This window comes from Schistocerca serialis, chromosome 1 (assembly GCF_023864345.2).
Source record: "Schistocerca serialis cubense isolate TAMUIC-IGC-003099 chromosome 1, iqSchSeri2.2, whole genome shotgun sequence".
NCBI classification, from domain to species: domain Eukaryota; kingdom Metazoa; phylum Arthropoda; class Insecta; order Orthoptera; family Acrididae; genus Schistocerca; species Schistocerca serialis.
In genome coordinates this window covers 292,020,516-292,164,694 of record NC_064638.1, presented here as the reverse complement: position 1 = coordinate 292,164,694, position 144,179 = coordinate 292,020,516, and the positions used below count along the sequence as shown (strand labels likewise).

Below are 144,179 nucleotides of genomic sequence, written 5' to 3'. Positions count from 1 at the left end.
TTTAATGATCTTGATTCGTCCCATCACATCACATAAATGTATTCAGTTCTCAAATGTGCTGTGTGCAGATGAGTGTATATAGGATTAACATATGTTTCACAGACCTAGTCAGTGTTACTCCAGTGCCGTGTGCAGTGCTACGTTCCACCAGAGCCAACAGTGTCTCCAGCATCCACTCACAGTGTTCGTTCTTCGCATGTGTGGGTGGTTCTCGTCGATGTTGTTTTTAAATCTACAGCTTATACTCATCTATTTTTTGTTATTGTTTTTTTCATCACTTTATACCATTCTCTGTTATGTGTTCTTTTCTCATTTGACTATGTTGTCTTCTGTACCACTCTTGGCTAATGAGCGGCGTATTGTGCCGCTGCCAGCCCACTCCATTTTGGGGAGTGAAATAACAATAAAGAAAAATAAAAAATTGACAGACCTAGAACCTTGAACAGTACTGGTTGCTGCTTTCGCCCATCCCCACACACATATATTTCTTCATGGTGAATTTTGCAAGCATAGTACCTTTACCTATTTTTTTGTAGGCTGTGAAAAAAGTTGTTTCGTACATTTTTGATTAGACGGTTTATCAACATAATATTACATGCAGCTGAGGGTGATAGGACAAGAAATAGTGAACCTAGTACCTGAACCTATTTGTTTCAGCCCCTGGGCCACTCCAATTCTTATCCCATGAGCACGAATATTCATCTGTGATTTTTTTAATAAATTTCCCTGCAGAATGTATTTATGGACTATAGGTGATTTTAAATGTACCTGAATTTTAATTTCCCCCACCATTTCTCAATCTGGGTTAAAGCATAAATGTGTTTCTGTATTTTCGAAGTTCCCTGCCATTTTAATTTCGGTCATGTGGGCTATGACTTTGGCGTCATCACAAACAGCATTCTAGCCATGAGAACCAGAACTACTATTCTGAATTTAGTACTAGGCTATCAAATTGGTAATATGTGTGTGGTGACCCTGGGGGGTGAGACGTCCCCAGCCAATGACGGTGTGACTCCTGGCTACCTGGCTGGTTTTGTGCTAGATTCGTTTACCTGCTGTGGGCTGTGGGGTGATAGCAGTAGCACCGTGGGATCTCACCAATGGCCCTCTTCAACTGCAAGTGATGGCGCAAACCTGACCCTGTGACAGTTTGGCATGAAAACTATACTGTCAATAATATGGGTGAGTCAGCTGCACTTGACATGGTGTGAGACCTGGGAGCTTGTTTGGGTGGTATGGAAAAGGCTCCCCCATGCGGTGTTTGTTTAAATGATAAACACATAATTGCTCATCTCCCACTATGCACAGTAGTGACAAGTGTTAACAACCATATGCATTGCACAGTTTTGAAGTTAGGATATGTCTGCTCTTGGGTTTCCAATGTAGGGTGACAATTGTTTTGACTACAACATCAGAGGGAGGGAGGGTTGTTCAAATATAGCACAAGCAGACTGAAATTTAATTAATAGCCTTGCAAGTCCTTACACATATCAGTGAATAATCCTTTCTGCCTGAGTGGAGAAAACAGGTTTACATCTGCTGAGTTGTTTTTCATACTGCTATGTTATCCCACCTGTGGTGGTAGTTATTTAAGCATAGCACAAGTGGAGTTAAACTCAAGGCAAGGGAACTGTTATGTGATATGAGTGGGAGAAACTGTCGATTTTCTTAATTTTGCAGCATTTTATACTTAGCACCAGTAACCTGGCAACTATGCAGACTGTGTTGGTGTATTGAGGTCAGTCATTTGGGAATGTGACATAATAGGATTGGGGAAAACATAGGAAATATCTGTGCGGCTGGTCGCGGCAGAGGTTCGGGTCCTCCCTCGGGCATGGGTGTGTGTGTTTGTCCTTAGGATACTTTAGGTTAAGTAGTGTGTAAGCTTAGGGACTGATGACCTTAGCAGTTAAGTCCCATAAGATTACACACACACACACACATAGAAAATCTGACAACATGCGGCCTGTGTGCGTACTCCCATGTCTGCCACCTGGGATTGCCATCATGAATTCTGACAACATAGAGGCTGTTCTCCACATTCCCAGATCAGCCCAGCCATCTTGAATTGTAGGGTACTATGGCTGAAGTTCCAGGTCAGACATATGGATTTCCAACCATCAGGAGAATGCACCATGTTAGATTTCCCACCCATTTATGCCTAGGATAACTGAGCTCTAAATCATGATGTCATAGGAGTGGGGGAAAGTGCACGATTACAATTTGGCTATTTTGAATTTACCACCCATTTTTGACTCTCTTGGTAATTTATGAATTTCCCACCATATTATACATGGGGCAATTGGCCTACGTCAGAGCTGCGGGGCGATACTGGCAACTGTAGTTGATGTTATGGACGTCATCATATGGGAAGGGGGACATCTGGCAACACTGTAAGCTGTGTTCCAACTGCCACTGCTATACCACTTATTTGTATGTATTAAACATTAAAGCATGCATAAAAGCTTTATATAAAAGTATTCAAACAAGGTAGACAGACATGCTATAAATATACACTGTATTTTGACTAAAAATTTGTGAAAGGAATGTAAATGAGGAAGTAAGCTAAATTGTTTCTCACCTTTAAGTCAAACGAAGAGCTGTCAGATATTAGGAGTTTTCTGGTTGTCTCACTGTCCCACAGCTTGTCGCATTTCATGCGAGAGTGTATCAACAAGCGAAATCTGCCGAACGTAGCTAATGTAAAGCAAATAATCTTTGCCATCTTTGATGTGGCACAAGTTCATTGTAATGTACAGCAGACCATAGCGGAACAGAGCAAGTAAATACAACTGTTTACCATTTTGTAGCAAGTAAAATATAGAATAATGGAAGAGTGCTTAATCAAATGGATTATACTCGTATATCAAATGGATATATATATATATATATATATATATATATATATATATATATATATATATATATACTACCGGCCATTAAAATTGCTACACCACGAAGATGACGTGCTACAGACGCGAAATTTAACCGACAGGAAGAAGATGCTGTGATATGCAAATGATTAGCTTTTCAGAGCATTCACACAAGGTTGGCACCGGTGGCGGCACCTACAACCGATTTCTCATACACAAACAGCAGTTGACCGACGTTTCCAGGTGAAACATTGTTGTGATGCCCCGTGTAAGGAGGAGAAATGCGTACCATCACGTTTCCGACTTTGATAAAAGTCGGATTATAGTCTATCGCGATTGCGGTTTATCGTATCGCGACATTGTCGCTCGCGTTGGTCGAGATCCAATGACTGTTGGCAGAATATGGAATCGGTGGGTTCAGGAGCGTAATACGGAACGCCGTGCTGGATCCCAATGGCCTCGTATCACTAGCAGTCGAGATGACAGGCATCTTATCCCCATGGCTGTAACTGATTGTGCAGCCACGTCTCGATCCCTGAGTCAACAGATGGGGGCGTTTGCAAGACAACAACCATCTGCACGAACAGTTCGACGACGTTTGCAGCAGCATCGACTATCAGCTCGGAGACCATGGCTGTGGTTACCCTTGACGCTTCATCACAGACAGTAGCGCCTGCGATGGTGTACTCAATGACGAACCTGGGTGCACGAATGGCAAAACGTCATTTTTTTCGGATGAATTCAGGTTCTTTTTACAGCATCATGATGGTTGCATCCGTGTTTGGCGACATCGCGGTGAACGCACATTGGAAGCGTGTATTTGTCATCGCCATACTGGCGTATCACCAGGCGTGATGGTATGGGGTGCCATTGGTTACACGCCTCGGTCACCTCTTGTTCGCACTGACGGCACTTTGAACAGTGGACGTTACATTTCAGATGTGTTACGACCCGTGGCTCTCCCCTTCATTCGATCCCTGCGAAACCCTACATTTCAGCACGATAATGCACGACCGCATGTTGCAGGTCCTATACGGGCCTTTCTGGATACAGAAAATGTTCTACTGCTGCCCTGGTCAGCACATTCTCCAGATCTCTCACCAATTGGAAACGTCTGATCAATGGTGGCCGAGCAACTGGCTCATTACAATACGCCAGTGACTACTCTTGATGAACTGTGGTATTGTGTTGAAGCTGCATGGGCAGCTGTACTTGTACACGCCATCCAAGCTCTGTTTGACTCAATGCCCAGGCATATCAAGGCCATTATTACGGCCAGAGGTGGTTGTTCTGGGTACTGATTTCTCAGGATCTATGCACCGAAACTGCGTGAAAATATAATCACATGTCAGTTCTAGTATAATGTATTTGTCCAATGAATACCCGTTTATCATCTGCATTTCTTCTTGGTGTAGCAATTTTAATGGGCAGTAGTATATGTATACGACGGTTGAATGAAAAGTAATGCCTCCATCTTCGTTAATTGGGTTTGGATGGGAATATTTTAATTAATCATACGCAGAAATAATTCTTAGAATGTGATCTTTAATTACCAATATTCACTTTTCCACATAGTCACCAGCCAATTGGATACATTTCTGCCAACGATGAACAAATTTTCTGAAGTTGTCACGGAAGAAGTCGACACACTGTTTCCGCAATCAGTCTCACAATTCGCTCAACGTCTTCATCAGAAGCATAATGATGTACCCGCAGATCGTCTTTCATTATCGGGAACAGATGGAAGTCACATGGTGATTAAATCTGGACTGTATGGAGGATGCCGTACGGTGGTGAGATTCAGTCTCTGAAGTTCTGCAGTGGTGGCACGTGAAGTATGTGGTTTGGCAATGTCATGCTACAGGGAAACATTTCCCTTTTCCTTTCGGACACTTGTTAGCCGTCCTTTCAGAGTTCGCACCGTTGTGATGTAACGCTCTGAATTTAATGTTGTTTCACGATCAAGGAAGTCAACATGGGTAACACCATCTGCGTCCCATAACACTGTGACCATGGTTTTTTCCAGCTGAGAGCTGTGTCTTGAATTTCTTTTTCTGGGGTGAGTCTTTGTGTCGATATTCCGTAGACTGACGTTTCGTCTCCGGGTCGTAATGGTGTAGCCACGTTTCGTCTCTTGCCACAATTGAATGGAGAAAGGCGTCACCTTCATTCTCGTAACGCGAGAAGAGTCCCTGGCAATTTCAAGTCTGTGCAGTTTCATTTCAGGAGTCAGTATCCGGGGTACCCATAGTGCCCATATCTTCCGATAGCCAAGCAAAGCAATAATGTGACCCACACATTCTTTTGAAATGCCGATTGTGCTTGTAATTTCTCTCTGAGTGATACGACGATCGTCCCGAATCGATCTGTCGAAATGTTGCTGTCACAGGACGTCCAACTATTTGTTTGTCACGCAGGTCAGATGTTCCCGCCTCAACATCTTTAAACTTACTCGCCCAATGACGCACAGTACTCGCATCACCACACTCACCACAAACTGCTTTCATTCTCTGATGAATCTCCTTTGGAGTGACGTCTTCTGTTGTCAAGAATTCAATAATTGCACGTTGCTTACATCGCATTGACCGGCCGTCTGCGCAGGGTTCCATACTTAACACTGCAACAACACATCCGTTCAATGCTAAGGCTTCCCACCAACTGGAGCTGTAGAGCAGAGGATACGGAACAAGCCAGTACCTGCCGCATGCCAATGACGCCTGATGCCAAAGTTTCACTGCATAAATATCGAAATCGTAGTAAACGTTAAACTTTTTTCCTTTCATCGTTTTGTGGGGGGGTGTCAGCGAGAAAAAGTTTCGTAAATGTTTGTGATTATGTGTAAAGTGCGTTGGAAGCCGCTAACTGGTTTCATTCTTAAATACTGGATAATTTGCTCGTAGTGTTCTAAGCTGACTCAAGACATATACGCAGTATCTGACAGTATTATTGTAAAACGTGAGGTCCAAACTTAAAGCGTGGATTATAGCTGCATTTTAAATTTTTAAATTTACCAAATAATTATGCGAAATACGAAAAATCAAATTTTTGTGGCCCCTGGAAGCCATTTAGTAACTCCAGTTGAAAAATAGGCGAATATGCTCCTCATTAAAAGATTTCGACAGAAAAGTGGGGAACCACCTGTGTCTCAATCCTCATTCCGCTTTTTTCACCAAAAATTTTGGCATGGAAAGATATTCGCCCTCTTTTGACAAAGAGACAATCAGTCTCCCTTTGTAGTGAAAACTTCATACAAAGCATCTACCTCTCATAGCAAATGGCTCTGAGCACTATGGGACTTAACATCTGAGGTCATCAGTCCCCTAGACTTAGAACTAGTTAAACCTAACTAACCTAACGACATCACACATCCATGCCCGAGGCAGGTTTCGAACCTGCGAACGTAGCAGCAGCGCGGTTCCGGACTGAAGCGCCTAGAACCGCTCGATCACAAAGGCCGGCTATCTGCCTCTCACTGCCACTACCTATACATGGTCTCTCTCCCACTGTCTCCTTTTCTCCCATTGACACTTCCTTCAGCCTGTCTCTCCCTCTGTCTCTGTCTTCAGCCCTTTTCTTGCTTTTCCTTACCACTGTCTGCTTCTCTCCCATTTTCACTGTCTCTATGTCCAACTGCCATTGTCTCTGTCCGATTCTTTTTCTCTCCCATTGCCACTGTCTGTTTCTTTCCGACTGACAGTCTGTCATCTTCTTCTTTAACCACCAGTGTCTCCTCTCCACATATGTGTTTGGGGATGATTTGCTCAGGATTTGGAACTCAAGACCGGGGAACTTTAACATGTGGGTATATGCGATGGGGGAAAGAGGGCAATTGTTATCATGTTAAAGTTCGCTGGTCTGGGAGGGGGGGTCTAGATACCTCCCTCCTCCGACCCTCTACCAGAGTATGTATGGCCTCCACTCATCTCCCTTTTTCATTTTCACTGTCTCCTCTCTGTTTGATCCCAATGTATCTCTACGCATTACTCTTTCTCTTTTATTGCTATGTCTCTCGCTGACCATCTGTATTTCCTCTCTCTTTGGGTCCTACTGCTATTGTCTTCATCCATCTATCTTTTTTCTTTCGCTGCCACCTTCTCTCTTCCTCCATCACTATTTCCTGTCTCTTTCTCTCTCACTGGCTCTGTCTCTTCTCTCTTCTACTGTCACTCTCTCTCTCTGCTATTCTCTTCATCACTATTTCCTCTTTCTTTGGGTCCCACTGCTATTGTCTTCATCCAACTATCTTTTTTCTTCCGCTGCCATCTGCTCTCTTCCTTTGTACGCTCTTTGGGCATAAAACGTTTCATCTTCAAATCAAGGACTGAATAATTTATTCGCACCTCAGCAGAGGGGTAAAAAGAAAGACAATGTCATATTTATTATTGTTCCTCGTGTAATTGTATGATAGTGTTTTTGAACGACCAGTATCAATACACTTATATTGCCGTCAGTGCAGAGACTAGTATGATGCAGTTCTCCATGATAATCTATCCTGTATAAGTCTCTTCATCTCTGTATAACTGCTGCTACCTACATCTATTTCAACTTGCTAACAGTATTCAAGCCTTGGTTTTCCTCTACAATTTTTAATTCCCTTCCACCATTATCAGATTCACAATTCCTTGATTCCTCAGGTACGTCCTATCAGCTGTTCTATTTTTTCAATCATGTTGACCACAAATTTCTCTTTTCCCCATGTCGATTCATTTCCTGGTTATTCTCTCATTGACTCGGCAGTTTATCATCCACGTTTCACTTCCGTCCAAGATTCCACTCCACACAAAAGTCTTCGGAGGAGATTCCACGTCAACAACTTGCTCTTTTTCAGAAATAATTTTCTTGCTATTGCCAGTCTGCATTCTATATCCTTCCTATTTCGGTTATTCGTTATGTTACTGCCCAAACAGTAACATTCATCCATTGCTTTTATTGTTTCATTTCCTAATCAGTACCACCTGATTTAATTCGATTACATCCCATTACCTTTGTTTTACTGTTGTTGACCAAGATGTTATAAGGAGTCTTCAATAAGTAATGCAGCACTTTTTTTCTGAAAGCACATTTTTTTCAGAATTTCTATACACCATCTTATTCCCCTATCTTTTGGCTACAAAACTCTGTTTTTCAACGGAATCTCCGCTCACGGCCTTATGCCAGCTTACTGGGGGCCTATATGCTGACATGGTACCAGTCTGCTGGTCGAAGTCGGAACCCATGTCTTGCCGCATCAGTAATCTCCCCATCAGCCACGTTCTGCTTCACACGGAGTGCACCCTTTTTTTGGGCCAAACAGACGGAAGCCAGAAGGTGCGAGATCCGGGCTATAGGATGGATGAGGAAGAATAGTCCAATGAAGTTTTGTGAGCTTATCTCTGATGCGCAGACTTGTGTGAGGCCTTGCATTGTCATGGAGAAGCGGAAGTTCGTTTGCATTTTTGTGGCGACGAACAAACTGAAGTCGTTTCTTCAATTTCATGATGGCAGTACAATACATTTCTGAGTTGATCGTTGCACCATGATGGAGGACGTCAAACAGAATAACACCTTCGGAGTCCCACAAGACTGTCGCCATGATTTTACCGGCTTAGGATGCGACCCTGAACGTTTTCTTCCGAGGAGTGGTGGTGTGGGGCCACTCCACTGATTGCTGTTTTGTTTCCGTTCGAAGTTATGAATCCATGTTTTATCGCCTGTGATGACGTTCGACAAAAATTTGTTACGATCAGCATCGTAATACGCAAGCAACTCCGCACAGATGGTCCTTCGTGGTCTTCTGTTAGGCGGCAAGGAAACCAGCGGGGCCGCGCGGAGTGACCGCGTGGTTTAAGGCGTCATGTTGTAAGTAGGCTGTTTATGTTTTCTTATTGGCAACGTTACGTAGCGCTCTGTATGAAAATCATTGGCTGTGCTGTGTGCAGTCTGTGGCTAGTTTGCATTGTTGTCTGCCATTGTAGTGTTGGGCAGCTGCATGTGAACAGTGCGTAGCGTTGCGCAGTTGGAGGTGAGCCGCCAGCAGTGGTGGATGTGGGGAGAGAAATGGCGGAGTTTTGAAATTTGTAAGACTGGATGTCATGAACTGCTATGTATATTATGATTTTTCAACACTATTAAGGTAAATACATTGTTTGTTCTCTATTAAAATCTTTCATTTGCTAACTATGCCTATCAGTAGTTAGCGCCTTCCGTAGTTTGCATCTTTTATTTAGCTGGCAGTAGTGGCGCTCGCTGTATTGCAGTAGTTCGAGTAACGAAGATTTTTGTGAGGTAAGTGATTTGTGAAAGGTATAGGTTAATGTTAGTCAGGGCCACTCTTTTGTAGGGATTATTGAAAGTCAGATTACGTTGCGCTGAAAATATTGTGTGTCAGTTTAGGGACAGTCATGTATAATTGTTCAAAGGGGACGTTTCAATGTCACGGACTGCGCGGCCCCTCCCACAGGAGGTTCGAATCCTCCCTCGGGCGTGTGTGTGTGTATTGTTCTTAGCGTAGGTTAGTTTAAGTTAATTTAAGTAGTGTGTAAGTCTAGGGATCGATGACCTGGCCGAGCCGTTCTAGGCGCTTCAGTCCAGAAACGCTCTACTGCTATGGTCGCAGGTTCGAATCCTGCCTCGGGCACTAATGTGTGTGATGTCCTTAGGTTGGTTAGGTTTAAGTAGTTCTAGGGGACTGATGACCTCAGATGTTAAGTCCCATAGTGCTCAGAGCCATTTGAACCGATGAGTTAAGCAGTTTGGTCCCTTAGAAATTCACATACATTTGAACATTTTGAAATCAGAGGGCGCACACCTTCGATTGCCCGAACTGGTGTGTCAGCAGTACCAACAGAAACGTCCAGTTGAGCAGCGAGGTGTTGATTGTGATACGTCGAATGAGAGTGTCCGCACGTTCCAACACGGTCACAGCTCCGTGAGGCTGGGCGGCACGCGAGAAATCGGGCAGGTTTACGCGACCTTGTTGCGTGACAGACGCCTCGCCCAGCGACTCACCGTGCTTTTGTTCACTGCCAGGTCTCCGTAGACATTCTGCAAGCGCCGGTGAATATCTGCGACGCTCTGGTTTTCTGCCAAAAGAAACTCAACGGCAGCTCTCTGCTTGGAACGCACCGCCATTGCAGACGCCATTACCTATCCACCAACCGAAACTTCATGAAACTGTGGGGGCCGAAGCCGGAATATTCCTTGATGTTTCACAACAAATTTCGCATTTTTTCAACCGGTATTGGCCGCGAAAAGAATTGTGGCATTACCTTTTCAACGCCCCTCGTATAACTGTTTACGAGACACTGTCCATTCCTTTTAAGTTTTCTTCCAAGTCCTTTGCTGTCTCTGGCAGAATTACAATGTAGTCGGTAAACTTCATGGTTTTTATTTCCTCTTCCTGAACTTTAATTCCATTTCCCAGTTTCTCCTTGGTTTCCTTCACACCTTGCTCTATGTACAGATTAACTACTGCGCGGGATAGCCATGCGGTCTCAGGCGCTTGACGCGGTTCGCGCGTCTCCTCCCGTCGGAGGTTCGAGTTCTCCCTCGGGCGTGGGTGTGTGTGTTGTCCTTAGCGTAAGTTAGTTTAAGTTAGATTAAGTAGTATGTAAGCCTAGGTGACTGATGACCTCAGCAGTTTGTCCCGTAGGAACTTAACCACCACCAGATTAACTAACATTGGGGGTAGGCTACAACCCTTCCTCACTCCCTTTACAATTACTGCTTCCCTTTCATGTTTTTCGACTCTTATAAAAGCAGTCTGGTTTCTGTGCATATTGTAGAAACATTTCGTTCCATGAATTTTATTCCTTCTGCCTTTTGAATTTCAAAGGGTGTGTTCTATTCAACACTGTCAAAAGTTTCCTCTACACCTACAAATGCTACAAATGTAGGTCTTTCTTTCTTCAACCTTTTTCCAAGAAAAATCGTAGGGGTAGCATTGCCTTGCTTTTATCTAAATTCCACCAGTACTCAAACTAATCTTCCACGAGGTCGGGTCTTTCACGTTTTTCTGTTCATTTGTAGATAATTTGTGTCTTTTTTCTGTAACCACGAGTTGTTAAACTAATTAACTTCTCATAACTGGGATTCACAGTCATATGAAATTTCTTGAAAGACATCATGTTTACACCAGTGACTGTTAAACTTTTTTATTTCCACTATTGCAATTTCGGCCTTAGGCCATTATCAAGTGCAGATGCTTTGGCTTTAAGCCATGTCTACTTTATACAGGCTGACACATTTATATGTCGTTGTCATTTGCTGTTATACACTACATTACATTACACTTAGCAACGTTACGAATGTATATAACAGCAAATGACAACGACATATAAATGTGTCAGCTTGTATAAAGGAGACATGGCTTAAAGCCAAAACATCTGCACTTGATAATGGCCTAAGGCAGAAACTGCAATAGTGGAAATAAAAAGTTTAACATTCACTGGCGTAAACATGATGTCTTTCAAGAGACTTGTTAAACTGATAGTTCGATAATATTCACACCTCTCAGCATGTAGCTCGTTTGGAACTGGACTTCTTCTTGAAGTATGAGAATATTATTTCCTCTTATATCTTGAACATTTGATGGAATAGTTTTGTCATGGCTGGCTCTCCTAAGGATTTCAATAATTCTGAGGGAATGTCTAGTCCGCAGGCCTTGTTTCGACTTCAGTGTTAAATGAAAGACCAACCGCATCTGATCAGTATCTACAGGGTGACAATTATTGAACTATATGAGATAAAATCGTCATAACTCCTGAACGGTTTGCGTTAGGACGTTCAAAATGCACGATTGGCCGCGGGGCATGATGGGAATTAGTATGGTTTGGTTTAGCGTCGAAGTTCATTTTCATTTGGATGGGTTCGTCAAAAAGCGAAATCGGCGCATTTGGGGGACTGAGAATCCGCATTTCGCGATAGAGAAGTCTCTTCGACTTTAGGACGACTGTGTGGTGTGCAAGGTCCAGACACAGAAAAATCGGTGCGATATTCCTACTACCGAACTGTACGTGAGTTACTTAAGTGTTCCTCTGATCAATCTCACGCTTTTGGAAGATGATTTTATCCCCATTATCCAACGTGACCTTGATTTCGACAAGATGTGGTTCATGCAAGGCGGAGCTCGAGCCCAATCGATCAATTGAGTGTTTGATGTCCTGAGGGAGCATTCTGGCTCCGGGGTACCCAGAGGCAACTGACATGGGCCTTTATTGGCCGACAAATTCTCCGGATCTGGACAAAAGCGACTCCTTTTTGTGAGGCTATATTAAAGACAAGGCGTACAGCAATAACACTAAAACCATTACTGAGCTGAAAACAGCCATTCAGGAGGTCGTCGACCGCATCGATATTCCGACACTTCAGTGGGTCATGCAGAATTTCGCTATTCATCTGCGTCGCACCATCGCCAATGATGGCAGGCATATCGAACATGTCATAACCTAAATTTGAATATCTGTAATGACGTTTACATGTTGAATGAAGTGTGTGCATACGGTAGGTAGTTTGTAACTAATTTACGTTTTTTTTCATATAGTTCAATAAACGTCACCCTACGTATCATTATAGTCCATTATTGATGACGATTACGCTGTTCGCCAGATTTTTAACCTTACTTGTGGGGCGAAATACTATTACCTTCCACACAAAATTTCATATAATCCGACGCTTCACGTGACTGGGCCATTCTACAATAAAAAAACTTTGAATGAAATACTACGTTAGAGAAAAACTAACGTTTACTGCATTGGCACCTGCAACCAGTATCCACCATTCATCTGATGGTGATGTTGGTATCAATGTAATGTCGTCATGCGCTATCTCCTCTATTGTTTGCGACAAAAGCTTGCTATAAGCCGCGTGCGCTGCAGACGTACCATGTGTACGTATTTTGTCGGTATGAGACGACAAAGTATCTATCGCCAATAAATAGCAATTCCAGTGAAAATATTGTGCCACGAAATTAATTAATAAAAGCGGAGAATTAAATTCCGTCGTGTCGGAAGTGGCTTATCCATTATTATTTCATACACTTATCGAGATGACACGCTCGAAAATGGCGGGTTTCAGATTCCGACATGTGGAGCCAACTTTGCGTTATACATTTCGCCTTTATTCGTATTCCTTTTTGTTCATACTTTTGATAAAAGGAACCCATCCAGCATTCATACTAGAAACATCGATCGAATCGGGTAGTACTTAACATTAGAAAGCTACACTTGTGTCTTTCTTCTCGTATTTTGTGCATTCTTATTACTTGTGGAGGAGTTCGTCAGAGGGGGGCAGGGGGGGGGGGGAGGAGAGAGGGGCACTTACATGGATCTTTCTTGCCCACATGGGGTATGTTTATACAACTGAGTTCACCACCTACCGTCATCTAATATAGTCAGCAATTGGTCTTATTTAGTTCTTGAACAGAAACATTGTTTAGCCTCTCCTCTCTCTCCCCCCCGGTCTACTCATCGTTTAATCTCATCATATTTATGTATTACGTTTAACATATTGTCAACGTTTGTATCCGGTGTAAACGGAAATCCAAACAGACTAGCATAGTGTAATTCCAGATGTACCATACAGCACTTGGTCCACATGAAACTAGTGTATTCTCATCAGGGTAGGTTCCTCACCGAACTTCTTATGAGATGAAGCAGTTCCAGTAACGTCGATTAATGGAAAGTGTTGCAATGGCTTGCCTTCTCCGCTTGCCAGTGTTCTCACTCACATATTAAAATATGTCTTCTGTCTCCAAAGGTTACCTAGGTTTGGATCTCGTCTTTCTTAATCTGCACACTTGGTTACTAACAGCCACTGTGAGAAAGTTTGTTACTGGCAAGGGCTTAGTCTCACTATACTGAGTGTCTCTTTTAGCGTTTGATCATTAGCTTGCACTTCTGGAGAACAGCTATTATCTGCTTGTAAAACAAGGATTTCCTCATACTGTATACAGCATTTTGTTAAGTAAAGAACATTAGCAGTCAGGAATAAGGAAGCTTCGGGTCCAACGTCCCATACGCGACCAAATCGGTATAAACAACGAAAAGACTCGGATTTTGGAAGAAAATCTGACGTGCCCCTTTCTAAGGAACCATCACTGCATTTGCCTTCAGCGATTTATGAAGCCATGGGAAACTTAAATCTGAATGACCAGATGAGAATTTGAACTCCGGGCCTTCCGAATGTAAGACCAGTGTCTTAACATTGATATTCAGACAAGTATACAATGTCACCATAAGAAAAAAGATTACTGTTTATAAAAGAAAGTTAACAAATTCCTTCAACTAGCACGCCAGCGTGACTAACTCGTGCGTTTTAAAACTTGTAACGGATCTGACCTGTATTTAAAACTGATTTTTATTTTTTCAACTACATTTATGCACACTAAGCACCTGGGCAAGAAACGTTTCTGCCTGAAATTCGCCAGCGTTACTATCATGGTCATAACGTGAGAAGTTATACAGGAATTTTAGAGGTAAGGCAATGCCAGTTAACACTAATGGTTAGCAACTCCTGACGTCACCAAATAGACAGACGTCAAGGATTTCAGCTCTGACATGCTAGATGTTGTTGCCAGGTGTATTTTTCGCACCAGTCATGTCCAATTATTGTTTTCCTTCTGGTACATTTATAACCATTAGCTGTTGTAACTGGTCAGTCTGAGAGCTCTACATGCATAGCTACAGACCGAAAGTGGTACACTCTAAAAGCCCCTACCACTCGAGGGTAGTGCCTTTTTAATGTTGTTTAGCTGTTCAGTTCGAAGATTGATTTGGTTCACCTCTTAACGCTAGTCTGTCCCATGCAAGCCTGTTACTCGCTGCACAAAGCCAAGTTTCCACACTCATGAATAGGGTGATCAAATTTCCCGTATTTCCCGGAACGTACCGTGTTATGGCAAATTTTTAAAAAAATCCTACCATCTCCCTTATTGACCGCTTGTTATCCCGTACATTTCGGCAGTGATCATCATTATAAATATGAATCCCGCGAATTAGTATCGATAGTTCAAATTCTCTGACAGATCTCGAAATGGCTTCGTATGATAGCCGGTACTCTAGTCGGCATATAATCTTTTTCTGTTTGTGCTTCTATGGAAACAAGACGGTTTGCCTTAACGGAATGCGAGAAGCAGAGAAAAAATGTCATAGCGTACGCGTGTATAGGGATGGTGAGAGGAGATATTCCCTTTCTCTCAGTCAGTACTGGCAACCCACGGATGCTCTCTCCGCATACCGATCAGCAGTACTGATAGATAGCTTAAGTTGATAGCAATAGAAAACAGGTGGCGGTCAACACGAAGTGTTCCAATATGTGTAGCCTTCTTTCCGTAACTGTACCTGCTGTACTGAACTGTACTATACTAAGCTTTGGCGAATATAGCATAGTTTTTTTTGGGGGGGGGGGGGGGGGGGAGGGGGGGGCAAGATTAATGTGAAGGTAAGTTAAGTAATTCTAAGTAGACATCCTATGTTATTTTGTATCAGTTTTGTTGCTCGTATTCAGAGGATAATTTGCACTGAAGACCCTTTAATTCTACCGAGATCAAGCTTTTTTATTGTTGACATTAAATTATAAAAAAATTAGCTATTTTTTTAAAAAAAAGTTGAAAAGTTCTCAGTTATTATTGTCTCGCTTTGATGGTTGTGCAGCGGCACGCTATGTTTCCTCTACGCTTTTCTAATTACAAGATGCCGACCAACGCGACAATGTCGAATTCAATAATGTACCGTACATTGTCACGGTAGTCGGTATCTTGTGATTATAGCAGCATCGAGGAAACAAGGCGAGTCGCTGGAGAACCAACATAGCGAGGCAATAATGCTATTCAGGGTGAATCACTAACTACTGCCACCCACAATAACTCCGAAAGTATGATAGGAGCTGAAAATGTTTGTGGGACAAAAGTTGCGTGGGACAACGGGGGCCATCATATGACGGTTTTTTGTTGCTAGGTGGGGTCGCTTCAGAGACATGGTCACTTTTGTTTTTTTAGATGGGATGCTATAGTTTGGTACTTATTTTCTGATAGCGGCTATCGAGATGAATCCGGTGATGTGTAACAGTAAGGTCTTAGAAGGTAAACTAAGGTTAAGGTGGATTGAGTGGTATTCTTTATTACATCGGCACTTATCGAAGCACATGCTTGAAAATTCTCTCTCGTATATCGTGCAAATAGTAAATATTCGCCTAATACGGCGTATCCATCTAACGTGTCATTGACATGCAAACACCATTCTACGGTTTCGCAATACAACACTGGTAGGAATCAAGCGAATGTGAATGATGTATTCCTTCGAAGAACAAGTCGATATGCTTCTCATTTACGGAGAATGCCAACGAAATTCAGTGAGAGCTAAAGACATACGTTGAGATATCCTCAACGTATTCACCGTACACGTCGTGCATTTTAATATGTGTATGATAAACTGAGAACAATTAGATCTTTAAGGCATCGGAAACATATCCAGCAAAGGAAAGTTACTAACGAGGAAATGGAAATTCGTACTTTCGCCGCTGTGGTTCGTGATCCTTGTGTTAATCCACGTCAGATCGCAAGGGAATCTGGCAGGCATGAGCCAGAGTAGTGTTGCTCATATCTGCACAGCATAGTCCGCAGCTCATGGTCGTGTGGTAGCGTTCTCGCTTCCCGCGCACGGGTTCCCGGGTTCGATTCCGGGCGGGGTCAGGGATTTTCTCTGCCTCGTGATGACTGGGTGTTGTGTGGTGTCCTTAGGTTAGTTAGGTTTAAGTAGTTCTAGGGGACTGATGACCATAGATGTTAAGTCCCATAGTGGTCAGAGCCATTTTTTTCTGCACGGCATAAATATCATCTTTACCATATCACTCTCCACCACGAATTAACTGGTACGGACTGCATGCGTCGCACTGAATTCTGCCGATGGGCTCAACTTCAGATTCAGAGGGATGACACATTTATTAATTTGATTTTGTTTACTGAAGAGGCTATATTCACGAATCACGGAAATGTTAATTTGCATAAGATGCATTATTGGGCAAGTGAAAATCCATGTTGGCTGCGGCAAGTTGCACACCAAAAACCGTGGTCAGTGAATGTATGGTGTGGGATTCTGGAGGACAAATTATAGGCCCCCATTTTCATTGAAGGAAATCTTAATGGTAGGAAGTACACCACATTCCTTCAAGAAACATTGGAAGAAATACCTTTAGGAACAAGGAACAGAATGTGGTATCAACACAATGGGTGTCTGGCACATTTTTCGCTGATGGCTAGAAATGAGTTGCAGAGACAATTCCCAAATTGTTGGATTGGACGCGGCTCGTTCTCCAGTCTTGACGCCTCTGGATTCTTTCTTGCGGAGAGTTGTAAAAGACATTGTTTACAAAGATGTTACAACTACACCTGAAGATATGTGAGAGAGAATTGTCAGAGCATATGCTTTGATAAGTGTCGATGTGATGAGGAATACCACTCAATCCATGATAAGAATATTGCAGCACTGCATTAATACCAATGGTGATCACTTCGAACACCTTCTGTAAATGGACGTTCATGCCACCTTTGTGGCCTTCGTTGACTTTCAAAGCTCTTACTGTTACACATCATTGGGTTCATCTCGATAGCTGCTATCAGAAAATAAGTACCAAACTATAGCACCCCATTTAAATAAAGTTAACCTTCATATCTCTCAAGCGAACCCACCTATCAACAAAAAACCAACGTCATGTTATGGCCCCCATTATCCAACGCAACTTTTGTCCCACAAACTTTTCAGCTCTTATCATAGTTTGGGAGTTATTCTTGGTCACAACAGTTAGTGACTCACCCTGTATTTCAAAGATTAGCCAATATTTTAAGAACGTCTCAGCTGCAAACACTTATCCAATTAAAAGAGTGAAAACGCGATTGTGATTATCGTGTTCGGAGTGAGTATAGTTATGATTATGGGTTTGTTCTGTCATGTATTAATTGCCAACATCCTTATTTTTTTTCTTTTTGTGTATACACCCATATGTATTTTACTAACTATAATTCAAAAGACTTTTTTGAATAGGTATTGTTTTGGAGAGACCTTACAAGAATGTTTATTAAATTGACTGTTTCACAAATGACAATGTAAACAATTTTTTTATTAATCGTCTGTCGAACTAACAATAAAAAGAATACATAAAATTAAAAAGGCATTTCACTTTTTATATAGAACATTGTTTACAAAACGAAGTCCAGGTTCCTTGGTACACTTGAAAAAGTATCAAGAACCTCATCGTCACTAACTATAATGTCTCTGTGGATAGAAAGTAATGCAAGCCCGTTAAGTGTACTTTCAAATATACTGTTCCTTACGTAAGTCTTCATCATTCTCATACTGGAGAAAGATTGTTCTACGGTTGCGACAGAACGAGAAGAACTGCGAGTAATTTCAGAAGGGTATAAATGTTGGGAAAAAAATTCGTGTCACATTTTTCAAGAGAACTCATAGCTGTTTTTGGAAGATTTGAAGGATTTTCCTGACTCCGCTTTTCTTTCCACAACACAAACTCACTTTGCACAATCTCTTTGAGTGACAAATCTTCCTCGTAGAAATTAAAAGCAGCGTCCAATGAACCGAAATCTGTTGTGATGCACAACTGTGGAAGAGTGTTTTGTAAGGATGCAACTGTTTCCTTGTCAGATTCTAAGCGTTCTTTAAGTGAGGTACAAAAATCGTCCAGGTACAGCACATAAACATCTAGTCGATAGTATTCTTCTTCTGTGGTGTAAGGGGCGTTGCCATGTGCTAATTGAAGGCAGCAAGTTCTTGGAATCTCATTTTTAATGTCAAGTTTTGCAGCGAATGTCTTCACTTCATTATACAAAGCTTTAAGTGAGTCATCTGCATTTGCCCTCTCCTTTGACAGAAGGTGTAAGATACTCGTAACTTTAGTTGGTTGGTTGGTTTAAAACGGGGGGAGGGACCAAAGTGCTTGGTCATCGGTCCCCGTAACTTTAGTCAAGGCCTGTGGAAGATTAATATTTTTGTTTTGAAACATAAGTTACGGGAGGTTGATAGCATCCGGCTCAAAACAGAAAGATTAACCAGCAATGCAAATTGATTAATAGCACTACTTAGAGTGTGAGCCTTAGATGCCGTGTCACTTAATTCCCCTTCTATTTTGCAAAGGGAGAGAAAGATAGGTTCCAACTGTCTTTAAATAAAAGTACTGGGTTGTGGCTTTCTACCCATCGGGTTTCGCACAGTGAAATAAGCTTCTATTTCTTTCGTTCTGGGCAACATCATAAATCATTGATTTCAATACTTCTGTTCATTTGGCTGACAAATGAAAGATCCACGGACTTCTTTTATGACACCCATACAGAAGGTATTTTGCTCGCATCTGACAAATACAAATTTAGAGTGTCGGTAACCGTCGCCGTTGAGACAAACGCCAACAATGGGTAGTGCTACATAAAAAGAGCCTATTATATCATTACATTTGTTCACACCATGACAATCTACATTTGAACATGAACGTGTTTATAATGTGCTTTTACGAAACATTGTTACTTCCGCGGCATTCCTACTTCAGCAAATAATTGGTATGACGCGAGAAGATCTCAAGAACTGCGCTGTGTTGTCACCCTGCAACATTCCTTTCCTAGTGAATGCTGTTACAATTCAGTTTTCTGTTCCTCTATTAATTTACTTATCAAAGGTTATGTGATACGTATTAATAGTGAACCAGTGTATCGCATATATACTACGCACTTATAAATAAACTAAAACATCACACGTCAGAAGTTTTTGTAATTTTAAGCTGCTGGTGTGGACATATTTCAACTAACAGAATTTCATTACAAAACTTTTGTCTCAAACATAGCTTCAGCTCAGACGAACCTGACATTTGAACAAGATCTCTTAAAACACCTTTCAGGAATTACTTGTGGAGAAATCAGCTTAAATTTTTACAATTACCAAAAGCAAATAACATGTTTCGGACCATGTATATTGATAAAAAGTCAAGTTTGTTTTTGAACTGAAGCAAAACGGAGTCGATGCGATTTGACGAGTATTTTGATATATTCCCTTACGCTCATGGTATGAAATTGGTTTTTAAATCCATTATACATTCACACTTCGTACAAAAACAGCTGGACGATGAGAAAAAGGAATATGTCACGTCAACATACGGAATGCTGACAGAAGCTAGCATGAATGCTACACCATTTTCTGAGACGGAACGGACTCTGAAAGGGAAGGAAATGAGCAGCAGCGGAGACGGATAGTGTGAATTGGCCTTTATTCCGAAGATGGTAATTGGCGCATACAGACCGAATCAAACCTGACGGACACGAACTTCACACTAGTAACACCCCACTCCCCTCACCAATACAGGGAAGTATGACTGTCTAGCACTGCGATGCCTTCACACATCATTCATTAACATGATTCAGATACCGTACTTTTTTCTCTTTATATTCATTATTTCGGGAAAGGAGGAGGGGGGAAGACAGGTCCCCTGCCCCCCTTGCATATGCTCTTATACTGAGTCTTATTACAGGCTTTTATACTCTAAAAACTTTCAGTTTCTGGAGTTACGCCAAACTACCATACTGAGTATGATAACGCAGTAAAAACGAACAAAGTAAGGCGGTTTTTTTAATATTTATATCTCCATTGTCACCAAGAAACTACGATGTAACTGTGCAGTTGAAATTTTTCGTCACCAAGTTTCCCTTAAAATCATGGTCTGATATTGATTATGTCCCTTAAAGCCATGCTCAATTGTTGGCCGACCTAGCCATGAACTACACGCGCAACCCTCTAACGCTACTCTTACATGCAAGTTAGCATTTCCACACACTAAAGATGGAAACGATATATAGGCGACCTTTATGATGGCGACAAGTGAACTTTATTCGTACAGGAGTTGCACAGTGTTTAGCCAAAGCGCTTATAGTGACCCTGATGAAGAAAAAAAATAGGACCCACAAATGCTAGGTACAGAAATGGGATTCTCGTGGAATCGTTTGGGGATATCCAATATGCTAATGAGGCTTAGGAAGACATCTCGTTCGAAAATCATTTCCGAATGAGTAAAATCAGTTTTGAAATACTTTTGAGACGTTTCTGGCTCCATATAAAAGTCTAATACGCGTTTGATGCTTTAGAAGTACTAGGTTGGTGCATAAATTTGTAGCTTTTTTGTTTTGAGTGTCGGTACTCCGGTTGCTATGGGTTTATTTATCGATTGTCATTTTTTATTTGTAGTTCGATGTTACTGTTTGAGTTTACACATTGTCATTTGGAAAAAATGTTCAAATGTGTGTGAAATCTTATGGGACTTAACTGCTAACGTCATCAGCCCCTAAGCTTACACACTACTTAACCGCCGAGCGGCTCTAGGCACTACAGTCTGGAACGGCGCGACCGCTACAGTCGCAGGTTCGAATACTGCCTCGGGCATGGATGTGTGTGATGTCCTTAGGTTAGTTAGGTTTAAGTAGTTCTAAGTTCTAGGGGACTGATGTCCTCAGAAGTTAAGTCCCATAGTGCTCAGAGCCATTTGAATCCTAAGGACAAACACACACAAGGGAGGACTCGAACCTCCGCCGGGACCAGCCACACAGTCTATGACTGCAGTGCCTTAGACCGCTCAGCATCATTTGGAAATAAATGAGTGGAGCTGTCGACGCTGGAAAATGTAGTGCCAAGAGGAGAAGTCGGAACATTTCCAACATGTTCTTCTGCTTGAGTCAATTAGAGGGGTGACAGCAGCGGAGGCAGCCAATAACGTTTGATCCGTGTACGGGGATAATGCCATTGGACAGATCAAGGCAAGAAAATGGTTTTCTAGTTTAAAGGAGGATCGTTTTGACATTAGTGAGTCTCCACATTCAGGATGACCTTCAGGGTTTGACAAAGATCGTTTAAGGTGCTCCGGAAAGGCTCAAAATCATGAAAAGTTCAATTTTTACTTTTTTGCGTTTTCTGAATCTGCAGACTATTACCTTTTAATACATGTATAATTTATTCAATTCCGAAGACTACAACTATTTTTAAATTTTTTTTGAAATGTGTTCTACATGGGCGTGACCACTGTGGCGCTGTTAAACTGCTGTCAAATGGTGTTAATATTAACGTCCGTGTTCATCAGGTACATTTTAGTGATGTGAGATAAAGTATGTGTTGTGGCTAACCTGTGATGGTTCAATATATATCACTGGTGTGATTGTCGATTGTTTTATGTTTATTTACTCTGTCGTTATCTCGAAAATATTCATAATTAATTCTGTTTCTTGAGTCTCTGTTTTGTTGAAGTATAATAATGAGTAAAAGTAAAGTTATTAGAAATCCTCTGAAGGCTTTTAAGAAAAGGAGAAATGTTGGAAAGCCAAAGATATGTGTTATTACTGTAAACAATAAAGACGATAACCAAGTGAGTGAACCTAACCTCTCAAGTACACCTGCCCATAGCAGTCAAAGTGGGAAAGAAAATACTTCACAGAAGAAGCTTGGTTCAATGAGTGAAAACAATGAATGTTTTATGGGTGAATCGGATGTGAATGAAATATTTGATATATCGGTTCTCAAAGGAATTTTTTCAAACTGTGTAAGATGTATTCATTGTAGTGAAGTTGGTCTGGAACTCTCCATAATAAAGCACGTAGGACTTGCAAGTGAAATACAACTGAAATGTGATAAGTGTTCATACATGACCACCTTTTGGAACAGTGTTGCAGTAACTGCAACTGAAAAAAATGGTAGCAAAATCTACGAACACAACAACGAGCGATGCTTGCTTTAGACAAGGAACGCCTTTGGGCTGCAGACAGGGCTGTAAAGAGTCTAGAAATACAAGCAAGAGTAAACAGGTGGAGGAACAAGAGGAAGCTGGAGGAGGAGTTTGCAGAGGATGAAGATAATCCATCCTATGGACCTGGAATGCACTAAAAAGTTAATCCAATTTTTGTCACTCGATTCCCAAAACTTTTATTTTCTCATACTAATTACATGTTTTCTAAGGATCTTCCAAACATATTTGTTTCAAACTTTCAGTAAATGTTACACAGTACCTTCTGCATAATTTAACACAGCCTTTTCCCAAAAAACTGTATATTTTTGAATATATAAATAAAAAATTGCAAAAAAATGTTGTGAATTTTCATTACAATTGAAAAAAAATCATCTTTAATAACTGAACTAAAATTTTGTAAAATCCCTGTCTTAAGTTGTAGCCCATATTCCAATAAATAATCTGTAAAAAGTTCAACTTCCTACCTCAAATACTTTGTGAGGAAAGATGTAATTTATAAGCGTTACTTTAACATTGCAAGTACAGGGCATTCCGGAGCCCCTTAAGCGCATTAATCCACAATAATCCACGCCAGTTTGCTCGAGAACTACCAAATATGATGAACTGTGATCATTCCATCATCGTGCGACATTTGCATACAACGCAGAAGATTAAAAAATCGGGTGTATGCGCACAGCATGCTCTAAGCCAAAATCACAAAAATCACCTGGTGGCCATATGTGTATCTCTGCTTACTCGTGAGGGATTGGCTCGTGAACAGCACCTACCATTCTGTCTTGTATCATCAGTGTTGACAAAAGTGGTGTATTTATGGTAACATAAGGAAGAGAATGGAATGGTTGAGCCCAAACAAAGCAGCAACTCCCCGTACAAAGACCTGCGCGTATCCACAAAAGATGATGTCATGCATCTGGTTGAACAGCGACGGTTTGACATACTACGAATTGCTTGCCCGAGGTGTAACTATCACTACTGACATTTACTGCCAACAACTGAGACGTTTGCAGACGCAATTCACGATCAACGACCAGGAAGACTGTGAGAAGTGACGCTACTCCATGATAACGCTCGCCCTTATTCCACACCGACTTTATTCACCTGATTTTACGCCCTCGGGTTTTCACCTTTTCCACTCTCTATCGAACAACGTCTAAGGAACTTCCTTTCCGGATGAAAATGCTCTCGGAACATGGTTCGACGAGTTCTTCGCCCCAAAACCACGTGACTTCTACAGTCGCGAATCACAATGTTACCCCAGCATTGGCACAGAAGAAGAACATATCATTGATAACTAAAGTCTCCATTATGCGTAACTGTTGTGTTTATTAAACTTATGGAAAAACGCAACGAATTTACGCACCAACCCAATAACTTTTCGATATCCGGCAACTGGAACACTACAATATATCTATCGCATTCCAGATTTCTAAATTTTTATGTGAAGTACTGGATGCAATCCACAATATACTGAAGGTACATCGGAAAGTAAGGCTTTTGTCTTAAACGTTGTGTTTAGTCTTTATTATCAGAGTCGCATAAGGTTTTTATAGGTGACAGATGCTGTAAATACGTCATTACCCACTGACTGCGCTAGTGCGAACACTGTTATATTTACACAAGATTTTAATTAGGGTCAACAGTAGCTTTATTTGGTTCAAATGGCTCTGAGCACTATGGGACTTAACATCTGAGGTCATCAGTCCCCTAGAACTTAGAACTACTTAAACCTAACTAACCTAAGGACATCACACACATCCATGCCAGAGGCAAGATTCGAACCTGCGACCGTAACGGTCTCGCGGTTCCAGACTGAAGCGCCTGGAACCGCTCGGCCACACCAGTCGACTTGCTTTAATTCTCTAAAACCGCAAGTACATTTCCGTTTCGCCGTAATTCGTGCATTCAGTGACTAAAAAAAAAAATTATCGTTATTCTGAAATACAAAATACACTCCTGGAAATTGAAATAAGAACACCGTGAATTCATTGTCCCAGGAAGGGGAAACTTTATTGACACATTCCTGGGGTCAGATACATCACATGATCACACTGACAGAACCACAGGCACATAGACACAGGCAACAGAGCATGCACAATGTCGGCACTAGTACAGTGTATATCCACCTTTCGCAGCAATGCAGGCTGCTATTCTCCCATGGAGACGATCGTAGAGATGCTGGATGTAGTCCTGTGGAACGGCTTGCCATGCCATTTCCACCTGGCGCCTCAGTTGGACCAGCGTTCGTGCTGGACGTGCAGACCGCGTGAGACGACGCTTCATCCAGTCCCAAACATGCTCAATGGGGGACAGATCCGGAGATCTTGCTGGCCAGGGTAGTTGACTTACACCTTCTAGAGCACGTTGGGTGGCACGGGATACATGCGGACGTGCATTGTCCTGTTGGAACAGCAAGTTCCCTTGCCGGTCAAGGAATGGTAGAACGATGGGTTCGATGACGGTTTGGATGTACCGTGCACTATTCAGTGTCCCCTCGACGATCACCAGTGGTGTACGGCCAGTGTAGGAGATCGCTCCCCACACCATGATGCCGGGTGTTGGCCCTGTGTGCCTCGGTCGTATGCAGTCCTGATTGTGGCGCTCACCTGCACGGCGCCAAACACGCATACGACCATCATTGGCACCAAGGCAGAAGCGACTCTCATCGCCGAAGACGACACGTCTCCATTCGTCCCTCCATTCACGCCTGTCGCGACACCACTGGAGGCGGGCTGCACGATGTTGGGGCGTGAGCGGAAGACGGCCTAACGGTGTGCGGGACCGTAGCCCAGCTTCATGGAGACGGTTGCGAATGGTCCTCGCCGATACCCCAGGAGCAACAGTGTCCCTAATTTGCTGGGAAGTGGCGGTGCGGTCCCCTACGGCACTGCGTAGGATCCTACGATCTGGGCGTGCATCCGTGTGTCGCTGCGGTCCGGTCCCAGGTCGACGGCACGTGCACCTTCCGCCGACCACTGGCGACAACATCGATGTACTGTGGAGACCTCACGCCCCACGTGTTGAGCAATTCGGCGGTACGTCCACCCGGCCTCCCGCATGCCCACTATACGCCCTCGCTCAAAGTCCGTCAACTGCACATACGGTTCACGTCCACGCTGTCGCGGCATGCTACCAGTGTTAAAGACTGCGATGGAGCTCTGTATGCCACGGCAACCTGGCTGACACTGACGGCGGCGGTGCACAAATGCTGTGCAGCTAGTGCCATTCGACGGCCAACACCGCGGTTCCTGGTGTGTCCGCTGTGCCGTGCGTGTGATCATTGCTTGTACAGCCCTCTCGCAGTGTCCGGAGCAAGTATGGTGGGTCTGACACACCGGTGTCAATGTGTTCTTTTTTCCATTTCCAGGAGTGTACTTTAACAATATTGACTGTTCTGCTGTAATATTAACATTCCAATAGTTTCATCACATCAAATGATATGTGTTACTTTATTTCAAATAAGTGATTATAAAGAATTTTTGAATGCTACAATAAAAGCCCTGTCACACACTTATGAACATTTTGCTGCTTTACAAAGTAGATATATGTGTGTGTGTGTGTGTGTGTGTGTGTGTGTGTGTGTGTGTGTGTGTGTGTGTGTGTGTGTCGTGTTATGAAACAATGTGTGTATAGTGTGTGCAGTGACTGATAGTGAGATATGAGTGAACAATGTGGCATTACACTATTTAATAAGTTATTTGTAAAATAAGTATTGTATACCAGGAGTAAATCTAATGATTGTCTCTAACTAGAAGTCAGTAAATACATGTGTATATGAATTAGCTTATTTTAAATTGATCTAAATTTGTAAATACTTTGACATGTCCTATATCCTTATAAAAAGAGATCTACGGATGAATAAAGCTACTACTACTACTACTACTACTTAGGTGAGAACGAAGCCCATTATTTTGCCAACGTCGGCGCCACCATTGTGCATCAATGAAATGCCATTCGAAGCAATGTTTGCTCCAGCGTTGATACAACGTTTACAGAATCATATTTTTCGTTCTCTTCTTTTCCTATATAATTAAGCTATCCATAACCTGAATGAGCTGTAAACCAAAGACACCGCCAAAAGTAAATTAATGAGTTGTTTTGTGGCAAGGATAATGTTTTGATACATCGGTAAATATCTGTATGAAACAAATTAAGAAATGCGCTCTTCAGTTTATTAATTCATGTACCTTCACCCTTTTGCTCCAGGAAGTGGTAGACCCTAGCTTACAGACGTATGCCTGGATCCGTCGTATCAGCTTTGTTAAAAACGTGTTAACCGTTCATTAGAAGTATTACAAAAAGTTATTAGAAAGGAAAGGAATATTTATTCGCATAGTTTAAGGTCAACTCCTATCTGTTCATCATTTCACTCGCCGCCGAGATCCTGCATCAAGAGGTTCGGTGCAAACAAGAATAATTAACGCCTTATCTGGAGCAGTGTTCTTGCATTCACATTGTCACACTCAAAACTAAACACAATGGAATTAATGTGAAGGTATTGACTCAAACTTGATAGGCACCTATTGAACTACATTTTCTTATACTAAAAATATAGTGCTTCATATATTTAGGAACTTGTAGACAGATCAACAGTTTCAATGGCTGCCAGGATTATTTGGTACCGCACACTACTGTAAGCAGCAGTACGTAATGCAAATTATGTTTATTGACCTTGACTGTAATGACAGGCCTATACAAGGTCTGTTGATATTGGTATCAGTTAAACTTCTCCCAAGATTGTCCACAGACTCATAAACTATCTTCAAAATTTTCTCAATTTTTCTTTACAATCAACTTTTCCAATTATTCAAGCACTTATTAACCCATTTCCATTCAGACTGTTGATATTTCGATCCATCATCAAAGGACGCTGGGCCAATATTGATACACCGGCCATACATTGTTCCCATTGTTGTTTGTTTTCTGTCTTGCCGTTTCGAAACCAAGATTGTTCGTTCATCATCATAATATTTAATTCCAACTTGAGTTCTTTGATACGTCACAGGGAAAGTACAGCAATATTACTCATGCTCAAAACTACAAATGCACTGGTCACATTCGGCGTGTCGACGTCTTTACGTAGGCTCTTTATAGGTTCAACTGAATATGAACACCAGTGAGTGGGCACTGTCCCACAAAAATTGGCCAATGACGGCGCCAGCGTTGGTACCAGTGTGTGGACCTCTCATGCACACACGTAAAAAAAGTTTTGCATCACCTAGATTCTGAGAGTTCCGGATCTGTATAGAAAATCACATTACAATAGAGATCAACATAAACATCATTTCCAATCCTTTTATTGCTCATGAAAACCATACAGCGAGACCTTCAGAGCTGGTGGTCCAGATTGATGAACACACTGGTACCTCTAATACCCAGTAGTACGTTCTCTTGTATTGATGCATGCCCATATTCATCGTGGCGTACTATCCACACGTTCATCAAGGCACTGTTGGTCCAGATTGCCCCACTCCTCAGCGGTGATTTGGCATAGATCCCTCAGAGTGGTTGCTGGATCACATCATCCATAAACAGCCCTTTTCAATCTACCCCAGGCATGTTTGGTAGGGTTCATGGCTGGAGAACATGCTGGCCACTCTAGTCGAGCGATGTCGTTATCCTAAAGGAAGTCATTCACAAGATGGGCACGATGGGGGCCTGAATTGTCCTCCGTGAAGACGAATGTCTCCCAATATGCTGCCGATATGGTGGCACTGTTGGTTGGAGGATGGCATTCATGTATCATACAGCCATTATGGTGCCTTCTATGACCACTAGTGGCGTACATCGGCCCCACATAATGCCAGCCCAGAACATCAGGGAACCTCCACCTTGCTGCACTCATGGGACAGTGTGTCTAAAGCATTCAGTCTGGCCGGGTTGCCTCCAAATGTCTCCAACAATTATGTGGTTGAAGGCATATGCAACACTCATCAGTGAAGAAAATGTGATGCAATTCTGAGCGGTCCATTTGGCATGTTGTTGGGTCCATCTGTAAAGCGCTGCATGGAATTGTGGTTGCAAAGATGGACCTCACCATGGACGTTGGGAGTGAAGTTGCACATCATGCACCCAATTGTGCACAGCTTGAATCATAACATAATGTCATGTGGCTGCACGGAAAGCGTTACTCAGCTTGGTGGCTTTTCTGTCAGGGTTCCTCTGGGCATAATCTGTAGGTAGCGGTCATCCACTGCAATAGTAGCCCTTGGGCGGCCTGAGCGAGGCACGTCATCGACAGTTCCTGTCTCTCTGTATCTCCTCCATGTCCGAACAACATCGCTTTGGTTCACTCCGAGATGCCTGGACACTTCCTTTGTTGACAGCCCTTCCTGGTACAAAGTAACAATGCGGATGTGATCGAACCATGGTATTGACCATCTAGGCATGGTTGAACTACAGACAACATGAGCCGTGTAACTCCTTCCTGGTGGAATGACTGGAACTGATCGGCTGTCGGACCCCCTCCATCTAATAGGTGCTGCTCATGCATGGTTGTTTACACCTTTGAGCGGGTTTAGTGACATCTCTGAACAGTCACAGGGACTGTCTCTGTGATACAATATCCACAGTCAATGACTATCTTCAGCAGCTCTGGGAACTGGGGTGATTCAAAACTTTTTTTGATGTGTGTACATAAACAACGACTCAAGGTCTGTACTGTCGAACAAATGAAAGCACAATGGGACCAGATCCACCTAGCAATAGTTGCGGAAACTTATAGGTGATGGTGGCGGAAGCAACTTTGTACAACAAAGTTGAATGCCTTTTTAAGTTCTGTAACTTACAAGCGAGTTTGCATCACAGTGTGCAAGTGGAGTGTTTATACATGTAACTTGGCTTACGTGACTGGTGTTGAGGGCATACATGTGTAAGTTCATGCCTATGGAAATCTGGATTAACTACTGAAACTTACAGTCAACTCTTTCTGCTTTTCCAGTCAGCTCAGTGTCCTCCTATAATCCCTTCCTCCCCCATGTCCCCCCCCCCCCCCACCCAACTACACACTTCTCTCCATTACAAAATTAATGTTTCTTTCATCTCTCAGGATGTGTTCTATCAAGCCTCTCTCTTCTTTTAATCAGATTGCTTCATAAATTTCTTTTTTCTTCAATTCAGTTCAGTAACTTCTAATCAGTTATATGAACTACCATACTAATCTTCAGCATTCATCTGTAGCACAGCATTTCATAAGCTTCTACTGTCATTTTCTTTGAACTGTGTAATGTCCATGTTTCACTTCCATATAAGGCTACACTCCAGACAGATATCTTCAGTGAAGACTTTCTAACATTTAAATTTATATTCAAGGTTAACAAATTGCTCTTTCTCACAAATGCTTTTCTTAATATGGGCAGTCTGTATTTTATATTTTCTCTATTTCAGCCACAGCTAGTAATTTTGCTGTTCAAATTGCAAAAGTCATTTACCATTTTTAGTGTCCCATTTCCTAGTCCAATTCTCTCATCACTGCCTTATTCAATTCGATTACATTCCACTACTCTTGTTTTACTTTTGTTGATATTTTCAAGACACTATTTGCTCTGCTCACATTATCTTCCAGGTCCTTTGGCATCTCTGACAAAACTAGTCCAACGGTACCATTGCCAGACTTCAAAGTTTTTCTTTTTTCTGCTTGAATGTTAATTCCATTTTGAATTTTCTCCTTGATTTCCTTTACTGCTTGCTCAGTCTACAAATAGAATAACATCAGTGTAAGTTACAGCCCCGTCTTATTCTCTTTGGAACTACTACTTCCAACCTACCTCTGTGCCTGAGGTCACTAATGCATACTTGTGCACAGGCGTTCGAGTTGGGGAAGGGGGGGAGCTTATTCGAATCCTGGTGGTGTAGAAAATGAAACTTTTTCTGCTTTTCCAGTCAGCTCAGTGTCCTCCTATAATCCCTTCCTCCCCCCACCCAACTACACACTTCTCTCCATTACAAAATTAATGTTTCTTTCATCTCTCAGAATGTGTCCTATCAAGCCTCTCTCTTCTTTTAATCAGATTGCTTCATAACTTTCTTTTTTCTACAATTCAGTTCAGTAATTTCTACTCAGTTAAATTCTGGTGGTGTAAAAAATGAAATGTTCACCGCCAATATTTGGTCGGAAGGGGGAAGAGAGGTGGTCGTTAAGTTCTTGATCACCAGACTGCATGCCAATGTCCTAGTTTAATTACCGAACCTCTCGACAATGTCTCATGGAGCAAGGGCATGTGACACAAGCACAGTGGACAATGTCATTACACAATACCATGTAACGACACATCTGTCCTTGATAATGGCCTCAATTCAGAGTTGAACAGAGCCCACAAGTTTCTTCAGGTATGCCCTATCACTGCAAGGATGTTGACTGCTATGTTATTCCCACTGTTGCAAATGGTCTCAGATATTTTTTATGGAGCCTCTAGTAGTTTGCAGAAGCAAGTAACATGTAGCTTGATGGGCAGTTGAAATTAGGTAGGAAAATTAAGCAGAAGAGTTTTTTTGCTGCTAGGTAGTAGTCAGGGGCACAGTGTAGGCTCACAGTTCCAGCAGACTTTATATAAGAAGCACTAGGTCACCAGCATTTTTAAACCAGGTGCTGGACTGAGTAAGGTGGCAGAGTATTTTACTAAAGAGGATCAAGTGGTGATGGTGGGAGGGGCTGGGAATAATCCTCATGGGGTCTGGGTATATGATATAGATGGTGATTTGGACAGGATTGTTATTCAGAATTTGTACATTAATGTTCTCTTTTTACAGCTGTACGATCAACCCCATATTGACAGCGCTGTGAAGCTTTTGAGAGAATGATGATGGCTGCTGACAAGACACACATTTCACTGGTGCCAGTTGAGACTATACTAGACACATCCTACATCTAAACAGGATTGGGATGGGATGGTTGGCGAAGATTTTAAGTGATGGTAGGTGGGTCTGAATTCATTCAAGACTAAATTCTGATGATAGCATGTAGAGAGGCTTGACCTTTTAGGATGAAGTCAGATAGAAGGCACAAACGCCAAGCAATAGCTGAGAATATGCTCTTATTTGTAAGTACTGTCTTCAGCTGATCTCTTTCATATGTTCTTGGTCTTCCACCATTTGGTAGTCTCCATGTTACACATAATTACTGCAATTTGTTGTATGCTACCTCCACATATAGTGACAAGTGTATTGATGGTATCTTTTGGGTTTCTAACTGGGATGACTTATTCCTTTTTTGGACATACTTTTACTTACGAGAAACCTGTTCATTGTTTTCAGGTGCTGTGATCAATTATTTTTAAGTGTACTCACTGAATAGACTCCAGCCAATAACTTGTGATTTTATTCCTTGCTCGTTATGGTATTGATGGACTACTGCTGAGCATCAGGCCGGGATCTAGAGGGCAGCAAACTGTGGTACCTGCCCTGGGCAGCAATTTCAGGGGGCGCCAAATGCATATCCTTGAAGGAAAAAAACCTTGTTTCACAATGATTCATATGATTTTGAAATGCATTCTGTTGGTTTTTGAATGTATTCTAAGTTGATTTCTGAAAGAATCATATGTTGATTTTTGAATGTGTGTATAGTGTATGTGATGTCTCTGCCAGGGAAATCCCCATCACATCTAGAAATAAATAACCTTCCTGCATACAAGTGTTGATGGGGCTATTTGAGCTGAGCTGAATAGACCCAGACGGGTGAATGCCAATCACTATTTGTTTATGTGGTTGATTGGGTGTGTGAATGATAAGCATTATAATAATTATCAGCAAAATCCATAGATTCAGATTACCAGAGTAGAAAGGAATGACTAAGAGGAATAAGAAGTAAGAAAGTTTACATATCTGTCAAGTTTTTGCCCTGGTTTGGAAATACCATAGATCTGGGGCTGCTGAGCATAGTTGGTTTCAACAAGTGTTCAAGAGCATACCCATGACCTGAGTTGTGAGAAGGAATCTGTTCTTCAAATGAATGCTGAACTGATTTAATTACATCTGTCTGTCTGTCTGTCTGGCAGGGTAGTATGCGAGTTCACTTTCTGAAAAAAATTTTCTAGGGCGGGAGGGCTCAGCTACTCATTCCTACCTCTCAGTGGGTTCAACCTTGCAAGTGTCTTTTATGATGTGGTTACTTTCATTTTTAAAAATTGGGTTTGGTCAGTCTCATTTCATTTACTTCTTTTGTTGCTGTTGGAAGGGTTGTCACAACCTCAGCATTCACCTGAATGCTGAAGGAAAACTCCCATAACACCTTGACTGTCACACACATAGTGTTACACTGTTGGCATGAAACTCAGCTGTGGCTGCTGGTGGCCTTGTGGGAGTCAACATATTAAAACTCAAGCAGAGGTCACATTACAGATTGCCCTTTGGTATTTTCTTATCTGATTGATCTTTACAGCTTTTGTTTCCAAGTTCATAAAAGTATTCTGCTAAATTTCCCTTTTTTGTTAGCTGTTGTAGTTGATTCTTGACTTAGCTGATATTGTAGTTGTAAGGTACTGTATTGCCATTGTACATGTACACATTTGAGTCTAGTTTAGCTGTATTCCTTGCAGTAGGTCTGCTATTGTGGACTGTAATCTGTTTATGCCAAATTTTGTTGCAAATTTTGTTGGTCTGGTCTGTGTTCCTTTGTTTGTTGATGTTTGCATGCATATATTCATATATATCCAGCAGTTACAGGACCTGCAGACCACGTGGTGGTTCCACAAACTGCCATCATTCCTTTTTGTTTTGTACTCGGTTCTTCCAGGTGCCTTCAGTCCTCAGGACTGTTAGATCCTTTGCCAGGTCACTGACCCAGTGTCACTTCAGCTATTCTATGGGGCATCTGGTGTTTGTTTTCCTCTCAACTGCTTTCTTCTCCTGTCTTTCTTCTGGAATATGGGATACATGGCATGTCCACTGGGTTAATTTGCTTTCAGCTTCTGTAGTATTGTTGGTTGTTGCATCAAGTGGTAGATTTCTTCATCCTTCCTCCTTCTCCATTCTCCTTTATCTAAGATTGATCCCCATGCACTAAGGTGACAGATGTCATGGGGTGTCTTGTAATATTGTGTTGTACCTCCTTTTGCCCACTGTACTGGAGCAACTTGACATGGTATTGACTCAACAAGTCCTTGGAAGTCTCCTGCAAAAAAAATTGAAGCATGGACTGCCTATGTAGCTACCTATAAATGTGAAAGTGTTTGTGATGCAAGAGTTTGTGCATGGATTGACCTCTCGATTATGTCACGTAAATGTCCAGTCAGATTCATGTTGGGTGATGTGGGTGGCCAAATCATTCAACTGTCCAGAATGTTCTTCAAACCAGTTGTGAACAAGTGTGGCCTGGTGCAGTGCCACCCATAAAAATTCCACCATTGTTTGGGGGAATATGAAGTATATCGATGGCTGTAAATGTTCGCCAAGTAGCTGAACATAACCATTTCCAGTCAATAATTCATCCAGCTGGACCAGAGGACCCAATCCATTTCATATAAACCCAGCCCACACCATTATGGAGCTACCACCAGCTTGCACAGTGCCATATTGAGAACTTGGGTCAATGGCTTTGTTGGGTCTGTGCCACACACATACCCTACCATCAACTATTATCTACTGAGATCAGGACTCATTTGACAAGGCTACAGTATTCCAGTTGCTTAGGGTCCAATCAAGATAGTGAAAAACCCTGGAGAGGCTCTGCCAGCAATGTCATGCTGTTAGCAAAGGCACTCGCATTGGCCATCTACTGCAATAGTCTGTTAACACCAAATTTTGCTGCACTGTCCTAATGGATATCTTCATCATACATCTCACATTGATTTTCGTGGTTATTTCATACAGTGTTGTTTGTCTGTTAATGTTAAAGTGTAAAGTCAAGTGCCAGCATGCCAGCCAGGAATGGCAGAGAAGGGAAGGTTGTGAGAAGAGATCAGCCAATTGCACACTCACTTCCCTCCAGGACAACAACACAGCAGTAATGGCCCCTATGCAAAGAGGATGTAAGTGCCGCAACCGACTGGTGACAACCTAGTTCAATAAAAGCATCAAGAATAGTGACCTGGATAGCATCATAAATGCTGGACTCTTCGCTTGTACTCTCCATGTAGCAAAGACTTGGAATTGTTTATACTGAAGAAGATTGCTTGTTTTGTATGTCACCCTATGCTTGCAACACATCTGTATGATTGTAAAAGTTAAGTACTGTAATTTTCTTTTTGTAATAAAATTCATTAATATGACTGGTTTGATGATTTATCTAGTGAACTGAATATCCAGGCTTCCTAAACACCACATATTTGGCAACGAGGTGTAAGAAGAATCAAGAGCCTGGCTGCCACAAATTTTGTTTTGTCGTGGGCTTTTGTGTTATGCTGGCACCTTAATTCTACCTTGTCTTTCCTTTGCAGGGGTGTGTTTACATGTTTTAACTGAGTCTCTTATAGTGTTTTTGCTAATCAGCATTTTCAGGTGGCCATTGCAGAAATTTTCTTTGCTTGTGTGCTTTTTTTTATTGCTTGCATTGTCTGTTTATTTCATTCGCATATTCCACATTGAGCAACCCCCCTCTCCCTCCCCCTGCTCAGGCACCACACCTTTGCAAATGATAGATGCAACACAGCTAACATGGATGTTTCAGTTTCAGATGCAGCAATTAGCAACACTGCTAAACACGGTACAGCAGCTACTAACCATTCAAGCTCCAACACAGCACAAAATACAACTGTGGCTCTGAGTGCCATATCACCTTTTCACCAGTTTAATGAAAAAGAGGAGGAATGGCTCAAGTGGTTGCAACAACATCAAGCCCACATTATTGCTTCCAACATATCAGGACCTGTGAAACTACATAACTTTTTCTCAACAGCAAGATGTGCAGTCTTTTGCCTCATTCAAAAATTGTTCCCTAACACCAATCTGAGTGAGCTTTTCTATGATCAGGTTGTAGATTCTCTAACTAACTATTATGACCAACAAGTGAATGTAGTCGCTGCAAGGTACCAATTCTTTCATTGCAAGAAAAGGTTTATCGTGAGTGGGTAACAGATTTGCAGGGTATGACGAGGAAATGCAAATTCAGATGTGCTTGTGATGCCTTATATTCAGATGATATGTTGCATGATGCAATCATGTACAATGTAACTGATGTCAGACTTAGAGAACAGATTCTGAAACAGCCAGATCCATCACTTCAGCATGTAGTGCAAATTCTAGATCAGTATGATTCAGGTGTCATAGTGTCTGAGCCATTGTAATCCTTCTTTCATCTGACGAAGCCAGTACCTGTACAAACTGCCCAAAAATTGCTATGATGGGCTTTGTCGTTGTCTCAATATCAGTATGAGATTGTGTATCATCTGACAGCTCAATATGGTAATGCGGACGCACTTTCATGTCTTCCGATTGGTCATGATACAGACTTTTACACTTCTGCTGCATCTTGTTGTCACATCAATATTCAAGATTCTGAATTGCTTCAATCCTTTCCTCCGAACTATAGGAACATTGCACAGGCCATGGAAGATGATTCAGATTTTAATATTTTACTAAAATACATTCGCACATCTTGGCAACTTGTGCACATTGATTTTGTGGGACTTTTTTGGAACACTCATTGGTTTACTGTGGTAGACTCTTACAGCAAGTTTGTTTGCCTGAAGTCATAGTGTCAGACAATGGCCCTCAGTTCATGTCAAACGAATTTGAAACACACTGTGAACGCAATGGCATACAGCATCTAATTAGTGCACCATTCCATCCACAAACAGTGAAGTGGAACATTTTGTCAGAATCCTAAAGCAACAGATGAGCAAACTTTACAGTGCACACACTGGGGTCATCCACAAGATGGGCCTTTGCCAGCAAAACTGCTTCACAGCCGGCGCCGTTGGACACGCTCCATATGCTCCAGGCTCCTTGGCAACTGGCACCAAAGGAAGGCCACAAGTATTGCTTCGTGCCACATGACATTGTGTTTTTCATGGTTTTTAGCAGCAGCAGATGGTGGGCATGAGGTGAGATCCTTCATTGACTTGGCACATCAGTGTATCTAATTTTATGCCCAGACGGATTGCAGCACTGACGTCATAATCAAATTAGCCACTGTCACGTGCATGGTGATCCTTCTGTGTCTCTTCCCCAGATTCACGGATCCCGAGGACAGTGTGGCCACAACAGCCGCCAGAGGGTGTCATCACGGCTCCGTGGGACGACCCCATGGAGATGGAGCCTTCACCTCCTCCATCCTACTGATGGAACTGGACCCGCCCACACCACAGCAGCCAATGCCTTCTACATATGGATATGCGCCTCAGGAGGAATAATGATAAAAGCAGGCAATATTATCAGCAATTGAAAGAGAAACAGCCCTCTGTCACTATTTTTAACAAATTAACCTGGTTTAAACACTGCTAGGAGTGTCTTCTCCAGAATTTAAAACAATAAATGGTCTATATTCTATAACATGGTCACAGAATAATGACTCAAAACGTATGATAGGGTATAAGTAAGGAATCATCATAAAAGACTGATAGTACTTATATGTCATTTATAAAATAATAAATATGCCAAAAGGGCATTAGTCACAAAGACCATGCCATTTTGGCATATTTATTATTTTATAAATGACATATAAGTACTGTCTGTCTTTTATGATGATTCTGTACTTATACCCTATCATACGTTTTTAGTCATTCTGTGACCATGTTATAGAATAATTATTCTGTGACCATGTTATAGAATACAGACCATGTTTTAAATTCTGGAGAAGACACTCCTAGCAGTGATGAAACCAGGTTAATTTGTTAAAAATAGTTACCGAAGGCTGTTTCTCTTTCAATTGTAACTATTCACGGTCTCTGAACGTGCAGCCATGTACAAAATTTAGAAATATTATCAGGTTAAGAGATAAAAGCTGACACTTGAGCAAAAAGGAATGGTTCAAAATTTTTCAGTTCAACTCTATGTGGTCAAAACAGTCTATAATAAGTCACACTGGTGGCAATGTGAAGACTGGTGGAACAAACAGGAGAGTCCACAAGTGAATGATAGCACAGATCATGAGGTGAACGAATAACCAACACAAATTTTCTAAACATATACCACAATCCAAGGGAAAATACAAATCTTAAAATATAATCAGGCAAGGCCAAAATACTCTGGTATTCAGTGGCATAATACTCAGGCTTCAGCGTCTTGCGAGAAAACTAATGGCAACCACTGGGCTGTGATGTATCAGTAAAGAGCCATCAGAGGGCACCGCCACCTCACGTGTATGCCACGGTGGCTGTGCTGCGAGCTGTGGCTGTCACCTGGAGCACAAGTATCTCTGAAGTTTTCTTTCTATGGATACCTTGGCTAGGCACGGAATCCAAATCACTCTCAGATAATAAATCCTTTGTCCCTTTAACCAGCACATAGGGCCAAAAGCCCAGACTCTATCATCTTGGCAGAGGAAGGGGAGAGAGGGATGTAGGAATGCCCACTAAAGGCATCCATGAAGGGCCCCCGTTGTGATCGTCCTGGGTGGGAGAGTGCTGGTTGTTTGATGGAGTCTGGGATGCAGCTTGGGCCAGCCTGCAGGACAGGGGGCATCAGAAATTGCAGAGGGGGACCAATGGGTCAGTCTCCCTGGCACCACAGGCTGATATTATTTGACTTCCCCATGATGAGTGAAGGGGGCCACTGATAGAGGGGTGGGAGCTAGAAGTGGTGAAGATGGAAGAAGGGGTTTGACCCCCATCAGCTCCCAATGCCGGTCATTGCCTACTTCCTGCTGACACCTAAAATGAGGCTGGAGGTTATAGAAGTAAGAAGCAGGGCAGGGGTTGATATGTCTCTGGGTGACTGTAGTAAGCACTCCCAGCTGGCAGTAGTGAGAAATGGGAGGCTGGTATGTCATGGGGCAGACGGAATTGACTTTGGTGCCTGGCTGGTATCAGCCTCAAACATGTGCCTCCTCCTACTGCCAACAATACCTTTGGTCCATCTGCAGTTCCAGCCGAAAGTACAAACCCAGACAGAGATGCTCACACTGTAATATGGCTGTGTGCATAGGCAATGGCCCCATAGAGTGTATGTAGTAGGTTGAACACTGTTTGGAGTCTGTGTCCATGTAAAACTTCAGCAAGGATATGAACATTCATGGGGCGGATCTGTAGGAGCCAAGGAAGCTGGTGAACACTTCACTGGAGCTGTGTGTCATCAGTAGTTTGCGAATCTGTGTCATGTATGTCCTGACAGCCCACTTGGCTTCCAAGTTGGACAAGGTATGGAAAGGGGCAGTGGTCAGGTGCTAAATTCCACTGTGCCGACAAACATCCTGATTGCAAATGCAATGAACTGAGGACTGTTGTCAGAAACCTTGGTGGATTGGGTCACCTCCATCACAAATATGATAGGGTGCAGTAGTTGCAGCTATCTGTTCACAATATGGGGGGAAGTTACATGGGGCATTGACAATAAGCAACCACATAGTTCCCCAGAATGGACCAATGAAATCAATATGTACCTCTGCCAGGGTTTGTCAGGGCACATCCAAGGGTTGAACAAATGTGCTGGAGTGGACTGGTTGTGGACACAGGCAAGGCAGTATCAGTCCCATGACGGTGTGCTATTGCATTCATTTTGCACATTCTCCAATGTGCAGTATGGAGGAGATGGTGTATGCAGGGGCAGAGTGTGGGAGGAACCAGCACCTGGCATTCAGCATCATCTGCAGTCAACAAAATGATCTTTTCAGTGACGTTAAGCCTCTGCCATACCGTAAAATAGGTGCCGGTTGGTCTCCTTTGGGAAATGCTTCAGCCAGTCACACCCTAGAGCAGACAAAACCGTTTGGCGGAGCATATCACAGGCCGTTTCTACTGCTACTTTGCATGCTGTAATTGGTAATCAGTAATCCATCAAAGGTGTGTTTCTGGTTTGCTTTTAGGCAAAGCACAGTTCCTGATGCCTATCACATTCAGTATCTGTGCCACAAGAAACTGAGAAAGTGCATCCGCATTGGAATGCTGTGTGGTGGCCCAATAATGGATCAGTTAGGTATAGTTACGGAGGAACAGCGCCCACTGTTGCTTATTGGGAAGTTTCAAATTGGGGCCAAACAGTGAAATAAGGGGCTTGTGGTCAGATGAAACATTGTACCACAGAGAGGCACATGAAACTTCCAACCATAAATGATAGCCAACACCTGCTTCTCAATTTGTGAAAAATTAAATGTTTTTGATGTAAATGCAATGGGCTGTTCTATACTGTTGGTGCATTTGTGGGATAGCATGACACAAATGCAACAAACTAAATGTGTCAGTGGCCAGGGTCAAATGCATGCTGCACTAGAATATTGCTAAACAAGGGGCTGACCTAAGACGTTTTTTAAGTTGCATGAGCGCCTTCTGGCACACCTCTGACTACACAAATTTAACCTCTTTTCTTTACGCAACTGATTGAGTGGATGGGAAATTTGGGCTGCATTTACAATAAACTTGGCGTAATAATTTACTTTGCCATGGAATGACTGTAGATCTTTGAGATTTTTAGGAGCTGGTAAGCCAATAATGGCGACTACACAACCCTGCATTGGGTTAAGCTTAATACATGACACAAGTACACTCAACACAAACAAGGTGCATTTGTCGAGGTGGCAGCATAGACCACTGGCTTGGAGACGTTCAAACCACTCTTGGAGATTGCACAGGTGCTGCTCCTGCATGACCCCAGTTACAAACAAATTGTCTAAATGATTATTACAGTTGGGTATAACTTGGATGAGCTGCTCAAGATATCTCTGAAATATCATGGGACACTTGAAACCCCAAATGGCAGCCTATTATAATGACACATGCCCAGTGCATATTAAGCATTAAAAACTTTCATCTGATTGAACGTAAGTTTCATCGAGGTCTATCTTTGAGAAATATTGGCCCCCAATGAATTTAGTCAACTCCTCCTGTCAAAGAAGTGGGTACAAATTGATATTTGCTTGAGCATTAAAGGTAGGCTTAAAATCACCTCAGAAGAGAAGTGATCCATTATCATTCTGAACAGCAAACATGGAGTAGTCCATTGAGTACATGATACTGATGAGAGAACACCCACATTTTGCAACTGTCTAGTTCTGCTTTAACTTGCTCACACAGTGAGCAAGTTATGGTCGCCAGTTTTATATCATGCTCTACACAGGTCAAAACACAGCTTATAACAACTTGCACTGGTGGCAACATAGAAACCAGCAGAATTAACAGGCAGGTCTGCACAGAGGTGAAGATACCAAGGTGAATGTATAACCAACACTTGTCCAAGGGTAGCACAGTTGTCTAAATATTTACAACAATCCAGGTTAAAATCCAAATCTCAAAACGTAATCACACAAGGTCAATATGCTCTGCTGTTCAGTGCCATCATACTCAGGCTTCAGAAACTAGCGAGAAAACTGCTGGCAATCTCTGCACTGGGATACATTGGTAAAAGTCATCAGAGGATGGCACCACTTCACATGCTTGGCATGGTCCATGGTTTTCGTCTGGAGTCTGAGTATTTCTGATGTGTTCTCTATATTGATACATGGGCTAGGTGGGGAAGCCAAACCATTATTCTTCGATACTAAAGAAAATGTGTAAGATATATGGGAACCACACCATAATGAAAAATCCACATCCCATAGGGGAAGTTATTATTGGAAATCCAGAAAACTAATGAGATAATAAGGTAAGGGCCAATCTCTGGGACAGCAAACGTTAAATAATAATTGGCCTCTAGTTATAAATTTTATAGGACATAGTGATATGAACTTACAAGATGTTTTGTTAACTGCAAAACAATTCAGTTAGAAATACTATCTGTAGGAAAACTATAATCAAAGGAAATATTGAGGTGACCATTATCCTAGATTGTGGGAGTGATGTTAGTATTCTTGTGAAAGTCCTTTATGAATATATACATAAACACTGAGATTGTCCTGTCTTACTGTCTGTGAGAATCAGTCGTAGTGTCCCTGGGTGTAAAAGCAAATCAGTTACAGAAGAAGTGTTACTCACCTTTAGTATAAAAGAGGAAGTATTTATCCATTCTTTTCTGGCAGTATCAAATTTAAATGTTTCTCTTTTATGAGGTGTTGACTGGCTTTGAAAACACTGAAGTTTATTAGATTTCAACAATCATTTTATGAGCCTACAAAACTATGATGAAGACATGATTGTTTATTTTTTGGATTCAGAAGAACAGGTACAGGTTACACTAAATACTCAAGTTCAAATGGCTGTTTCAACAAACTTGCTTTTGGAAACAGAAATTAGTGACAAACTATCCCATCAATAGTATCAAGTAGGAGACAGAAAACAAATGTAATGTGGATAGTTCATTACATAAGGAGGAAAAGAAACAATTAAAGGCACTGTTGTTAAAATTTAGCCCCATATTCTCTGATAAATCTGGAGCCATCAGGGGATACAAATATAAATTAAAAATCAAGACCTCAACTCCTTTCTTTAATTGTCCATATCTTATACCATTAGCATTAAAAGAAGCAGCTGTGAGAGAAATTGTAAAAATGATAGATCAAGGTATTACTGAACAATCACAAAGTGCTTTTGATAACCCACTTTTATCTGTAAGGAAACCTGGAGGGGGTGCAGGTTTGGTTTTTGATGCAAGGACACTAAACCAAATCATCAACATGGAGAGAGATCACTCCATCCCTATGGAAAATTTTTTAATTAGATAGAATGTGGCTAAATATATTAATAGTATAGATCTGACAGATGGCTAATGGTAGGTCTCCTTGCATCCAGATTCCATAAAGTATATGGTGTACCTTTTCGAAGGAAGGTCCTACCATTTTATAGTACTGACAGGTTTAAATATTGCTGTTTTAATTCAAATATTAGTCTCAGCTCTCAGAGAATAGCTATTAAAGAAACTGATTCTTTATGTTCACAATACTTTAATAGTAGACTGAAGCATAGAAGTTATTTATACATTTGTTGTTGTAGAATGCTGGTCTAAACACATCGGAGGTAGCAGTCTTACATGTGAGGTGTGCTTGTTTGTATATGTGGGCATTTCTCTTTTCTGAAGAAGGTTTTGACCAAAAACTTATATGTAACAGTCTTTTCACTGTGCCTGTCTGCAACTCATTGTGTCATCTTGATGGTGATATTCTATTATATTTATATATATTTCTTTTTACTGTTGACATTCTGATCTGCATATTAATTATGGGTATGGGCACAAGTAGTAACAATCTCATCCAAGAGGCATTTTATGTGGTGCTAATTTACTGAATTCTCTGTGGACATTCTGCCTAATAGACATATAATGTGTTATAACCAGTAGTACTTAAGTTTGCCAATTTAATACAGACACCATAAGAAGTGTTAAAACTTTGAGAATTTAATATTTGCAATGTTCACCCAGTAGGTGTAAATTGGTTTTAAACAGGAACTGTAACCATGTACAATTTCACATTGAAGGTGTAACGTTTTTAGATATAATTAGCTGTCAAAAACTTATTTTGCCCAGGAGCCATAAATAACATACACAAGAATGTAAGGGTGTTTATTGAATATTCAACCTGGAAGGCATGAAGTAATGAGACAGAAATGATGTTATTACAAGCTCTGTGCTCTGTAGCAGAATTAATGTTCAATCAGGAAAGTGAAAATTTGTTAAGGAGTAAATTAAGATCAGGTGTTTATTTTGTGTGCTATGAGTAATAGAATTTATGAATCAATATTTCAAAAGATAGATGGTTAAAGTTTGCTAAAAATAGCATCTTTTGACAGAAATTTTAGGGTGAATATATTACATTACTCCTGGAGCCTGTAGTTCTATAACATAGATATAAAAACCATTAGCCATTAACCATGTATATAGTGACAATTTTGTCACCTGTATCGCTAGGTTGGCAAGAGGGAAATTTGGGGTAACAGAATATTGGAAGCTATCACACTGCTGTTCTTATTGTCTTAGCGAGTACAGGTGAGATGATGATGTAATTAAATTTAATGCATGTAAATGTAAATAATTTGAATTCATATACTAAGTTTGTATCTTACTGCATCATGGATGTTTGTTTTCCTTGTTTCATGTTGAAACCAAGGACGATGCTATACACCAACAGTGGAGTCTTTGCTGCTGCCACAAATGAAGCAGAGGTCAGCAAGAGCAAGAACCTGCCAGTGACTGTTGCGAAATTGTGGTTTTAGCTGCGTATCACTCAATGATATTTTAATTAAAAGAAAAAGGGAAAATCTAGTTGTCCTTGTAATGAAATTGTAATGCTGTAAAGTGTCAGTCCATCTGCTGTTGTCAGCATGCATATTGTCTTATGCACTAGAAAGCAATAAAAGTGTATAGAGATGAAAGTTAATATGTGTGTGTGTGTGTGTGTGTGTGTGTGTGTGTGTGTGTGTGTGTGTGTGTGTGTGTGTGTGTGTGTTTGATTTTTGAGAAGATAATGAATCTCTTTTTTCCATTCAAGTGTCTTTCCAATACAATGTATCTGCAGATTTACTAAAGAAATCTTTCACTATTATACTTCAAAACTTTGGCAACATATAAATCTGTCTTTAATCTTCATCTGAAAATAAATTAGCCTTATTACTTCAGGAGTAAATACTACATGAAATTAACTTTCAACTCTATACACTTTTGATGACTTCTAATACATAGGACAATATATACCGTATGTTCTCAGTAGCAGACGACCATAGGCAGGCTACCCTTTACATCATTTCAAGTACAATTAGATTTTTTTTCTTTATTATAATATCACTTATTCATGCATGTTGGGACATATGAACAATATATTTCATATGTGAATTTATGAGTTGCATAGTATACTACATGGATTGTCATAGACCTCTATGACTGTGCCTTGTATACTCTGTAGCATTACCTTAACAACATACTGTAATGTGGTGCTCTATGTAGCTATGGATGTTAAAATATAGCTTGCCTTGTTCCTGCATTTCTCATATTCAGATTTAATTATTTTGCTTTGCTAGTTCCAACAAGTTATGGTTCCTGGTACCATTGAATGCGTTCACAATACATATTTTGACATATAGAAGGAAATATCATCAGAATAGTCCTGGAAGTGTGTAGGGAAAGCTACTGAGACAAGTCAATTGCAGCATAGTTTAATACTGTCTTTACTACCAGTAAAAATAATTGTGAAAATGACTGCAGCACAAATACCACAAATAGAGAGCTGTGTAGATCACAAGAACTATGCTACATGGAAATTTTCTGTGGAAGCATACTTACAGTAGGATGATGTATGGGACATAGTGAATGGTACACTGAAGTCCACTGAGCAAAATTACGCAAATAAGTACCTGAAGGCAAGAATCAAAGCTGATACTCTTGACTGATTCAGTGAACTATGTACACATAGAGAAAGTTTTATGGCAAAAGAAGTTTGGGACAAGTTACAGAGTGCTTCTGAAAATGGTGGCCTTACAAGAAAAGTCGGATTACACTGTGAACTTATAATCACTTGACTGGATAACTGCAAAAACATGGATGAGTATGTCAATAAGATAATATCCACATCAAATTGACTAAAGGACACTGGATACAAGATTGCGGATGAGTGGGTAGGCACAGTATTGCTAGCAGCACTGCCCGAAAAGTATGCACTCATGATTATGCGGTTAGAAAGCTCAGGCATACCGATTACAGGAGACAGCATAAAAGTGAAGATCCTGCAGGATATGAAAAGTATGTCAGTGTGCCTTCATTTGGAAGAGGAAACAGCTACAACAATTAATTCTAAGAAGAAAAAGAAGAAACCAGCCAAATGATACAACTGTCACAAGATCGGTCACATTGCATCCCAATGTAACCAAAGGCCAAGTACAAAGGAAAAAAAGCAAGACACAAATAGTCCAGAGAGAAGAACTGCTGATCAAGAGAAGGCATTCTCCATTAGTTACTCTTTCGAGTAATGAGTATAGATAACCAGAATAGGTATTAGATTCAGGAGCATCAGTGTACATTATTAAGAGACAAAACAGCTCTTTATGATGTTCTTAATAAAATGCATATGGTTAGACCCACAGTGGATGGCTCCGAGTTCCAGTGTGAGCTTGGTGGTAAAGTTGATCTTAAGATAACTGTAAATGGAGAACAAGAAAATATTAAGTCAGATGATGTCTACTATGTAATGATGCAACTAACTTGTTATCCGTAAGTGAAATAGTCAAGAAGGCAAACATAGTAATCTTCAATATAAATGGAGCAACAATATGAGTAGTTGACCAATATGGGGAAGTTATAGCTACAGTGACAAATGTAAGGGAAATTTTCACGTTAGATACTGCTGAAGATGTAGGTGAAGTTGTAAACCAGTCTCTGTACTGTGCAAAAGGTTTCTTATGACACAGAAGACTTGGACACTTAAACAGAAAAGGCACATTATTATAAAATGATATAGTGACAGGACTGGAAGACTGTGGTATGTGTAAAGAAATCTGTGAAATATGTTTACAAGGGAACCAGAGTGCATTATCCTTTAAGTTTAGCAGTTAATACATATGGATAATTGTTGACTGATGTAGTGTGAATCTATAGGAGGAAGACATTATTTTATTGCCTTTATAGACAACTATTCAAGATATAAACTATTTTTTAAGTTATAAATATCAAGTGAGTGATATTTTTGAGAATTTTTGTAATATGGCAGAAAGAGAAATGAGAAAGAAGATTAAAATTGTCAGATCTGATAATGGGACAGAGTAGACCAATCAAAAATTCAAGAAACATTTAAAGAATGTAGGAATTAGACACCAAACCACCATCAAGATACAGTCCAACCCAGAATGGAGTCACAGACAGAGGAAATAGGACTAGTGTTGAAAAAGTTAGAAGTAAGTTAACTGTTGCTGGGCTACCTAAACGTTTTGATCAACCGATTGCCTACCAAAGCAGTAAAAAACAGAACACTTATGGAGTGTCGACAGGGAAGAAGCCAAATTTAAGAAACTTAAAAGTTATTGGATGTGAGGTTATGGAACAGATCCTGAAACAGTTGACGGGAAAATGAGACCAAAAGTATAACAAATATATTTTTGTAGGCTATTGTGAAGACTTGGAGGGTACTGACTCATGAATCCAATGAATAAGAAGATACTCACTAGTAGAGAAGTTGTAGTTTTGGAGAATAATAAGAACAAAATAAAAGAGGATCATCAAGAAAGTAGAACCACTTCATTCAAATTGAAAAGATACAGAAAATGAAGCTGAAGAGGAAGAAGATGGCAATGAGCACAAAGATACACTCTATGATGATGAAGTTCTAGAGGATGTAGAAGAGGAAAAATTATTTTGAGACATTCTTTTCATGTACCTAAACCTAAAGAATACCCTGATTGTTAAATGTACATAAACAACCTTTTAACACTGGACCTACAACAGTTGAAGAGGCTCTGAGTGGTCTGAATTCTTAACAATGGGGAGAAGCTATGGAAAGAGAATTAGAATCATTTTGTCAAAACGAAACTTCTGAATGGGTTGATATATCAGAAAGGAAAGAACAGTTACAATCGTGATGGGTGTTTAACATAAAAATTCCTGAGAGTGCTGCACCAAAATATAAAGCGTGACTTGTATTCAAGGGAAGTTCACAAAAGGAAAGGATGGACTACAGAGAAATGTTTTTGCCAGTGGTAAAATAGGAACCACTCAGATATCTTTTAGCCCTGGCAATAAAAGAAAATTCACTAATTCACCAAATGGAAGTAAAACAGTTTACTTAAATGGGAAATTAGATGAAGAAATGTATGTGATCCCACCAGAAGAAACTAGAAAAACTTGTCTAGAAAAAGGGAAGATTTGGCAATTGAAGAAAAGTATTTATGGGCTGAAACAGAGTGGCTACTGCTGGAACAGATGCCTGCATGAAACCTTGCTAAAGATAGGTATGAAACAACCAGAGACAGATCCTGGTCAGTATTATAGAAGAAGTAAAGAAGAGACCACGATTGTGGTTATATGGGTGTATGATTTCTTCATTCTAAATAAAGGTGAAGAACAGATGAACAATTGTAAAAGACAATTAAGAACCAAGTTTAACATGCATGACTTGGGAGAGGTAAAATTGGGGTATGAAAATTTTTAAAAATAAGAAGACAGAAGAGTTACGCATAGACCAATGATTTTATGCGAAGAAAATTTGAAAAGTTTGGCATGAGTGACTGTAAACCCATTTCTACACCTATAGAACCATGAACCAAGTTAACAACCAACAACCATATAGTGGAGATGCTGAGCCACGGACAGGCACAACAAAAAGACTGTCACAAGTAAAGCTTTCGGCCAGTAGGGTACCATAAAAAGGAAGACATAGAACTTGAGGGCTATAGTGATGCAGACTGGGGAAGTGAGCTGGAGAGCAGACATTCAATTACTGGATGTTGTTTTAGATTAATGGGAGGACTTACACTCTGGTCCTGTAAAAGATAGAAAACAGTAGCCTTGAGCATTGTAGAAGCTGAGTATATGCCTCTGTCAAACATCAGTTCAAGAAGCATTGTGGATTAGGACTTAAATAAGTGATATGGAGCCTAATATCAGTATTCTGTGACAACAAGGGAGCTATAAACTTAGCCAAAAATAATGTTCCTAGTGCCAGCACTAAACAAATTGATATAAAGCACCATTTTATAAGGGATCACACAGAACAAGGGAATATTGAAATAGATTGTTTATGCACGGAAGAGATGTTGGCTGATCTATTAACCAAACCTATGAACAAGGAGAAATTTTGGAAAATAGTGAGAAAATATTGCTTGACTTGTGAAAGAAACTTCCGAAATATCTGTTCAAAGTGGGGTGTTGGGATATATGAACTACATATTTCATATGCGAATGTGTGTGCGGCAAAGTGTACTGCATGGAGTGTAATAGACCTCTATGACTATGCTTTGTATACTCTGTGGCATTACCTTAATTATATACTGTAATGTGCTATCCTATGTAGCTACGGATGTTAAAATTATTCCTGCATTTTTCATATTCAGAGTTACTTATTTAGCTGTGCTAGTTCCAACAATGCCCTGTGAAAACTAGAGTTTTGCAACAGTTGCCAGCAGGATCTTCTTGCTAATACTGGTGGTTGCTTCAGATATCGCAATGGACAGGACAATATCTCTGTCCACTGCAGTGAAGACTTTACTGTCGGAGTACTGCATTCCCCCTGATCTCAATATGAAACAGAGAAAAGAAACATTCATGCAATAAACAGCTGTAGTATGATACAAATTAAATATATGAATAAAAATCAATTGCCTTTACATGCATTACATTTAATTATGTCATTTTCTCACCTGTATTTGTTAAGGCAGTAAGAACAGCAGTGTGACAGCGTAGTGATGCTAGGTGTGCCAAATTTGTTATAAAAGTCAGTAAATTACTCAATGGACAGTATTTTTCAGTATAGGTATTTCGTTCATTCCAAGCAAGTATCGATTCATGACATCATCATCTAGACACGAGTTGACTGTAATCTGAATCTGTTTTAGCATACTAATAGTTTCTTTCAGGTGATAAATTTTATTGATTATGAGATACAAGTTATTGAAGTTTATTTAGAATGGGAAATGTTAATTAGTAATTGCAGGCCATAAATTATCTGTTTAATATAAAGGTGTTTTGAATTTCGTAAGCATGAAAAAGTGTGAATTTATGTGTGGCTTTTACTCTGAGATGAGTAAAAAAGTGCATGTGTACAGTTTGCTGACCTGCACGGTGAATTTTATTTTTGTGATTGTGACTCGTATGGAGACAAATCCAGTTTCATTTAGACTTTCGTGAGACAGACATATCACAGCATTACAAAAGAGTCATTTAGCCTATTAGGAAAAACGGAAACGTGCGCACTCGATTTGAAATATGTTATACACTAGTGTGTGATCGAGCTGTCCAGCGAATCGCGTACAATAGTTGCAAACACACTTGGACTTAATGCATGAAGTTGGAAATTAATTTTGAGACAAGTGCTAATTTTGACAAAAATGAACTGAAAGTTTATTCAAACTATCAAGGTTCTGTTTTAATTGAGACACCTTGTTGATCACACTGCTTAGCAACACTGTAATGCAGATTAATTAATTCATTAGAACGATTTGCGATGTAATAAGTCCCATTACACATACAAACCATTACACGAAATTTGCTGACCGTATGAGAGTGATTTTATTTCCAGAAATGCCAATAAACTGGCGGTTTCCAAAGTTTAATTACTAACTGTTGTGTAACTTCACTGATTGTCCCACACCACTACTGAACTTGTTGTATCGTGTCTCTTCACAAGAGATCTCAAGAAGCCAGGATAAACAAGAAGCAAGAAGAAGACTAAAGAAGAGGCATCAGTATAACAGTTTCCAATTCTCTGTTACACCATGTAGGGAATAACAAATGTATATAAACAGGGGCAATAAGAATGGTCACAGGTTTATATGACTCATGGAAGAAAGTCATAGAAATTCTGAAAATCCTGTCCAGCCGACACTTGAAGATAGATGATAATGATCTTCCCAAAACAAACTTACAGTGTTTCAAGAACTGGTATTAAGAATATAGTGCACCTCCACAAATATTGCTCCTACAGAGAGCGTGAAGACAAGAAATGACTATTTACATTAGCAGAGAGGCATTTAAACAATTCTTCCTGCACTTCATTTGCAAGTAGAATGTGAAGAAACCCTAGTACATGGTACAATGGGAAGTACTCTCTACCATGCACTTCACGGTGGTTTGTAGAGTACAGATATTATCCCAAATCATTTCTGATAAATGAAAAGTTATTGTTACGTCTCTAATGACCTTGAACTGACAAGGTTAAACTCTAATCTTCCTTCCCACCTTACCAAGAAGAAATGTTGAGGAGCCATCATGAAATGGTTTGAGAGAATTTACCAGTGGATACAACTCAAGTAAGTTATTTTTAAAACATGTGCAGTTGAGTTTCTGGAAAAGTGGGAATTACCACTACTTCCTCAAAATTTTCAGAGTGACCCTTCTCTAAGTATACGGTCCCCCAGTTAATCATTTTACAACTATTGCCAAAGGAAATATTTTTTTACACACTTTTTGTATCAGGCAGTATCTATCTTTCATGTTTTAACAAAAAATAGTAGACTAACTATTGTGTAAGTTTCATACTATGCACATGTCAAGGGGTGTATTAATGTGAGAATATGAATATGGCTTTCTTTCATGTATGCAATAATACTTGTGCAAGAATTTTTGTTATGTTTCAGTAATGGAATATATTATGAAGCAAAGAAGGCTGGTTTGTTAATGAATGGGGCTACAGTATTTCTCCATGGACAAGCAGACAATTTTGTGGTCAGTATCAGCTACTGAGATAGTAATTATCCTACTCTCCTTGCCCCTTTTCTATTCTTTTCATCAAATGCATAAAATGTAATTTAACATTCTCATCTCGCAGGCTTTCTCAACATGGCTGATAAGGTGTGAAGATTTGGACTTCTGACCATGTCATTACAGTAAATGTGTTGTTGCCTTTAAGGTTAATGGGAAAAATAAGAAACTCTATAAAAACACTGCGCACATTAATTGTTAAATCTCAAGTTGACTTTTAAAAACATGTTGTTCAAATATAAGTGGTGTTTGAGACAAAAACACATTTTTATTTTGTATATGGCTCTTGAAGCATTTACAGAAACAATACGTTGCATTTAAGTCACAGCTGAAACATTCTATTTCAGATCTGAATTTGTGTGTTGTGATAGATTTATCAAATAAGTTAATTGGACAAATAAAAATCTATGCAACAAGCTGTGGCTGAACACACATATAAGAAAACATTATAATTAAGCAAGCTTTCAGAGCCAGTGGCTCCTTCTACAGGAAGAGGGGTAGAAGGTCCTTCTTCAGGCAGAAGAAGGGTTGAAGTGGGAGGAAGAGAAGTGAAGGAAAAGGACTGGAGAGGTCTAGGAAAAGGGATAGAGTTTGGGAAAGCCACTCAGAACCACAGGTCAGGAGAGACTGACTAGATGCGATGAGAAGGAAATCAATCCAATCTATCCAATTAAATTATTTTATCAAAAATTGATTGTTTTCATTGATATATTTGTCAGAACATAACTGTAAATTTCATCATTACAGATCTTTAATACACTGTTCAGTATTAATAATTTATATGTTGCTTGTCAGTGGGTGACAAAAGAATTAAGCCCCCATTTCAAACTTTTGAACACTGTCAGAAAGTTCTTTCTTTACATTCAGTTCCTTTCATCTCAAAGAAATAAGATCCAGGAAGTAGTAATATTCCAGAAAACAATAAAAATACTTTTTTACAGTTAAAAGGGCATCAGACTGATATTTTAACATCATAATTTTCATTCTGCACACAGAAAACATTCCTTTGTGAATGTGAATTTATATAAAAGTTCTACAGAAGAAATGTTTACAGTTTGCTCTGTGGCAGTACAGTGAATGTAAGCTATATTCATATTTGTATTAATAGTACCATTGGTCAGACACCTTCTCCTACTAGTGGGTAACACCTCCATGAATATTATTGATAACAGCTCTGATTTATAAAGATATGAGCAGTCCTCTGCTATCATGATCACCTGTCATCTACAACTCTCAAATGTAATACTTGCAAACCTAAACTTCTGCAGCTGCTGGTAAACCTACATAATGCTACATGGTAATACACTTTTTCCTGAGGATGACTTTTGATTAGCTGAATTGTTTTCACTAGAGCATCACATCAGCCTTATGCCTCATACTATGAATGACAAACACAAATATCACTATGCTGTATTACCTTCCCGAACACACTTAACCATATTCCCCAACTATATTGACAGCCACAACCCACTTCACTCCATGCCACAGTAAAGGCGTTTGCAATTATTACTACCTCCAAAATGAAGGATCAATTATGACGTGAGAACTTATGTGAAATTTCATGATTCTGCATTGGGAACACCAGTCAAAGAGAAGTTTGATAAAGTATAATCAAGCCTGAAACAGCACACAAACAAGTATATTATTAGTCAAAAAATTACATAACTTGCTTGCATAATGGGCAGAGCCTGCTAAGTAGGAGACATCGACGCAGACATCTTGCATGAAATAGGTGACCACAAGGAGTCACTCGGGTTGCAAGAATGCGCATGTCATCGAGACACACGGCACATGTTGGTGTGTCTGCTAATTGTTTATGAGATGCCAAAGGAAACTGTTGTAGCATACGATACTGTTGAATCAGTGGCATCACACATTCTTCCAATGCATAGTCACTTGCTGCCCAAACATTATGATACCTGAAAATGTATAAAACTGAAATGAATTTTTTTTAACTTGAGAGAATAATTTAAATTGAATTAAAGCTCTTAACCTGAATTGTCAAACTTACACAAATAATATCATCATGAGATTTAATGGAACATACTATTACCATACGCAAAATTTAAAATGCAAGAGCATGTTACATCACTTTCTCCTTTTATAGTCTCTCCTGCATATACTAAAAACATTCCTTATGAAAGATACCTGATATTAGATATTTATGCTTGTGACTTTGATAACTAGATGAGAGCAATCTACCGTGTTACTAAGGCTTTCAAACATATTTTTTGAGTTTTGCAAAAAGAATTTTCTGTCCTCAATCTCATTAATTGTTATAATTTTAGCAGTTCTACAACAATTATTTTACTTCAAGCATGAATTAACACATTTTTAAACATTCTAAATATTTCATTAGCTCATAAACCTTTCAGAAACTTTAAAACATCATTAGCTGATGACAGAATATGCAAAATGTCAAGTAAGGTAATATAGGATTCGTTGCATAAGTTTCAGAAGTGTTCAACTTAGTTTTCAGTATTTTCTATCAAAATACTAGAAAAAAGTACTTGTTTTCTCAATTTTCTAATGAAGAAGGTAATGAGATAAGATGTAGCTCCCTTGCTAACCATAGTTCATAGCATCATCTTATAAGGCGTCAGCATATCTGAATTCCACGTTAAGTAGATTAATTTGCAGTAGGGATGCCCAGTGCCTATATTCTTTTATGGACCAGTGGAGGAAAGCATCAGTATTTTTTAGCAAGATAAATTTTGCTGCATAATTGCAAATCATTGTGTATACTATCTAAAAGTATTTGTAGCAAGAATTTCATGTGCTGTCACTAATCTTAATTACCCACTTTCCCAGCATTTTAATAATTATTGATTAGTTACTGGCATCAGTATGCATCCTACTGTTTGTCAACTCTCACATCTCTCAACTGGAAGAACAGGTGCTGGATGACACACAAAATGGTCATTGTCTAATAAAGACATGGAAGTCAAGTGATGGAATTCTCTTCAAAGTAAAGCCATTCATTGTTTATGTCTCCAAAGAAATAAACAAATTCTGGTCCACATTTAATGAGCTAAGAAAAGTTAATGTACACCACAAATTTCACCAGTCCCATGCAACCTCCTCATGGAGATACAAATAGGGGGCTAATATTCACAGAATGTGTAAGGAGAACATATAATCATATTTCACTAAAATACTGCATTCAAGATATCCAATAATCTCATACAGAACTGTAATGTTACATACAGTAGAAAAGGTAGGTGTAAATGCCATCAACATAAGAGATGAGCATTACAGGTGTTTTGTAGGCCCAGTTGTTAAAAACATAAGCTCATATCCATAAGTTATGAGCTCTTTGAGATTCCTCAAGTAATGTGAGGTACAGTGACTATGGATAGACAAATACGTGACCTGGTAACATTCTGACGCAGGATATAGGGAGACGGGTACAAGATACACAAGAAAACTGGGTGCAGGCAATGGGTAGCTTTTACTAAATGTTGTGTCCTCCCTGTGATGGCATAGCATCACACGGCAATACAGAAAATGCCAGCTTGTGATAATGCCCCCCATTCATTCATTCACTCATTGTGTTCTATAGAGCCCAGCAAGTTGGAGAACTGTTAGCAATGTGGATGAGCTGTTACTTTAAAGGCACCCTCCCAAGGTCAGCAATGCTCCATGGTGGTGGTATTAGGCTGTGATTCCTCAGTCTTGAGCGTTTCATACCAATGAAATTGAAGTTCAAAGAGCTCTCACTCTATATATGTGATGTCTTTATGCTGCAGGTACTTGTCTACCACACCAGTCCTATGTGGTATGCCATCATTATTCATCAGACAGAACACATGTCCATAAGCACCAAAAAAAGGAATAAATATTGGTCTGCATGGTGTCAGCCCTATTGGATATCAGTCATCACAGTACTCCTAAGGAAACATATGCAGCGGTGCACATGCTCACACCAATGGGAACTTTTGTCCACTACACTCTCCCTTTTCTACAGAACTGACAGAAATGCATCAAGTCCCATTTGGCAAGAATTACTCTCTAGACTAAACTGTGATGTATATGTGAACAGATCCAACACCATTCATTCATTCATTCATTTCATTCCCATCCCTGTGTTCACACAGTGGGCAGGATACCACATTTCTTGAATGATGCAGTGCCTTTGAAGGAAAACAACCTAAGTCAACAATATGTCACATGCCAGAAGAGGCTGCCATGAGGTTTCTAGCCAGGCCATGTGATATGTCACTTTGATGTCTTCAGGCACTTGCAATATTTTTAAAATATTGATGGTGGGTTGTAATATATGGCTTACCTGGCCCTTACAGCCACTGAATGATTCCTACTTCCTGGAATCTTCACCATGCCTGTAATAAGACAGCTTGGACAGCATTCAACTCCTAGCCAACATTGCACTGAATGGTTGGCCTCTAATCTGCCAGCAATGCTATCATAACAATTTTATGAAAAGGAAAGATTGCTACTCTCCATACAGTGGAGATGTTGAGTCATAGATAGGCAAAACGAAAAGACTGCTAGACAAGTGAGCTTTTGGCCAAAAGGCCTTGTTCTAAAGTAGACAACTTATACACACATTCATGCAATTACAACACACACACATGAACACTGTCTCTAGCTGCTGAAGCAAACTTGGCAGTTGTTCACCATTCAGCTTTGGCAGCTGGAGACAACAGTCATGTGTGTGTGAGTTGTGGTTGCGTGGAAAAAAAAAAAAAAAAAAAAAAAAAAAAAAAAAAACCATATATATATATATATATAAAAACAAAGATGAGGTGACTTACCGAACGAAAGTGCTGGCAGGTCGATAGACACACAAACAAACACAAACATACACACAAAATTCAAGCTTTCGCAACAAACTGTTGCCTCATCAGGAAAGAGGGAAGGAGAGGGGAAGACGAAAGGAAGTGGGTTTTAAGGGAGAGGGTAAGGAGTCATTCCAATCCCGGGAGCGGAAAGACTTACCTTAGGGGGAAAAAAGGACAGGTATACACTCGCACACACGCACATATCCATCCACACATACAGACACAAGCAGACATGTCTGGTCTTTAAATATGTCTGCTTGTGTCTGTATATGTGTGGATGGATATGTGTGTGTGTGCGAGTGTATACCCATCCTTTTTTCCCCCTAAGGTAAGTCTTTCCGCTCCCGGGATTGGAATGACTCCTTACCCTCTCCCTTAAAACCTACATCCTTTCGTCTTTCCCTCTCCTTCCCTCTTTCCTGATGAGGCAACAGTTTGTTGCGAAAGCTTGAATTTTGTGTGTATGTTTGTGTTTGTTTGTGTGTCTGTCGACCTGCCAGCACTTTCATTTGGTAAGTCACATCATCTTTGTTTTTAGATATATATTTCCTACGTGGAATGTTTCCCTCTATTATAACCATATATATATATATATATATATATATATATATATATATGTGTGTGTGTGTGTGTGTGTTGTCTACCTTAGAATCAGACCATTTGGTCAAAAGTTCACTTGTTTGACAGTCTTTTTGTTTTGCCTGTCTGCGACTCACTATCTCTACTATATAGTGAGTGGCAGTCTATCCTTCTTGTAACATTGTCGTTATCCACCCCAGATTTTCCATTGAATAATCCAGTCATGTATGAAGTCATCAAGACATTTCTGCTATGCCATTCTGTTGCCCTAGCACTTGAATAATACATTTCCAATGCACAAAACATGCAGTCAGAATCACAAGTACCCAAGACGTATGCCCACATACACTGTTGCAGATGTAATAAATGATACCATATTAGTGTACCACATAGGTTATGTGTTTCCATTTTGTACCTCCATAGTTTAGTTTACACAATGATGCCATGCTGTAAAGTTTTTTCATGCATCTGGCAGATGCATTAATTCACCCACTGCCACGGGCATATCACGATGTCACGTGAGTCTATCTACTGATGCGGTTCCGCACTTGTCCAGCAGTTCTCGCTGTTCTCTCAAGCCTTTGATATGCAACATTGATAGTGCAGTGATTGACATTTCTGTGTTTATGTTTTTCAATCTGGATCACTATCTGTGTTGTTGGTGCATGTTTAGGATGACTTTCGCTACCCTCTGGACTGTGCTTCTGTTTAGTCACATTCACTTTGTGCACTCTATCATCACTGGCCAGAGGAACTGACTGTCCACCAGTCTAAGAATTACCACCAGTGGGAGTGATTATAAACTGTTCCTATTTGCTGAGGAGTGAAAACTGCCCAGACCTCTTCCCCCTCCAAAGATGAAATCATGGTTGTGATGACAAAGTGATCTGGAGCATAGCCTTAGGTCTAGGTTGTCAGATGGTGAGAGTCTGAATGTGAGTTGGTGAAACTAACTATTGTGAATACAAAATCAAGGCTGTGGTAAAAGATTGATGTGCATATCCTGACTCTTCTTCAAATACTGTCTCTGTGTTGTGTAAACTGAGTTTCTGATAATGACTTTTTTGTGGAGTGTTTACTGAAAAATGTGGGGTAGCAGACCACAATTAATATGGTGTCCATAAAAGTGTATGGTTGTCTGTTGCACATGTCTCATTATCTCCCACTCAAATGCAACATTAATTTGATCTGTGCCTAAAGGTCCAAAGCCCACAAAGAACAATATTGTGCTCTATAATCTCTTTATCTGATGTCTAGACCTTAAACACAATCTGAACACTTAAGAATAACATTAATTTGTATTCACTGGATATGAAATGAAATGAAGTCCCATGCTTCTTGACAGAGCGTAGGGGAATGATGCGGGAGACTCGCACCACCATACTAGGTAAGGTCCTAATGGAGATGGTTTGCTGTTGCCTTCCTCTGACCGTAATGGGGATGAATGATGATGATGAAGATGACACAACACCTCCCAGTCATCTTGGGGGCAGGTGAAAATCACTGACCCCACAGGGAATTTTTTTTTTTTAACAGTACTTAAAACTTTATTCAATTCAAAGGTATATAGTAGATATAAGTTTAGTTTTAAAATTCATTACATTTTGTTTTCAGTTTTACATTTTCATAGTTATTGTTTTTATTGCATTACTGTGTTGAGTTCATTTATTTCATTTCTAAAACCTTTTCCATTTGTATTGAAATTTTGTCAAATTTGTGTCTTGCTGTGTCGTGATAATGGACTTGATCGTTTTTAATTATGAGTTTTTTGGCAGCGATAAATGTGGACAATATTTTTCTAATGTATTAGAAAACAAAAGGACATAGACTTGGCAACTGATTATTTGCTTATTATTGATTTGGTGTAAGAAGGGTGATTTTGCTTTTGCTTTCACTTTAACTATTCCCAGCGTGGGCATTGAAAGAGAACTTCACAGAAGCACTTTGCTGGTTTTTCTGGGATGGCTGGTAGGCATGGCACCATCTGCAGTGGTGGGCTGGAGCAGCGGTGGGCGTTGCCGTGGGCCGCTGCCCTCCCTCAGCTGGGCTCCATCCATGGCGGTCAGGTTGGCAGTGACGGCAGGCGGCAGGGGGGGTTGGCATGGCTCTCTTGTAGGCTGCTTCTATGGCGATTCTCAGGAAGTTCGAGAATTCTGCTTTGTACCTCTTGGATCTTATAGCTTTATTGTTTTCCTCCCATAAGTGCGAGAGGTATTGCATGATATCTTCTTGGTTTTGTTCTATTACTGCATACATGTTTAACCTAAAATCCAAGTGGTGCTTTGTTTCTTTGGTCTGGGGAAAGGTTTTATGTCCGGGGTGGTTAATAATTTGATGTTTATCCTTTCAGGTGTACTTCTGTTTATCAGTGGCATCATCGTTTCGCATGTCTCCCATATTTGTTTCCTTTCTCCGCATTGGAAGTGATGTTCCAAAGTATCATTTTCATTACAGGTCTGACATTTTCCTGATGATCTGAGGTGAATTGCCACTAACCTTTCATTTGTGGGTACAGTGTTGTTTATTGCTTTGTACCATGTTGCTTTGACGTTAGTATTAAGTGTGCTTTCCTGCAGGTTAAGCCACACTTCTCTCCAATTGTGCGTGGGTTTCTTGGATACAATCTTGTTCCATTTCGTTTCTCCTCTTAGTTCCACATAGAGCTTTTTGGTCATCCTCATTCTTGTGTCTCCTGCTGTGCCTAGTATGTAACCTTTTTGCATGAAGTATTCTCCAAGGTATTTTAATTTGTAGGGTACAGCTGGTACGTTTACTGGTGCTTATTCTGAGGCTGGTTGATACCTATTTATCAGGGCAGCTGTGAGGCTGTTTGGGTTCTTCTCTGTAATGCTGATCAGGCAGTGTATCAGCAGTGTGGCACAATCAAACCTGGGACCCTGTGCTCGGGAAGTGAGAATGCTACCATGAGACCACGAGCTGTGGACTCACTGGATATGAGTATGTCCAAAAGACAACATGCAGAGTAACAGTATATAATCTTTCCTTCCATCATTTGGATTTAGCCTCTCATTAATTTTATGTTGCCTTTGGGCATGAAACTTCATATGAGATGTCAGTAAAGCTATGGTGGGCTCGTATAAATTCCAGATACAGTTTTCATAATTTTGTTTCCATTAAATTACATTTGCAAATAAACTACTTAAGTTTCTATTAAGAAAACAAGAAAATGTGTACATCAAGTAACTTTTAATAAAGCTACAGTGAATACATAATAAACAATCCCCTCACATTTTCATTATGAGGTTTTTAGTTAGTTACTTGTTCCATTGATCAATTGTACAGAAAAACCGTTATGATGTGTAACATGTCAAAAGGCAAGGTGCAGGTTAGTAGCATCCATGTCTGTGAAGTTATGTCACCATAACTAAATGGTGTAAATAAAAGAAAAGTTGTTTAGAAATACAGTTTGTATATTACTTACACAAGTATAATACGCAATAACCGGTATTTTGGCCCAGCTAGAATGGAAGCCAGAGCTGAAAGAATCACAGCACCTCCGCTGAACAGTACAGGGAGCCAGTATTCTTCTAAGCCTTCCAAAACTGTCAAATCTAAACTAACCATAGCTTCTATCAGCCAGTGGTTCACGGCAGGCCTTGCTGTGTAGAAAATGACAAAATTATAAAATGAGATTAAAATTACGTTATTTGTTCAAAGTTTCACTACAGCACAGTGGTTAAATAAAATTATTGTCATGAAAGCCTACCAACTGATTACAAGCTAGATTAATGGACAGATCAGAAAGAAGACTTGTAAGAAAAATAATGGCAGTAATGCAAACAAAGGATTGTTTGAAAAATAGAGTACTGAAGAAATTATCAGAATATCCAGAAAATACTAGAAGTAATAATGGAATGTAGGTTGATCTTCTTTTTACATTCTGAGAAAATGAATGGGAAAGATTACCAATTCTAATATGTCTACAAAAATAAATCATCAACATCTTAGATCAAAGAGGCTAAGAAATGCCTGAATAGAAATAATTTTTCAAGAATCAAAAATGACTGAAAGAAGTTTCTTTAGAAAAAATGTGTTAAACTTAGAAGAGTTCCAAGGTGGGGAAACCAAGAAAATAAGAGCACCTTTGATGGCAAAAGAAGAGATGAAATAATGATGGAAGGACAGGAAATAACAATGAAAGGAAATGGTCTGAATTTGGAATGTGACCATCTTTGGTCAACCCAGAAAAAAAGTTGAATAAATGCTTCACAGAGTTCCTGCAGGGTCAGATTTGTATTCAGTCTCAAGTTTTCAATAACTTCCACCCACTGTCATCATCAGGAGAATTAAGCAAGCTGTTAGGTACTTTCTTCAGTTGGCCAAATTAAATCATGAAGACTTCATGAAGTCATCGAAATTCTGTACACTACCAGAGGTTGTGTCACTGTCTATGACTGTAGAATATTAGTAGTAATGCCAATTCTGTTAGATCACAGATGAGTCAACTTACTTCTCTGTTGTGTTTCAGCATCTAGTGCCCAATTTCCATGTACCACTTTGGGTGTAGGCATTGTCCTTGTTGAAGTAGTTGTTACAGATCCGTATCTCGATGACTTCTTTGATGACAGAATCCCAGCAGGTACATTATTTTTGACGAAATGCAAATATTATACCATGCAGCTACTTACTGAGATTCTGTCATCAAAGAAGTTGTTGGGCTCAGAATGAGTAACAACAACTTCACCTGGGACAGCAGCTATACCCTTAGTGGTATGCTGAAATGGACTTGATGGTGAAAAGCAACAGAGAAATCAGTCGAGTCACCACCTTCTAATGAAATCAGGTGAAATTTAACAGTTCATACTTCTTACTATTTCAAAGCTAATTTGGATTGCTTGATCAATTTATATGTCATTAGGTAGGATCTATGTAATTAATTTCATCTTTTGAGCTCTGTAACATAATTCTCAAACTTCATGTCAAAGAACTCACTAATATTACTTCCACTGATTGGTAGGAACATAATTGCAATTTGTTTAACTGCAATTAGAGCTTTTCATTTATGAACAATATAGTAACAAAAGAGATAACAAATACACTGTAATTATAATGTTTGAAACCAGTAACAACTATGTTTGTCATACTGTCTGCTTACTATGTTATTGGCTAACACAACAGCATCTAATTACCTCATTGTTATTGTAATTAATAAAACAAAAACAGATTAACAATGTAAGCAAAGTGTTTATTTGGGTTGTTGTATATATATTGAAATTCTGTGCACACTAAAAAAATAATGTACTCATATTTGAAATACGAAATATGGTAGGAATATTTGGTTTAAAGTAAATTCAGAGAAATTAACAAACATGTAATCATTCTTGAATGAGATTTTCACTCTGCAGCGGAGTGTGTGCTTATATGAAACTTCCTGGCAGATTAAAACTGTGTGCCCGACCGAGACTCGAACTCGGGACCTTTGCCTTTCGCGGGCAAGTGCTCTATCAACTGCGCTACCAAAGCACGACTCACGCCTGGTACTCACAGCTTTACTTCTGCCAGTACCTCGTCTCCTACCTTCCAAACTTTGCAGAAGCTCTCCTGCAAACCTTGCAGAACTAGCACTCCTGAAAGAAAGGATATTGTGGAGACATGGCTTAGCCACAGCCTGGGGGATGTTTCCAGAATGAGATTTTCACTCTGCAGCGGAGTGTGCGCTGATATGAAACTTCCTGGCAGATTAAAACTGTGTGCCCGACCGAGACTCGAACTCGGGGCCTTTGCCTTTCGCGGGCAAGTGCTCTACCAACTGAGCTACCGAAGCACGACTCAGGCGCGGTACTCACAGCTTTACTTCTGCCAGTACCTCGTCTCCTACCTTTCAAACTTTGCAGAAGCTCTCCTGCGAACCACTGGCAGAAGTAAAGCTGTGAGTACCAGGCATGAGTCGTGCTTCGGTAGCTCAGTTGGTAGAGCACTTGCCCGCGAAAGGCAAAGGTCCCGAGTTCGAGTCTTGGTCGGGCACACAGTTTTAATCTGCCAGGAAGTTTCATGTAATCATTCTTGTTTATTAGTATAATTTCACTTTTTTAATGAAATCAATTGTAGCCATTAGGTGATAATATTTTTTGAAATTATCAACAACTTCTGTAATAGTAATTAGCAAATTTGCTGTACACATCATCATCTGTTTGGATGAGTATATAAGACCTACAAGAAATCGCATGGGGAGTCCAGTACAATGCAAGATTTTGAGGAGCACTCTGTGCTGTAATAAATTGTACACTTTAAACATTAACTGACTTGACATGTCTTTTGGGAACTGCAGCATTCTCTGGTATGTCCTCATTTAAGAAAATTACAGGATGAATCATCTGCAGCAAAGCAATGAAATGAAGGTAAGTTCTGGTCAATGCTTATTATTTTGAACACACTGAGTTGCACCCACCCAATTTTAAGAACATTTAGTTTGGATACTGTTAAAAAAATTACATTTTGTACAGATGTTTACTCTGAATGATTTTCTTTTGACAACATTTATCCCCTGCAAGTCGGTTACACCACACAGCATCCCTAACAATGTTTTTCAGACACAGACATAATCCCTGATAGCACATGGAAGTTTGAGGTTTTCTGATCTCTTCATAACCTAACTCAGCCATCTAAATAAAGTACCTAACAGCTTACTGAAATCTCCTGACGAGGATGATAGAGGAAGTCGTCGAAAGTTTGAGACTCAATAGAAGTCTGATATGGCAAGAACACCGTGATGCATTTATTCAAGAATGTTGTCACAAAAATCTATATTGTAAAAACAAAATGTTTTATGAACTTTTCATGCTGATATTTAATAAATTAGGACAGAAAAAGGACAGACCCTAAACAAGTTACATATCAAATATGGCTAAAAAAGATAAAGGTACTAAACATTGTGGACAATGTGTTTCAGCAGGCTTTAAATTTAATGTACAGAAACCTTTCTCTTATACATATCATGGAACATTTATTATCATGAACATAACTTTATAACAAAATTTACATGGGATAAAGGAACTACTGCAGCACCTCTATTATGATTTTGTGTAATTGTCCAAATCAACATTCACATTCAAATGTGATAGTTATTGGTATTATTATTCATAGTAGTTAGATCTGGGTACTTTGGAAATATACACTCCAAGGAGGGGGGATGGGAGAAGCCTGGTGCACCTTGAAGAAATTATCTAAACAGGACAAAAATTGGTACATGTGACGTACATGTACAGGCATACAAATTATTATAGTTTCAGAAAAATTGAATGATTTATTAAAGAGCAAAATCTTCACAAACTGAGCAAGTCAATAACAAACTGGTCCACTTCTGGCTCTTACACAAGCAGTTACACTGCTTGGCATTGACAGATAGAGTTGTTGGATATCTCCTGAGGAAAACCGCGTCAAATTCTATCCAATTGGCACATTTAGACTGTCAAAATCCCAAGCTGGTTGGAGCTCTCTGCCCATAATGCTCCAAACATTCTCAATTGGGGAGGGATCTGGCGACCTTGCTGGCAAAGGTAGTGTTTGGTAAGCATGAAGACAAGCAGTAGAAACTCTCACCATGTGCAGGTGGGCATTATCTTTCTGGAAAGTAAACCCAGGATGGTTTGGCATGAAGGACAACAAAATGGAGCATGGAATATTGTTGACGTACTGCTGTGCTGTAAGGATGCTGCAGGTGACAACCAAAGTGATCCTGCTATGAAGAGAAATGGCATCCCAGAGCATCGGTCCCGGTTGTTAGTTGTATGGTGCGCAGCACTCAGGATAGTATCCTATTACAGTCCAGGGTGTCTCGAAACATGTCTTCAGCCAGGAATCTCATGGACTGGAGTAGAATTGTCTTCAGTGATGAGCCCTGCTTCAAACTGAGCCATGATGCTAAGCATAAGATGTGTCTGGAGATGCCCTTGATAACAGTGGGATGCCAACCTGACTGTCACCCACCATACAGCCTCACGAGGTGTGGTGGTCTTGGGGTGCCATTTCTCTTCATAACAGGACCCCTTTGGTTGTCATCCGCAGCACCCTTTTAGCACAGTGATATGTCATTGATATTCTATGCCCCGTTTTGTTGCCCTTCATGACAAACCATCCTGTGCTTATATTTCAGCAAGACAATACCTGCCCATACATGGCAAGAGTTTCTACTGCTTGTCTTCATACTTGCCAAGCCCTAACTTGACTAGCAAGGTCACTGGATCTCTCCCCAATTGAGAACATTTGTGGCATTATGGTCAGGACCCTCCAACCAGTTCAGGATTTTGATGATCTATTGTGCCAAATGGACAAAAGTTTGGCACAATATCCCTCAGGAGGAGATCCAACAACTCTGTCAATCAATATCAGGCTGAATAACTGCTTGCAAGAGGGCCAGAGGTGGACGAATGCATTACTGACTTGCTCTGTTTGTGAAGCGCTTTCTATTGAACAAATCATTCAGTTTTTCTGAAATTGTAGTCAGCTGTTTTTCTCTGTACATGTACATCATACCTACCAATTTCCATCCCATTTGGATAATTATTTTGTGGTGCAGTGTTTTTTTTTCTGTGTCTTAGAGTGTATATGATACTGCAGTCTCAAACAAAGATGAGCACAAAATTGGAGCTTCGAAAAATTCAATCAGTCACTCAGGTAATAAGTTCTAAAGATCTCATTATGAAGTGGAAATTTCAGGGAAGTTGAATAAGAAATTATCTGTGTACTGCTTGAATGAAGACTTATTTTACTATTTACTCTTTACTATGGTAACAATGATTTATGGTCCCATGACACAGAAAATTAATGGAAACAATTGGTAATAATGTATGCTTCAACATATTGTTTCCTGCTGTATGGTGCCTTGTTGCCTCTTTTTCATGGGGAGAGCATACCTCTGGCAGAAATAAACTGTAATTGGAATGGAGGAAGCATCTTTAACTCTGTAGCAGAATGTAGTAGAGTGCACACTGTTATAATACTCGTGAATGTTTCAGATCTGGACCTTTTCTTCTGGTAGGGAATATTCTTGTCAAGTGATATAGAGAGATGGCCCTCATTGTTCAGCGGAAAGCTGACACTATCTGAGACTGAAGATTCAATAAGAGCTATGGGACATATTTGGATGGGGCAGCTGTGTAGAACACGGCCTCTAAAAGTTAAGGGTCGGGATTTATATCACAGTCTTACTCACAATCAGAATCGTTCATGAGTTTGAAGAAATGTAGTATTTTTTTGAGTCTGGTGTTTTGGTTCCCACTGACCTATACTTACATTATTGTACTATGTATGATTTTAATTGCTTGTTCATTTGTCAAAAGAAATCAAAGAGGTTGAGGAAACAGCTGTTCAGGAATGAAGTCCTGTGTTTTGTTCCTGGACTGGGATTTTATATAACTTTCCAGTCTAATTTCTAAATAACTCCGTAGTTTTCAATACTTTCCCTTCTTTCGCCAGGACGAGAAACATCTGGTCCCAAAATCATATATCTGTTTTACCTTTCTTGTCCTTAAATAAAATTATCTTATCTGACTGCCATTTTTTTATGTAACATTTGAGAATTATAATGTTCACTGCCAACAGAGACATAGTCACCTCTGACTTAAACAACAGCATATAGATATGTGTAAGATAATAGTTGAACATGTTTGTAACTGATCCACGGATAGGATGTAGTTTAATACTGAATCTTATAAAACAAAAATTATGTAGTTGGAAACAAGTAAAATAAATTACTTCTCTCAGTCAGGGCAGAAAGAAATATGCTGATTTGGTGTTGGCATGTTAGTTGAATGGAAAGCAAGTTGAAAATTAAGCTAAAGCGATTAAAGGAATCAGCAAAAAACTTCTATGTCACAATGGATGAAACTTTCGTCTCTGATGGAAGGATATGAGCCTGTCTTAAAATCTCATAATATTTCCCACGAATTTAACATTTAACAACTGTGTTCCTGTGTCCTGCTGAGAAGTGCTGAAAGCATGCAGTACAGCTTACTTGCACTGAGTGTGAGAGCATACATTTAATTTTTATTTTACTACTGAAAATATTAGTATATTTATATCAAAAAAGAAAATTCAGTCAAGAAATTTATTAAAATTACAATAAGACATAGGTACAATTCCTAGTACTACCGACAGAAACATTTCAAAATATAAAATAGTAATCCTAACTTTCGGGACTGTATGTTCCTTCTTCTGGAGGTAAAGAGGCATTACATATTAGTCAAAACAATGTTCTGATAAGTTCATTTCTTCAGGAAATACGTTAGATACATTATCATGAATAGAAAATGAAATAGAACACAATTTAAAATAACACAAATTGTAAACATTCTACTATTCATTGTAATTTTTTGATGGAATTAGGTTATTATACAATGAGCTCTAAATGTGCCACCAAGTACAACCAATTAAAAATCCTTATATGAAATTAACAATACATTATTGTCTCATTCTTATGCCTTAAATTTAAATGATATATACATTTCAGCCTGAGAACTGTACCTGGGAATTCTGTCAACAAGAAGTACATGGCTGTCACAAGAACAAAACTGAAGCTTGGCTCTAAGTCACCAACATGCATTGTAAATGTCACAAGCACCAATGACAAAGCAACTCCTTTGGCAAGCCGTGCCATAATGAAAGCTGTTGTAAGTCGCAACAAGTCAGCTGTAGTTGTATCACTTGAGAGCTGCACCCAGTGCCGTGCCTGTTTCGACAGACACACATGTTTAAAAGAATCAGCCTATCCCTTTTTAACAACAAGCAGTTATAAAAATAATAACAGGCATTGGATCTAGTCATTTTTTACTGAAAAGAATAAGCAACTATCTTTTACTGTGCTTGAGATTTCAAATAGCATTTTGAATCAGCATATTGGTAGAAAATCTTAAACACATCTAATGGAAAAATCTATCTCAATATAAGATTACACAACATTAAATAAGACATCACTAAGACAGAAATAAAAATATGTGTCCACTCATCCATACTTTTAATTGCAGCATAATATTACATACATGTGAATCAAGGTAAAAGATTCTATGAATGACACAGCAAGAAAACTCACAGAGTTGAATGAATGACACTTTAGAAGCAAACATAATATCACCTTCTGTAGAAGCAGAAATTTTAGTTTCTTGCTTAAACAATAGAGCGGATGCTGCAGCACATCCAGAGCTTACCTTACTGTTTAGTGCCACAAGTGAGACTATGCAAATTTGTATCATCAACCCCATTTTGTGACAAAGTGACAAATAGCTGGCTCTGGACATAATAAAAGTAGTCGCCACAGGCAACTAAAATTACTCTTGCCTTCATGATTAGGCTGCTCTCTGTATGCCCATCATACTGTGCACAATACTGGCTTTTCATTTTGGTCTTACTCAGACTTCACATTTGGACTATAATTGAGTGCCATGGCAAACAACAGACTTCCAACAATGCAAGCTCAAATCAGTGCAGACTATCAGAGAACAAGCACAACAGCTAGTACAGCTTGTTTGCCAGTAGCTCTAGTAGCACTTCTCTGCTTTCAGATTACTTGATCTGGAGTAACAGTGCACATTTTTTCTTGCATAGGTAGAACTGGTTCAATTGCTCTATAATTTTTCGCTGCTGGAAGTGCAGCTGTTGTCATACACCATTTGATCACTTGTGTAAAATACTAGAAGGCTATTACAGTCATTAGTTTAAGTTTCACTGATGTCAGAAGAAGCAATTTCAAACATATGCTGCTTGCGTAATAAGGTAGAAAGGAAGGAAGGAAGATTAGTATGTAACATCCCGTCAATGCCGAGTTTATTAGTGATGTATCACAAATTCAGATTGAGGAAAGATGGTGAAGGGCATCAGCCATGTCCTTTTCAAAGGAACCACCACTGAACATGACCTAAACTGATTTAGGAAAAACCATGGATGGCTAATGGAAATTTGAACTGCTGACCTCTTGAATGACAGTCCAGTGTCTTACCACTGTGTCACATTACTTGGTGTTTGGATTGGCGACTCACATGGTTTAAGTAATATGTACAACTTAATGTGTAGTAATGTCCAGTGCCATTTCCCTTATTAAGGACATAATAATTTGTCACATTACCAGTGAACATGTACAGCATGAAGCATTAATACTAACTGATCAGTCATTTGGCCAAGTGCAGCCAGTTACTCAAGCTTTTGCAATATCAAGTCAAACTTCCAGCTCACTACACCACCCTACAGACATAGCTTAAATTATGACCTTTCAATCAATTCACAGGATCCAGAATGAGATTTTCACTCTGCAGCGGAGTGTGTGCTGATATGAAACTTCCTGGCAGATTAAAACTGTGTGCCGGACAGAGACTCGAACTCGGGACCTTTGCCTTTTATGGGCAAGTGCTCTACCAACTGAGCTACCCAAGCATGACTCATGCCCCATCCTCACAGCTTTACTACTGCCGCTACCTCGTATCCTACCTTCCAAACGTTACAGAAGCTCTTCTGTGAACCTTGCAGAACTAGCACTCCCGAAAGAAAGGATATTGCAGAGACATGGCTCAGCCACAGCCTGGGGGATGTTTCCAGAATGAGGAGGAGAGCTTCTGTAAAGTTTGGAAGGTAGGATACGAGGTATTGGCAGAAGTAAAGGTGTGAGGATGGGGCGCGAGTCATGCTTGGGTAGCTCAGTTGGTAGAGCACTTGCCCGCGAAAGGCAAAGGTCCCGAGTTCGAGTCTCGGTCCGGCACACAGTTTTAATCTGCCAGGAAGTTTCAATTCACAGGATTCCATCAGTTCAAGAGAGACTTCCACTTTCCCCACTCTGGTGAGCAATGTGCATTACCATCTTGCAATGACTGCCTCAAAACCCAAAATCTACGAGACTTCTAATGGTGGCCACAAGTGTGCAACAAGAGTGGTATTATTGGCCATCATGTTGATTGCTTTTTGCCACTTATGCTTCTGTTAACCTCTAATGACCACAAATTCCCAAGATATGGAAGTAAATGTGAGGTGGGAGGGTGTTTTAAGATAATGCTTTTTGAAGTTTTACTTTACTACTACTGTTCAATTGGACGTATTCAAGAAACATTGTTCTTTGTCAAATGGTACAGACTTTTTTAAGTTAAAATTACATATTATGTTGCTAACACCATCAAGATCTATAGCACATTGCAATTTACATAAATTTAAAACGAAATAAACTGGGCCCAAATTGAGAGATATTAGTGAATCTTGTGCTGCTTTCTTTTGGCAAAGTATTAGTAATTTTATTCTGTGTTATGGGCAACTGCATACTGGACATCTGTAGGCATTTATAGCACCAGAATTTTAAATGCCTGCTTTTTACATTAAATTTTTAAAATAATATTTCTTCTTTCTCTTCTATACAACTTTAGGGGACTCTTCATCCTCATGAATTCTATGTGAGCTGTCATAATCTTCATATTCCTCACCACTTGCAAACACCCATATGATTAATATTGGGAATAATAGCAGCACATTTCATGGCTTTCAATGAAAGAACATCCTTCTTCAAAACATAACAACATACTTCTGATCCAGAGAAATACTTTGTTTTAACAGCACATTGAATCTTACCAGGGATTCATCTGTTAGTTTTTGCTCGTACATCCATCATTTAGAAAGGCAAGGTGGATTCCAATATTTATTTAGAAATCCATTTGAAGTCATAGGAAAACCAGTCTTCTCCACACCAGCACCTTTCCAAACCTCACTAGAATATTCCTGTATTCACAAGATGATATGATCTCTTCTTCCTTCTGATATTCCTTCTCAATTCTACTGAATACATGATCCCATGGCATAAAACTGTGTCCATGAATAGAAAACTAGAGGGTAAGTTCAGAGAACACTGTAGTACATTCCATAAAATGAGCCAGCATACAGAATTCTTGTTCTGGCTGTTGCTTGAGTCTGAAAGAAGTTCAAGTTTCAATCCTCTCTTACCAATATCTCTAGTCCTCTCTTCCAAAAAATATAGCAGAAAATGCTGTAGTGCAGATGTGACTTCATTTGCACCACTTCCAGTTTCTACTTCACCTCATGTGTACTGAAAAACGTCTTCAGTACCTCATTTTGGTTCATGTATCACCACAGTCAGGTTATAGAATCATACATGTCATGTAGAAAAGACTTCTCCAATAGAAAGGTTTGGCAGAGGTTCATTCCATTGCATGTCAAAGACAGTTTTTACAGCATCTTCAGAGTATTTGTTCATGATGTGTGGAACTACTTTGCATGAGCATTACACACGTCCAGGTTAGTTTTACACATTTCCTGGAATTCTTCAGTTTTTGCGTTCTTTATTTTCAGTTGGAGCTCCTTGCATGTTGAGCAGGTGTCACTGTGAGGGTTACTGAAGCGAAGATTAAAATTCATAAAAGACAGTGTCTTAAATTTTGACACACAACAGCCTTTTTTGCCCACTTGTCTTTGTTCTTCATAAAAATTTTCCCATATCATATTTACATTTAATGTTGGGGCAAATATGACCTACTCATTTTCCCTCTGCTCTAATGACACTCTCTACACTTACATGTCAAAATGTGCTCTTTCACTTCTTGCATCATAACTATGTTGGACTGTGTTGTTCTTGAGCCACCTTTTCATTCCTGTTGTGCAGTTCTTGATGGTGCTGAGCAATCCGAGCTAAGCGATCCCACAATACACATGTTATTTTTTGAAATGTAGCAGCACAAACTGCTACTTTGGATCCATTTTGAAGTATTGTTATATGCTTGTTGACACTGAGTTAGAAGCCTTAGCTTCAGTGGGATCTACACATATCTAGCTGGTGCTGAGCTGCCCATGTAAAATGTTTGACAAAAGGAATGCATCTTACTTGCTCTTGTCTCCCGAAGAATATATAATATTGAAGAATATATAATATTGAAATATGATAAGTCAGCTTAAGATAATTTGCCTGCAAGACAGTCTTTCTCTCCACGGATGCTTGCCTCACTCCTTTCACAATGCCAACAGACAATGTCAGGTGCGGCATTTTGCTTTGAATATCAAGATGATTTTGGTTTGGAGGTGTTTGACTGCTCTGTTTCTCTTCTTTTATGCCCACCATGTGTTTCAACCACAGGAATATTATATTCACCACCAGCTTCCATATTCACTATTTAACACAAGTGTAGTCTTCTACATTCAACTTACACAAAATGGTGGAAACTGGCACTCAAATCATATAACAGCTATCATCAACAAACTTAACTTGATACTGCTCGCACGAACTAAATAGAAACCAGTGCGGTAGTCAATGGGAACTTCCATTGTGGCTAATGTGAGCTCCCATCAGCCACTGTGCTGACTCTCAGTTTAGTTGGCATGTACAGTAATACACACTGCCATCTACTGCCAAGTGAAATAGTTATTCCAGGAGGGCCATAACACAGTCATATAACTACATGCTGTGACACCTATCACACATTAAACAAATTATGAGGAAACCCAGCAATACCTCTAATGTCTTTATTAAACTAAGTAGCATAAAGCAAGCTTTGAAATTACCCCTAGATAAACATGAAGAAAATTTTCCAAAAACAGGCTGTATTCTCTGTTCTATAAGGTGGAATAAAGCAAGTTTTGCTAAATCCGGCTGGATAGGTTTGTAGAGGAAGCTGAACAGCATGTGTTAAGAAAACAAAGCAATTTAAAAGAACCGCATACAGCAAGTTTTGTGAAAATGGTCTTCAATTTTGAAATAGTGTGAGTACTACGAGGCATGTTTTTCAAGTAAGTACCATTTTGAAATTAAAAAAAGGTGTGCTAAGATATCTCAATAATATTATTTTTACATGAAAGCCTGTACCTTAATCTACTTTTCTACATAATTTCCATCAATATTGAGGCCCTTGTCATAACATTGTACCAGTTTTTGAATACCCTCCTCATAGAAGTCTGCTGCCTGACTTGTTAACCACTGCATCACTACTGTTTTGACTTCGTGATCGTCTTGAAGATGCTGACCGCCCAGGTGTTTCTTCAAGATGAAACATGGGTGACCTACATAACACCAGAATCAAAGCAACAGTCCATGGAATGGTGGCTTTCAGATTCACCCAGAAAAGTGAAGTTTAAGCAAACAATTTCTGCACGGAAAATCATGTGCACAGTTTTTTGGGACAGAAAAGGAGTATTGCTTGTAGAATTTATGCCTCATAATGAGACAATCGATGCAGCAGCTTACTATAAGACACTGTTTTCAATTCAGAACAAAAGACATGGCAAGTTGGGCAAGGGCATCGTTTTGCTGCAAGACAATGCCCATCCGCATGTGGCGAATCAGACCAAAGATCTCATCACATCTTTTCGATGGGAAACTCTAGATCATCCTCTGTACATCCCTGATCTTGCACCCAGTGACTAACATCTATTCCTGGGCTTGAAGAAACACCTAGGCGGTCAGCATCTTCATGACGAAGTCAAAACAGTGGTGATGCAGTGGTTAACAAGTCAGGCAGCAGACTTCTATGAGGAGGGTATTCAAAAACTGGTACAACGTTATGACAAGTGCCTCAATATTGACAGAAATTATGTAGAAAAGTAGATTAAGGTACAGGCTTTCATGTAAAAATAAAATTATTGAGATATCTTAGCACATCCATTTTTAATTTCAAAATGGTACTTACTTCAAAAACACGCTTCGTACATGACAAACATATTGTCCAAATTATGAAAATAGTCATGTGTTCTAAATTTAGACTGGACATTTCTCAAAATTGTCACATATTAGCTATAAGACAGCATCAACTCACCTTGAGAGATTGATGAAGATACAACAGCACTGAATAAAACAGCAACAAATACAAACTGACGCATCTCTGATTTGGACACATTGCCTTCTCCATAGTGATGAAAAACAGTATCTAGAATGAATGAAATATTTTGTTCAAATGAACACAGGTGTGGATTAACTTAATGCACCCTTTGTATCACATGTGTGGCACCTGCACACCTGGTTGAGAGTGATGTGCAGTCTAGTTGAAACCCGATTAACAATGAGACGGTGCATGGACACGGACAACAGCCATGCTAGTCTCAGCCACCACGCAGGCCCACGCAGTGCCCACTCATGTACCTGCTCCCACACCTGCCTGGAACATAATCATTACTACTTCATATTTCCAAATGTGAAATCGTATAAATTATGCAAAAATTCATTACATCTCAGCATCAGAAAATAATCAGTAATGCTCACAAACAAATGCACTGACTGACTTTTTCATTGGTTATTGGTAAAATATCTTACGTATTATGAATGAAAACACACACAGCTCTGTGTAACATTCTATAACACTTATTATTTATTAAACAAACAAATCTTCAGCTTTTACGTCAGTGCCAAGTTCAAAGATAAATGTGTGTGGCAGTGAAATTCGTGTAGGGTCAAAAATTTTAAAATAGTGCTTCTACAGAATATCTTGGTTTCTAAAGCTGACAATTTCTGATGTTTGATTTAGCACTGAAATAGGCAGAATAATTTCAGTGAAAATATGATTAGATAAAAATGTGACAGACTAACTTGTGAACTATATAACAAATTACAACAATTGTTCTGAGAAGAAAATAAATTGAACAATAAATTTTGGTGACATGTTCTAGTGGACTGTGTTTAGTAGGTCCTGTTACAAAGAGATAAGATACACTAGTGAGATTAAGCAGGAAAGCAAACCAACTGTGATTACACAAAATAAAAATTTGTAAATGGTCAACTGAAATTATAGTAACTGAAATAAAAGAAACAATTGTTCATGTGAGTAAGAAGGGTAATTTAAAACATGGCCTGGATAGGATTATAAATAGTACTTGTAGTTAGAAGTAACAAGTAAAGGAACTGTGTCTGGCCATTCAGTACAAAGCTTACGCAAATGGACATATGTTTATTAATTTACATCATTTCAATGTAGTTCATCTTGCTCCCTATATGGATTTGATGTAAAACTTCAGTTTGCATCTTGTAACTATAGCCTTCTTTAAGCAGGGGGTTTGCAAAATTAGTCTCCTTTCCTAATTATCCAACCTGTTAGTATTCTTTCAAGCAAGTGCATATTGCCCTGCCCAGCTCACTCATATAGAATTTTCCACTGTTACAAATGGTTCTGTGTATTCCACTCCTTTCCCACGCTGAAGTGGTGTCTTTACCACTGGGCAAAATATGTCCAATAGGGCTTTTTGCCCAATGGTACATACACCACTTCAGCTTTGGAAAAGAGTGGAATATACCAAATCACTTGTAGTTGTGGCAAATCCTATATAGGCCAGTCTGGCTGAGCAGCAGGCGCCCACTTGAAAGAACACCACAGAAGATGGAAACTTAGTAAAGGAGACTCTACTTTTTCAAACCACCTGCCTAAAGAGGGCTATAATTACAAGGTGCCACTTGAAGACTTAAAATCCATAAATGGAGGAAGATGAACTACTTTGAATAATGGATATTAATAAACATATGTCCATTTGCCCAAGCTTAGTACTGAATGACCAAACATAGTTCCCTTACTTGTCACTTACTTGTCAAATGTTACTCATAATCCAATTCAGGCCATGTTGTAAATTACCATACTTGCTCACATGCCACATTTTTTTCCATTATTTCAGTTACTATAATTTCAACTGATCTGTTACAAATTTTTATTTTGTATAATCACTGCTGCTTCTTGTACATGCTTAATCTAACTAGTGTACCTTATATATATGTAATAAGGACCTGTTACAGACAGGATTACTATTTAGTTCAGGCACTCCCCTAGAGCATGTCACCAAAATTTATTGTTCATATCTTTTCTTTTCAGAAGACTTTTTCAGCAATAGAATACAGTACATTGTCTCGATGGTGAGCATGCATCAGACAAGTGTATCATCAGGAGTGCCCCAGGAAAGTTTGATGGGACCACTCTTATTCTCTTTATACATAAATTACCCGATGCATGGGGTGAGAGCAATTCATTTTTGCTGATGACACTGTGGTGTACAAGAAAGTATCACCATTGAGTGACTGTAAGAGCACACAGGATGACTAAGAAGAGAGACTTTTTTGTTGGTATGAAGAATGGCAGCTTGCTCTAAATGTAGAAAAATGTAAGTAAATGCAGATGAATAGGAAAAACAATCCTGCAACATTTGAATGCAGCATTAGTAGGATGCTGCGTGCCACAGTCACATCGATTAAATATCTAGGTGTAACTTTGCAAAGTGATGTGCAATGGAATGAGCACATCAGGTTGATAGTAGGGAAGTCAAATGGTTGACTTAGCTTTATTAGGAGAATTTTGGGAAATTGTAGTTCATTCATAAAGGAGAAGGTGTATAGAACACTAGTGTGATACATTCGTGAGTACTGTTCAAGTGTTTGGGATCTTCACAAGCTCAGATTGAAGGAAGACATCAAAGTATTTTAGAGGCATGCTGCTAGATTTGTTACTGGTAGGTTCAAGGTTCAATCAGTATGCAAGTATTGTGAAGATGCTTCATGAACTTAAATTGGAATACCTGGAGGGAAGACAACAATCTTTTGTGAAGTATTATTGAAGAAATTTAGAGAACTGGCATTTGAGGCTGACTAAAGAATGATTATACTGCCACCAATGTACATTTTGTGTAAGAACCATGAAGATAATATACAAGGAATTAGGGCTCATATGGAGGCTTATAGACAATCATTTTTCCCCTCATTCTCTTTATAAGTGAAACAGGAAAGGAATGACTGGTAGTGGTATATGGTACCCTCTGCCATGCACCGTACAGTGGCTTACACAGTATATAGATGTACACTGTTGTAATTTGTTATATAGTTAATCAGTTAATGTGTCATACATTTTATCTAAGTTAAATAATCCTCTAATTTTAGTCCTAAAGCAAATATCAACAATTGTCATTCACATTTGGAAACTGAGATACTCTGTAGATGCACTAGTTTAGAATCTTTGATCTGACAAAAATTTCACCACCACACATATTTATCTTTAAATCTGATGATGGTGTAACTGGAAAAAAAGTTTGTAAAATAAATAATAAATATTGCGGACCATTACACAGTGCTGTGAGTGTTTTCATTCATAATCAATAAACATTTGTTGAAGTTTTCTCGAAAAAATGTTAAAACAAATATCACAGTGTCATTACAGTTATCAAATTGACAAAGAGAGGGCATGCAAGTAGCTCATGTCAAATATTTTGAACCAAAATAATTCATGTTGAATACCTTGAAGTAAATTTATTGAGAAATGTTGAACCATGAATTTTTAGGCCACACCTTTTAATGATATTCTGAACATATACTCTTTTAATATGGTGCTCTCTAGGTCATAGTTTTTTGAAAGCCTGGAAGTTAATCTATTTGAATTTCTTAAAAACATATATATAATGGCAACAAATAGACCTGATGTCTTTGAGGATGTCCACATTGAAACTGGTATTAGTGACCATGATGAAGTTATGGCAACAATGATTACCAAAGTGCAAAGGACATCTAAAATATGCAGAAAGATATGTATGTTCAGTAACCTAGATGAAAAATCAGTAGTGTCATATCTCAATGAGGAACTTGAAACTTTCAGCACAGTTCAGGAGCATGTAGAGGAACTCTGGCTCAAGTTTAAGAGAATAGTTGACCACACAGTGGATAGGTATGTACCTAGTAGAACAGCTCATAATGGGAGGGGACCTCTATGGTATAGAGTCACTGTAAAGAAACTTTTAAAGAAACAGAGATTACTGAATAATAAGTGTAAGACAAAGCGCAGGATTATAGATACAGAAATGCTGAATGAAACAAGTTTGGCTATCAAGAGAGCAATGTGTGATAGTTTCAGTGACTACTGTAGCAGAAAATTGTCAAATAACATTTCACAAAATCAAAGAAATTATTCTGGTTGTATGTAAAGGCTGTTGGTGGCATTGAAGTTAATGTCCAGTCCATAGCAAATGAGACAGGAACTGGAATTGAGAGTAGCAAAGCAAAAGCTGAAACACTTTACTCTATTTTCAAATGTTCCTTTACAAAGGAAAACCCAGGAGACTTGCCCCAATTTGATCTTCATTACTGAAATAAATATTAGTGTCAGTGGGGTTGAGAAACAGTTGAAGTCATTAAAACTGAACAAACTCCCGGCCCCGATGGAATCCCTGTCAAATTCTATACTGAGTTTGCGGCTGAGTTAGCCCTTCTTCTAACTACCTTTGACATTGATTTGTTGTAAAATTTTAGAACATATTCTGAGCTCAAACATTATCAGTCTTCTTGAACAGAATGATGCATCAGTGCCAACTTGCACGAATTTCGAAAATGTCAACCATGTGAAACCCATCTCACCCATTTCTCACATGATATACTGAAAGCTTTGGATCAACGCAACCAGGTAGATGCAGCATTCCTTGATTTCTGAAAAGCATTGGCTCAGTACTGCACCTACACTTATTGTCAAAAGTACGATCATATGGGGTATAAAGTGAAATTTGTGACTGGATTCAGGATTTTTTGGTAGGGAGGACACAGCATGTTATCTTGGATAGCGAGTCACTGTCAGATGTAGAAGTAACTTCAGGTGTGCCCCAGGGAAGCGAGTTGGGACCTTTGCTGTTCATGTTGTATATTAATGACCTAGCAGACAATACTAATAGTAAAACCAGGCTTTTTGCAGATGATGCAGTTATCTGTAACGAAGTACGATCTGAGAGGAGAAGCATAAATATTAAGTCAGATCTTGATAACATTTATACACAGTGCGAAGATTGGCATATTGCTCTAAATGTTCAGAAATGTAAGATTTTTGCACTTCACAAAATGAAAAAATGTATTATCCTATGACTATATTCAAATGGCAAACTCATACAAATACCTGGGTGTAACACTTTGTAGGAATATGAAATGGAATGATCAAATAGGTTAGGCTGTTGGTAAAGCAGTTGGTAGAGTTCAATTTAATGGTAGGATACTGGGGAAGTGCATTCAGTCTACAAAAGAGATTGCTTACAAATCACTCACGCTTATTAGATAGCATTAACAAGGGATATTGAACGTATACAGAGAAGGGCAGCATGAATGGACAAAGGTTTGTTTAATCTGTAGGAGAGTGTCGCAGAGATACTGAAGGAACTGAACTGGCAGACTCTTGAAGACAGGTGTAAACTATCCTGAGAATGTCTGTTAACAAAGTTTCAAGAATCGGCTTTAAATGATTACTCTAGGGATAGACTACAACCCCCTTATGTATTGATAACATACGGATCATGAGGATAAGATTAGAATAATTACTGCCTACACAGAGGCATTCAAACAATCATTCTTCTCACACTCCATACATGAATGGAACAGGAAGAAAGCCTAATAACTGGTACAATGGGGCATACGCCCTGCCATGAACCTCAGGGTGGTTTGCAGAGTATGGATATAAATGTATAAGTTTATAAAGAAAGTGACGGCAAGGTTGTGCAAGGAACAAACACATTACAGTCTGTGGACTTGCTTCCCATTTTATGGCAGATGATAAATTTCATTATTGAAATACCTAATGTTGATAGTAGTGACAGAGTATATCCTAAAAAAGAGAAGATATGCAACACGAAGATTACTTTACATGTGGGAAGAAGTCAAAACCAAATGAACTTACATTCCATCAGTAAGGTAGATGTGAGTATTCTGATGCCTTCGAAAACAATCTTCATAATAACTATGTCACTAAATCTACAGCATGACATTAAGCTTCTTGATGCCAATAACCTGTAGTGTGTTTACCACATAATCAGTTGCAGGTAGTGCTGTAGAGAATAGTAGAATATTTACAGATGCTGCAGTATACAAAATCGCCCCCCCCCCCTTTTCCCCCAAACACACTCCACTGTGTTACCTTTAACCAAATAAGTTATCATCAGAATTCTTTTGGGTATGGTGATCCTCGATGATGTAAAATATAGTGTTGCTACAGGATGAAGAAAGAGGCAAAAAGAGAGAAGAAGGATTAGGGTTTAATGTCTCAATGGAAATTACATCATTAGTGAGTACAAGCTCAGATTTAGGAATGTTGAGGAAGAAAATTGGCTGTTTCCTTTTAAAGAAAAAAAACCATCCTACATGTATCTCCTGTAAGTTGGGTAAACCAAGATTTCTGTTAACCTTTTAACAATAGTAAAGGTTATGTAGAAGGTACAGTCTTTAAGTATTTCACAAATGCCATAATGGGACTTATCTGGTTGCTGGATAGGCAGATGGGGATTTGAATTGCTGTCTTCTCCCCCCCCCCCCCCTCCCCTACTACTACACACACATAGAAAGGCAAGCCCAATTTCTTACAATTGAAAAGAAAGGAACAAGATTAAAGGAGCACTTAGAACCTGAATTGAAAGAGATATAATGGAGATGCAAACTTCAATGAAATGACACCACTTAGAAGTAAAAAGCATGCTCAGTAACTGGAAATCAAAGAAATTAATTAGGCCTTTTGTAGAACAATTGAGAGCATATAAACTGTGTGGAGTGAATTGTACACTCAATGGCAATAATACTTAAATAACAACAAACATCAATTTACAGCTAACATGAAGGGAACTGAAAGGTCAGTTAGTGAATACATATATGAGCTAATTAATTACCACATTAAAGGACACTGAACCAGAAGTTACAAATGTGTACACTATTTGAAACACAAAAAGTCTGAAATGTATGATGGCATTGTGTAGCCAGTAATGAATGCCTGAATGCAGTCATTAACTGGCTTAAAACATAGGCAGAAAAACCTGAACAAAGCCAGTCCAATGAATGTCATTAATTTGAATGGCTCAACAGAAATATTTTAGCATTGTAGTCTTCTTATGAAAACCAATTTATTTACCAAGATCACCATTTTAACACAATTACTAGATTGCTAATTTTGGCAAGGCATACTGCCATCTTCAGATACAGTGTGTGGTAGTTACAACATACAATGCTTAAACTATTCTGTCACAACAGGATTATACAATATGCTAAGTACAGTCCTAATGTGATGGAAGGGTTTAAGCATTGTATGGTGTAACTACCAATGCCTGGTTTTACGGATCTGAAGATGGCAATACATACTGATAATTTCACAAGAAAACTGGAGTACAAATTTATGGACTGCCTCATGCTCTGAATGAATCTGTTACATTGCACTATTTTATGTTTACAATAAAAACAATATCTGCAATCAAATGTTCATTGCATTTAATCCCTGCAAGAAAAAGATACAGCCAGAAATATTAATTAGCTCCTTTTTAGGAGTGTTTCTGGCTTCCTGGAACAAAATTCAAAAAATTAAATGTATATCAGCATATACACATAAAGGTGCAGTGCTAGAGCAACCAAAATGTCACAGTCACCCAAATAATACTAAAATTTTGAAATAGCCAATTAGTAGGTACTCTCTATGGGCTAATATATGGTACCTGATGAACCTTGAAAGTCGGAGATAGGGTGTATGATGGTGTACCGAGAAAACAAGGTAAGATTAAGAAGTCAGGAGAAACTGAATTACAGGAGCTGCACCTACAGTTCCATGATAACTTTCATGAAAATTATTCTATACTAACAAATTAAGAATCCAAACTTAAGATAAACCCCCATGAGCCTTTTTGGTCAAACCCTACTCTATTCTTCTCACCAAGCGTGCAGCAGTAGGCAAAGTAGTCAACCCAATCAACAGCCCACTAATTGTTTTCTTAAAACACAATGATGCAATATGCCTGGTTCTGGACAGTTGTGCTACTCGTAAGATACTATTACCTACCGGAAGAAGGCTGGAGAGCTTGGAGGAACAAACTCTGTGGCTCTATAGAGTGAAGTACCTATCCAACAGTATCTTGAGAACATCATACTTGCAAATTCCTTAGGCAGCAGAATCAAGGCAATACACTGTTTTTCTACATGTAGCAGGAGCCAGAAACTGAAAGCTTTTCTTTGTGGTTCAAATGAGTATATGAGACCAGACAATGTTACATCTAGATCAGGTACTAGGACTGAAGCAAATAGAGATGACTTAGATGAGGTGTTAACAGGTACAACTGCTTAGGTGGAATACATTAATTTGTGCCTTGTTGAATATGGGGATAGCTATTAACTTGAAAAAGAAAATCAATTTTGGAAGAAATCAAATATAATATTTTTGGTATAAGTTATTATGCCAGAAGGCATACCACCCAACTAAAATAAGATCACTGTTATATGAAATTTAACATAACATTAAACTAAGTTTCAGTTAAAATCCTTTAAACATTGGTGTAACTTATACTGACACTTCATAGTTACCTGAGGACTTCACAGTGAGGTGCTGTGCAAGTTGTGTAAAATCATGCTATATATAATGACTGAAGGAAAGAAGGTTAGAGTTTAATGTTCTGTCAAAAGTGTGGAATATGAGATGTGATAAAAAAATAATGGGAATGTTTGCTTTTCTAAAATAATATTTATTTATTCATCAACATCAACTTTGTCCCCTTTAGTGTAACCCCCTCAGACATAACACACTTGTGCCATCACTTTTTCCAGTCTTAGAAGCACTTCTGGAACTCACTTTTCATTACAGAAAATCCAGGATGTAATGTAACAATATTATCAAAATTTCGTTGGTATTCACCATACAAGGGAGACGCTGAGTCGCAGATAGGCACAACAAAAAGACTGTCACAAATTAGCTTTTGGCCAGTACATCCTACATCAAAAATAAATGACACACACACACACACACACACACACACACACACACTTTTGCAAATGCACCTCATACACACAGGAGTGCTCAGTCGCTGGCAACTGAAGCAACCCTGCAAGCAGCAGCACCAGTACATGAGTACATGATGGGAGTGGCGACTGAGTGAGGGTCAGGAGGAGGCTAGGGTGGGGAGGGGGAGGGATAGTAGGGTAGGGGTGGAGGACAGTGAAATGTTGTTGTGGAGCACACCGGGATGAGGTGGGGTTATGTGCAGTTGCGAAGTTAGACGGATGGCGGGGGAGAGGTGGGGGGGGGGGGGGGGGGGGAGATAGCTGAAAAGAAGAGAAGTAAAAAGACTCAGTGCGATGGTGGAATGAAGGCTTTGTAGTGCTGGAATGGGAAAAGGTAATGGGCTGGATGGGTGAGGACAATGACTAACAAAGGTTGAGGACGGGAGAGTTACAGAAACAAAGGATATATTGCACGGAAAGTTCCCACCTGCACAATTCAGAAAAGCTAGTTTTGGTGGGAAGGATCCATTTGGCACAGGCTGTGAAGCAGTCATTGAAATGAAGGGTATCATGTTGGGCAGCATGCTCAGCAAAAGAGTGGTCCACTTGTTTCTTGGCCACAGCTTGTCGGAGGCCATTCATGTGGAAAGTTTGTTAGTTGCATGCCCACATAGAATGCAGGACAGTGGTTACAACTGAGCTTTTAGATCACATGGCTCATTTCACAGGTACCCTTGCCTTTGATGGGATAGGTGATGTTTGTGAGCAGACTGGAGTAGGTGATGGTAGGAGGATGTATGGGATATGAGCCATGAGGTAAGGGATTTGGAGCGGGGGTTGTGTAGGGATGGACGAGTGTATTGTGTAGGTTCAGTGGACGTTGGTATACCACTGTGGGAGGGGTGGGAAGGATAGTGGGCAGGACATTTTTCATTTCAGGGCATGATGAGAGGTAGTCCAAACCCTGGCACAGAATATAATTCAATTGCTCCAGTCCTGGATGGTACTGAGTTAAGAGGGGAATTCTCTTCTGTGGCTGGATGGTGAGACTTTGGGAGATGGTGGGAGACTGGAAAGATAAGGCATGGGAGATTTGTTTCTGTACAAGGTTGGGAGGATAATTATGGTCCCTGAAAGATTCAGTGGGACCCTCGGTATATATCGAGAGGGATCACTTGTCACTGCAGATGCGATGACCACAGGTAGTTATGCTGTATGGAATGGACTTCTTGGTATGGAACTGGTGGCAGCTGTCGAAGTGGAGGAATTTCTGGTGGTTAGCAGGTCTGATATGGACAGAAGTACTGATGTAGCCGTCTTTGAGGTGGAGGTAAACATCTAGGAAGGTGGCTTGTTGCGCTGAGTAGGATCAGGTGAAGCAAATGGGGGAGAAACGGTAGAGGTTCTGGAGGAATATGGATAGGGTGTTCTCACCATCGATCCAGACTGCAAAGATGTCATCAGTGAATCTGAACCAGATGAGGGGTTTAGGATTATGGGTGTTTAGGAAGGATCCTCTAGATGGCCCATGGATAGGTTGGCATAGCATGATCCCTTACGGATGCCCTTAGCTGTACCCCAGATTTGTTTGTAAGTAATGCTTTCAAAGGGAAGTAATTTTGGGCAATTATATAGTTGATCATGGCGACTAAGAATGAGGTTGTAGGTTTGGGATCTATCGGGCATTAGGAAAGGTAGTGTTCAATAGTGGTAAGGCCATGGGCATTAGGGATGTTAGTGTAAAGGGAGGCGGCAGGGCAGCATGTGGTAAAGGGACAGGAACTGTGGAGAGTTGGTGGAGGAAATGGTTGGTATCTTTTATATAGGAGGGTAGGTTCCAGGTAATAGGTTGAAATTGTTGGTCTATGAGAGCAGAGATTCTCTCAGTGGGGGCACAGCAACTGACCACAATTGGACCTCCTGAGTGATTGGGTTTATGGACTTAGAAGGCACGTAGAAGGTTGGAGTATGGGGAGTGGTAGAGGTGAGCACAGAAATGAACTCTGTGGACAGGTTCTGGAATGGGTCTAGGGATTTGAGGAGTGACAGGAGGTCCTACTGGATTTCTGGAACGGGGTCGCTGTGACAAGGTTTGTAACTGGATGTATCTGACAGGTGGCGGAGTCCTTCTGCCAGGTAATACTTGCAGTTCAAAACAACAGTGGTGGATCCTTTGTTCGCAGGTGGGATTATCAGGTTGGGATCAGTTTTTAGATGGTGTACTGCAGTTCTTCCTGTGGATGTAAGGTTAGTCTGTATGTTGAATGATTTGGGGAATGATGGTCAGGCAAAGCTCAAGGTTAAGAAATTCTGGAAAGCTAACAGGGAGTGATTTAGGGGCAGCAGGGTTGGATCACAGTTGGATGTAGGAGTGAACTGAGTTAGGCAGTGTCCAATATTGGTCTTGTTGAGTCTGATTGGTAGGGTTGGTGACGAAAAAGTGTTTCCACTATAGGGATTGGGAGAAGGCGAGAAGGTCTTTAACAAATGGTGCATGGTTGAATATGGGAGTGGGGCAAAAGGTGAAGCCTTTGGAAAGGACTGATATTTCTGTGGGGCTAAGTCTTCTGGAGGAAAGGTTCATGACTGTGTTTCAGCTCTGTTTTGGTTCTGGATTTTGTGTGGTAGTGGAAGGATGTTTTGGAGGGTAGGGTAAATTTAGTAGGTCTGCGATATAGGATTTGTCAGCTATCTGCCTATCAGCATCTCTGCTATATGATGAGTAACAACCTTCCTTTCATAATATTGTCACTTTTTATTTTGGTGTTCAGCACTTCAGTGATTCTGTTTCTATCACATGAGTGGTGGGAAACAACATCCTTTCATGGTTCTCTTCCACCTTGGGAACAGAAAGAGGTCGCAGGAGGCCTGTCTGGTGAATAACATGGTAAAGTAAACTAATGGGTTTGCTTTTTGGCAAAAAAACCACAAACAATCATTGAGGTACACACAGGAGCATTATCATGATGCAGTTTTCACAAGTGGTTTTACCATAATTCTGGTTGCTTTCATTAGATTGCTTCATACAAGCAGCTCATTACTAGCATGTAGTATTCCTTACTGACCATACAACAATAAGGCAGGAACTCATGATGCACTATCCCATTGTAATGGAAGAAAACAGTGAGAAGAATCTTCCCATGTGATCAAACTTGTCAAATTTTTTTCAGTCTTGGCTCTTCAGGCAGATCCACTGGGATGATTAGGCCTTGGTTTCAACAACATACCCACACACCCATGTTTCATCACACGTTATAGCCTTCTTTAGAAGTTCTGGATTGTTGTCAACTTCATTCAACAGTTCCTGAATGATGCCTATTTGAAGTCATTTTTGATTGAAATTCAACAATTTTGGAACAAACATTCCTGTTAAACATTTCTTGCTCAAAACAGATGAGAAAATAGCTTGGCATGCACCAAAGGATATGTCGACTTTATCAGCAACCTCTCTGATGGTGATCTTGTGACTTGACAGAACCATGAACTATTCTCCTTACTTCTTCCACATTGTCATCAGTAATTGATGTACTAGGGCGTTCAGGATGGTTGTCATCTTCAAGAGCTTCTCAACCCTCTTTGAAATGTTTATACCACTCACAAACTCTTGCCTTACTCATAGTAGATTGCAAAAAGCCACAGTCAATATTTCCAATGTGGTGCCGCATTTTATTGCATTTTTCAAGCAAAATTTAATGCAGAACCCTTGACCCATCTTTTTTTAAAGTAAAAATTCACCGAGCTCTCAAAAACACGTTTAACCATTTTGACTATCAACAATAAACTAAATATTCAGAACAACTCAAAATGCAAACATGCATCAGGGACATGTGTACCAACAACGTAAACTGAAAATAAAATGTATAAACCTCACAAAATTAAAAAATTTCCTTTAATTTTTTATGACACTTCATATAATCACTGAGGAATGTGAGACACCTTCTATAAACATACCTCTCTCATGTACGACCTAAGAGAAGACTTTTGCTTGGATACAGATGTGTTGATAGTTGGTCTGGAGGCATGTCTACTGCCGTGTCAAACTGTGATTCAAATTACTGCCTTTACAAGTATCGTGAACATCTTGGAAGAAGGTTTATGCAGCCATAGGAGCAGAAGCCATTGTTTGAGGATTTAAAAAATTCATATATTTTAGGCTTCAGATTTTTAGGACACACTGGTTTCAGAGTAAGGCAGTGACATGCTTCCTCCAATAGGAAAGGAAGGAAGACTAGGGTTCAATGACCGATCAATAATGAGGTCACTAGAGGTGGAGTGCAGGCTGAGATAGGATAAAGATGGGAAATACAACAAGTTGTGTCCTATTTTAAAAGACAAAAATGTGCTCACTTAAGGCCTTAGTCTGCTGAGATGCCATTCTTTTATCAAAGTTACGTCATGCACTTGTATGACCCTAGTATATAAAGTTTTGGATACTGTGTCTTGCTTAACTTGCTGAATGGAGGCATATAAGCAGCAAAGAATGTATTAGCACATTATTAATATATTGTTTCAAAATAAAATACCTTTCATAACATAAACAATGGAAATATACATTACCTAAGGGCATGTATGATAGTTGACAATGACATAAACCCTGCTGCTACTGGCACTACAATCCCAACATACAGCAGTGAAATGACTGTGACAACAGGTAAACCATAGCTGCGTGCTGCCAGTGGAAACATCAGAAGTACTGCCAACATGCAACCTGAATGCAAATGGAAATTTACAATTATCCAAACTTTAAAATTAACACTACATCTATAAAAGATTACCATAACTGTAGGCTTAGTAAAGAAAAAGTAAAGTCATATTTCATCTTGTGTATGAAATTATAAGGCTCAAATAATGTGTGATAGAGAACCTTCTAAAATTTCTTGATTTTTCAAGAAAATTTTCCATGATTTCTTTCCTTCCTCCAGCTTGTCCTGTACTATTTCCAACAAAATGCTCTTCTGCACCTGCATCTACATTATGTAGACATCATCCAATTCATTTTCCACACTACTTTTTCATCGTGCTCTAGATACACTATTTCTATTTAGTTCATTGCTGGGGACTGATGACCTCAGAAGTTAAGTCCCTTAGTGCTCAGAGCCATTTGAACCATTTTTTTTTTCATTGCTAATACTTCATGTTTTGTTTCTTTCTAAACATTTATACTTAGTAGCCTTGCCAGCAAAAAATGAAATCCAACATTATGAATTCTTGAGAAAAGAATCTGAGGCACTCACACCATGTCAGTCATTTTATACACCATTTTTTGTTCATTGGTGTTTGTTTCTTCTGAAGGCCAATGATAATATTCTTTTCCCACAGTTTCACTATAACAGTCCAAGTTCTTTATCACCAATTGTGGTAATGTGGCAAAGCCATTATTTTGACATTGTAAAACACTAAACTAATCCCTCAACAATACTTTCATTTGTATGACATGAATGTTACTTAACACAGTCTTTAGTTCAGTGGAAAGTTAAATTTTTTGTGTATTATTCGTAACTACTGTAAAAAGTCTGTAGCAGTCTTGGTTCAACAGGCAGTTATTAGCTATATCTTTGAAAGCACAACTACTTCATTCTTTGATGAATTCCTTATTACTTTTATTTTTTTTTCCACATTGGAAAATACCATAGGCAAAGTAAATAAAGTAACAATATGCATTTGCAGAAGTTAATATTCTTCACAATTCATGACTTTTTACAGTCACTCACTACCGTAATTGGATCACAATAGCATTTACTTGTCATTTTGGGAATATAAAAAGCCATCTCCTGGAGTTTGCACATAGATATAGATATAGATATAGTTTACAATGAAACACAAATTTCATGTTTGGTTACTTAACAACAATTTATTGTATACTATTTGGTTCATTTCAGTTTGTTTCAAAGATAACCTCAGCTATGAATCTAATAGGGTTTTTGAGAACTTTGTCATGGGACAGGATTTCAACTAAGTTGTGATATACAGAATGCAAAATTAGGTACCCTTGTTTCTGATATGAGGTGAAGAACTGCCTCTGGCACTCAACCAAAACTAGTTAATCACAAATATGTCAGAGGTGGTTCCAGTCAGATTACAAGAACACAATTACAGCAGCTTTACATAATCTTCTTTTCATCTTAATTAAATGGTCTTTGTTTTGTGGAAAAAATCATTATTGTACCAGAACTGATAAAAAAAAAGGCTGTGATTCCAAACTTTTACTACAGTGTGACAGAAAAGCCATTACAAGGCATGTTCAGAAACTAAGTGTACTGTGACCACAATGGTAACGTTGAGTGGTTGAGGGTGATAACCTGAACAGAGGGAGCATCACAGAAACATGACAGTATGTAAACTCACGTTGCAGTCTTTAGTTGTGTGAAAGATGTCGGGAAGAAATCCTGCCAAGTGCAAGCCACTTGATGTGATCTGCTTTCTATTCCCAGAAGGTATAATGCCTACCAAAATTTTTCTGTTAATCAAAACAGTTTACAGAGAGGATGTTATGATCAGAATGAGTGTGTTTAAGTGGTTTAGGAAGCTTAGTCAAGGCAGAACAAATGTTTATGACAAAAAGAGGCATAGGAGACCTTTCATTTTGACTAATGAGTTGGTGCAAAAATCAAGAAGACTGTTCATGTAGACCATCAAGAGACAGTGGATGAAATTTCTGCACTGTTTCTACAAGTCTTACACAGGACACTCACAGAAACACTGGGATACAGGAACTGCACACAAATCCCAAAACAGCTGACAGAGCAGCAATAAGAAAAAGTTCCTTGAGTGAATTGAAATGGAAGGTGAGAATTTTCTGAGCTCTACTGTGACTAGAGATGAAACTTTGGTGGCTCATTACACACCTGAGAACAAAAGATAGTTGTCACATGCTCTGAATCAATTCCTCATCTGCCAAAAATTCAAAACCACCATTTGAGCAAAAAATCATGGCCTCATTGCTTTAGGGCTGAAAAGGCATCATTTTGGTCGAACTTCTGCCTCAGTGGGAGACCATTAACACACAGTGAAGTTATGAGACCTTAAATCAACTCAAAAGGAACATTCAAAATAAAAGGAGGAGAATGCTGATGAGAGGAGGGTGCTTGATGCACAACCCCCTTCCTCACACAGCTTAGCCACCAAGGCCCTCTTGGACTCATTTGGTTGGGGCATTTTAAACCATCACCCATATTCCCCTAACTTAGCACCTTCAGATTATCATCCTTTCACCTCCCTGAAGGCTCATAGGACTGGAATTAAATTTTGAAGCAATGAATAGGTGCTGAACGAGGTTCTGAAGTGAGGGAAGGAGCTGGTGGGAGAGTTCTTCAAGGAGGGCATATTGAAACTTGTGTCCCAGTACACCACATGCATTGAACATGATGGCAATTAGCCAATAAGTATATGAACAATATTCTGTAATTTTTTCAACTACACTTTTTCTAATATATATATATATATATATATATATATATATATATATATATATATATATATATATATATATATATATATATATATATATATATATATATATATATATATATATATATATATATATATATATATGTTGTTGTGGTCTTCAGTCCTGAGACTGGTTTGATGCAGCTCTCCATGCTACTCTATCCTGTGCAAGCTTTTTCATCTCCCAGTACCTACTGCAACCTACACCCTTCTGAATCTGCTTAGTGTATTCATCTCTTGGTCTCCCTCTACGATTTTTACCCTCCACGCTGCCCTCCAATACTAAATTGGTGATCCCTTGATGCCTCAGAACATGTCCTACCAACCGATCCCTTCTTCTGGTCAAGTTGTGCCACAAACTTCTCTTCTCCCCAATCCTATTCAATACTTCCTCATTAGTTATGTGATCTACCCATCCAATCTTCAGCATTCTTCTGTAGCACCACATTTCGAAAGCTTCTATTCTCTTCTTGTCCAAACTATTTATCGTCCATGTTTCACTTCCATACATGGCTACACTCCATACAAATACTTTCAGAAATGACTTCCTGACACTTAAATCAATACTGGATGTTAGCAAATTTCTCTTCTTCAGAAACGCTTTCCTTGCCATTGCCAGCCTACATTTTATATCCTCTCTACTTTGACCATCATCAGTTATTTTGCTCCCCAAATAGCAAAACTCCTTTACTACTTTAAGTGCCTCATTTCCTAATCTAATTCCCTCAGCATCACCCGACTTAATTAGACTACATTCCATTATCCTTGTTTTGCTTTTGTTGATGTTCATCTTATATCCTCCTTTCAAGACACTGTCCATTCCATTCAACTGCTCTTTCAAGTCCTTTGCTGTCTCTGACAGAATTACAATGTCATCGGCGAACCTCAAAGTTTTTATTTCTTCTCCATGAATTTTAATACCTACTCCGAATTTTTCTTTTGTTTCCTTTACTGCTTGCTCAATATACAGATTGAACAACATCGGGGAGAGGCTACAACCCTGTCTTACTCCCTTCCCAACCACTGCTTCCCTTTCATGTCCCTCGACTCTTATAACTGCCATCTGGTTTCTGTACAAATTGTAAATAGCCTTTCGCTCCCTGTATTTTACCCCTGCCACCTTTAGAATTTGAAAGAGAGTATTCCAGTCAACATTGTCAAAAGCTTTCTCTAAGTCTACAAATGCTAGAAACGTAGGTTTGCCTTTCCTTAATCTTTCTTCTAAGATAAGTCGTAAGGTCAGTATTGCCTCACGTGTTCCAGTGTTTCTACGGAATCCAAACTGATCTTCCCCGAGGTTGGCTTCTACTAGTTTTTCCATTCGTCTGTAAAGAATTCGTGTTAGTATTTTGCAGCTGTGACTTATTAAGCTGATAGTTCGGTAATTTTCACATCTGTCAACACCTGCTTTCTTTGGGATTGGAATTATTATATTCTTCTTAAAGTCTGAGGGTATTTCGCCTGTTTCATACATCTTGCTCACCAGATGGTAGAGTTTTGTCAGGACTGGCTCTCCCACGGCCGTCAGTAGTTCCAATGGAATATTGTCTACTCCGGGGGCCTTGTTTCGACTCAGGTCTTTCAGTGCTCTGTCAAACTCTTCACGCAGTATCATATCTCCCATTTCATCTTCATCTACATCCTCTTCCATTTCCATAATATTGTCCTCAAGTACATCGCCCTTGTATAGACCCTCTATATACTCCTTCCACCTTTCTGCTTTCCCTTCTTTGCTTAGAACTGGGTTTCCATCTGAGCTCTTGATATTCATACAAGTAGTTCTCTTATCTCCAAAGGTCTCTTTAATTTTCCTGTAGGCGGTATCTATCTTACCCCTAGTGAGATAGGCCTCTACATCCTTACATTTGTCCTCTAGCCATCCCTGCTTAGCCATTTTGCATTTCCTGTCGATCTCATTTTTGAGACGTTTGTATTCCTTTTTGCCTGTTTCACTTACTGCATTTTTATATTTTCTCCTTTCATCAATTAAATTCAATATTTCTTCTGTTACCCAAGGATTTCTACTAGCCCTCGTCTTTTTGCCTACTTGATCCTCTGCTGCCTTCACTACTTCATCCCTCAAAGCTACCCATTCTTCTTCTACTGTATTTATTTCCCCCATTCCTGTCAATTGCTCCCTTATGCTCTCCCTGAATCTCTGTACAACCTCTGGTTCTTTTAGTTTATCCAGATCCCATCTCCTTAAATTCCCACCTTTTTGCAGTTTCTTCAGTTTTAATCTACAGGTCATAACCAATAGATTGTGGTCAGAGTCCACATCTGCCCCTGGAAATGTCTTACAATTTAAAACCTGGTTCCTAAATCTCTGTCTTACCATTATATAATCTATCTGATACCTTTTAGTATCTCCAGGGTTCTTCCATGTATACAACCTTCTTTCATGATTCTTAAACCAAGTGTTAGTTATGATTATGTTGTGCTCTGTGCAAAATTCGACCAGGCGGCTTCCTCTTTCATTTCTGTCCCCCAATCCATATTCACCTACTATGTTTCCTTCTCTCCCTTTTCCTACACTTGAATTCCAGTCACCCATGACTATTAAATTTTCGTCTCCCTTCACAATCTGAATAATTTCTTTTATTTCCTCATACATTTCTTCAATTTCTTTGTCATCTGCAGAGCTAGTTGGCATATAAACTTGTACTACTGTAGTAGGCGTGGGCTTCGTATCTATCTTGGCCACAATAATGCGTTCACTATGCTGTTTGTAGTAGCTTACCCGCATTCCTATTTTCCTATTCATTATTAAACCTACTCCTGCATTACCTCTATTTGATTTTGTGTTTATAACCCTGTAGTCACCTGACCAGAAGTCTTGTTCCTCCTGCCACCGAACTTCACTAATTCCCACTATATCTAACTTCAACCTATCCATTTCCCTTTTTAAATTTTCTAACCTACCTGCCCGATTAAGGGGTCTGACATTCCACGCTCCGATCCGTAGAACGCCAGTTTTCTTTCTCCTGATAACGACATCCTCTTGAGTAGTCCCCGCCCGGAGATCCGAATGGGGGACTATTTTACCTTCGGAATATTTTACCCAAGAGGACGCCATCATCATGTAATCATACAGTAAAGCTGCATGCCCTCGGGAAAAATTACGGCTGTAGTTTCCCCTTGCTTTCAGCCGTTCGCAGTACCAGCACAGCAAGGCCGTTTTGGTTATTGTTACAAGGCCAGATCAGTCAATCATCCAGACTGTTGCCCTTGCAACTACTGAAAAGGCTGCTGCCCCTCTTCAGGAACCACACGTTTGTCTGGCCTCTCAACAGATACCCCTCCGTTGTGGTTGCACCTACGGTACGGCTATCTGTATCGCTGAGGCACGCAAGCCTCCCCACCAACGGCAAGGTCCATGGTTCATGGACCACATGCATTGAACATGATGGCAATTAGCCAATAAGTATATGAACAATATTCTGTAATTTTTTCAACTACACTTAAATCTAGTACACTTACTTTCTGCCATAACTCATATTTAAAATGTGATTTCAAACTTGGTACCACTGTGTCACAATAAGTTGGTTATATTAAATATTTTTTATGAACATTAACATTCATTTTACTAACACTCAAATGTCAAAACTAATGGTCCAAGCCAAAATCGGGCAGTACATCAACACATTATGACAGAACTTCTGTCAATTTCACTATCACCAAAACCCACTTAAATGTATATTATTTGTACCATTTTGGAGGAATGTGTCAGTTCCCTACAAGTATATGTGTGAATCTTTTTATACTGTTGTGCACAACTCCATCTCTGTCCCCCCCTCCCCTCACACACACACCACCCACATCCCAGCGGTAGCACTATTTGCACCACTGTATGTGGTGGCACACACATGTGTTTTTGTGTTCAGAAGCAGAACAATTATGAAAACTGAGTCCTACCTGCTTCCAACAGGTTAGTCTAGCTTTGTAACTGAGTCACAATGGAAGTCATCCGAGAATGGTCTGCGACAATTTGTTTTCACAGAGCACCTTTCAGCTTGTATGTCCCTATCACAGTTAATGCATTACATGTACCACAGTGATGATTTGGTTTAGTTTAGTGGTTACTTGAGATTTACAGTTTACAATAATATTATTAATAAAGGACATGGAAACATATAACTTCTGTGAAATTTCTCTTACACACTGCCTAAACTTGAGAACTTCTACAATTATAAATTATTACCATTACTCACTGTGTCAGAGCAAATATGTATGATATAACACACTGTGTCTTCTTTCATATGAAGAAACAAAGGCTGAAGTTATACTAAGCGTACTTGTTAAAATTATATAAGATCCACAACAGCTTGGTTACTCAGAGACACACTCACAACAACATATTAACAAATACTTTCTGTTTTACCAATCCAAAGATTCAATTGCACTAGCATAACAAAGATATAAAAACTCATCTAACACATATATGACAACACACTTTGTATTTTTCTTTGTAATGTTAACATTTGCTCAAAAGAAAAATAGAAAAGCAAGTACTGAATTTCAAATGGATTTAATCTTCTGCATTCCAAGTCTGTCATACAGCATCTTGAGTGGGACCCTTTTCCATGGTCTGGTTAGTAGATCAGCTAACTGGTTAGACCCACCTATGCATTGTTTGGCTGCAAGTCAACCCTAGAAGCAAACACTCATTTTTTGCAATTTTATTCCATGACAATGTTATGAAAAGGAAAGTTGCCACTCACATTTGTACAAGATTAGGAAGATAATTACAGTCTGTGAAGGCTTCAGTGAGACTCTCTTTCCAGTCTCCCACCACCTACCAAATTCCCATCATCCGGTCACAGAGGAGCATTCCCCTTGTAACTCAGTACCACCCAGGACTGGAGCAACTGAATTACATTCTCCGCTAGGGTTTCAACTACCTCTCATTGTGCCCTGAAATGAGAAATGTCCTGTCCACCATCCTTCCCACCCCTCCCACAGTGGTATATCACCATCCACCAAACCTACACAATATACTTGTCCATCCCTACAGAACCCCTGCTCCCAACCCCTTACCTCATGGCTCATACCCCTGTAATAGACGTAGATGCAAGACCTGTCCCATACATTCCCCCACCATCACCTACTCCAGTCCGATCACAAACATCACCTGTTCCATCAAAGGCAGGGCTACCTGTGAAACCTATCTTGTTATCTACAAGCTAAACTGCAACCACTGTGCTGCATTCTATGTGTGCATGACTACCAACAAGCTGTCTGTCCGCATGAATGGCCACTGACAAACTGTGGCCAAGAAACAAGTGGACCATCTTGCTGCTGAGCATGCTACTCAACACAACATCCTTCATGTCAATGACTGTTTCACAGCCTGTGCCATATGGATCCTTCCCAAGAACACCAGTTTTTCTGAATTGTGCAGGGGGAACTTTCCCTGCAATACATCCTAATATTCCTGTAACCCTCCTGGCCTCAACCTTCGTTAATCATTGTCCTCACTCATCCACCCTCTTCCCTGTTCCCATTCTAGCACTACTCAGTCCTCATCCCACCATCACACCCAGTCTTTTTACTTCTCTTCTTTTCCATTGCCCTCCCTGCCCCCCCTCCTCCCTGCCTCTCCCCTGCCCTCTGCCTAACCTGCAGCACTTCACTATTTGCCGCCCCTACCCTACTATCCCTCTCCTTCCCCTCCCCAGCCTCCTCCTTACCACCACCCAGTTGCTATTCCCATCATGCACTGGTGCTGCTGCTCACAGTGTGGCTACAGTTGCCTGAGACTGCAGTCATGTGTGTGTGTGTGTGTGTGTGTGTGTGTGTGTGTGTGTGTGTGTGTGTGTTCTATTTTTAATGAAGGCCTTACTGGCTGAAAGCTAATTTGTGGCAGTCTGTTTGTTGTGCCTATCTGTGGCCAGCATCTCCGCTATATGGTGAGTGACAACTTCTTTCCTTTTCATGATATTGTTACATTCCATCCTGGATTTTCCATTGTTTGATTTTCTTCTATGAAATGCATCAATTTTGCAAAATCTGTGCACCACTTGGATGCTCAATTAATGCCCAAGTATTATACAGGAAATTCAATTCTTTTTGAATGGCCTCCAGCCACTAAATTTTATTGCTAGACTACAAAGCTTTAGTATATGAGGTCGTATCCTTTTCCCTGGTGGTAGGAGTTCCAGCCATGTATACACAGTCTCCATTGGTCATTAGTTCTGGATTCTTATTTTTTGCATTTGCATCTTTGTTTCTGCCTTAATACTGAACCTTCTCTGGAATTTGATGTTGTATCCAAATCTTCTTCCTCTTCACTTAACCTTCTCTCCTCTTCTCAATGCTGACATTATTTGATTCCTTTTTCTCATCAGAAGTCTGATTAGGTTGACTCTGTCAGACAGTTTTATCATGAACAACTTCAAAATTAAGTGACACTGATGTGCAGATTGAATACAACTTCAGCCTTGAATTTTACATTGTGACTTAGTAGAACCTTGTTCCGAGATGGAATTGAGACCCAAAGCCATCTCTGACATTCCTGTGACCACCCGGATGCCCAAGCACAGCCTTTCTATCAAACTTTGAACAGAAATTCTTGTTCACATGTGCACAACATTCTGTTTCAAAGATTCTCAGGTGATTCAGATTATCTATTGTTTGTCCATGCCACAATCCATAAGGGAGTTTGTTTTCAATAAAGGACTTCCCAGAGTGATTCAGGAGGTATGTAGCGATACCGTACACTTCTGCCCACAGTTCTTTTGACAGTTTTACTAGGGTTCAACATAGTATACACACAACCCACAATTGTGGGGTTTTATCTTTCTGCAACACCATTTTGCTGTGGTGTGTATATTGGAGTAACTGAACCTTCTTTTCAATTTAATAGTATTCTTTCAGGTATCCAGGGACTTTTGGGTACATAGCATATCTAATTATGTGCTACGCATTTAAAAAGACAGTTTTCAGAAAATATTTTTTTGGTGGGAGACGCAATATTTTTAATCTTGACTGTACATCTGAAAAGTAGGCCTCCGTTGCAGTTTTCTCGATAATGATTGTATTGTCAAGGTACTAAATTAACACATGCTTATCATAGTATTTGCTCAGACGTTTATAAATTTGTCAGGTATATATGCTGTAAATTATTTCTACTTTCTGCTTTATATATTCCATATTTATCAATTATCAAGCACAATATTTTATATTATATATAAAAACAAAGATGAGGTGACTTACCGAACAAAAGCGCTGGCAGGTCGATAGACACACAAACAAACACAAACATACACACAAAATTCAAGCTTTCGCAACAAACTGTTGCCTCATCAGGAAAGAGGGAAGGAGAGGGGAAGACGAAAGGAAGTGGGTTTTAAAGGAGAGGGTAAGGAGTCATTCCAATCCCGGGAGCGGAAAGACTTACCTTAGGGGGAAAAAAGGACAGGTATACACTCGCACACACGCACATATCCATCCACACATACAGACACAAGCAGACATATTTGGTCTTTAAATATGTCTGCTTGTGTCTGTATGTGTGGATGGATATGTGCGTGTGTGCGAGTGTATACCTGTCCTTTTTTCCCCCTAAGGTAAGTCTTTCCGCTCCCGGGATTGGAATGAGTCCTTACCCTCTCCTTTAAAACCCACTTCCTTTCGTCTTCCCCTCTCCTTCCCTCTTTCCTGATGACGCAACAGTTTGTTGCGAAAGCTTGAATTTTGTGTGTATGTTTGTGTTTGTTTGTGTGTCTATCGACCTGCCAGCGCTTTTGTTCGGTAAGTCACCTCATCTTTGTTTTTATATATAATTTTTCCCACGTGGAATGTTTCCTTCCATTATAACAATATTTTATATATAATTTATACAATGGCGAGGGAAAGTCACATTCAGTGTTCATAACAATTAAAAAATTGAGCATACCTGCAGTAGCATGTCTATTTTCTAGTGGGTGTAAGGCAGCACGATACCTGTGCGGATTTCCTACCATGGTGTCTGAAATGGAAACAGAAAAATCACTGATAATGACTCCATAACTTTAAATGATTTTGTTGTTAAGAATAACAGTAAAATGTTCTTGATGTTTCAGGTAATAAAGTAACTTCACTTAGAAAGAAGGCTCATTACAGTAATGTGAGAATTTTAATTTATAAACGTGAGATGATTGTCTGACAATGAATACAGTTGTGAAATTAAGGAGACATCTCTTGTTCTTTATTTTCACACTATCTTAACAGGAATTAATTAAAATTTATCTGAAGTCAACATCAAATACAATTCCAGTCACAGTATATTTGTTGCAATTAGAACCAGTATTTCATTCATAATGAAATTATGACTGTTGAAAAAAAAAAAAAAAAAAAAAAAAAAAAATAGAGAAAAATAACAGAGGAACCTGCAGAATAAAATGGAAAAGAGGTGTAAAAACTGAAAGCAAATTATAATTTTATGAAACCTCTAGCAGTATGGCTCAATACAATGAATAATAAATCATCAAAACGTGTTTCAGAAGAGAGGAGGGGTGAAAGGGAAAGACAGGGGGAAGGAGTAGTAGGACCCCATTATTGGAGGAACTTCAAAACACCATTACAGAAATGAGAGAACATGTTACACTGTCTCTGAAGGAAATACATTTTGCTCATTTCAAATAGGAGGTTTCTGAAATAATACGTTTTTACATTTATTGTACATTTGTTTCCTAGATTACACACACACACACACACACACACACACACACACACAAAGGGTGCGCGCATCTGAATGTGACCACTTTCTCTGGCCATTGTGGCCGTGTGTGTGTGTGTGTGTGTGTGTGTGTGTGTGTGTGTGTGTGTGTGTTTTCCAATTTAGAATAAGGCCTTCTGGCTGAAAGATCAGATGTATATCAGTCTTTTTGTTGTGCTTGCCTGTGACTCAGCATCTGCTCTATATGGTGTGTAGCAATCTATACTTTTCAGAATATTGTTATTCCACCCTGGATTTTCCATTGCTATACTAGTGATGGCAACAGATAATTCTGAGCATGGAACATCTTTACATGTAATCAATATCACAGCATCCCCATGATATCATTTATGGAAACTATGGAAAAATGTTTATTCTTGGGTGGAGCTTGGACTGCAGCTCCTCCTGAATGCAAGCTCAATTTGCAGAGGGGTATGAGCTGATGTGAAACTTCCTGGCAGATTAAAACTGTGTGCTGGGCTAGCACTCGAACATGGAACCTCCGCTTTTCACAGGCAAGTGCTCTACAAACACCTCTGGTTTGAGTTCCAGTCCGGCACACAGTTTTAATTTGCCAGGAAGTGTCATACCAGTGCACGTTCCACTGAAGTGTGAGAAATTCATTCTGGAAATACCCCCAGGCTGTGGCTAAGCCATGTCTCTGCAATGTCCTTTCTTCCTAGAGTGCTAGTCCTGCAGGTTTCATGCAACTTCTGTGAAGGTTAAAATGTAGGAGATCAGGTACTGGCACAAGCACAACTGTGATGACGAGTCGTAAGTTGGCTTGTGTAGCTCAGTTAGTAGAGTATATGCCCACAAAAGCCAAGGTCCCGGGTTTGAGTCACAGAATGGCACACAGTTTTAATCTACTTAGTACCTGATTATTACTACAGATAATAATTCAGATAATTAGTTCTCTATTATGAACATGATTTCTTAAAAATCATCACATCACTAAACATCACTAAAAGAGTGAAAGTACTATTTTTAAAGAAAAATTAATGACTGTAACTAACCACAATTCTAAATTTAAATTTGCATTATGAGGGACTAATGGAAATTGAATTTAACTGATCAAAGGAGAAAGTATAAAAAGCCAGTAAATGAATCATGCAAAGGGGAATCTGTATGTCTCAAAAATGATATCGACAGGAAGTGCAAAATGACTAAGCAGGAATGGCTAGAGGACAAATGTAAGGATGTAGAAGCATATATCAGATAGATGCTGCCTGTAGGAAAATTAAACAGACCTTTGGAGAAAAGAAGCTACCTGAATGACTATCAAGGGCTCAGATGAAAAACCAGGCCTAACCACAGAAGGGAAAGCAGAAAGGTGGAAGGAGTGTATAATGTGTATATAGCAGGGAGATGCTTTGAGGGCAATATTATGGGAATGGAAGAAGACGTAGATGAAGATGAGATGGGAGATATGATACTGTGTGAAGAATTTGACAGGGCAGTGAAAGACCTAAGTCAAAACAAGGCTCCAAGAATAGACAACATTCTGTTAGAACTACTGATAGCCTTGGAAGAGCCATCCATAACAAAACACTTCCATCTGGTGAGCAAGATGTATCAGACAGGTGAAATACCCTCAGAATTCAAGGAGTATATAATAATACCAATTCCAAAGAAAGCAGGTGATGGTAGGTGTGAAAATTACTGAACTATCAGTTTAATAAGTCACAGTTGCAAACTACTAACACAAATTCTTTCCAGACAAATGGAAAAACTGGTAGAAGCTGACCTCAGGAAGATCAGTTTTGATTATGGAGAAATGTAGGAACATACAAAGCAATAATAACCCTACGACTTCTCATAGAAGATAGGTTAAGGAAAGGTGAACCAATATCTATTGCATTTGCAGACTTAGAGAAAGCTTTTGACAATGCTGACTGAAACTCACTCTTTCAAATTCTTAAAATGGCAGAGGTAAAATAAATGGTGTACAACTTTGCTTCCCTGTTTGCCAATAGGTGGCGACAACGGTAAGTAGCGGTCAAAAGAAACAGATCGCAGACATCAGACAGTTAGCTTGGACCTCAGTCAACATAACCTCACTCAAACATAGGTCGATTCGTGTTTGCATCATAAAGTTGTTCTTGATTGAAAATGTCAGTTTACGAGCCTAATTCTCGTCATTTGCGGGAGGTGTTACTGTTTTGTTTCAATATGAAGAAAACAGAGGCTGAGTCTCATCAAATGCTCTCAAGTATGTATGGTAAGGATGCTATTAGGAAAGAACATGTCGTGAGTGGTTTCAATGCTTCAAGAATGGTGATTTTAATGTCATAGACCGGCATAGTGGTGGAAGAGAGAATGTTTTCGAAGATGCAGAATTGGAGACATTGCTGAGTGAAGACTCATGTCAAACTCAAGAAGAACTGGCATGATTATTGGGAGCAACATAGCAAGCCATTTCAAAATATCTCAAGGCTATGGGCATCATTTAGAAAGAAGGAACTTGGGTCCTGTGTGAGCTGAAACCAAGAGACGTTGAACGGCATTTGTGAACAGTTGCTTCAGAGGAAAAAACAGAAGGGATTTCTGCATTGCATTGTGACTGGGGATGAAAAATGGGTTCATTACAATAACCCCAAATGCAAAAAATCATGGGGATATCATGGCCATACTTCCACATCAACTGTCAAATCGAATATTCACAGCTCCAAGATCATGCTCTGCATTTGGTGGGACCAGCTTGGCGCCATGTACTGTGAGGTGTTAAAACCAAGTGAAACAATCATAGGTGCTCATTATCAAATGCAGTTAATGTGTATGAGCAGAGCATTAAAAGACAAATGGCCACAATACAGTGAGAGGCATGATAAAGTGATTTTGCAGCACGACAATGCTCGACCCCACGTTGCAAAAGAGGTCAAAACGTACTTGGAAACGTTAAAATGGGAAGTCCTACACCACCCACTGTATTCTCCAGACATTGCTCCCTCTGACTATCACCTGTTTAGATCAATGGCACATGGCCTGGCTGACCAACACTTCCGATCTCATGAAGAAGTCACAAACTAGATCAATTCATGGATCGCTGCAAAAGATGGACAATTTTTTTGATGTGGGATTTGTACACTGTCTGAAAGATGGGAGAAAGTAGTGGCCAGTGATGGAAAATACTTTGAATGATACATATGTAACCAATTTGTTTCATTAATGCCTCAAATGTTGCGGAAAAAACAGCGGAAGCAAAGTTGTACACCTTGTACATGGAGCAGAAGGCTATTTACAATTTGTACAGAAAACAGACACAGTAATGAGAGTCGAGGGGCAGTGGTTGAGAAGAGAGAGAGAGAGAGAGAGACAGGGTTGTAGCCTATCCCCAATGTTTTTCAATCTGTACACTCAGCAAGCAGTTTGGGAAACCAAAGAAAAATTTGGAGTAGAAATTAAAGTTCAAGGAGAAGAAATAAAATGTTATGTTTGTCTATGACATTCTAACTCTGTCAGAGACAGCAAAGGTCTTGGAAGAGCAGTGGAACAGAATGGACAGTGTCTTGAAAAGAGGATATAAGATGAACATCAACCAAAGCAAAATGAGAATAATGGAATGTAGCTGAATTAAATCAGGTGATGCTGAGGGAATTAGATTGGAAATGAGATACTTAAAGTAGTAGATGAATTTTGCTACTTGGGCATCAAAATAACTGATGATGGTCAAAGTAGAAAGGATATAAAATCTAGACTGGTGATGGCAAGAAAAAGGTTTCTGAAGAAGAGAAATTTGTTAACATCAAGTATAGATTTACATGTTAGGAAGTCTTTTCTGAAAGTATTTGTATGGAGTGTACTCGTGTATGGAAATGAAACATGGATGATAAATAGATTAGACAAGAAGAGAATAGATGCTTTCGAAATGTGGTGCTACAGAAGAATGCTGAAGATTAGATGGTAGATCATGTAACTAATGAGGAGGTGTTGAATAGAATTGTGGAGAAGAGAAATTTGTGGCACAACTTAACTATAAGAAGGGATCAGTTGGTGGGACATGTTCTGAGGCTTCAAGGTATCAAAAATTAAGTATTGAAGGGAAGTGTGGAGGGTAAAAATCATAGAGGGAGACGAAGAGATGAATACACTAAGCAGATGCACAAGGATGTAGGTTGCAGTAATTACTTGGAGATGAAGAGGCTTGCACAGTATAGAGTAGCCTGGAGAGTTGCATCAAGCCAATCTTAAAACAACAGCAACACAACGACGGAAATTGTAGAAGCAAGCTTTTAAAATATACCTGGTTGCCTTTGGTGCTGTTACAGAAGAAGATTATGTGACACTTCCTATTCTATTTCATGTATTAGGTGATATAGGGTTACATATTTGTACTACATTAAAATAACCAATCTCGCTGGAAGAGTCTAGAAGCACTAGGAGAAAAATATTTTGTGTTACAACTTTAACTATTTACAGGACCAAACTAAGGCTTTGTGTAGTTTTTGACATTTATCACACCCCCTCAAACACTTACTGACCTTTAACATGCACTTGCCATGCTTTTTAAGGATAAAATTGTGCAAAATATCTGCAACTCGAATATAAACAGGAAGTTTCTTGTTGAAATCAACCTGATCCATTTTATAACACCTGATGTCGGAATGTGTAGAGCAGACATGGGCACAGATACAATACACAAAATTTATCTGTATTTATTATAATATGCACTGATGAGTCAAAACATTAATACCACTCCCCATCATGAGACAGGATGCCACCTAGTTGCTTGCAGGTATGTAATATGGTAAGGAAAGTATACCAGCAGAGCAGAGACAAATGGGGAATCATTCTCTAATGAATGAGCCACAGGCGACTTTGACAAAAGGCAGTGCCGGGGAATAAGCATCTCAGAAACAGTGAAGCTGGTTGGCTATTTATATGTTACTGTCGTGAGCATCTATGGGAAGGGGTTGAAGGTCAGTGATACCACAAGTAGGTGAAAATGTGTTAGATGTCCATAACTAATCACAAAATGTGAGGTTCAGAGGCTGTAAAGCAGGATAGGTGGCAGATCTGATGATAGAGTGCAATACTGGTGCAGGTACAAGAAATTTGGAGCAGATCATTTTGGAGTGCACATGGTTGACCATAGACCTCCAAAGTAGACAACTCCTATGTGCTCCCACATTGACCCAACGACATAATCAATTACAGATGCAGTGGGCACAGGATCAGGGGCCAGTGTAAACATGTTGCTTAGTCAGATGAATCACATTTCTTGTTACACCAGGTGAATGGTCATGTCCAGATACACCATCATCCAGGTGAAGGGCTACTTGACATACGCATCATACCATGGACACTAGCCAGTGGGGACAATATTATGCTATGGGCAACATTAACCTGGGGCATGTGGTAGCAAACAAAGGCACTATGACAGATGTGGACTATGTAAACATTATTGTGAACCACTTGCATCACAGTTGATGTCTTCCCAGACAGTGATATCATCTTCCAGCAGTGTAATGTTCATGTTCAAGTCTAGAATTAAGCTGCAGTGGTCTGAGCAGCATGGTAGTGAGCTCAAGTTGATGTCTTGGCCAAACATTTGCCTGATCAGAACCTGAGAGAACATATCTGGAACACTACTTGGAATCAGCTCCGCACCCACAAACCACTGGCCTTTAATTTATGAGAATTGCGTGATGTGTGTAGACATCTTGTGTCACATAACTGCAGAAACTACCAAGGACTTGTCAAATGCCTGTCACACAGATTCACTGCAGTGCTACATTCCGAAAGTGGACCAATGCATTATTACGCAGTTGGTCATAATATGTAACCACCCATGCCTGTACGGATTCAAGAAAAATGCAATATTTAATGTTGTTTTATGAATTATAACTTCTTGTGTGATGAGTAGTATTAGTTTCAAAATAATGTTACATTGGCTAGAGAGAGAGTGATTAAGTTAATCTCATTAAAAAAGAGGATAGTCAGAGATGTTCCTTAATACATAGAGCCATCATTAGCAAAGTATAAGAAACAATGAAACAAACACAAATGTTTTGATAGGTATGGGTCATATAATGTTTTATTTCTCAGTTACTCTTCTACTTCTGGTACAGAAATGGTAGAGTTTTAAACATTACAGTATACATTCAAAATGACAACTTGCAGGTTCAATGTAGGCATTTTGCCCCAGACTTATAGGATTCCACACTATTTTGTTGAGAGTTAGAAGAAATGTCTCGAATAATTGCATTTGTAGACTACACACAACCAAGTGAGGTGACACAGTGATTAGAACACTGGACTTGCTTTTGGGAGGACAGCAGTTCTAACCTGTGTTTGGCCATCCTGATTTAGGTTTTCCGTGACTTCCCTAAATTGCTTCAGGCAAATGCTGGGATGGTTTCTTTGAAAGAGCAATGCCAATTTCCTTCCTCATTTGCTCCTAATCCGAGCTTTTGCATGCTTGGTGGAGGAGGACCAGGTGAACTGGATAGGAGAGGTGTTGAGGTTCTGGAGGAATGAGGATAAGGTGTCCTGCCCTTGAGTCCATATTATAAAGATGTCATCAATAAACGTGAACTAGACCAGGGGTTTGAAGTTTTAGGAATGTAGGAATGTTTCCTCTAGGTGGCCTATAAAGAGGTTGGTATAGGAGGGCGCTATGCGGATGTCCATGCCTGTGCCACGAATTTATTTGTACAACTTCCCTTCAAAGGTGAAACAGTTATGGGTTAGGATGTAGTTGGTTAAGTGTATGAGAAATGGAGTGGTGGATTTGGAATCTGCTGGGTGTTGGGAGAGGTATTGTTCAATTGTAGCAAGGCCATGAAATGAGTGGTGTTGATGTATAGGGAGGTTGTGTCAACAGTGATGAATAAGGATCAGGCAGGTAAGGTGTGTTGATGCTGGCAACAGTGCAGGAAGTGATTGGTATATTTTATGCGGGGGGCTAGGTTTTGGACAATTGGTTGGAGACTCTGATCAACAATGGATAAGATTCTTTTGATGGGGGCACTGTACCCAACAACAAAAGGGCACCCAAAATTGTTAGGTTTTTGGATTTTGGGAAGCATGTAGAAAGTGGGTGTGCGGGCTATAGATGGAGGTGTTGGGCAACCAGCAGAGGCACTCCAGTTCATCACAACAGTGGTGGAACCTTTGTCTGCAGGTAGGATGATCAGGTCAGGATTCATTTTCATGTTGTGTAGGACAGTCCTTTCTTCTGTTAAAAGGCTGTTGTCCTTAGGGAGGGACCTGTGGAAGGATAGTGAGGCCAGGTTGGAAGTTAGGAATTCCTGGAAGGTGACCAGGGGATGGTTAGGTGGTAGTAGGAGGGTCACAGCTGGATGGTGATATGAACTGGGAAAGAAAGGGTTCAGTTTCAGAAATGGGTTGGATTCACTTGGAGGGGTTGGTGGGAAAGAAGTGTCTCCACTGTAGAGGGAGGGAGAAGGGGAGTAGGTCTTTCATAAGTTCAACATGGTTAAAGCTGGGAGTAGAGTTTAATGTGAGGCCTTTTGGTAGGACTGAAACATCTGTTGTCCTGAGGATTATGGTAGAGAGGTTGACAACAGTGTTCTGGGATTGTTTGAGTTCTTGTTTTCGTCGAGTGTTGGTAGGGGGTTTTGGAGGATGTGGTAGGTTGAAAAGGTCAGCAAGGCAGGGTCTGGGTGCTATGAGGGGTCAACAAACGGGAACACTATGGATAGGATGGGGGTGGATGCTAGTGCCCAAAGGCAGAAGCAGGATTTTAGCAGGCTGCATAACTTGTGGAGGTGATGTTTGGAATGTTCTTCTATGTGTTGAAGTGTCAGTATTTCAATTTGGATGACGAGGTGTAGGTAGTGGGGACTGCATAGTAACAGTATTTTATGGAGGAACTAGAGGTGGTTCAGGAGTGCCTGTGCTGTGGAGATGTGTTTTTGAAGAACCAGGTTTGTGAGGGAAATGGACTGGCAGAATATGAAGAGATGAAGGTCATTGTGGAAGGAGGGGTGAGATCCAGAAATAGGGATTTTTATGGTTGGACCGTTGGGAAGGGGGGTTGGTGGGGAATTCCATGATTTAGGCTGCATTTATGGAACAGCACATGGGGCAGTGTTTTGGCTAGGGATACAGAAACTTTTCTGATCTGGTGCAGATAAATAGAGCAGGGGTCCATTGTGGAGGGGGGATAGCACTGGAAAGAAGTTGGCATTGGAAGTGGTGAGTAAAGGTGTCAGATGATTGTAGAGGGAGGTTTTTTTTTTTTTTTTTTTGTTTGTGGTTTTAGGGCGCAAAACTTCTATGGTCATTAGCGCCCAGCCCGTGACATAGAAAACAGGAAAAAAACGAAATTTAAAATCAGCAGCAATGGGAACAAAATCATAAAATTTGAGTAACTAAAGGCAGAAGGAATGCTTAAAAATCCACTATAGAAAGGGGTTGGTTGTCCCCCAAAAAAAAACTTCAAATGACTGACGTCATTTCACTGTCACTAATAAACTGTAGAACGCGGTCAGCTGAGCGCGTGTCATCTGCTAAAATCGACGATAGATCAGGCGATAGCTGTAGACGGGAGCGTAACGGATTAAAATAGGGGCATTCAATTAAAAGGTGTCTGACCGTCCACAGCTGAGAGCAGTGGGGACAGAGTGGGGGAGGATCACCGCTTAAAAGATGTCGATGACTAAAAAGACAGTGCCCTATCCGGAGTCGAGCTAAAATTACCTCCTCCCGACGACGCGTTCGGGAGGAAGAGGTCCAAGCGCAAGGAAGGGCTTTCACTTCCCGCAATTTATTGTGGGGAAGTGTTGACCAATGCGCATGCCATAAATGAGCAGCTTGGCGGCATAAAACGCTCCGTAGATCGGTAAACGGAAGAGACTGAATAGCTGGCCGAGGAAGAGAGACTGCAGCCTTGGCCGCTATATCGGCCGCCTCATTTCCACAGATACCAGCGTGTCCCGGGAGCCAGAGGAACGCCACTGAGACGCCCCCCAGGTGGAGCAAGCGCAGACAGTCCTGAATCCGGTGGATCAGAGGGTGCACAGGGTAAAGAGCTTGGAGACTTAGGAGAGAGCTGAGAGAATCTGAGCAGATTACGTACTGTATCCGCTGATGGCGGCGGATGTAGTGGACAGCCTGGAGAACAGCGTAAAGCTCCGCAGTATAAACCGAACACTGGTCGGGAAGCCGAAAGTTATTTGGGGTGTCGCCAACAATATAGGCACTCCCTACACCTAACGATGTTTTCGAGCCATCGGTGTAAATAAATGTGGCATCCGTCATTTGTGCACATAGAGCAGCAAATGCCCGACGGTAAACAAGTGTAGGGGTACCATCCTTGGGAAATTGACATAGGTCTCTGAGCAAGTTGATCCGGGGACGGAGCCAAGGCGGTGCTGTACCCCAAGTTGTCAAGAAGGTTTTAGGAAAGCGGACGGAAAGAGAATGGAGCAGTTGACGGAAGCGGACTCCCGGGGGTAGTAGGGAGGAGGAGCGGCCTGCATACCCGACATCAAAGGAGGCGTCGAAAAAAAGGTCATGCGCTGGATTAGCAGGCATGGAAGACAGATGGCTAGCATAACGACTCAGAAGGACTGCCCGCCGATTGGACAGCGGAGGTTCAGCAGTCTCAGCATAAAGGCTTTCCACAGGGCTGGTGTAAAAAGCTCCAGATACTAAACGTAATCCACGGTGGTGGATAGAGTCGAGACGCCGAAGAATAGACGGCCGAGCAGAGGAGTAGACTATGCTTCCATAATCCAATTTCGAGCGCACTAAGGCGCGATAGAGGCGGAGAAGGACCACTCGGTCCGCTCCCCAAGAGGTACCATTCAGGACACGGAGGGCGTTAAGCGAACGCAGACAGCGAGCCGAAAGATAGGAAACGTGGGAGGACCAGCACAGTTTTCTGTCAAACATAAGACCCAAGAATTTAGCGACGTCGGAAAACGGAAGGTTGACAGGACCTAGATGTAAGGAGGGCGGAAGAAACTCCTTACGTCGCCAAAAATGTACACAAACTGTCTTACTGGGTGAGAAACGGAAGCCGGTTTCGATGCTCCACGAGTGGAGGCGATCGAGACATCCTTGAAGACGTCTTTCAAGAAGGCTGGTCCGTTGAGAGCTGTAGTAGATCGCAAAATCGTCCACAAAGAGGGAGCCCGAGACATCAGGAAGGAGACAATCCATAATTGGATTAATGGCGATGGCAAACAGTACAACACTCAGCACGGAGCCCTGGGGTACCCCGTTTTCTTGGGAGAAAGTACGGGAGAGAGTAGTGTTCACCCGCACCCTAAATGTGCGCTCTGCCATAAATTCGCGAAGAAAAAGGGGCAGCCGGCCTCGAAAGCCCCAAGAGAACAGTGTGCGGAGAATGCCTGTCCTCCAACAGGTATCGTATGCTCTCTCCAGATCAAAAAATATTGCTACCGTTTGGCGTTTCCGGAGAAAATTGTTCATGATATAAGTGGAGAGAGCAACAAGATGGTCAACGGCAGAACGATGCTTTCGGAATCCGCATTGGGCTGGTGTTAAAAGACTGCGGGACTCCAGCCACCAAGCTAAACGGTAATTCACCATACGCTCCAAAACCTTACAGACACTACTCGTGAGAGAAATGGGGCGATAGCTAGAGGGGAGATGTTTGTCCTTTCCAGGTTTCGGAACGGGAACGACAATAGCTTCCCGCCATCGCCTGGGAAAGGTACTGTCGGTCCAAATTCGATTATAAAGGCGAAGGAGGTAACGCAGGCTATGGGTTGATAAATGCAGCAACATTTGGACATGGATACCATCCGGTCCTGGGGCGGAGGAGCGAGAAGAAGAGAGTGCATGTTGGAGTTCGCGCATGGAGAAAACAGTATTGTAGCTTTCGCGATTGTGAGAGGAGAAAGCAAGATGTCGCACTTCCGCTGCACGTTTCTTCGGGAGAAACGCTGGCGGGTAATTTGAAGAGCTCGAAATCTCAGCAAAGTGCTGACCCAATGAGTTAGAAATTGCGACGGGGTCCACTAAAGTATCATGCGCGACAGTGAGCCCAGAGACCGGGGAGAAACTAGGCGCGCCTGAGAACCGTCGAAGCCGACTCCAAACTTCCGAGGAGGGAGTGAAGGTGTTAAATGAGCTAATAAAGTATTTCCAGCTTGCCTTCTTGCTATCGCGGATGACGCGACGGCATCGCGCACGGAGCTGCTTATATCGGATACAGTTGGCCAAAGTTGGATGGTGACGGAAAATGCGAAGAGCACGTCGCCGCTCACGTATTGCGTCACGGCATGCCTCGTTCCACCAAGGAACTGGAGGGCGCCGGGGCAATTCGGAGGTGCGTGGTATTGAACGTTCCGCAGCTGTGAGAATAACGTCGGTAAAATGTGTGACCTCATCGTCGACGCTGGGAAAGCGACGGTCATCGAATGTCGCTAGAGACGAAAAAAGTGTCCAATCGGCTTGGGCAAACTTCCAGCGACGCGAGCGCATATATGGCAGTTGAGGCTGCAGTCGAAGAACACATGGAAAGTGGTCACTCGAGTGTGTATCATCAAGGGCGAACCATTCGAAGCGCCGAGCTAGCGGAACAGTACCGACCGCAAGGTCCAAATGAGATACATTTGCCGTGGAGGCAGACAAAAATGTGGGGACCCCAGTGTTGAGGCAGACTAGATCCGCTTGGTGGAAGACGTCTAGCAATAGTGAGCCACGTGGACAAGGATGTGGAGATCCCCAAAGCGGGTGGTGGGCATTGAAGTCCCCAACCAGCAAATAGGGGGGTGGAAGCTGATCAAGAAGATGAAGGAGATCAGCTCGTGCCATTGGTGTAGACGATGGAATGTATACCGTACAAAGAGAGAACGTGTATCCAGAAAGGGAAAGACGGACGGCGACAGCTTGGAAGGAAGTGTTTAAGGGGATTGGGTGATAATGGAGAGTATCATGGAGCAGAATCATGAGTCCTCCATGGGCTGGAGTGCCTTCAACAGAGGGGAGGTCATATCGGACGGACTGAAAATGAGGGAGAACAAAGCGGTCATGGGGACGCAGCTTTGTTTCCTGAAGACAGAAGATGACCGGCGAGTAGGATCGTAAAAGGATCGACAATTCCTCCAGATTGGCGCGAATGCCGCGGATATTCCAGTGGATAATGGACATAGGGTGAACAGAAAATGGAGGAACGTGACCAAGGGTGCTGTCAACTCAACGACTGCTCAGAGCTTGCGACCGACAGCATGGAATGGCATTCAGTCGAAGGCAGAAGATCCTGATCCATAGGTTGGTCAGGAGCAGCTCCTGCCACCAACGATCGGCCAGTTGACCGGCCACCAGCAGTGCGCCTCGGCGACACAGAAGATGGCCGAGGGCGATTTCCGCCAGGTGGTGCTGTAGATGGGACACGCCTTGGCGGAGAAGGAGAGGAACTGTGTTTCTTCGTAGCCTTCTTAGAAGTAGTATGTTTAGATGAAGGAGGAACCGATGGTTGTGAAGTTGCGGTACGTAAAAACTCTTCACGAGAATGCTCTTTTTTCGAAGACTTGGCGTCTGACTTTTGGGCTCGAGATTTAACAGAACCCGATGAAGGGTGAGCCATAGAGTGGGCAGGCGAAAGGGGTGAGGTTGAACGGGCGATCTTTGCGCTGGCCGATCTGACGACCGTGGTACTAAAGGTGAAGTCGCAAGTCTGCGTGGCCGCCTCCTTTGTTGGTCGAGGAGAAGCAAGGACAGCGCTGTATTTACCTTTCTGAGGCACGGTGGGCTGTCGACTGGCGAGTAACTTTCGAGCAGCAAAGGTCGACACCTTTTCCTTCACTCTTATTTCCTGGATGAGCTTTTCATCCTTAAAAACGGGGCAATCTCGAGAGGAGGCAGCGTGGTCACCCATACAGTTGATGCAGCGAGGGGATGGAGGTGGACAAGCACCCTCATGGGCATCCTTGCCACAAGTAACACATTTGGCCGGATTGGAACAGGACTGGCTGGTATGATTGAACCGCTGACATCGATAGCAACGCGTAGGGTTTGGGACATAAGGGCGAACGGAAATTATCTCATAGCCTGCTTTGATTTTTGATGGGAGTTGAACTTTGTCAAATGTCAAGAAGACAGTGCGGGTTGGAATGATGTTCGAATCAACCCTTTTCATAACCCGATGAACAGCTGTGACGCCCTGGTCAGACAGGTAATGCTGAATTTCTTCGTCAGACAATCCATCGAGGGAGCGCGTATAAACGACTCCACGCGAGGAATTTAAGGTACGGTGCGGTTCCACCCGGACAGGGAAGGTGTGGAGCAGAGAAGTACGCAGCAATTTTTGAGCCTGGAGGGCACTGTGTGTTTCTAACAACAGGGTGCCGTTCCGTAATCTGGAACAAGACTTTACAGGACCCGCAATTGCGTCGACACCTTTCTGTATAATGAAAGGGTTGACTGTGGAAAAGTCGTGACCTTCGTCAGACCGAGAAACAACAAGGAACTGTGGCAACGATGGAAGAACAGTCTGTGGCTGAGACTCAGTGAACTTACGTTTGTGAGCAGACATAGTGGAAGGTGAGGAAACCATTGCGGAAGAATCCCCCATGATTACCGGCGTCTCCGATGGCGCGCTCCTCCCTTGTGGGGGCCCTCGCCGAGGGCACACCCGCCTTAGGTGATTGTTCACACCTCAGGTCACACCTCCCGACAAACGGACGGAGGGACCAATCGGCACTTTCGGAAGGTATCAGCTCGGGTAATCACCTCTCCCTGGGCCTGGCCGTTACCAGGGGGTACGTACGTGTCCTACCTGTCTACCCGGGGCGGGGAATTACGCGTTACCCCGTCACCGGCTACGCATGGAAGTGCGTGGGTCGGCCTTCAGACACGCACAGGGAGGAAAGAAGAGAAAGGGAAAGGAAAGAAGAGGGGGTCTCAAACGCCGTAGCGGAGAAAAGGGCAAGGAGAAGAGGGAAGGAAAAGAGAAGGACAGAGGAAGGACGAGGACTGGCAAGTGTAAGAGCAAGGAATTTGGAACAGTTTCGAGCGTCCGTCTCCGGACGTAGGCACAAACCATACTCCCAGAGGGGGAGAAAGGAAGGAAAGAGACAGAGGTGAGGGGGGGGGGGGGGGCGAAGATGGGGGACGGGGAGGGATGCGGAAAGGGAAGGGAAGGTATGCAGCCCGGAAAAGGAAGGAGGGCCACATTAGCTCGGGGTCCCGTGCTCGCTACGCACGTGTCCACAAAAGAGTTGTGGACCCCCTGGGGGGGTAGAGGGAGTTGAATAATGTTGATGGGTGAAAGGAATTGTGCTGGGGGTAGGGGCTAGTATTGTCACTGGGGTATATCTGATCACGCATGTTATATCCTCATGCATGCAAAATAAATGCTGATTTATTGTCACATGTAAAAGATAAAAAGGAAACAAGGACAAGCAAATCAGGAGTGACGTGTGAGGGAGGTATGATTTTGGGTTGCTAGAAGAGTGTTATGCTGTTATCGGGAGTCACTTGGCAAGTAGAGTAGCATGCACGGCTGTCATAATGGTCAGTACTGTTGTTGTTGTTGTTGTTGTGGTCTTCAGTCCAGAGACTGGTTTGATGCAGCTCTACATGCTACTCTATCCTGTGCAAGCTTCTTCATCTCCCAGTACCTACTGCAACTTACATCCTTCTGAATCTGCTTAGTGTATTCATCTCTTGGTCTCCCTCTACGATTTTTACCCTCCGTGCTGCCCTCCGATACTAAATTGGTGATCCCTTGATGCCTCAGAACATGTCCTACCAACTGATCCCTTCTTAAGTATCCTTCTGTAGTACCACATTTTGAAAGCTTATATTCTCTTTTTGTCTAAACTATTTATCGTCCATGTTTCACTTCCATACATGGCTACACTCCATACAAATACTTTCAGAAATGACTTCCTGACACTTAAATTTATACTCAATGTTAACAAATTTCTCTTCTTCAGAAACGCTTTCCTTGCCATTGCCAGACTACATTTTATATCTCCTCTACTCCGACCATCCTCAGATATTTTGCTCCCCAAATAGCAAAACTCATTTACTACTTTAAGCGTCTCATTTCCTAATCTAATACCCTCAGCATCACCTGATTTAATTCGACTACATTCCATTATCCTCGTTTTGCTTTTGTTGATGTTCATCTTATATCTTCCTTTCAAGACACTGTCCATTCCGTTCAGCAGCTCTTCCAAGGTCCTGTGCTGTCTCTGACAGAATTACAATGTCATTGGCGAACCTCAAAGTTTTCATTTCTTCTCCATGGATTTTAATCCCTACTCTGAATTTTTCTTTTGTTTCCTTTACTGCTTGCTCAATATACAGATTGAATAATATCTGGGATAGGCTACAACCCCGTCTCACTCCCTTCCCAACCACTGCTTCCCTTTCATGCCCCTCGACTCTTCTAACTGCCATCTGGTTTCTGTACAAACTGTAAATAGCCTTTCGCTCCCTGTAATTTACCCCTGCCACCTTCATCATTTGAAAGAGAGCATTCCAGTCAACATTGTCAAAAGCTTTCTCTAAGTCTACAAATGGTAGAAATGTAGGTTTGCCTTTCCTTAATCTATTTTCTAAGATATGTCGTAGGGTCAGTATTGCCTCATGTGTTCCAACATTTCTACGGAATCCAAACAGATCTTCCCCAAGGTCGGCTTCTACCAGTTTTTCCATTTGTCTGTAAGGAATTTGTGTTAGTATTTTGCAGTCATGGCTTATTAAACTGATAGTTCGGTAATTTTCACATCTGTCAACACCTGCTTTCTTTGAGATTGCAATTATTATATTCTTCTTGAAGTCTGAGGGTATTTCGCCTGTCTCATACATCTTGCTCACCAGATGGTAGAGTTTTGTCAGGGCTGGATCTCCCAAGACTGTCATTAGTTCTAATGAAATGTTGTCTACTCCCGGGGCCTTGCTTCAACTTAGACCTTTCAGTGCTCTGTCAAACTCTTCATGCGGTATCATATCTCCCATTTCATCTTCATCTACATCCTCTTCCATTTCCATAATATTGTCCTCAAGAACATCGCCTTTGTATAGACACTCTATATACTCCTTCCACCTTTCTGCTTTCCCTTCTTTGCTTAGAACAGGGTACTAAAAGGTGTAACAAAAGTCATGTGCAACCACATGTGTCGCGGCTGGTATGGAGTGTGTCATAAAGGTGAGAGGGAAGAAACGTGAGAGAAAGAAACAGATGGACAACACAGGGAAGCTAAATATAGGAGACAGTAACGAAGGACGGATGACCTGAAGTTTGGATGGAAAGGAGCCACTAGGCAGTATAATAATGTACAGAAAGTTCTGGCTGAGAATTACAAATTATTTAGGGATAAGAGAGATGACTCTCCAAAAGGCAGGAGTGCTGAATCATCGATGGGTACACAAATAAAAGGTACATAGCTTGGCTAGCTTTCGGAATGCACTCTCTTTTTCAACTTGTAGGAAAAACATGCACACAAACACACACATGCACTCACATGTCTCCCTACATTGTGTCCAGTAGTCTGCCAGTTCTTTCCTGGCCGATGGTATACTGTGGTGAGGTGGGGATGTGGGGTAGGGTGAGGTATGGAGAGAGGCGGGAGGGTGTTGGGAGAAGCATTTAGCAGCTTGTCGGAGAGTGTAGAGCTCTCTGTGGGCTACCTAGGGATGCAGGTGACAGACAGCCTATGGAAATTTCAGTACTACCCAAAGGCATCACATTCAGCCCTATTCCCAGGTTTAACCATATAGGACCTGTGAAAGACCTTGAAAGATCTACTCTCCTTCTCCCACTCTGTACAGGGGAAAAACTTCTTTGCCACCAACTCCTCCAACCAAAGCCTGTTCAATCTCAACATCAAACCCTGCCAGCCCCAAGTGATATTTCTCTTCCTGTCCCTCTCCAGCTCCCTAAACAGGCATACCACCAACCACCACTCCTGTCCTACAAACCAAGCTTGGCCAACTTTCTTAACATCCTGCAGCCCCCACTACTGCTTTTCATAGCAATGACCACTCATAATCACAAGAAGCAGGCACAACAACACAGTGTTCTCTACCTCTTGTCCAAGGCACTTTCCCCTCATGAATTATCTGCCTCATAGAAGAGTTTGCTTTCAGTCCTAAACCTGCATTTAATCATGCTGCTTTGGTGAAGGACCTTCTTTCCTTCAATATAAAATGAACTGGAAATGTCACTCTGCAACCTGATCCAAAAATCTTTCCAACAGCAAACCTCACATTGAACCCTGCCTTGCATATTTCCGGTCACAATCCCAACTTGATCCACCACCACTACCTTAAAATCACCCATTACAAGCCTTACAAGAATTTTTAACATCCAGTATTGCTTCACAACTTTTTCTCAGATTCCTACAACATTACTCTAACCTGTCCTCAGCAGAACTCCTGGCTCTTTGTTCCCTAAAAACTGATGACTCCATTATTATCCTCCCGGAAGATACGGAATCTACCACTGTGGTACCTGATGACTGGAGTGTGTAAGTGAGGATCATGCCAGCTGTCCGAAACCTTTACGTACAGCATCTGTCATCAAGATCTCATCCTTGTGATACAAAGTGACCTACAGTCCCTCCTTGAAACCTCGGTCTTTTACATGGAGTAACACCTCAATCCACAGAACTTCTTACCCCACCCAAACCACACGCTCCCACCATTTAACTTCTTCTTAAGATCCACAAACTCAATCACCCTGGCTGTCCCATGGTTGTTGGGACCAATGCACCCAATGCATGTATGTCTCTCTTTGTTGACCAACACCTGCAATCTATAGCACCAAGACTCCCTCATATATTAAAGTCTTCAACATTTTCCTACATCATATGAAACCTGTGTCTGTCCCACACTCACCACACACCTTGCTTGTCACCATTGATGCCATCTCCCTCAGTACCAACATCCCCAGGTACTTGGTCTGTCTGCTGCTGAACATTATGTCAGTCAGCTCCCAACTGATTCCAAACCTATGACATCCTTCCTGCTCACCTTAATCAACTTTATACTTATGGACAACTAATTTATCTTTGAGGGGAAGACATAAAAACATATACGAGGCATTGCAATCGGAACCAGGATGGCTCCTTTCTTTTCAAAGGCCACTTGGAGGGAGCTTTCCTGGGATCCATAAGCCTTTACCCACTGGTTTGGTTTAGATATATTAATGACATTTTTGCCATATGGACTCATGGTAAGGATGACCTGTAATTTTTTTGTAAACTACATTCTCACAATAAAACCAAACTACAAAGATATGCTGAAGAAAATGACTTTATTGCCTGCCCTTTCACATTAGCAGAGCTAGAGGATGCCATGTGTTGCATGAAGAATAACAACATTCCAGGATTGGATGATCTATGAGTAGAACAAATAAAGAGGTTCGACCCAGGCACTAAAAGGTGGATTTTAAATCTAATTAACAACTTCATTTCTCAACTAAAGATACCCAAAATATAGCGTAAAGCAAAAGTGGTAGCCTAACTGAGACCTGGGAAAGATTCGACAGATCCCAATAACTTTCAACCAGTCTCTCTTCTATGTCATCTATACAAACTGTTGGAAAGAATGATCTTGAACCACATATCAGCTTATGTAGACCGGAGCCCAATCAAACAACAGGTAGGATTTCAGCCGGAAAATCATGTTGTGGCCAGATCCTCAACCTAACTCAGCATACGGAGAGGGCAAATTACATGTGTGGCATTTGTGGACATAACAGCAGCGTATGATACAGCGAATCACAACCAGCTCATAAGGAAGAGTTATACAATAACCAAGGACTATCGACAAATGTAGTTCACCCAATACTTCCTTCAAAACAGTCAGTATTTGTCATCCTGAACAACAAGAGAAGCTGATGGAGAATACAGAAGAATGGTCTCCCCCAAGGCAGTGTGCTGGCACCACTGCTGTACAATATATACACCAATGACCAACCTGTTGCGACAGATACAAGATCTTTCATCTATGCCGACGATACAGCAGTTTCAGCACAAGGACGTACATTTAAAGAGGTGGAAATGAAACATACTGCAGCCCCGAAGACCTGACAAAATTCTATAACAACCACCACCTAAAGCCTAACCCATCCAAAAACACAGGTGTGTGTGTTTCACTTGAGAAATAGACAAGCTAGAAGAAAACTGGATATAAATTGAAGGGGACTGCAGTTGCAACATACATACACCCCTACATACCTCGGAGTAAAGCTTGACCGAACATTCACTTCCAAAGGTCACTGCGGGAAAACAAAGCTTAAAGTCTGCAGCCAAAATAATGTAATATACAAGTTCACTAATAGCTCATGGGGAGCTCAACCAAATGTCCTGTGCACATCTGTCCTAGCTGTATGTTCCTCCACAGCTGAATATGCAGCGCCAGTCTGGCAGACTACCGAGCGAGGTGGCGCAGTGGTTAGCACACTGGACTCGGAAGGACGACGGTTCAATCCCGTCTCCAGTCATCCTGATTTAGGTTTTCGGTGATTTCCCTAAATCACTTCAGGCAAATGCCGGGATGGTTCCTTTGAAAGGGCACGGCCGATTTCCTTCCCAATCCTTCCCTAACCCGAGCATGAGCTCCGTCTCTAATGACCTCGTTGTCGATGGGACATTAAACACTAACCCCCCCCCCCCCCCAGTCTGGCAGAACTCTGCACACACCGGGCATGTTGATACCACTCTCAACGAGACAGGCCGCATCATGACAGGCTGCCTATGACCAACTCCAGTCAACAAAATCTACCAACTGGCAGGTGTAGCACCCCCACAGATAAGACAAAGAACAGTGGCAGAAATTGAAAAGAAAAAACAGGAAAACAATCCCAGGCACCCCATGTCTGGAAGTGAAGCACAGTTTTCAAGGCTGAAGCCCAGAGAGTGTTTCCTGCAAACAACTGAAGCCATTACTTCTTCACCTTCCACTCGCCGAACTGAGCTGTGGTGGGACAAAATAATTGGAAATAATAGCCAAACCCTACAGGAAGAGCCTGCTGCTGGTTTCCAACTACACTATCAGACGTCGAAGAATCTGAACACACTGCGGACCGGAGTGACACGGTGCAAACAAAACTTAAAATGATGCGGGTACATTTCTGGAGATTCAGCCTGCGAATGCACAGAATCTCAACATGATACACATCTCTTGGTCTGCCTGAATCCTGCGCACTTGATGACCTGATTGCAGCAAATGTTCTAGCAGTTTCTAGGCCTCAAAACCAATTTGACTTATATAAAATGCTGAGTATATATTGGAGATACATTTGATTTTGTAAATAATTTTATTGTACTGTCCTGGATACGAAAATAATAATAATAAAATTTCTTGTGGTCCTGTTCTGAACCCCATGTCATTTTCGTTGCTGTTGACCTCATCCTGACTGAAGGTCAGCTACACATTAAACCTATGAACAAACAACAGTACTTACATTTTGACAGCTGCCATACATTCCATGCCAAATGTTCCCTCCCGTACAGCCCTGGCATTTGAGGTAAATGTATGTGTTCAGATGCAGACCCTTTACAGCAATATACTGTCATTGTATCTCAGCTTTCAATGACATATTTACTGCACCAGTCTAGTCAAAAAAACAGATTTCCTTGGCTATCACATAACATTCTAATACTGCTGAACCCTCCAAAAATCAACTTAGGAATATACCTTTTGTCACTCAGTATTATCATGGTCAGAAACGTATTAATCAGCTATGGCTTTGTAAAATCATGCCCTTAATGAGGTTCATTCTGTCTGACGTTTTGCCCATCACACCAGAATATCTTTCAATTGCCCTTCCAATTCCCATAATATTCTGGTGAAATTCTATGCTCCTTCAGCACACATTTCCCTATCATATGGCTCCTACCCCAGTGTAAAAGTTGCCTCTGCATCCTCTTACCACCACCTATACCAGTCTTGTAATTGACAAAACACATACTATCAAAGGGAGAGCCACCTGTGGATAGATACATCACATACACTATATAGTCTTCTACATTAGTATGACTAAGTTAATGGTTAGGATGAATGGGCATAGACAGAGGATGTACGTCACCAACATAAAAATCCTGTTGCAGGGCATGCTCTACAGCATGATAGCCATAATGTCAGTGCCTGTTTCACCACAAGTGCTATCTGGATTCTTTCCCCTGACACAAGTTTCTTAAGAACTCTGCAGGTGGGAATTGGAGTTACAGCATGTTCTTGGTTCTTACCAACCACCTTGGCTTAAGTTATGTTATTTTTTCTCAGCATTTCTTCTCAGTAATTATTCCTTTCTTCACTCCCTTTCAGTTTTCTATATCTTTCATTTTCCGACCTGTTTATTTGACCCACACCACCTCCACCACATATAATGTACTTAGCTTTACACTCTTATCATCTCTTGCACAATGTTTTATCAGTAATCTCCATATTGCTTATTAGCCTATCTTCCAACTTTAAGCTCTCTGGTTTTCAGATCTAGTCCAGTGCAATCCTCAACATTGTCTTTCCTTCTCATACTGTCTAGTTAAGTCTCCCCTGACCCAGGGTTCTCAACGACTTTTCTGTAATTCTTACTATTTCCCAAACCTCGCCAATTCTTTTTTCTTCATCTGTCTTCCTTCCCCTTCAGCCCTTGTGCCAGGAGGAGGAGCACTGACTCCAAAGCCTTGCAAATTTACCTAACTTTTGCAAGCGTTTTCTCCTGCTGCCACTCAGTGAATCAAATATTTTCCTATCCAATTATATTTTTATCAATTAATTTTTTATTAAAACAAAAAAACCTAGTGCGCATTGCTAACATTTGTTCCATAACGCCATACAGAAATATTTTGGGGGGAATTCATCAAACCAATCTCAGATTTTCTGAGGGCACAAGTGTAAAATACAATTTATTTGTGAACTCAGTAATGTTTGAGGAACTGGGGAAACAAGAATGCTAACTAGAGTTTGTCTTACTCCAGCATAGTTTGTGGAATCAATACTAGTAATAAGAATAGTCTACACAAAGATTTAAAGCCACTTACTTTGATCCATTATTTAGGAAACAGATTTTTAATAATTTGCCAGCTGCCATAAAAAGTTTAACTACTAATTCAATTCTGTTTAAGAGGAGCCAAACGGACTTCCAAGTGGCTAACTACTTCTACACCACTGATGAATTTCTCAGTAGAACTCATTGATGTGTATACACAAAGCCTGAGAAAAAAGTGAAGCAACCACAAGACACAGTTGGATGCCAATACAGCATTGTCATGTATTCACCATCTGTGTTTCAATTTGCTGGGACAAATAGAATGTCCACCACATTAATGTTGTTTGTGTTTAGCATTGTTACAATGTCTGGGAGGGTATATTAGAGGACTGAACAACGTCAATGTTGAGTGATCACTATGAAGGACACAGAGATGCTGTGTACTCATTTGAGACAGTGTTAGCAACACCTGACAGAGTTTGAAAAGGGCCTCATTGCAAGTCTACATGTGGCTGGCTGGTTGAATTGTGAAATATCCAGATTTGTGGCACATTTGATTGTGACAGTCATGGGAACATGAGGGTAGGCATACTCATAATCAAGGCGCTGGTCAACCATATCTAACCACTACAATAGATGATCTCTGTATTGTGCACCAAGCACATTGTAACCCCTTCACATCTCCACCTGGCATCTGAGAATGAGTAATGGTCTCCCTGGAACACTCTGTGTCTCTTGCATGATTGGCTGGAGACTAGCAGCAACCGGACTAAGCAATTTATCATCCCATGCGTAGGTTGCTGTCTTACTCCTATCATCATGGTGTTGGGAGGCATCAGGTCACAGCTGGTACCAATTGATGAAATTCTGAAAGGACAATGATATGGCAAGGACATCCTGTGTCCTCAAGTGTTACCTCATTCATGCATGGCATATGTCTTTATGAACTGTCTGCGTAATGTTGAGGTACTCCTGCGATTAGCAAGATCCACAGATCTGCCTCCAAAAGAATGCGCTTTGGACCAAGTTGGATATGCCAATTCTGTCCCAATGTCAGCATGGAGGATATCAGGATCATTTACAACAATTGTGGGGCAGTTTGGCCCAGTAGGGGATATAACAGCCTTATGACACTATTCCCAAACAAATCAGTACATGCATCCACGCTAGAGGGAGTGCAATGTCATACTGATAAGTGGGCTCATACTGCCAAGTTCTTTGTTAATTTGACTTGATTTTGTAACCACTGCAATTACCACATACCCTGTCCACTCTTGAAGTTCTATGGCATTTCTTCTTCCCTTCCTGTACTTTGGCTTTCTCATTGATGGTGCTTGGCCAGTGTAACATACATTTACATGCTTTGTGGTGTGTTTGTTATTATCTTTTACATAAAAAATGTTTCATTTTTTTGATTTATTACACATACACGAGGAACATTCTGCTTAGCATCTGTGTAAGAAGGTTAGCTTACACCACTTTCTCTCATTTTTTAAAAATTTATTATGTATTCTTAGAAAATATAGGACAGAAATTTATATTACTATCCACTTTGAATCCTTAAGGATCTCCTCATTATAGTTCTCTGGAACAAAAAATAAATCTAATCTATTCTCAACATTAAGAACAGTATGAGCAATAAAGAAAGGACAATTTGGGAGATGGGATTTCACAGTGGCTCTACATAAAAAATACACTTTTGCAGACAATTCAAACACCCGATACTTGTAAATGTAGGGATTCCTTTTTTCAATGATACTGATACCTGGATTACAAACATTTCTAGTTCAGTAATCATTTTTTAAATACTGTAAACTGCTACAATGATTAAATGATACTATACAGCATTTATTCTTATCCACATCTAACTTCTGTTCCATTATGTCACTCAGAGCAAACTGTTGACAAGGAAAATTGGTTTAAGATTCTTAATCTAGTTAGTCCTATTTTATTCTTTCTGAAAAGAAATATTTTTTACCATTCTTGTTCTGATTAAGTTAAGTTGTTTTTAGAGCAGTTTCAGATTATCATTATTGTTTCATGCATCAAAAGCAAAATTCTATCGGTCCAGAAAGTGATCTATAATGCAGCAACTGTTTCCATGTATAACTAATCAATATTTATGTTGTGTTACATTTTCCCTTCTATGTCTAATGTATGAGATTGATTGCCTTTCTACATAGTCCTAAAGTTCTGCATTCAGCTTTAGTTTGTTTTTCCAGAGACAGATTTCTGCCAATTTAGACATTCCAATAAAAATCATAAATTTATGCTGATATGAAACACACAAATAAAAGAACAATTTTGGAGGCATAAAGACTTTATTATCACATACATCTTTGTTCTGCAATGTCAGAAGAATGTCACACTGTAACCAACTGAAATTTCATTAAAAGAAGCAACAGTTGTAGATATGAATGCAGCCTCATGACAATACAATACAATTAAGTCTTCATGGGATTACAACCACATCAAGTTGTTCAAATGACATTTTCAGAACTATAGCTAATGGCAGTTACATCGGCAACAGCAGAACGCAACATAAGAGTTGTGGACACCATAAGTGCACTTTAGCCTATAATTTCATTAACCATATTGTCTACTATTTTAGTAAAAAGTTACAAGTAAGGAAGATTGTCTAAAGCAATAATGTATGTTCATCAAATTAATTCTAGGGAATCTAAATGATTAATGGAAAATCTCATATAAAGATGTGAAACAAATACTAACAAAGAGATAGAGGGGCTGGCCAGTACTTAGCTCAGTACAGCCGATAGATAACACAAAACAGAACAGAAAATTTACATTCCTAGCTTTCGGAACTTTGTTCCTTCATCAGGGAGGAGAGAGGGGAAAAAAGGGAAGAAGGGAAAGTGGATTTAGTTACTCACAACCCAGGTTATGAAGCAACAGAGAAAGGGAAACAGGGAGGGTAGCAAGGATGGAGGCATGGTTGTCAGAGGGAAGCCAAAGATATATCAAGAATATCTTGATGCAATGGCATCAGTACTGCTGCAGCATTAATAATTATAAATTGTTAGTCACATCACTTGCATCACACATTATGTGTGATGCAAGTGTATAATGAAAACTCTTATCAAAAACACTAGTAAATTACGAGATGGAATTGCTGGACAGTATTTGTTGTCAAGTGCCAAAATATGTTGTTCTGCCATTAAACACGTATAGAATAGAAGTAAAAGAGAGACACTACCTAGATTTCAGCACTAATAATAGTTTCTACCTCAGTCAGGAGAGGAGAGAGAAAGGGGGGGGGGGGGAGGGTGAGACAGAGAGAGAGAGAGAGAGAGAGAGAGAGAGAGAGAGAGAGATGGGTAAGGTTAAAAAGGCAGAACAGGTCATTCAGATCCCAGGGTGAGAGAGACCCACATGTAATAAAGACAAGACGGCAGACAAATGTGCACTTATACATTTTGCTAACATTTGTACACTGTCCATTGTTATGTTAGCTGCTGCTACATGGAGTGCACTTCGTGTACTGTAGAACTGGCTAGTTGATTTTTGTTTACGTAGTACTAAAAAGTAGTTTGGAAGTGTGTCCATATAGATTGCTATAGCAATTCAAAAGTAGTAGCAAATAAATTTTGTTTCATCAGCAGCTCTTGGTGCTACATAAACATGCTTTTTTAAAACACTTATTAACTGTGCACTACATCTGCACAAAATGTTCAAAAGTAAACAGTTTGTATTTGTGAAGTAAAAATGATAGAAAAAGAAAGATGTTTGGTAAACAGTCAATGTAACATAATATTTGCACCTTTCAAGACATATTTGTAAATAATTTTAACTCCATTGTTCTCATTGCATATGTAGAAGTAAACTCAACAATAAAGCAGGGGAATATTTGAAATCTAAGATAAACCTAACATACATTTGAAAAAGATAGGTCTTTGAGAAAGCAGCTTATGATTCATTCACTTGCACGTCATATTCCAGAGCTGTCAGCATAAAAGTAAACTTTGGAGGAAAGTGAACCATGTCAGGGTGTAGAGTAGTAGAGATAAGCATCCAGCCATCAGGAACTTATAAAGTACACATTTTCCAACAGGTAAAAAATTTGCCAGTTTGAAATATGTCATTACTGTACTGGTTATATCATTCAGGTAGCATAAAAGTAAGTATTCGACATATATACAAGATTTTAATAACTCAGAGCAAAATAACTGTCTATGGACTGTGAGGATGGAGGCTCTTTTTATTGCCTACACAGGTTGAAAATTAATAAAACTGACAAACTGCGGGGACAAATTCTTGACTGGAAATTGAGGGAAAAAGGTCTTACCACCATGTGTCCGGACATGCATCGTTGCCATGATAGACGGTGCTGACGCATGACAGTTCCTCTGATCACATCCCATGTGTTCTTTGTGTGCCGCAGGCTGTGTGATTGACGCAGCATACTGTAAGCAGCAGAATGGTCTGGTATTCATATGAGGAACAAGCCGAAATTGTGTTTTGTGTATGGCCAAGCAGATGGAAAAGTTTGAGACACAGCATGGCCATACCAAAACAAATACCACAGACACCAACCACACTGCACATTTCCAGCCCTTTTTAGGCATTTGTGTGATCATGGATCCATTCTGACAAACGGGCAGGGGAGGGGAGGGGGGGCAGATTACGCATTTACCAGATTTTGAGGACCGGCTTCTACAGGATACTGAGATGAGCCCTAGTACAAGCTCCAGGCAAGTGGCCCGCCAACATTGTATATGCCCAAGTATGATTATATGTACCCTGTATGACAACCACTACTATCCCTGTCACCTGCAGTTCCATGGGGACCACTTTGAACATCCGTTGTGATATGGATGCAATGCAGCTCTGTACTGCGTACTGGAACATTTGTTTGTGTTGCATGCACACAGTTCATTTCCAGACATATGTTCATAAGACCTTTCTTCCTCCATTTCCAGTCAGAAATCCATCTCTGCAGTTTGTTGGTTTTATTAATGTTCTCAGTGGCAAAGGGCCAAACAACAAATCCAACAATCACAGGTTCGATCCTCCTTTTACAATTTTTACCTGTCACTTCTTTCAACTCTGGCAATGTTTGTCGACGTGAAAAATGCTGAGTTGTACTTTGGTTTGGAATCCACATTGAACTGTAGGTCCTCCTATGAATGGCTGGGTAAGTCAGTTCATAGGTCAAGAAGGCTATGGCACACACCCTCCAACAGGACCATGCCTAGTAATGCAATGTAGTGTTCAAAATAACCTTCGGACTGGTGATTGCTTTGCTAAGACAAACCACAGTTTTACACTTTAGCACCAAAACACAAAAGGGGATCTTAGGAAAAGATTTAGGCCGTGGGGATTATGAGAATGGGGGAACTGCTCCAAAGACAGTTCCCAATGATGTAGTTTACATGCTATGGGGAGGAATTGGGGCGGGGGGGGGGGGGGGGGGGAGGGAGGAGGAGTGTGGGGGAGGGGGGTTGAAGGGAGGTAGTTATTGAAGCAGATGTTGAAGTCATTAGTATTGTGGTCTGCAACTTGTTTAGCAACTGGTTGGCTGAGTTTGTGATGAGCCAAAGTTTGGCAATGGCCATTCATGTTATCGAGCAAATGATGAGTCAGCATACTCTTATATAGCAATGCACAGTGAAGCAGCACAGCTGGCATATGACTCTGCTGCTTTCACTTACAGCACTAACTTAAATCGAATAGGAAGTACTTGCAACTGGACTGCAGTAGCATGTGGAACTGGCCAGCTCTTTCATCTGCTGAGTCCATATGGTAGTAATTAATTTTGCTCAGTAGTAGGAGCAGGGTGACATAGAGACAGATTAAAATATTTATTTTGGGTGGGTGATGAAACATTAATTTGAGGGCTGAGGATACAATTTTGAGTAGTATAGTCTTCATCTCAAGGCACAGCAATAGCTGTGGAATGGTTGACACCAATCAGAATGGAGATGATGTTGGTAAATGGAGTGTTTACATGGTCAAAATTTTTTTATGGAGCCACTAGAGAGGTAGAATTCAACACATACGAAAGTATTAATCTCAATTTTTAAAAGCTAGATGAAAGAGTCAGTCCAACAGGTGCTCAACAGAGGCCCTGTTTACAATGCAAATGCTGAAATCTACATTGCCCCCTAACTTGCTAATTATATTCCATAAATTGTTAAAGATCTTGGCTTGTTGGGTTAAGTGCTTCCATCCCACCAAAAATCTTTTAGTTCTGTTATTAAAAATGATTTCGTGTACGTGTTCAGTGCGCGATTTCTAATATCACCAGTCTCTTTACTGATTATGTAAGCATTATTGTGTTGCTGAACTCCCGAGAAAATGTATCTCCGTATTTGTAACATTAACATTCTTTCTGATGTTATCCAAAAAATTATTCCGTTTCACTACAACTATAATACTACCATTGATCGGGGTTGCTTTGGTCTTTGCGGGTTTACTTTGGTCCAACACCAAAAAGAGTTTTAAATTTTTGTGCTAAACAAACAAGATAAGATATATTGGTGTTTTTGTATTTTTTGGGTTTAAAATATATTTTAAACCCTACTTCAGGGTATTTTAATAGGCTGGGGCGATTTAAAATCTTTACCATTGGCAACAATGAAATTTTTGTGAATCTTTGTTTTGATGTGTGATTTGTTTAACTCCAAACTTTTCATTGTGGACGAATTCAGTAATAAGATACAAATAAGGTTAAGTGTCAAAATATCTTTTGTGATTCATTACCAATGTGTGATAATTGTTTTTCTTTATTCTTTTTTAAACAGTACATGTTTAATTTTTTGTAAACTTCACCTAAAAATTAGTTTTTTGGGGCTACTTTGTACCAGGCCTAATTTGGACTAAAGTAGCCCATCAATTTACAAATACGTTTTTTTCTTTCAAATTAAAACAAAAATATTTTTACTAACATTGTTACATACGTTACTGTTTTGAAATATTATTTTGGGTGTTTTTGTTCCAGTTGCTGATCGTAGAATGACGAGAACTTACAAGAGAAAGCCAGGTTCAAGAGAGTACACTGATTATTGGAAGCTTGTTGGAAGGACATACAAAGTTGAGTAAAAACACAACGAAGTGCATGTCAATATTATAATGTACCTAGAAGCACAATAATAAATAAGCTTAAAACCTATGGGTTACTGGTACCAGTAGGCCTAACTGCAAAATGTATGGCCATCCCACAGTCTTCAATAAAGACAAAGAATAAGTCGTTGAGCCTCATATTGACAAGTTAGCTCCATTTGGATTTCCTATCACTGATCTTGATTTAACATTTTCCATAAAATACTATCTTGACAAACAGGGGCATGCAGTAAAGAGTTTTAAAAACAGCTTTCCAGATCCAGATTGGGCAGCGTCATTTAGAAAACATCACCCTAAGTTAACGATGCGTACAGCAACATTAAACGAGTAAGAGCTGCTATTGATGAAACGGAATCAACGATTATTTTGACAACATATACAAACTGTTCTCAGTTCAGGAACATTTGAAGATTGGTTTATGACCACTTTACTTCCTCGGTTGAAAAAGCTGCCTGGTTTCAAGGTTGTGATTGGGGACAACTTAAGTTCTTATATCAACTTAGAAATTGTAAAAGCTTGGGAGGATAACAATGTAAAGTTTGTGTGTCTGCCACTGAACTTGACACATATTAATCAACCATTGGATGTCACATACTATGGCCCTTTGAAAAGGGAGTGGTGTAAGATATTGACTTCATGGAAGGAAAAAAAAAAAGTCAATGGCAGGCTTGCCCAAGGACCAATTTCCTAAAACACTAAAACAGCTGGTTGCAGGTTCGAATCCTGCCTCGGGCATGGATGTGTGTGGTGTCCTTAGGTTAGTTAGGTTTAAGTAGTTCTAAGTTCTAGGGGACTGATGACCACAGCAGTTGAGTCCCATAGTGCTCAGAGCCATTTTTTTTTTAAAACAGCTGGTCTTTTGTTTGTATGTAGAAAAGAAAGAAAATACGATATCTGGATTTAAAAAAACAGGTATCATACCTTTCGACAGAACCAAAGTACTGGAGCACTTGCCTCAACATGGTAACTTCAACAGCACTATGAAAAATCTAATTGGAGAAAGTTTCATGCAACACTTTGCGGAAAAAAAGAAGGATGTGACAAAAAGTAATAGGCAAACTCAGAAGTATAAGAAGTTGGATGTTCCAGCTGGAAAAAGTTTTTGTTCAAAGTTGTTTGACGAATTGAGCAAAAATGAAATGTACTTTGAAGGCACATTAACTTCTACACCTAAGCCGAAAAAAGGGGCCCAGCGTAGAAAGCAAGAACTAGCAAACAAATGAGATAACTCTGGTTCTTACAGTCTTCTTGATGACAGTGCTTCTGATGATGGCTCACACTTTTATTTAACTGAAAGTGAATTGATGACAATGCTTCTGATGATGGCTCATACCTCTCTTTCACTGAAAGTACATCTTAAGATTTCAATGAAGAAGTTGGCAACATAAAGCCTATCAAGGAAACACCACCGGCACCGGACCTAGAATCATTAAAATGTAACTTGAAAGAAGGTGACTTCTGCCTAATGGGGGAGAATTACGCTCTGCAGCAGATGGTAAGAGGAAGACCAAAAAGTCCGGGAAGTGGCTTGACAAAAAGGATATTCTTGTTTATGAGCAGAATGACACGAAGAAAAAAATCGACCATCCGAAGCTCATGAAATGACACTTTAATGTTCCTGAGATGGCTGATTTTGAGTTGGTATTAGAGATTAGCATCAAAAATTCTGTAGAATAAAAATAAATGGTTTTCATGTTTTTCAAATCAAATCTAAAATTTTGTTATCTTTATAGGTATTTAAATAAGTAAACAATTGTTTTTGCTACTTTGTATTGTCATTTCATTATCTGATTGTTATGTAAGGGAGTTACAGTAATCTAACGAGTGATTTGTATTGAAATGAGTGAGTGGTCTAAGTTAGGCCTGGGCAGGGATTACTTTCCAGAATGAGATTTTCAATCTGCAGCGGATTGCCTACAAAAGGCTAAGGTCCTGAGTTCGAGTCTCGGTCCAGCATATAGTTTTAATCTGCCAGGAAGTTCTGGGGTTACTTTGTTCCAACATTTAAGAAATAGTGAAAAAATAAAAAAAAAATGTATCTTTAAAAAAGTTTATACTTCCTTATACTTTGTACATTGGTTAAAACTCAATTTTGACGTTGAAAATTCATTTATTATATTTTTTTAATAGGCCCTAATTAATATGCAAGTGAAAACATGAAAAGCTGGCCCAAAGTATCCCCGGTCACGATACAACCTGAGATGCTATCTTATATCTCGTTAATTGTCGTGTTATTAATATATTCATTCACAAAACAGCCTTTTGCTTGAAACTTGAACGAAACAGCTCGTATACTTATAACGTGAATCCTCTTAAGCAGAATTTCTGGAGACATTTCTCATGCAGTGTCAAATAGCAGCAGTTGTAGCGCCGTTTATTGTGGTAACTAACGAGAACGATTAATAGATATGTTATTTTCACTCAAAAGCAAACATCCATGTTTCCATGCAGACAAACGTAAACGGTAGTGGAGAGTTATGCGTTGCATCTAAGTACAACAAATTAGAAATTATTTGACCTTAAACGAAAATACCATGAAAAATTGTTTATCGAATTTGACCCTACTGAACAGGCTTATTATCGTAAAAAAATGTAAGAACTGCAAGTAACTCACATTTATAAATTTTATGTAAACTACCAGTTTCTGAGATCACTGTAGCACGTCATTCATTAGCATTAACCAAATAACTCCGCTGAGCCAGTGTTTACACTCGTCCCATTTAATATTTTAGCATTGTCCGGAAAGTAGGTACAAGGCAAGGGCACTGACACACATAACTGACCGCGAACAAATATAGGACACGAAATTGCGTAATAGTCAGCGCTTTCCTACGCAGCCTATTAACACACACATTGTTTTTGGCACCAACACCTGGAAACACAGAATAAATATACTATCTTTTGTTTTTTAGCACCTTGCAGGTAAGAATGACATAGCGTCCTGAAATCTAAGCTGTAGATTCTGCTGGATTGGCAAGCATTGCGACGTACTATCATTCTTTTTTACACTAAGAAATTTATCATATTTTTCATTTTGGCCAAGGCTCTGCGCATTCACTTTTTGTTATGAATGCTAGCAAATTTCAACATTTTCAGGATTAGTCTGGTCTCGTCACCAGCTGCTTCACAATCCGCAAACTCACTACATACACAAGACACTACACAAAAATTCATTTTATTAGCTTCCATGTTTACAAACTTCACACTTTCACAGTCCTTCTTCTGCTGCTGTGCAGCTGTTGGTTGCCTAATGCCTATTATCTTGGCTTGAATTGAAATGACGAACTATCGAACATGCGGCGCCTTCTAAAGACTGTTCTGGAAAAATCGAGAACTTCTTTTTTATTTATTCCAGCATGCTACCCAATTCGCTTGGTTGCAGGCCGAGTAAGAAAAAAATTCATTAAGGTTGTTAAAAAATTAAACAAACATTTTACTAAGACTCTTATAATGTGAAAGGGAATTCAGAAAATACGATATCATAAATTGTTAAAATCACAACAGTACAGTAAAAATAATCGTGCGATGATTATTATACACTGTCAAAGGAAGTAATGAATGCACTGAGAGAAAAATATTCTTTTTGTGACTTTGTCCCGCAGGGTGGGCTGTGTTATCAACGTACTTGCCAAGGTTAGCCTAAGGGGTGGCCATAGCCTCATCGTGTCGTCACCCGGTTACCTCCTCACATGGACAGGAATACGTGTACCACAACAGTCTGCATGTAGTATTATTCATGTGAAAGTGAGCGAAATGTTTATAAACGCTTGTGAATCTTGTAGCTGATGCGAAACGTGAATACCAGCCTGGTATTCACCTAGTGCGATGTCAGAAATCGCATAAAAACTACATCCAGGCTGGGCGGTACATCAATCCTTGTCATTAATCCGCAAGGTGGATTAGATCTGGGACTGACGCACCTCCTCGTTCTGGAAGCAGTGCTGGAAAAGGCGAGAGAAAGCTGTGGGAAAAAGTCTTCCCCAACAGGAGAATTAACCCAAGTTTCATTGCTGAAGAAACTGAGATCCGGTGATTTCGGATGTGGCTGGAGCATCACGTGGTAGAGTCCATGCAGAATACAGTGGATGATGGGCAGTGACCAATTTTCGTCCAAAGCGCTGGGCGAGTTCACTCGTTTGTTTGGAAAGGGAGGCCGACAAGTATTTGTCACCCTTCGGCCAGTCGGCGATGTCAGAATCGAGGCACACGCCCTGCAGTCTTTCTCAATTTTACACAGGGGTTTTCCGGGCCAGGTTCATTCCTTATGTTTCAGAAACGATTTCAGATTTCGAAATGAGATTTTGGCAAATGATAGTACAAAAAGAGGAGAGTATTTTGTCATATCGTTATTATGCAAAACTTCATTCACTGTCATATTATTCCACTAACTATAGACTTTTTGGGCGAAGGAATGTAATTTTTAAGGGCCATTAATAGCTCGTGAAACGAGAAATGCTATGGGTTTTGGAACAACGTAAGTAAAGACATTAGACTTTTTTTTTGTACCGAGGATGTGCTTTTCCATAAGCTTATGTTTCCTTCCTCGCTTAATAAACTGAACAGGCCACTGTTCCAGAATTCTCTCGCAGTTGTGTTTGCACAACATATTAGTGAAGTGAACTGTGTAAACTTCGCTGAGTTTTGGCAAACGAAACAAATTTTAACGTGATAACCAGAGAAATGTTCAGGTTTTACTCAAAATTCGCCATTCAGGACGCATCATTCAAAGTTACAAATGGTTAAAAAGCCAGGCGAAAGAAAATCTATGCATTTTTGGCGGAATTCTTTTTAGATACTAACCATAGCAGAGGTGAATGGTCAACATGAAAGTGTGTGCTTGGAGGGCCTCACTTAAAATGCGTAAAAAACGTGAGCATATGTTTCAGTTTAGAATTGCACTTCCCATTCAGCACTCCACATTTCCCCTACAATGCCTGCCTGTAACCTCGACCACTACTGCGCTCCCCATGTATGCCCTGCCATCTGCAGTTCTACGGGCCACGGTATTCCGCGTGGACTTTACATTCCCTCTTGTCACTGCACACTGCACCACAACCCAACTTCTTATGTGCCCTTAACGATAATATGAAAAGTACATTATCTCAGACAGGCTAAGTTAATACTGTGTTGGAAAGTGAGAATATGTTGTCTGAAGTCAGTTAAATGAACTTACACTTCTTTGTCTGGTTAAACATAAATACAATAAATGCTGTATTGCACATTCTAAAAATCGAACTGTGTTCTATAAACCACTATTGCTCCAAGTATTATAGTTTCTTTCCATTTATCTGATGTTGAATAATTAAATTTTTACCATCTATATGGCAGTAGTATGTAAGGAACTGAAGAATACATTGTATCCAGGTACAGGTTCTTACAATTTTCTATGTGAGTTTTTGCTAGTTTTTTTTTAACTGTCTGCCAGTTGAGACACTCATCACTACGGTTAAAGTGAGTATTTCTATTTAGAACTTTCAAAACATTTAATTCTTATTATAAGACACAAGTCAAATCTAAAATTAAAAAAAAAAGTTTACAAAATACAAAAGTATTGAAAATTTTGCATTATTTTATAAATATAATTGCAATACAGTCTATAGATATAAAATTTGTATGATAAGGCATGCAATATGTAATACATTTGTCTTTAGACATTATTCCATTAAGTGGCTTGTACTATTTTTCTGGAGGGGATTCAAGCCTCAAAGAGAGAGAGGCAGGGGTGGTCCAAACCCTGATGGAGAATGTGATTCAGTTGCTACAGTCCTGGGTGGTAATGAGTTGTGAGAGGAGTGCTCCTCGGTAGCCATGGAGTGAACATGTGGGAGATAGCAAGGACTGGAGACACAGGGGGCCAGAGATATGTTACTGGACAATATTGAAAGGGTTATTTCAGACTAGGAAGGCCTCAGTGAGACCCCCGGTCTATGAGGAGAGGCTCTGCTTGTCACTACAGATGTGATGACCATGTGTGACGAAGCTGTATGGAAGAGGCTTTTTGGCATGGAATGGGTGGCAGCTGTTAAAGAGGAGATACTGTTGGTGGTTGACAGGTTTGATATGAACATAGGTACTGATGCAGCCATCTTTGAGGTGGAGGTCAAGATCGAGCAAGGTGGCTTGATGGGTTTAAGAGGACCAGATGAAGTGAATGGGAGAGAAGTGTTCAAGTATGGAGAAATATGGATAGGGTGCCCTCACCTTCCATTCAGATCTCGAAGATGTCATAATGAATCTAAACCAGGTGAGGGTTTTGGATTCTGGGTAGTTAGGAAGGATTCCCCTAGATGGCCTATGATTAGACAGGTGCCATGCAGGTGACCATTACTGTAAAATAGATTTGTTTGTAGGTGAAGCCTTCAAAGGAGAAGTAATTAAAGGTGTGGATATTGTTGGTCATGGTGACTAGGAAGGAGGATGTACATTTGGAGTCAGTCAGGTGTTGGGAAGGATAGTAATGTTCAACAGTAGCAAGGCCATGGGCATTGGGGATGTTAGTGTAGAGGGAGGTGGCATCAACAGTGACAAGCAGGGCACCATGTGCTAAAGGAACAGGAACTATGGAGAGTTGGTGGAGGAAATGGGTTGGTGTTTTTCATGTAGGAGTGCAGGTTATGAGTAATAGGCTGAAGGTGTTGATCCACAAGAATAGATATTCTCTCATTGGGGTTACAGGAACTAGCCACTAAGGAGCGCCATGAGTGGTTGGTTTAATGGATTTTAGGAAGCATGTAGAAGGTAGGACTGCAGACAGTGGTAGGGGTGAGGAGGGAGATAGACCCAGATAACAAGTTCTAACATGGGTGTAAGAATATGTAGAGAGAATGGAGATCCTGTTGGATTTCTGGATGAGATCACCGTCACAGTGTTTTTAGGTGGATGAATCTGACAGCTGGCAGAGTTCCTTTGCCAGGTAATCTGTACAGTTTAGAACCACAGCGTGGATCCTTTGTCAGCAGGCAGGATTATAAGGTCATGGTCAGTTTTTAGGTAGTGGATTGTGGTTGTTTCTGGGGATGTAAGGTTGGTTTCCATATTGAGGGATTTGGGGAATGATAGTGAGGCAAGATTTGAGGTTAGGAAATTCTGGAATGTTAATAGGAGGCAATTAGGGAGCAGTGGAGATGGATCACAGTTGGACAGAGGAGTGATCTGAGTTGGGCAGCATCCAATATTAATTTTCATTTGAGTCTGCTTGTTGGGGTTGGTGTCGAAAAAGTGTTTCCTCTGTAGGGACTGGAAGAAGGAGAGAAGGTCTTTAAGTTCAGCTTGACTGGATTTAGGAGTGTCACAAAAGTTAAGGCCTTTGGGAAGGACTGATACTTCTGTGGGACCAAGGCTTTTGGAAGTAATGTTCACGACTGTGTTTCAGGTCTGTTTAGATTCTGGTTTCTGGATAGCAGTGCCAGGAAGTCTCTGAGGCGTGGTAAAAGCAGAGAGTCTGTGAGGCAGGGTTTGTTGGCGATGAGAAAATGTGTGTGTGTGTGTGTGTGTGTGTGTGTGTGTGTGTGTGTGTGTGTGTGTGTGTGTGTGGGAGGGGGGGGGGGTTTGGAGGGTCTTGTAGAGGTAGCGGATAGTGGTAGTCCAAGGGGAGAGTAGGAGGTAGAAAAGTTTGAGGTGGTGCTGTTCGTGTTGCTCTAGTTCATGCTGGGCATGAATTTCAGTGTGAGAGGTGGAATGCAGGAATTATTTGTGTAGCTCTAGTTCATGCTGGGCATGAATTTCAGTGTGAGAGGTGGAATGCAGGAATTTTTGATTCCAAAGCAGGAGAATTTTATCCTTCAGAAAACAAAATGACCTAAGCAGTCTTGTATGGAACCAGATCTCCTGTGCCTAGTCTCTTCAGTCATGTACCAACTCTGACACACAGTCTGACCACGCAGGTGCACTCCCCTCATGACTCAGTACCACCCAGGACTGGAGCAACTGAATCTTTTGCTCCAACAGCATTTCGACTACCTCTTGTCATGCCATGAAATGAGGAATATCCTAACAACTAGTCTTTCCATTCCTCTAAAAATGGTATTCTGTCATACAACAAACCTACACAGTAGTCTTATCCATACTTACACTATCCCAACCCCCAACCCCTTGCCTCATGGCTCACTATAATTCTCCCACCACCATCTACTCCAGTCTAGGCACAGGCACCTCATATCCCATTAAAGTCAGGGATACCTGTGAAAGAAGTCATGTGATCTACAAAATAAGCTGTAACCACTATGTTGTTTTTAATATGGGCATGACAACTAACAAGCTGCCTAATGAATTACCACCAATAAAGTGTGGTCAAGAGGCAGCTGGACTACGCAGTTCCAGAACATATTGGCCAAGACAATGTGTTTCACTTTAATGATTGCTTCACAGGCTGCACCATCTGGATCCTCCCTACCAACACCAGCTTTTCTGAACTGCGCAGGTGAGAAGTCCCTCTGCAATATATTCCACATTCCCATAACCACTCTGTCCTCAACCTTTGTTAGTCTCTGTCCCTTCCCCTGCATCTAGTCCTCTCATTTTCCGCTCTCCTCCCTGCCCCCCCCCCCCCAAACCTCCCAACTACACCTAGCAGCCCTACCCTGTCCCCAACATATCCCTCCATACTCTCACAAGCAGTACTACACTTTCCCCTACCCCACCCTGCTATTCCCTCCCTCTGTACCTGACACTGCCCCCATAGCCCCAACACCTTATTACACCTCTCCTGAGGTGCAGTTACAACTCAGTCTGACGACAGCATCCAAAACATTAGTCATGTGTGTGCAGAGTAGTTTTCATTGTGCCTGTCTGCGACTTAACATCTTCTCTATGTGGTGAGTAGCAGTCTATCATTTTGAAAATATACTTATGTTCACAAATAAACAGAACACCTTGAACGACTAGAGTCAGGATATCCATATTCACAGGACATATTCCTTAGTACGTTATACAGAAATGATTAGCATTTGAGCCATGTCAGCCCATGGGTTCAAGGTCAACATAGATATCGCGGCACCACACCACCCACTGGTAAAATGTGCTCAGGCGTCTGTTGTCTAAATAAACCGAAGATAATGGATCAGTGTGACTTGAGCAGACATGCAGGATACCTTGCAGATGTATGCCCGAATGGTATCATTGAATTAGGAGCTTGAAAGAGAGTGCATTATTAGCATGAGAGAATGTGCTGCATCCATGTGGGAAATTTCTGCTTGTGTTGGATAAAGTGTTTCACCAGTGCAATGGATGTCTGCAGAATGGTCCACAGAATGCGATAGAACATGATGGGATGGGTCAGGTCGCACCACCCCAATCACCCTCCGAGATGATGGACACTTCATCTGAATGGCATTGCAGGACAGATCTGTGTCCTCCTCGGCTCTGGTCCTAGAGTGGTACAGTGTAACAAATAATACGCTGTCAGGGGTGACAGTTCTGTCATTGTTTATTATGGCATGAGTTACGTGTGCATCATCCACTTCTCCACCTATCTTTGATGAATGTGTAGAAACGTACTAGATGGTAATGGCATATGGAACGATGTCATTGGGGACAGAAGTGGCATCAGTTACTATTTTTGTTTGAAAATGATAGCTGCATTTTCGCCACAGTGGCATTCCATTAGCACAAGACATTAAGTGCCAATTCGAGGCCTTATGGTGTTGGATGCTATTGGGTACAACCACAAGCCACAGTTCATGCATGTCCAGGACACTGTGACCAGTGGGATCTATATGAATGACAACCTGTGACCCCTAGCCATACCATTTTCGCACAACACCCCAGACGCCATTTTTCAGAAAGACAGTGCATGACCACATATTGCTGCATGAACACATATTTTTTGGTGTCGCAGGGTGTCAGCCTTTTGCCCTGGCTCACCAGATCGCCAGACTTGCAGTAGGATATGGTGGAACAATGGGTGCAGTGCTGTGACGCAATGCCAACTACCACAGATGAACTTTGGAACCAAATAAATACAGCATGGGTAGCTATACCACAAGAAGCCATTCACAACTTATACATGTCGATGCTATCATGTACGGAACAAGTTATCAAGACCCATGGTGGACCCCGTGCCTAGTAGGCAACAGGACACATGCTGTATCGAGATGGCTGAATGCTAATCATTTCTGCAGAGCATACTAATCCAAGTGTCCTGTAAATATTGAAGTCCTATCTCTATTCATTCAAGGTGTTCTGTTTTTTCTGAACATGAGTGTATTATAATTACTCTATCTTGGACTTTCCTGTGTTTTATTATATAAAAGTGTTATATTGAAGCTAGAGAAAAATACTTTTTTGAATCCAGGATATTGTTCTCCACAATACCGTCAAATTCGGGTACTGCCGAATTATGATTAGCTCCTACAAATAATGCTACCATATATGTGTTAAGGAAAAAGAAGAAATGTATCTAACTGACTCAAACCATCCCTGTTACAGAAATTACTGATTTAAGTACTGTTAATGTGTTGTTATGTGCAAACAAAGTAAAACTGGAAGTGGAAGAGGGCAAAGGAAAAAAGAAAGCAAGCATAATCTGGAGTATTTGGGTAAAACAACTGCCATGAAGGAAGAATATAATTTGCTATTGGAAAAAGACGAAGCCATTACAGATGTCCAAACAAGACATACAGGTTTCTTCAAACACAGTGTAGCAAAAAATCTGGATATACTTGAGGAATACAAGATATCAGCATTTCCTTTTAATACTAACAGAAGATGGCAGCATGTTGTAGTACTCACAAAAAACAATGGATCCAAGAAGGTTTACTGCAGTGCAGAGTATATGAAAAATCTGTTTATGAATCTTCATTCAGATTTTGATTTGCTTAAAAAGGATGGTAAAATTGTATCCAAATGTAATGGTTTCTGCATTATGTATCTAGTAACAGTAAGGTCATTTGCTGAGTTTAAAACTGATTGAATAACTACATTTAACGACTATTTGTTTACTAACTTTACCAACGACAAGATGGCGCCGATAGAAGAGTGTTGTGACACATCTCAGTCCTCAAAAAAGGTTAAATTAAATAGTTCATCGTGTAGGGAATGTTCGAAACGCGTCATGAAAGGCATCTTTTGTGTGAAGTGTAACTACTGGTTTCATGAAAAATGCGCGAAAGTGAATTTAAAACTCATAAAAGACGAGTTTCCATGGTCGTGTCCACATTGTTTGCGTATGGAGACGGCCGAACTCGTAAGTACCGTGAACTCAAAAGAAGAAATTATTAAATTGCTTCAAAGTGACATTGAAGCGCTGAAGGCGGAAATTTTAGCATTGAAACAAGAAAATTCTGAACTGGTTATTGAAAGAAAATCCTGCGTGTGTAGAAATCAACCCATTACTGAACAAAGTGGCAAACATCTGCATTTGTGTAATACGGCAAATAATACAACAGAGAACTCTGTCAGTGAAACAAGTGATAAGTATAAATGGAAAACAGTTTCCTATAATAAGAAGGGCAAACGTAAAAGTGCAACGAACAAAGAAGATGACAAAAACGATTTTCTGTTAATAAGTGATTCTATATTAAAAAATGTTATTGTGCCGGACTGCAAGGTCGATGTTCGACCTGGAATCCGAACGCATCAGCTCCACAAACACTTTAAGAATGTATTGTCCACGAAAAGAAACACGGGCGAAACTGGTAACAAAACTTTAAGTACCGACGATTACAGAGGTGTCTTAATCCACGTGGGCACAAACTCCATCTGCAGTAACAGTGAGGAAGAAATCGTGAATGAAACGCGGAATCTGATTAGATCGGCGAAAACTGTATACCCAACAGCCAGGCTGGTAATTAGTGGAATCATTCATCGAAGATCGGTAAGTGATACTTACATCAACAGGATAAATACCGGCATTAGGGAACAGTGCAACAGACTCGGTGCAGTATTCATTGACCCAAACAAATTCTTAAACTGCAAGTGTCTGGGAAAAGACGGCCTGCACTTGAATAGATTAGGCTCTGTGAACCTTAGTAAAATGTTCATAGACGTGTGTAAAGTCCTAAGAAGCAAGGGAAACTAATTCATTGTGATAGGGGTGACAAAGGAAAAATTCAAACTGAAAATAAAAAGTTTAGGTACCAAACAAAGGATGCACGCGAAATAACTAAAAGAAAAAATGATCTATTGATGCACTTAAATATAAATGGCTTAGGGGCAGAACTACCAAATCGTAAATTCTCAAAAATCGACGAACTAAAAATTCTGCTTTCAGAATCTGTAAATATTAAAATAATCTGCCTAAATGAACACTGGTTAACAGAAGATAGTATAAAAGTACTAAATAGTATTAATAATTTTAAGGTAGCTGCTAGCTTTTGTAGAATAAGCAAATCTCGTGGAGGCTCCTGCATTCTTGTCAATTCTTCCATAAGTTATACAGTAAGAGATAGTTTTAATTATTTAAATGAAGAGAGCGTGTTTGAAAGTTGCTCTGTAGAGCTGAGTGATCTGAATACATTGGTTATAGCAATCTACAGAATTCCTGGATGTGCGGTAACAAAAGTGTTTTTAACCAAATTCGAATGCCTCCTGGAAAAACTCCAGAAAGAAAGTAAGAAAAAAGTTGTTATAGCAGCAGACTTCAACTTAAATGTCTTAGTTGAAAGCAATGATTCCACAAAATTTCGTGACTTAATTCAGAAATCTGGTTTCAAGCTAAATTTTTCTGAAGGCACTAGGGAAAACAGCAGATCAGTGACCTGCATTGATAATATTATTACTAACTACATATTTGACAGTGGAAATAAGCACAAATACTGCTTAGACTTGGGTATTTCAGATCACTCAGCTCTGTTTATTGAGCTCCCAAAAGCAAATAACCTAAAGTCTCCAGAAGTGTGTATAAAAAGGGATCTCAGTAAAAGTAAAATGGATTTATTCCGCAGTAAATTAAGTATAATAAGCTGGCCTGTAGACTACAATAGTTCAAGCTCGATTAACTATGACAAATTCTTAAATTGTTTCTTAGAGGTATTTAATGAATCATTTCCTCATAGATATAAGCAAAAGAAGGTTAATGGTAAACTCAAATGGATTACAACAGGAATAAAGATCTCTAGTGCCAGAAAGAGAGAGCTCCACAATGAGTTAAAATCAAACAGAAATCCAGATTTTGTCATTTATGTCAAACAGTATAAAGCTGTATTTAGGAAAGTTGTAGCGGCAGCTAAAAAAATGGCAAATAATAAATTCATACGAGAACACAGAAATAAGACAAAAGCAGTGTGGTCAGTTGTTCAGTCTGAACTAGGAGCCAAAGTAAAAATTCATGAGATTTTGAAAATTAGACATGAAAATGAAATTATAGTAAACCCTGTTCAGATGTCAAGTTGTTTCAATGAATTCTTCCTAAACATAGTAAGATCGGATGTGGATATGACATTCTATCAGGGCATCACAAATTTGGAAAACAGCCAGAACACATCTTTTAAACAATTTGAAAAAATAACCCAAAGGGATGTGGAAAAGGAAATATTGTCTCTAAAAAACAAAACCTCACATGGGTGGGATGAAATAACAACATCTGTAATCAAGTATGTGTATGATATTATTTTCCAACCACTGTCAACTATTATAAATCAATCTTATGAACAGGGATACTTTCCAGAGGTATTGAAATATGGTGAGATCAAACCTCTATTCAAGAAAGGATTGACAGAAGATATGGGGAATTACCGCCCTATCTCTCTCTTGCCGGTCTTCTCTAAAGTGTTTGAAAAGATTGCAGCAAAACAAATTAATAACTTTCTTACTGTAAATGATATAATTTTTAAAAACCAGTTCGGATTCCAACAGGGTAAAAGCACTGCGAATGCTATAAATGAGTTTATCCATAAAATATGCTCCACGTTAGATAAAGGTAGAAAGGTCACAGGTATATTCTGTGATCTGACTAAAGCTTTTGATTCAGTGAACCACGCATTACTCCTCCACAAATTACAGATGTATGGAATCAGAGACACTGCTTTAAAATGGTTTAGCTCTTACCTGTCAGGTAGGAAGCAAAGAGTAATTTTAACTTCAAATGGAACCAATTATTCATCAGACTGGAAAACAGTTCCCCAAGGAGTCCCACAAGGTTCGATATTGGGTCCCTATCTGTTTCTTTTTTACGTAAATGACCTACTACTTGCTATTGATGTTCATTCAGTCTTATTTGCTGATGATACATCAGTTCTAATTGAAAATGAGGTATCTGAAAATATTCCAGAAAAAGCCAAAAACACTTTAGAAAAACTTGAATCTTGGTTCTATCAAAATGGACTAAAACTAAATGTAACTAAAACCAAAATGATGCAATTTGAAGCTAAATCAGTAGAAAGGAGTGAAATAAAGATAACTTGCAATGATCAGGATATCACAGAAGCAAACCACGTGAAGTTCTTAGGCCTAAATCTTGACAAAAATTTAAATTGGAAGGTACACATAGATTACTTAGCAAATCAACTGAACAACTTAGCATTTGCAATGTGTATTTTGTTAGGTGCCACAAACATAGATACCAGAAAGATAGTTTATCACTGCTACTTTGAGTCAGTTATTCGTTATGGCATAATTTTCTGGGGAAATTCAGCAAATGTCACTAGGCTCCTAGTATTACAAAAGAAAGTAATTAGAAACATGTGTGTTGCAAAAAAACGGGAATCCTGTCGACCACTGTTAAAAAATTTAAAAGTACTATCTATCCCCTCACTTTACATATATGAGATGGTGGTGTTCCTATATAGAAATCAACATACACTAGACAATTTCCGTTTTGACCACAACTACAGCACTCGCCACAGAGATAACTTCAAACTTCCAACACATCGTTTAAAACTTTATGCCCAAACGCCAGAGTATATGCGGTTAAAAATTTTCAATAAAATAAAAGGCAGTAATATATTTAAAATGGAGATTGGTTCACTGAAAAGATTGCTCTTTACTCTCCTGGTGGAAAAGTGTTATTATTCTGTCGATGAATTCATTGAGGACAGCTTCACAATCTGAACACAGGGATTGTAATACATTTATTATTTTATGTACATGTGTAGCTGTAACTTAGAAATGTAAAATATAATGTAAACTTTTGTAGTTCTCTTAAAAAAGTGAAAAAAGTTTCTTTTGTAAACCTTGACATGTCTCCTGTACATCAAATCAAATGATATGAAAATTGTATGTAATGAGATGAATAAACCACATAACATAACATAACTAAGGTGCTGAACTTAGTTCTCTAATACCGCTAGATTATGCATCAGAATTAGAAACATACACTTAAGAGGATGTGGAATTAAACCCAGCAATCGCCATGTTGATCTATGTCTTCATGAAGCTAACGTGTCTTATTTGGTGCTTTTCATAGTGATACCGGCGTGTTACGAAAATACTGAAGTGCCACCCTATTTTTTGGAGCTACTGAGTAAAATAGTGGCACTGCCACTACTGTTGAAAAGGGCCACAGAAGCCAGAAAGCGCAGAGGCGACCAAAATACCACTGCATCACATGCAGCAATGCACTGGACGATGTTCACATAGCAGGCCAAGTGAGGGAACATCAGCTCAGTTGCATTGATACAGCAGAAAGACAAAGCCGCTGAGGCATCAGCAAGCTGGTTACTACACCTCCAAACTATTGGCTTGCTTTGGTGTATGCGACTGGAAATGGTGCTTTAGCATACCAAATAGACATCAAATCTTTATAAATAGCCATCAGTTTTAGCTAAATGAATGTCAGTCTGGCAGCGCCATCTAAATGGAGAGACCTACAACAGCCAACAGGGTGTCATTATTCTGCAAGTAGCTACCACGAAACTTATTTCTTCCATCGATGAGCCTACTGCTGCTCCTTAGTCCAACACCATGGACTTAGCGCATTCTAGATGGGAGGGACACCTTTGGGCTCACTCAAGCTGTGGTATCCTGCAGCCCTGGAGGTCACCCAATTGTGCCCAGGTTGCTGCAGCCACGTAACCACCTATGCCATCATTGCCGATGGCTGTCCTCACTACAAGAATCATGGAGGGAGACAGCACCTACTGGTGCATTTCGCCTGAGTTAAAGAGCCATACCCAGACAATATGCATGGTGCCATGGACTCAGCATGTCACCATTTCTGTCCACCCACTTACGTCAGGCATACCACTAGCTGCTTGTTGCATCAGTGGTGCCACACTCACTGTCGTCAGGACACTCCCATGGGGCATTGATCATGAAGAGCATAACTCTGAGTGTTGTAGTTTGTTTTCTAGTAAAATGTATGATTAATAATGATATTTGTCGGCCGGGGTGACCAAGTGCTTCTAGGCACTACAGTCTGGAACCACGCTGCTATGGCGCAGGTTCGAATCCTGCCTTGGGCATGGATGTGTATAATGTCCTTAGGTTAAGTTAGGTTTAAGTAGTTCTAAATTCTAGGGGACTGATGACCTTAGAAGTTAAGTCCCATGGTGCTCAGAGCCACTTGAACCAATAATGATATTTGCTTCAGCAACCATCGGTCATCATCCTGATGACAATCTGGCACCTCAACACTGCCACCAAAGAGGTGATCCACCCAGAGTCTCTACATTTTGGTGCCAGGAGTGGGAATAACGTCTGCAACTGGACCAGAAACCTCATCTCTAGCCGCAGTTCATAGCTTCAAGGTGAAGTGGGGTGGTGCAGTGTTTTTTGTTGTGTGCTTTTTGACTGCAAGTGTCATGGTAAGTCAATGAATGTTTTACCAGAGGTTAAATTGTATTTGTAGATTCAGTATGGGGCAAGTAAATTCAGGCAATGTTATGTGGATGTGTAAGTATGAGTTCAGCCATGACATTTGCCATACCATGGAGGGCTACTGCGAGTGTTAACATTGCAGTTTTAGCATCTCAAGAAGCTTAGCTGCAAGCAGACAATGTTTATCTAAGGAAATAAATATTGAGGAATGGAACATAGCTTACACAGATGCATTACTCCAAAATATATGGATAAGAGTCAGAAAGAATTTGACATTTGGTTGGTTAAAAACGGACCTCCAGTGATAAGGGATTTGAGGATTCTGGAGAGGACTGAAAGATGGAAAAAGACTAATACTTAT

General features: G+C 40.3%; 1 protein-coding gene and 1 long non-coding RNA gene across 4 annotated transcripts; one reads left to right on the top strand and one right to left on the bottom strand.

Annotated features, from left to right (window-relative positions):
• Positions 1-51,220: 51,220 nt before the first annotated feature.
• On the bottom strand, positions 51,221-130,385 carry LOC126468751 (uncharacterized). Of its 3 annotated transcripts, XM_050096576.1 has the most exons (9): positions 129,741-130,385; positions 124,350-124,467; positions 97,354-97,425; positions 86,568-86,718; positions 73,296-73,434; positions 73,096-73,206; positions 66,836-67,040; positions 59,796-59,973; positions 51,221-52,891 (listed from the first exon to the last, which is right to left on the bottom strand). In XM_050096576.1, the coding sequence occupies exons 2-9, from the start codon at positions 124,423-124,425 to the stop codon at positions 52,630-52,632; spliced, it is 1,194 nt and encodes a 397-aa protein (XP_049952533.1). In that variant the 5' UTR covers positions 124,426-124,467; positions 129,741-130,385; the 3' UTR covers positions 51,221-52,629. The 3 variants fall into 3 exon arrangements, with proteins under 3 accessions (XP_049952533.1, XP_049952534.1, XP_049952532.1); XM_050096577.1 differs by lacking the exon at positions 124,350-124,467 and having other exon boundaries at positions 129,741-130,384; XM_050096575.1 differs by lacking the exon at positions 129,741-130,385 and having other exon boundaries at positions 124,350-125,439.
• On the top strand, positions 95,308-143,680 carry LOC126468787 (uncharacterized). The gene is made up of 3 exons (XR_007585998.1): positions 95,308-95,365; positions 127,005-127,096; positions 143,592-143,680. It is a non-coding gene; the product is annotated as an uncharacterized LOC126468787 (long non-coding RNA).
• Positions 143,681-144,179: the final 499 nt, after the last annotated feature.

Bases quoted from the DNA above. Each gene is read 5' to 3' on its own strand.
- LOC126468751 (XM_050096575.1), bottom strand. From the start codon at position 124,641: ATGATCACACAAATGCCTAAAAAGGGCTGGAAATGTGCAGTGTGGTTG. The intron at 73,207-73,295 runs GTGTGCAGGTGC...CATTCATTCTAG, and splicing joins TGCACATCACTCTCAACCAG to ATACTGTTTTTCATCACTAT. The intron at 67,041-73,095 runs GTGAGTTGATGC...CTGTCGAAACAG, and splicing joins ATCTTCATCAATCTCTCAAG to GCACGGCACTGGGTGCAGCT.